Source organism: Eulemur rufifrons, chromosome 9, assembly GCF_041146395.1.
Source record: "Eulemur rufifrons isolate Redbay chromosome 9, OSU_ERuf_1, whole genome shotgun sequence".
Taxonomy (NCBI): Eukaryota; Metazoa; Chordata; class Mammalia; order Primates; family Lemuridae; genus Eulemur; species Eulemur rufifrons.
Window position 1 is genome coordinate 678632 of NC_090991.1, and position 141754 is coordinate 820385.

Here is a 141754-nt window from a genome sequence, read left to right on the forward strand (position 1 = left end):
CCGCACCAGAAACGGCTCTTTGTTTTTGCCAAGCAGGGCATGGACCTGACCCAATCCAGCTCGGTTCCGACATTTCTGGAGGGCCCTGTCTGTGCCAGGCACCGGGAGAGCCCAAGCTAGGCTGACCCTACCGCACTCTAGCCCAGGCAACAGAGTGAGACTCTGTCTCAAAAAAAAAAAAAAAAAAACCCTGCTGTTTGCTTTTTTGAGTCTTGATAAAATAATGGTATCTAGCATTTCTGAGAATCGATGCAAATGGAAGGAACAGCTACATGCGCAACGTAGGAAATCTGTGTGTCTGAGTCACACATGCAAATTGCGATAATGAAAATGAGGGCTTTCGCTGCATGTCTAAGAAATGTCCTCTTTTGGCTACTCTTGCTTTTGTGTCACCTCCAGAACCGTCTCAGAGAAGGTTCACTAGTGTGCCCTCAAACAGGACGGGGGGCAGGTGCGGACACCGGGGAGCCCGAAGGGACTGAAACAGCCAGAGTGGGAGCGGGTCCTTAGGGTCCAAGTACCACAGGCGCACTCGGGCTCGTGCAGAGTGGGACGATCTCCCTGGGAAATACTGACCAATGCGATAATGTCCCCTTTGAGCAAACAAGGCCTCTTAAGGAACTCACCCCTCCAGCGAGACATGAGGAAGGTAAAATACGGATTGAGTAAACGGTACAGTGTTCAGAACAGAGCCCAGACACAGTAAGCGCTACAGAAGCTCTCCCTCTTATTATTCCTAATGAACATTTTAATAGCTCATTTAAAAAGAACAGAACTGATTGGCAGGATTTACTAAATGAAACAAATGGCATGCTACACAGTGTGTTCGGTCTGAATAAGCCAGCAGTCGTGTGAAGAAAGGCGTGGGGAGGAAGGGAGGGGTGAGGGGAACGGTGTCACCGGGCGATGGCACATTCGTGGAGCCGCCTGGACGTTGCCAGGAGGCCGTGTGACCAAGAGCTGCTGCCTTCGAGGAGGGAGGCGGTGGCTGCAGGTGTGCCTAGACGGGAGGGAAGTTGACTTTTCACTGTCTTCCCTTTTACACTGTTTGAATTTTTTCTTTACCGTGTGTGCATTTTAACCTTTAATATAGTTATATTGAAGAGTTAAAATGTATAATTAAAGAGTTAAAATGCACACATGGTAAAGAAAAACAAACCAGCTCCAAAGTGTTGAGGTATACAAGGTATCTTTACGCTGGGTTCCAAAGCTCTTCTGTCACTTTACCCCGGGGGAACTTAAAATTAGAATCCTGCACCCCCCTGGGAGACAGCTCAGAAACAGCTGGTCTCAGAATGAGGTTCAGAAGGTTCAGAATGAGGTTCAGAAACCTCTAGCACCTGTTCTGTGGCAGCCCATTGTGGAGGGAAATCTATTTTCACGGGTCATGAAATGATTCCATTTCTATGTTTCCATTTGTACAAAGTTCAGGAACAGGCAAAACATATCTGTAGTGGCAGTCAAAACGGTGGCTCTTTCTGGGCTGAGGCTGCGTGTACCGCCTGGGAGGGGGAGTGAGGGGCTGCAAATGTCCTAAGTCTTGATCTGGATTCTGGTTGCTTGGGTATACACATATATAAACATTTACTGAACATCCCATTTAAAATGCATGCATTTCACTGCATGTAAACCACACCTCTAATTAAAAAAAATAGAAAGCAAATAATATCTGCATTTGAGAAAAAGCATTAACAAGCTGAGATCGGCAATGAGACCAGCTTAGGGAACCCTACCATTCAATTCCCAGCCACCCTAGAAATCTGGTGGGCGTTGTGGCTCACGCCTGTAATCCCAGCACTCTGGGAGGCCGAGGTGGGTGGATCATTTGAGCTCAGGAGTTCGAGACCAGCCTGAGCAAGAGCGAGACCCCATCTCTACTAAAAATAGAAAGAAATTATATGGACAACTAAAAATATATACAGAAAAAATTAGACGGGCATGGTGGCGCATGCCTGTAGTCCCAGCTACTCGGGAGGCTGAGGCAGGAGGATCGCCCGAGCCCAGGAGTTTGGGGTTGCTGTGAGGTGGGCTGATGCCACGGCACTCTAGCACGGGCAACAGAGTGAGACTCTGCCTCAGAAAAATAAATAAATAAATAAATAAATAAAACTGCATAGCACTACACGTTGACCAAGACGATATATCTGGCTTCAGAGAGCAGCTGGGCCCAGTGGGTCCATTTCTGGAAGGCACGGTCTGTTGGACAGACCTGCGCTCTCTGACTGGCAGAGCTAAGCTTTGTGAGGTGGTGAGAGCTCCGGCCCTGGAAGTGTGCGATCAGAAGGTGGAGGGGACACAGTGAGGGGATCCCGCATGACTTTGGGTTTGCCTGTTTCAATAGACAGAAAGTTCCTGGCAATGGGATCTACTTGTCACCTCTCCCTTAGAAATCTACCCTGCCAGAGCCCAGCTGTAGTTTTGTTCCTTTTCATTGACACAAGTAATGAAAATCTCCAAGTAAAAATGAAAACATTACAAATAGAGCTAAAATCCCCTTTGACTGTCACCTCCAGTCCTGATCCCCTTTTGCCACCGGGAGGTAGCCAGTGCCATGCACATGGATCGGTTCAGACTTCTCATGCGTGGCATCCATGTATGCATGATGATGGACAGCGCAGAGCAGGTGTCTCTGTGTGTGAGAGTCGTTGGTTGTGTTTCACTGAAAGGCACGATGCCGTAAGTATCATGTTATAAACTGCTTTTCTTCACCCGACCATCTGTCGTGACAAGTTTCCAGATCTTATTCTAACTGTGGCATAGCTTCCTGGCTACGGCCTATCAGACGTCCTCTGTTGGCTGGACGTTTACACTGTTTAAAGCTTGTTATCAACCTGATAGATGAAAATTAGCTTTTCACTGTTACGCTGTATTTTTCTGATAACTGATGAGATTGAGCATTTTCTGCTTGCCGACCGTGGACCATGGGCTTTTCCTCTCCTGTCCTGCGCACCACCTGTTCTGACTGCTTCCGGAACGCCTCCCCGCTCTCTGCTCCACCTGCCGGATCCCTCTCATCTTTCAAAGGTTTCTTCCTAAACACCCACGGGATTTCTTTGGCCTTTAAATTTCTCTCACTCCAGCTTTGGCTGTTGCTGGACCTTCCTATGCCTCAGGGGGTTTCAGCGGAGTTGGGAAGACAGAGAAATAAAGTTGCAGTCCAGTGTAATAAGGCCCGTAGCGTTAATCCTTGACATCGTTTATTGAGAATTTGCTATGTGCCAAGAACTCGCTCTAAGCATAATTGTGTTAACTCATTTCATTCTCATAAAACCTGTGAGATGGGCAATGTTGTTATACCCATCTTTCAGAAGAGAAAACGGAGGCACAGAGAAGTTAGCTAAATTGCCACCAAGGCCTCCCTCTGGTATATGGCAGAGTCCAGATTCAAAGCCGGGCTGCCCAGCTCTGGGTTCAGCCTCTCCAGTGCTTTGAGAGCTGCAAGACAAGGCTGAGCAAGAACAGAGAACGAGCACCTGATTTGGGGTGGGGCAGTCAGGGACGGCTTCCTGGAGGAGGTGACACGTCAGCTGCGCCTTGAGGAAGGACCAGGAGGCGCTGACCATGCAATGAAACAGGGCAAGGGCGTCCAGGAAGGGGGAAGGGCCTGGGTGAGGCTGGGAGGCCGCAGAGCCAGCTCGAAGCGGCCGGGCCGGGGGCGGGGTGCGGGGGCAGAGAGCAGGCCCAAGGGGTGGGCCAGGGCCAGACCCAGAAGGGCCTGGGCCCCGCGGCGGAGCCCTGGTGCCGAGGCGGGCTGGGCGGCCCGCTCTGCGCGCACGTGGGCCGGCCCCGGCGAGGGCGCAGGGCGCAGGGCGCAGGCGCGGCTCGAGGGGAAAACCCAGGAAGTGCAGCCGGGCGCGGTCGGTCGCGGCTGATAGTAAACGTCCTGCGTGACGACGGCGCACACGCGGCCGGAGCCGGAGCCGGAGCCGGCGGGCCGGGAGGAGCCGCGTGAGTAGCGGGCGCGGGCGGGCGCGGGGGGCCCCAGGCCGGGGTCACCACGCGGGCGGGGCCGACCTATGACCTCGCCACCCTGTCCCACTCGCCCCCAGGCCGGGGTCGCCATGGGCAGGGGCCGACCTATGACCTCGCCACCCTGTCCCCACTCGCCCCCAGGCCGGGGTCACCACCCGGGCCGGACCGACCTATGACCTCGCCACCCTGCCCCACTCGCCCCAGGCCGGGGTTGCCACGCAGGCCGGGGTCGCCATGCGGGCCGGGACCGACCTATGACCTCGCCACCCTGTCCCCACTCGCCCCTGCCACCCGCGTCGCATCCTGTGAAAGCTGATCCCAAGCAGTCGGTGGTTCGATCCGTAGATACCTGGGGAGCCAGCTCTGAAAACCAACCCAGAAAACTAACCGCCCTGCCGTCACCGCTCCCGGGAACAGTCATTCCCGACGTCGTCAAGTCGCCGGCGCCGGGGCCTCCCCGACTCTCCCGCTCGGTCCGGCCCGTTCGCGTCGGTCCGTTCGCGTCGGTCCGTTCGCGTCGGTCCGTTCGCGTCGGTCCGTTCGCGTCGGTCCGTTCGTGTTGGTCCGGTCCGTTCGCGTCGGTCCGGTCCGTTCGCGTCGGTCCGGCCCGTTGGCGTCGGTCCGGCCCGTTGGCGTCGGTCCGGTCCGTTCGCGTCGGTCCGGCCGGGCCGCGCGAGGCGTGGTTTTGCGGTCTGGCCCGGAGCGGCCCCCGCCGGCCCGTTTCCCTGCTGCGTGTTCGTGGGGACAGATCCGTGGGATTTCATCGCGGCAGGTTTCGGGGCTCCACGAAAGGGTTCCGGGTCCCGCGGGGGGACCGGCCGGGCCTGCCGCCCTGCCCCCCGCACCGGCCGGGCACGCCTCCTCTCTGGCCGCCTTTGCCCGCAGCCACCGTGTCCCCAGACTCGTGCCCGGGCGAGGGCTCCGGTGCGCACAGTTTGAGGGAGTCGGACCAGGCGGTGACCAGAGGCCACCCTGACACGGGACGGAACCGCCCGGCGCCCTGGGCCCGTGAGGCGGGAACCAGCCGGGACTGCGAGCTGCTGCTGCAGAGCCAGCCCTGGCCGGCAAGGCGGCAGTTGCAGCCCCCGCTGGTCGCAGACTCGCTCTGTGACTGTGCACAAGCCCCTTCCCCTCAGCTGCAAAATGAGGAAGACCATCTGGCCCAGCAAATGTCCCTCAAAAGTGCTTTCAACCTGTCAGACCCCACCTTAAAGAGCCCCAAACAAAGGCTCTGTGAAGGCCTGCAATCAAAGAAAAACACTTTGCCTTTTTTTAACCCAGCATTTTTCAAACCAAGTTGACCACAGAGGCCTGTCTTGGTGCAGCACCTGTTAGCCAGCCAAGCGTGCGAGGAAGCGCAAGCTCTAAGAACCGTCCCCCTCTGCTGCTCTCTGCTCTCAGGCCTGCCATCCTGCATCCGAGCCCTGCAGCAGCTGCGGGTGTGAGCCCAGCCTGCAGACCCAGTGTGTGAGAGGAGCTCTTCCTTGCTTCCCTGTCCACCCGGGGAGCTGCTTTCTCAAGCTTCTATTCTGCTGGCCTGGTGTCAATCTGGGGGTCTTCCTGTCTCTCTTTAGGGTTGGATGGTGGTTCTGGGATGTATGGGGGCCCAGATGGTGAGAGAGGAGAGGGAGCAGAGGCTGTGCCCTCTGGTCCGTTAGGTGTCTGCCGTCTGGTCAGCTGGGTACCATCTCCCAGCAGGTCCGGTGGCTTTGGCGGCTTCCAGGTGATGAATGGGGTCTTAGAACCTCTCCAAGCCTGCCCTTGTCCCATAGAACAAGGGACACCCAGTGCAGTGGGGTGGGCAGTGACTGCCTCCCTCTCCTGTCCCCCACCCAAAGGAGGGGAGAACCGGGGGTCTCTTTTTAATTTTGTTTGAGCCTTTGTTTTTAAATTTACTTTTGAAGAGACAGTATAACCGCATGGTTTGAAACCCAGGAAGTATAGGAAGATGTATGATAGAGAACCTTCCTTCCCTCCCGTGTGCCTGTGCCCAGAGCCTGCCTCCCCGAGGGCACGTGGCTTGATCATGGTATAATTTACGTGCCATAAATTCACCCATTTAAAGTGTACAATGCAGTGTTTTTAGTATAGTTACAGCATTGTGCAACCTTGGCACATAATCTAATTTGAGGACATTTTGATCATCCCAGAAAGAAACCTTGTCAGCCTTCACTCCTCCCCAGCCCTGGGCTACCACTGACCTACCTCTGTCTCTGTGGATTTGCGTATTTGGGACATTTTGCATACGTGGAATCCTACCATATAGACCAGCTTCTTCCACTCAGCATAATGTTTTCAAGGGTCATCCATGCTATAGCATGTGCGTGTACTTCATTTTTATAGCCAAACGATATTCCATTTTTATGGATATATCACATTTGGTTTATCTGTTCATCAACTGGTAGACACTTAGGTTGCTTCTACCTTTTGGCGATTATTAGTAAGGCTTCTTTTGTGTACATGTTTTGGGTGGACATGTTTTCTTTTCCCTTGGGTAAATAGATACCTAGGAATAGAATTGCTGGGTCATATGGTAATTCCATCTTTAATACTTTAAGGAACTGGCCAGGCGCGGTGGCTCACGCCTGTAATCCTAGCACTCTGGGAGGCCGAGGCGGGAGGATCGTTTGAGTTCGGGAGTTCGAGACCAGCCTGAGCAAGAGCGAGACCCCGTCTCTACTAAAAAAAATAGAAAGAAATTAACTGGACAACTAAAAATATATAGAAAAATTAGCCAGGCATGGTGGCTAATGCCTGTAGTCCCAGGTACTCGGGAGGCTGAGGCAGTAGGATTGCTTGAGCCCAGGAGTTTGAGGTTGCTGTGAGCTAGGCTGACGCCACGGCACTCACTCTAGCCTGGGCAACAGAGCAACACTCTGTTTCAAGAAAAAAGAAAGAAACTGCCAAACTGTTTTCCAAAGTGGCGGCACCATTCCATAACCTCGTTTAATGCATGCGGGTTCCAGTTTTCCACATGCTCTCCAACACTTGCCGTTGTCCGTCTTTCTCGTGATAGCTATCCTAGTGGGTGTGCAGTGGTATCTCAGTGGGGTTTAGGTTTGCATTTCCCTCATGACAAATGATTTTGAACATCTTTTCATGTGTCATTCATCTATCTTTTTGACATTTAGGTCTGTGATCCATTTTGAGTTAATTTTTTGTGTATGGTGTGAGATAGGGATCCAGATTCATTCTTTTGTATGTGGATGTCCAGTTGACCCAGCACCATTTGTTGTAAAGACTACTCTTTCTCCCCTTGAATTGTCTTGGTACTCTTGTTGAAAATCAGTTGATCATAAATGGTAGGCTTTATTTTTGGACTCTGAATTCTATTCTTTGATCTATGTCTGTCTTTAGGCCAGTACCACACTGTTGTGATTACTGTTGCTTTCTAGTAAGTTTTGGAGTTGGGAAGTACGAGTTCTCCAACTATGTTTTTCTTTTTCAAGATTATTTTGGCTTTTCTGGGTTTCTTGCATTTCCATATGAATTTTAGGATCAGCTTGGGAAATTCTGCAGGAAGGCCAGCTGGGAGTTTGATTGGGATTGCACTGAATCTGTGGAACAATTTAGGGAGTATTGCCATCTCAACAATATTAAGCCTTTTAACCCATGAATATGGGATGTCTTTCTATTTATTTAAATCTTCAGCCGGGCGCGGTGGCTCACGCCTGTAATCCTAGCACTCTGGGAGGCCGAGGTGGGCGGATCGTTTGAGCTCAGGAGTTCGAGACCAGCCTGAGCAAGAGCGAGACCCCATCTCTACTAAAAAAAAATAGAAAGAAATTATATGGACAGCTAAAAATATATATAGAAAAAATAAGCCGGGCATGGTGGCACATGCCTGTAGTCCCAGCTACTCGGGAGGCTGAGACAGGAGGATCGCTTGAGCTCAGGAGTTTGAGGTTGCTGTGAGCTAGGCTAACGCCACGGCACTCACTCTAGCCTGGGCAACAGAGTGAGACTTTGTCTCAAAAAAAAAAAAATAAATCTTCTTTAATTTGTTTCAGCAATGTTTTGTAGTTTTTAATGTATAAGTCTTGCATTTCTTTCCTTAAATTTCTTCCTGAATATTTTATTGAAAACATTTTTAATTTTTTACAGAATTTCTTTATGCATATACCAACACTTGCAAATGTGGATTAGAACTTTTCCCCTTTTGTGGGTGGGGAAGAACCAAGAGCCATAATGTTATGTATCTTGTTTTGTTTTATTTTTGTTTTTTCATTTACTATATCTTGGAATTCTTTCCATAGCAATAGCAATATATAAAGAGCTTTCTCATTTTTTTTTTTTTTTATAGCTGCATAACGGTCTAGTGTATAAGCGTATTGTAATTTACCCAGTCAGTTCCCTACTGATGGACATTTGGGGGACTTTCCTTCTTCTGCTGTTGCGGACATTGTTGCAATTAATTTATCATTTCACACTGCATGATAAATCGTGGAGTTTCATCTCTGGGTCAATGGGTAAATACACCAGTAGTTTTGACAAATGTTGCCAAATTGCCTTCCATGAGGTCATCCCTGTTTTCTCTCCTTCCATAATGAACAAGAATGCCACTTTCCTCATGACTTTGCCGATACAAGGGATTGTTAAACTTTTGGATTTTTAACAGTCTGTGAGGAGGAAGAGTGTTTCAGGGAGTTTGAATCTGCCTGTCTCTGTGAACGAGACCAGCAGCTTTATGTCATGTCTCCCTGTCTGTGAACCGTCTGTTCTTGACATCTGGTGATTTTTCTGTTGCGTAGCTGGTCTTTGTTTACCTTTTAGGTATGAGCTACACATATTCTGTTCTCATTTTTCATATGTCTTTGGACTTTCCTTAAGGTGTTTATTGCCGTGAAGATTTTTTGTTTGCTTGTCGGTTTGTTTTGTGCATTCTATGTCATCATGATGTCTTTTATGGATTTTAGATTTGGGGTCATAGTTAGAAAGGCCTTTCAGACTCCAGGGTTGTAAAGCAGTTATCAGATGGTTTCTTCTCTATAAGTTTTTATATTTTTATTATTTTCACATTTAAATCTTAGGGGTTTTTTTGATCTGCGGGAAATTATTTTCCGTGCTTGTTTCTGGCCCAGTCACTCTGTGCCAAGCATCCTTTCTCCCAAGTTTTGAAAGCAGACGCCGGGACGTGGGCTTGCCCTGCTCCCACGGGACGTGGCCGGTCCTCCTTGGAGGAAGTGCCGGCAGGGCCCAGGGGCTGCCAATAAAACTCAGATATTACCCCCCCCCCAGCTGTCTGTTACACGCATGGGAACACAGCTTACTTTTCATCCCACAAGTCTCTACTGAGGACAACTGTATGTCAGGAATCCAGTCGTTTATGAGCACTTTTGGAGCCCCTGCTGTGTGTCTGGTATCATCAAAGGCGCTGGATGCAGAGACGAAGGGGACAGTAGGGGCAGAGTGGCTGCGCCCCACAGTGTCAAGTGACCAACAGGAAAGAGTACCTGGTGGTGGGTGCCACAAATTCAGGTCTGGGAGGGCAGTTCCCAGGCCTGGAGCACTCCCTTGATGCTACTGGCATTATTAATAATTGTCATTGATACTATGATTGTTTTACGTTATTATGAAATGATCATTAACCCATTATATTTCATACCATTTATATCAGAATAATAATGGCCAACAGCAACAGCTGTGTCTCGGGCCAGTTGCGTCTCGTCACATACACGCCCGTAGGAAGCTCTGCAGGAGGAAGCCCAGAACCCCACTTTACAGCTGGGGACAGCCGAGGCTTAGCACCGCCCGGGCCTTCCCCGGGTGAGTCAGCCGTGCTTTCCCCACCGCAGCGCTTCGCTCCCACGCACGCTCTGTCGCCGAACTGTGACAAACCAGTTTTCAAACTGAGCTGACAGGCGGCAAAAACTACGCTGGCCGCCCCCATTTCACACAGAGAAAACTGAGAAAGCCCCTGGACTCACTCTCTCTGATGAAGTTCTTCTGACTTTGGATCCGGCATGGGGACGGAGCCCTCAGCCCCGAGCATCCCCAGGCTTGGTTCTGGGTGGCGTGGAGCTGGCAGGGGTGGGGCTTAGCGCTGTTCCAGTAGTTCAGGTAGCCCGGTGAGCAATCATGCACAGCTAACAGAAATGACAACTCTCCTCCGCCCTGCTCGTTGCGATTAACAAAAGCGAGCTTGTGGGGTGAGCATCTGCTCTCCTGCCTGTCACCCGGGTCTCCACGCACCCCCTTTCTTCCCGCTAGGACCCTCTCCTGCCCACCCCCGCCCCGTGACGGCCCAGCTCGCAGCTCCGGCCAAGTTCGTAATCAGTGTTTGCTTGAAATGTGGGATGAGAAATTCATGCTGCACGTGGTCGCAGTCAGGGGGACGATGCTGGCACATAGAAGTGGCCGCGGCGCCTCTGCTGCTTGTCTCGCGCTGGTTGCCTCGTAGGAGTGGAATCGCAGTATTTGTTCCTACGTGATTAGCTTATTTCACTCAGCATAATGTCTTCAAAGTTCATCCATGTTGTAGCATCTATCAGTTCTTTGTTCATTTTAAGAACTGAATTATATTCCATTGTGTACATATGATACATTTTGTTTATCCATTCGTGCATTGATGAACCACTGGGCTGTTTCCCTGTTTGCCCGTTGTGAGCAATGCTGCTGTGAATGTTGGCGCACAGCTGTCTGTTTGAGTGCCTGCTCCCAGCTCTTTCGGACGCATACCTAGGAGTGGAATTACTGGGTTATATAGTCATTTTATATTCAAGGAACCGCCAAACTCCTCCACAGTGACTACATTGTTGTACATTCCCATGAGTTATATATGAGAGTTCCAATTTCCCCACATCACTAATGCTTGTTATTCTCTAAATTTTTAATTAAAGCCATCCTCATGGGTATGAATGGGTATCTTTTTTTTTTTTTTTTAGACAGAGTCTCACTCTGTTGCCCGGGCTAGAGTGCCATGGTGTCAGCCTAGCTCACAGCAACCTCAAACTCCTGGGCTCAAGCGATCCTCCTGCCTCAGCCTCCCAAGTAGCTGGGACTACGGGCATGCGCCACCATGCCCGGCCAATTTTTTTCTATATATATTTTTAGCTGTCCAGATCATTTCTTTCTATTTTTAGTAGAGATGAGGTCTTGCTCTTGCTCAGCCTGGTCTTGAACTCCTGACCTCGAGCGATCCTCCCGCCTCGGCCTCCCAGAGTGCTAGGATTACAGGCCTGACCCACCGCGCCCGGCCTTGAATGGATATCTTATTGTGGTTTAAATTTTCATTTCCCTAATGACTGATGAGGTTGAGCATCTTTTCACATGCTTATGGACTATTTGTGTATCTTATTTGGAGAAATGTTGATTCAAGTCTTTTGCCCAGTTTTGACTTGAGTTGATTTTTATTGTTGAGTTTTAGGCACTCTTTGTATATTCTGGATATCAATCCCTTGTTAGATATATGATTTGGAAATATTTGCTCCCATTCTGTGGGTTGTCTTTTTACTCTCTCTGTAGTATCCTTTGATGCACAAAAATTTTTAATTTTGCTGAAATCCAGATTATCTAATTTTTTCTTTTGTTGCCTGTGCCTTTGGTGCTATAGCCAAAGTGTCATTGCCAAATTCAGTGCATGAAGATTTTCTGCTATGTTTTTTTCTAAAAGTTTTATAGTTTTAGCCCTTACTTTGGGCTAAAATCCATTTTGGGTTAATTTTTATATATGGCGTTAGGTAAGAGTTCACCTTCATTCTTCATATGTGGATATCCAATTTTCCCAGCATTGTTTGTTTAAAAGACTGTCCTTTCCCAATCAAATGGAATTTTTAGGGTTTTCTACATATAAGATTGTGTTTTCTGTGAGTAGATAATCGTATGTCCTCTTTTCCAATTTGGATACCCTTATTTCTTTTTCTTTTTCTTGCCTAAGCTCTGGCTAGCACTTCCAGTGCTGGGTTGAATAGAAGCACGGAGAGTGTGCATCCTCGTCTTGTTCCTGTTCTTAGGGGAAAGCTTTCAGTCTTCTACCATTGAGTATGCTGTTAGCTATGGGATTTTTAAATATGGCCTTTATCATGTTGAGGAAATTACTTTCTTTTCCTAGTTTATTGAGTATTTTTATCATGAAAAACTGTTGGATTGTGTCAAATGCTTTTTCTGCATCAATTGAGATGAGCATGTACTTTTTTCCTTCATTCTCCTTTTTTTTTTTTTTTTTTGAGATAGGGTCTCACTATGTTGTCCAGGCTGGTCTCAAATTCCTGGGCTCAAGCAATTCTCCCACCTCAGCCTCCCAAGTAGCTGAGACAACAGGCGTGTACCACCATTATTTATTCCTTTAATAAGGTGCATTATATTGCTTGACTTTCGTATATTGAACCATCATTGCACTGTAGGAATAAATCCCACTTGGTTATAGTAAATAATCCTTTTAATATGATATTGGATTCAATTTGCTAATATTTTGTTGAGGATTTTTGCATCTATATTCATCAGGTATATTGGTCTGTAATTTTCTTTTCTTGTGATGTCTTTATTGGGCTCTGATATCAGTGTAATGCTGACATCAAATACTGAGTTAGGAAGTGTTCCCTACTTTTTGGTTTTTTGCAAAAGTTTTGAGAAGGATTAGTGTTAATTCTCTTGTAAATGTTTTGGTAGAACTCACCAGTGAAGCCATGTGGTTCTAGGCTTTTTGTTGGGAGGTTGCTGATTACTTATTCAATCATCTTACTAGTTATAGGTCTGTTCAAATTTTCTATTTCTGCTTGTGTCAATTTTGGTACAGTATGTGTTTCTAGGAATATGTCCATTTTATCTAAGTTATCCAGTTTGTTGATGTATAATTGTTCACAGCATTCTCTTAGAATCCTTTTTATTTCTGAAAATAAGTAGTAATGCCTTCAGTTTCATTTCTGATGTTAATAATTTGAGTCCTCTCTTTTTTCCTTAGTCAATCAAGATAAACCTTTGTCAATTTTGTTGATCTTTTCAAAGGACCAACTTTTGGTTTTGTTTATTTTCTCTATGATTTTTCTCTTCCCTATTTTACTTATCTCTGCTCTGATCTTTATTATTTCTCTCCTTCTGCTAGTTTTGGGTTTAATTTGCTTTTATTTTTCTATGTCCTCAAAGTGGGTAATTAGGTTATGATTCAAGAATTCCTTCTTTTTCAGCATATGCATTTACGTAAATTTCCCCCTTAGAATTGCTTTTGTTGTATCCCATAACTTTTGACATGTTGTATTTTCATTTTCATTTGTCTCGAGACATTTTCTAATTTCCCTTATCATTTCTTCTTCTTCTTCTTTTTTTTTTTTTTTTTTTTTTTTGAGACAGAGTCCCACTCTGTTGCCCAGGCTAGAGTGCCGTGGCGTCAGCCTAGCTCACAGCAACCTCCAACTCCTGGGCTCAAGCATCCTCCTGCCTCAGCCTGCCGAGTAGCTGGGACTACAGGCATGCGCCACCGTGCCCGGCTAATTTTTTCTATATATTTTTAGTTGTCCGGTTAATTTCTTTCTATTTTTTAGTAGAGATGGGGTGCTCGCTTTGGCAGCACATATACTAAAATTGGAACGATACAGAGAAGATTAGCATGGCCCCTGTGCAAGGATGACACGCAAATTCGTGAAGCGTTCCATAAAAAAAAAAAAAGAGACGGGGTCTCGCTCTTGCTCAGGCTGGTCTCGAGCCCCTGACCTTGAGTGATCCTCCCGCCTCGGCCTCCCAGAGTGCTGGGATTACAGGCGTGAGCCACCGCGCCCGGCCCATTTCTTCTCTGATTGGTTGTTAAAGAGTGTGTTGTTTAATTTCCACACACTTGTGAAATTTCCAGTTTTCCTTCTGTTATTGATTTCTAGTTTTGTACCATTGTGATCAGAAAAGATGCTTTGAATGATTTTACCCTTTTTATTTATTAAGGCTCGTTTCATGGCCTAATAGCTGGTCTATCCTGGAGAATGTTGACGTGCTCTTCAGAAGAATGTACTCTGCTGTTGCTGGGTGGGGTGTTCTATTATGTCTGTAGGTCTGATTGGTTTGTAGTTCAAATCTTGTATTTTCTTATTGATCTTTCTGGTTGTTCTTTTATTGAAGTGGGGTATTGAAGTATCCCAATATTAGTGTAGAACAATCTATTTCTCCCTTCAATTCTGTAAGTTTTTGTTTCATATATTTTGGGACTCTGTCGTTAGGTGTGTATATGTTTCTAATCATTCTGTCTTCTGGCTGTTTCCTCTTTATCGTTCTATAGTGACCTCCTTTGTCTCTTTAACCTTTTTTGATTTAGTCTATTTTGTCTGATAATATTATAGCTGTCCTAGCTCTTTTTTGTTTACTGTTTGCATGAAATATCTTTTTTCCATCCTTTTACTTTTAGCCTTTGTGTCCTTTGATCTAAAGTAAGCCTCTTGGTCAGGCGCGGTGGCTCACACCTGTAATCCTAGCACTCTGGGAGGCCGAGGCGGGAGGATTGCTCGAGGTCAGGAGTTTGAGACCAGCCTGAGCAAGAGTGAGACCCCGTCTCTATTAAAAATAGCAAAATTAGCTGGGCATGGTGGCACGCCCTTGTAGTCCCAGCTACTCGGGAGTCTGTGGCAAAAGGATCCCTTGAGCCCAGGAGTTTGAGGCTGCAGGGAGCTGTGATCACACCACTGCACTCTAGCCCAGGCAACAGAGCGAGACCCTGTCTCAAAAAAGAAAATAAAAGAAAAAAAGAATAAAGCAAGTGTCTTATAGATAGCATATAGATAATCCCATGGGTTTTTTTGTTTATCCAATCTGCCAGTTTCTGCTTTTTAATAGCAGAATTTAGTTCATTTACATTTAATATTATTACCAATAAAGATTTACTTCTGCTATTTATTTATTTGTTTTGTGTATGTCTTATATGTTTTTGGTTCTTCAATTCCTCCATTTTTGCATTTAGTTGACTTTTTGGGTAGTATATCATTTTGAGTCCCGTTTTCTTTTCTTTTCTGTATATTTTTTAGTTATTTTCTTATTGGTTATCTTGGAGATTACAATTGACAACCTAAATTTACAACACCCGGTTTGAATAATACCAACTTAGTTTCAATAGGATACAAAAACTCTGCTCCTATACATCTGTATCCCTTCCCCTTTATATTGTTACTGTTGCATATTACATCTTCCTGCATTGTAAGACCATTAACGTAGGTTTGTAATCATTGTTTTATGGATTGCCTATTAAATCACATAGGAAAAAGTAGGAGTTACAAACCGTACCAAAAATACGACAATTCTGGCTTTTATATTTTCTTAAGTAGTTACCTTTACCAATGTTTTAAATTATTTCTGATGGCTTTAAGGTACTGTCCAGTACACTTTCATTTCAGTCTGAAAGATCCCGGTGTAAGCATTTCTCGTGGGGCGGATCTACCGCTCACGCACTCCTCAGAGTTTATCTGGAAATGCCTTACTTTGTCCTTCGTTATTGAAAGGTAGTTTTGCAGCGTGTACAATTCCTGTTTGATTGTTTGTTTTCTATCAGGACTTTAAGTGTATCATCCTGCTCCATTTGGGCCCCTGTGGTCTCTGAGGCGAAATCAGCCATGAGTGTCACCGAGGGTCCCTCGGGCCTGACAAGTTGCTACTCTCTCTCTCTCGCTGCTTTCGCAGTTCTCTCTTTGTTCGTGGGTTTCCATGGTTTTACTGTAATGTGTCTTGGTGCAGATTTCTTTGAGCTTTTCCTGCTTGGAGTTTGTCAAGCTTTTTGAATGTGTATATTGGCATGTTTCCCTTAGATCTGGGAAATTTTGGAAATTATTTCTTCAAACGTTTTTTTCTGTCCTTTTCGTCCTTCTCCTTCTGGAACTCCTCTAAGTGCGTATTGGTGCATTCCGTGGGGTCCCGCAGGTCCCTCGGCTCTGCTCAGTTTCCCTGAGTCTTCTTAAATTTTTGCCCCACAGTTATTTTAATTGTCTTTTTAAGTTCACTGATCCTTTATTTTGCTTACTTAAATTTGCTGACAGATTCCTTCAGTGAGTTTTCATTTCAGTTATTGGAAATTTCAGTTCCAGAATGAGTTTGGTTCCTTTAAGAAAAAATAGGCTATTTTTAGAGCAATTTTAGGGTCACAGAAAAATTGAGCAAAAGCACAGAGTTCCCAGATGGCCCTGCCCTCCCACTGTCAAGGTCCCCGCCAGAGGGAATAGCTGTTACAGTCAATGAACCTGCACCGACACGGCATTGTCACCCGAAGTGCATCGATGACGCTGGAGCTCACGCTTGGTGCTGTTCATGCTATGGGTTTGGACCCATGTATGTTGAAACGTGTCCACGAATGCATCATACAGAGCGGTTTCCCTGCCATAAAAATCCTCTGTGCTCTGCCTGTTCATCCCTCCCTTCCCGTGACCTCTGGTCACCACGGATCTTTTTAGTATTTCCCTAGTTGTGACTTTTCCAGAATGTCAGAGTTGGAATCATACAGCAGACTTGAGCTTTGTTTCTCTCAGTAATACGCATTTCACGTCACTCCATGTCTCCTCATGGCTTGAGAGCTCATTATTTTTAACATCGAATAATATTATTTTGTTTGTATGTACCACAATTTATTTATACACTCACCTACTGAAGGATACTTTTGGGTTTTTTAAATTCTTTTTAATTTTTTAATTTTTTAAATTTATTTTTATTTTTGTAAACTTTTTTTGTTGTTGTTTCCTGAGACAGTGTCTCACTCTGTCACCCAGGCTGGAGTGCAGTGGCATCATCACAGCTCACTGCATCCTTAAACTCCTGGGCTCAACTGAGACCTGCCTCAGCCTCCTGAGTGGCTGGGACTACAGGTGACCATTGCCACGCCCACTAATTTTTTCTGTTCGTTTGTTTGTAGAGATGGGGTCTTGCTACGTTGCTCAGGCTGGTCTCAAGCGATCCTCCTGCCTTGGCCTCCGCAAGTGCAGGGATTACAGTCATGCGCCATTGTGCCCGGCCTGAAGGACATTTTTGTTGCTTCCAAGTTTTGGTTCCTTTTTTATAACTTCCATCTCTTTATTCATATTCTCATTTTGTTCATACACTATTTTCCTGATTTCCTTTCGTTCTTTGTCTATGGTTTCCTTTAGTTCACTGAACATATTTAAGACAAATCTTTTCTTTTTTTTTCTTTTTTTTTTCCGACAAATCTTGATTTAACATCTTTGACTAATAATTCCAATGTGTAGGCTTAGAAATGGTTTCTGTCACGTCCTTTATTTCCCATGAATGTGCCACAGTTGCTGCTGCTTTGCATATTCTGTAATTTTTTTTGAGTCCGGGCCCTGTTGAGTGCTGTGTCGGGGTGACTCCGGAGGTCGAATTCTACTGCCCTCCGGGGATCGCTGCATCTTGCTGGCCAAGGCCTGGAGCATCTCTTTATGACCTTTCCAAATTTTATTTTTAAACTTCAATTTTTTCCAAATTTTATTCTTATTTTTGCACAGTATATATTTCTTGTTGTGTGTGGTCACTAAAGTTTCTGTTCTTTTGTCTCTGCCGTCAGCCAGTGAGCTGGCACAGATTGCCACTGCCTCTTGAAAGCCCCTAAAAGCCACTCCAGCCGTTTCGGGTGGGAACAATGGCTGTTGTCTTCCACGCCGGCTCCTCAGTGACCAACAGCCACAGTCAGCAGACAGAACCACGGCCCCCACATTTGGAGGACAAAGTCCTTCCTGGCCACCCTGGCTCCAGAAGCTGCACCAGGAACTCGGGCAGCTGTCCCCACTGCAGCCTGCCTGGGGCTCAGGACCTGGGAATGGTAGCCAATGTCACGCAAAAGGCTGAAATTTGCCGTGAGGCTCTGCCCTGGACAACTCCAGAGTTCCAGAATAGTCGCTTCACATGAGTGCTGCTGGAGCTTCCTCGTCCCCGTCTTCCCTGCTGTCGCCGTCCTCACATCCCAGTGCGGCGTTGGGAGACCCCGGCTCCCTACCTGGCACCTTTTATGGGGGACCTGCTTGTTCTGAAGGAGGGTCGAGAATGTCTCCGGTGCCCCCTGGCGCACCTCAGTCTCTGATGCTCCCGAGTGTCACGATGACGCACCCTGTTTGTGGGAATTTACGGCACTGGACACGAGGTCGGCCCTTTGCGTGTGGAACCTCATGTCCTTCGAATCATTGTTCATCCTTTGAACCTCCTGAACGGATTCCCAAATTTCATATCGTTTGTCTCCTGTTTTCTGGGAAATTTCTTCAATTACATCTTCCAGCCCTTCTATCAATGTTTTTACTCTGGCTGTTATATTTTTAAGATCTAATAATTTTAATTTGTTCTATGAATAGTCTTTACAAATGGCCCACTGTTATGTTTCATGAATGCAAAATCCTCTCTCATGTTTCTGGAGATACCGGCTGTTGCTGCCGTGTGGTGTGAGTTCTCTTTCCTGCTGGGGCTGCGCCTCAAAGCCGGTGGCCCTCGACTGTGGGTTCACAACTGGGACGGCGGCTGGCAGCTGACTGTGCGTTCTGGGTGGTTGATGTGGACACTTTGTAGGGACTGTGTGATCAGGGACTTGGCCATTTTCTGGAGAGAATCTCCCGCTTGGCCAGTGCCTCCAGGTCTTTTCCTTTGGATCCATTTCCCCAGAGCAGAGTCTTCTGACTTCCTGCCAGTTGTAGGGTGGAGAGGGAGGCGTTTCTAGAAACCCTAGCTGCGGCACTTCTTAGGCCGAGGCAGGGGTGAGTAGGGAGAGGGAGACTGACTTCGGGAGGAAGATTCTCACCCAGTCACCCGATTGCCAGGAAGGACCTCGCTGCTGCCCTCGGCTCTGCCTGGGGAGACCCCAGTCTTATGCTGGGTGAGCAAGGGGCTGCGCCTGCCTGGGAATGGGACCTGCTGGGGTCAGGCCCTTGTTATTTATGTGAGTTTCCACAGCGTCACGCCCCCTGCCAGGCCCTCCTGTCAGAGACACCTGGTGCGTCAGTTTTGGACCCTTGCTGGAGTTCTGTGGCCCAAAACGGCTTCCGTGCTCCGTGGGCACGAAAGTGGAGAGAGCTGGACCTGCATCCGGGCATTTCAGTCCTGCCATCTTCCAGAGTGCTCTGACACCTGGTCCTTGCTGTAGAAACTCCTGCCATTCGCTGTATCTTTGAGGACAAATGTGCTACCGTCGGGGGGAGGGAAGACGAGCCCACGCGTTTGAGCTGCCGTGTTAAGCAGGAGGCCACTGGGCTCTTCTCAGTCTGCTCTCATTAACGAATAAAGAAATGCCTTGCAAAATGCGTAAACGGAGAACTTGCTGGGGGAAGCGTATGTCACGACATCAGACCACATTGTAGCGGAGGTGATGCTTCACTCCGCGGAGACTCGCAGTTCGAAAACGATTGCGCAGACCGCGTGGGCGCGGGCAGTCTCAGCCCAGACGCAGAAGGCCCAGACAGGCGGTGTTAGCCGGTAGCAACGAGTCCCGACAGCAGCTAGCTCTGACAGTGCTACCGGACGGCAGGGGCCCCGGGGAGTGCAGGAAATGTTCTAGATCTCCGCGCGGGCTGTAAAGACACAGGTGTGTACACGTGTAAAATTTCACCAGGCTGCATCCTTAGGATCTGTGCGCTTTACACTCATCATTGTGCATGTTTCATAGCTCAGTAAAAAAGGAAAAGGGAAGGAAATTGACATTTATTGAGTCCTTGCTGTGTGAGCTCACTGACTAGGTCTGCTTTTTAAAAATTCATCCATTTAATGAGCTCCTACCCTGGCCTAAGCACTGGCAGGTTCTGAGGACCTGGCAGTGAACACAGCTAGGCAGAGTTCCTGCCCTGTGATGCACACAGTGAGTTCAGGGGACACCAAACAGCCACACATGTAGAAGGAAGGTGACCACAGTGGCAAGTAAAAGGTGTTGTGAGTGTATAGGACAAGGGCCGGGCCCTGGTCTGGGGGGAGGGTCAGAAAGGTTTCCTTGAGGAACTAAAGTTTAAACACGATCTCCAGGATGAGGAGGAAATAACCAGCAGGGGGTGAGGAGTGGGGCAGAAGAGCATTTTCTGCGAAGGGAAAGCACGTGAGAAGGTCCTGTGGTAGGAGGGCATAGAGCAGGCCTGAGCTTGGCACTGCTGATTGGGGGAAGCAGCCCTCAGAACCACCACTTCACAGATGGGGAAACTGAGGCTCAGAGAGGAGGCTGCCCCAGATTGCCCAGTGAGCACAACTGGGGTTGGAAGCCAGCTTTGTCTGGCTCCCCTCTGCCTGCTGAGACAAGGATGTCTGTGGGGTGTGAGCAGGAGAGATTGCTGGGTTCCAGTCAAGAACAGGAGGCCAGGCGGTGGCTCCTGCCCACGGCCCTCACGCTGCTGGTCTCTTAGCTTCACAGGGCCTGCGGACGGGGGTGGCTATGGGACACTGCCCCGAAGAGCAGTACTGGGACCCCCTGCTGCGCGGCTGCATCTCCTGCAAATCTACCTGCAACCATCGGAACCAGCGCACCTGCGCAGCCTTCTGCAGTGAGTTCTGGGGCCTGAGCCCAGGGGACGGCTGGTAACCCTCCCCCGGAACCCCGTCTGGCCCCCTGCAGTCAGGTAGCTGAGGAGGGGGTGGTGCAAGGTGTACAATGTGGCCTCTTCACTCCTCCATCCTTCTGCTCTGGCCACACTGCCTCCTTTCAGTTTCTTGAACATGCTGCGTCCTTTCCTGCCTCCGGCCCTTTGCACATGCTGCTCCCTCTGCCTGGAATGCATTTCCCCAGCTCCCTCCTCCCCAGTCTGCAGGTCTCAGCCCAGTGTCGGAGGTCGTCTCTGACTACCCGGTAGAAATTGGGCCCTCCTTTGCCACGGTTGTTGCTTTCTTTTGAAACTTTTTATTATAGAAATTATCAAACATATACATAGAGAGGGTAGCACAGTAAACCCCATGTACATCAGCTTCAAAAATCATAATAATTGGCTGGGCATGGTGGCTCATGCCTGTAATCCCAGCACTCTGGGAGGCTGAAGCGGGCGGATCATTTGAGCTCAGGAGTTCGAGACCAGCCTGAGCAGGAGCGAGACCCTATCTCTACTTAAAAAAAAATAATAATAGATGGACAACTAAAAATATATAGAAAAAATTAGCCGGGCATGGTGGCACATGCCTGTAGTCCCACCTACTCGGGAGGCTGAGGCAGTAGGATCACTTGAGCCCATGAGTTTGAGGTTGCTGTGAATTAGGCTGACGCCACGGCACTCTAGCCCGGGTGACAGAGTGAGATTCTGTCTCAAAAAAAAAATAAAAAGAAATGCACTTTTGTAGAATCTATAGGTCAAAGAAGAAATAATGAAAAATAAAAACATTTTGAAGTAAATATAGGAAAAATACTACATATCAAACTGTGTGTAATGCAGCTGAAACAGTACTTAGAGGACAATGCATAGCCTTCAATTTGTACCTTGTGAGAGGTCTTAGCTTGCTCTGGGATTGCTTTTTGGGAATCGGACTATGATTTTTTTTTTTTTTTTTTTTTACTTTGATGTCCTTTGAGACCAGACCCAGAGTTCCTGCAGATCTCTGTCATCCAATAGCACCACTTGTTTCTGTCTCAGAGTCACTCAGCTGCCGCAAGGAGCAGGGCAAGTACTATGACCATCTCCTGAGGGACTGCATCAGCTGCATCTCCACCTGTGGACAGCACCCCAAGCAGTGTGCGTACTTCTGTGAGAGCAAGCTCAGGAGCAGAGTGAACCTCCCACCAGAGCTCAGGAGACAGCAGAGTGAGGAGGCTGAAACCAGGTCAGACAACTCGGGAAGGTACCGGGCATCAGAGCACAGAGGCTTGGAGGCAGGTCCAGGTAAGCCATCTGAGGTTGGCCTGTGTGGTGTCACACGGGGTCAGAGTGGGTAGGAGGCCAGGCACAGGCCTGCGTAAGATCCTGCAATATAGGAAGTGCAGGGTCCAGGCAAACAGCCAGAAGCCAGGGGTGTTGAGCTGGGCGTCTGCTAAGTGCCAGGTGTTAGAAAACTCATTAAACCTCCCAGCAAACACCTTCTGGCTCACCTGCTCTGTGGCACCAGAAAGGATGGGAGGGGGTGCCGTGTGGATCCTTAAACACTTGAGATGACGTTTGCGCTGCTCTTGGCCTGTCCCTGGCTGTGGTTCTCAGGGGGCTGGCTGGTTGGTTTCTATTGCCTGCTGTGACTTTCCTCGTGATAATGTCACTTCCATGAGGCCAGGCCTCAGTTCCACTGCACCAAGGGGCGGGGCTTGTGCTCCTGGTGACGGAGGTTCTGCTGGGTCAGCCTGTCCTCTCTTACTCCTATTTGCTCTCCTGCCAGTTAGCTGTTGCTGCATAACAGACTGTCCTCGAACTCGGTGGCTTATGCTTGCTCAGGAGTCAGTTGGGCTGGGGTCAGCTCTGCTTGGCTGGCTTGCCGGCGGCTGTGCTCCTTGGGTGCCCTCCTCCTCCTGGGACCGGCGTGCTGGCCACGTCTGTCCTCCTGACGACGGCAGGAGTGGAAGAGGCAGGAACACACAAGGCCTCTTGCCCCCTAGGCTGGGACCCACATCACCAGGCTGCATGCTGTTGCTCAAACAAGCCACAAAGCCACCAGATTCCCGGGAGGGACACGGAAGGCGCGTTTTGGGAGGGGAGCGGCAGACAGCCGGCAGCCATGGTGAGCCTGTGGCCGGGTTTAGTCTGGCGCAGCCTCTCTCGCGGGAGGAGCTGCCGGTGCAGCTGCGTGCGAGCGGTGGCCAGCGCAGCCCCCGTCCGGGACCTGCATGCCTCCCCTGCATTCCGAGATGCATCTGATTTTCCCACCAACCCTGCAGCCTGTCCCACCTCCCACGCAACAGATTTCCCTTCAGGTCAGACCTGCCACTTCACAGCTTAGGAAACTGAGTCTCAAAATTCGGGGTAACTTGCTGAGAGCCATGTCACAAGTGCCCGGCTGGGCTGGGATTCGAGCAGGCGGGCAAGGAAGCGCCCGGGCACAGCCCCGCAGGCCCACGACTGACACCTGTGTCGGGGGAGGGGAATAGCCCTAGAAGTGAAACTGACACGTCAGCAGGAATCAGGAAGGTATGTGTTAAATGGTGGTAGATGGTTCCAAATGGCCCCACCAACAATGTGTGAGGTGCCTGTTTTCCTACTCCCTGTGTGACAGGTAGAAAGTGATATTTTTGGTAGTTATAATTTGCATTTCTCTTCTTAAGCCAGGAGCTTCGACAGGCATGTCTGAGGGACAGGCCTTCAGGCAGGAACCCTTTTTGCATTTCCCGCAGGACGCCTCAGATCGCTGGGCAGAGGGGGATGAGAAGCTGGGACAGGTTCTTAACGCCACCCACCCAAAACTTGGTGCCCTAAAAATAACCACGTCATTCTCTCTCGCGGTCCTGTGGGGGCTGAGCTCAGCAGCGTGGGTCTTCTGCCGGTCCCCCTCGGGCTCTCGAGTGCGGTCACGGGCAGATGGTGCCGGGATGGAGCCGCTGCACACTCGACCGCCATGCGGGGCGGCCTCGCTCCTCCCTGTCTGGTCTCGGGGCCTGTCCCTCTCCACCGGCCTCTCCAGCCAGACTTCGCACCTGGTGGCTCAGGGCTCCAAGGGAGCACATGCCGAGCCGCCGGGCCTTCCGAAGGCCTAGCAGGACCAGGACTGGTGCAGCTGCACCTCCACAGCCTTAACTGCATAAAACGAGTCCCCGCCCAGCCCAGATTTGAACAGAGGGGGGTCCACAGGGCGTGATGTCAGGTGGCCGTGCTCTGGGAGCCATCCCCACCCCCACAAGCTCAGAGTGTGGTCTGGGTGTTGAAAACCTTTGAAATACTCCTAGAATCAACGCGGCAATTCATTTTCTCTCAGTAAAAGGCTCATAGCCGGGCATTCTGTGCTGGGCCAGCGTCTGCCCTGCTGATCCAGCCAGTACGATGTTTTCTTTTGATTCCAGAGGTGAGTGGGAGCAGGTGGGCCTCTGTATCACCAGGTTTACAGGTCCTGAGACCCACAGGGCCAGCGTGCGGTGCCTGCATGATGGGGGGTCTTTGTGTCCCTCCTCCATGGCCCCTCTGAGCTGCAAGTGTGGCACCACCAGCTTGGAGTGTGGCCCAAGCTCACCCGGGCTCCCGTCTCCCTTCTGTAGACATCAGGGTGACACCAATGACCCTTAAGAAGAGTCCTGCCAGCCCCGTCACTTTGTAAAACTCCCAAATCCAGGAGCATGTGAGGAGGCGGGGCAGTACCTGCCTGTGCCCTCTGTGTGGCCTGCTGGCCTAGAGCACTGCCCTGGGAACCGGCTAGACCTGCTTCCCGGGTGCAGGTCTGAGGCTGGGAGCAATGTGACTTAGGGACTCAGTTTTCCTATCTGCAAAATGGAGCGAGAAATGGTAGGGGTGCTGTGGAAAACAGTCTAGCAGTTCCTCAAATAGTGAAACAGACACGTATCCTAGGACCCAGCCGTCCGACTCCTGGGTGTGCACGCCAGTGTCACTCACAGTAGCCAGGAAGTGGAACCGCGCAAGTGCCCATCAGCTTGAACAGGACGTGTCTGTCCACACAAGGGACTACTGTTTGACCATAAAAAGGAACAAAGTTCTGACACAAGGTACTACAGGGGCGAACCTTGAAAACATCACTCTGAAGGAAAGAAGCCAGATACAGCAGAAGGCCACGTGCTTTATGATTCCATTGGCAGGAGATGTCCAGAACAGGCACATCCAGAGTCAGAGTGCAGAGGAGTGGCCGCCCGGGGCTGCAGCTGCTGAGGGGACAGGGTTTCTGTTTACAGGATAGCAACGGGCTTAAAGTATGTAGTGGTGATGGTTTCACAACCTTGTGAATATGCTAAAAACTGCGAATTGTACACCTTATAATGGTGAATTTGATGGTACAGGGATTGTATCTCAATTTTTTTTTTTTTTTTTTGAGATAGAGTCTCGCTCTGTTGCCTGGGTTAGAGTGAGTGCCATGGCGTCAGCCTAGCTCACAGCAACCTCAAATTCCTGGGTTCAAGGAATCCTCCTGCCTCAGCCTCCCAAGTAGCTGGGACTACAGGCATGTGCCACCATGCCTGGCTAATTTTTTCTATATATTTTTTTAGTTGTCCAGCTAATTTGTATTTTTTTTGGTAGAGACGGGGTCTCGCTCTTGCTCAGGCTGGTCTTGAACTCCTGACCTCAAGCAATCCTCCCGTCTCGGCCTCCCAGAGTGCTAGGATTACAGGCGTGAGCCACCACACCCAGCCTCAATTTTTTTTAATGGAGGTAATCAGTCTTCCCTCAGGCCAGGAGGATCAAGGAAGATCCTGTATGGGAAGTGCCTGGCACACAGCCAGGGCTCGCTAAGTGCCCACGTCATGAGTACATTTTCTTAAATCTGGCTTATCTGTCCTTCCACCCCAGGGCCTAGGGGATGCCCAATTCCAGGGACCAAGAAGAGCCTGGGATAAGGGGAAATTTCAAGGGAGGGTTTTGAGTCTTCCTCTGGCATCTCAACCTGGAGGCTCAAGTCCTGAGACATGGAGTGGCCAGATGCCCATGTCCTCAGGGCCCTCCTGGTTGACACTTGCTGACATTAGGAATTTCACCCATCCTAGTCTCAAAGTCCAGTCAGCCCTCTGTATCCATGAGTTCTGCCTTGTGGATTCAACCAACAGCAGATCAAAAATATTTAGGGAAAACAGTGGATGGTTGCATCTGCACTACATGTACACTTTTTTCCTTGTCATTCCCTAAAAAACACAGAACAACCATTCATACAGCACTTGCGTTGTATTAGGTATCATAAATAATCTAGAGGTGATTTAATGTATATGGGAGGATTTCATGGGTTATATGCAAATATTAGGCCATTTGAGCATCTGTGGATTTTGCTATCCGAAGGAAGTCCTGGAACCAATTCCCCATGGAGTCAGTCAGAGGGACGGTGGTTTACGCTCACCCAGGATGGCGTCTCCTTGGAGGAAGGGCCCAGTTCAAGACAGACAGGGACATCCTTCCTGGACTACTGTCCCTTCCTTGGTCCATTCGCTCATCGGTCCACTTCTGGCACTGTCCCAATCTGCATCCCCAGCAAGTGGGGACAACAAAAAGGACCAGCTTGAGCTGTCCAGCTTGGAGGTCTTGGAAGAAGTTGCCGCCAGTATGGAGTAGAGGGGGTCGGTTTCCCTAGGAGCCAGAGAGCTCTGTCAGGAAGAGGTCCCCACCTAGCCATGACCCCCAGCAGGGGCTGGCCACGTGGCTGGCTTGGGTCATGAAAAGGGAGCCCGTGGGGTGGCGGAGGGAGCGCAGCCCCCCACTCAGGGTCTCCCCGCTGTGTTGCAGCTGCCCCGGGGCCCAAGCTGAGTGCAGACCAGCTGGCGCTGGTGTACAGCACGCTGGGGCTCTGCCTGTGCGCCATCCTCTGCTGCTTCCTCCTGGCCATGGCCTGCTTCCTCAAGAGGAGGGACCAGTGCTCCTGCCAGCCCCCCGCAGGGCCCTGTGGGTCCCCGGCCAAGTCTTCGCAGGGTGAGTGCACGAAAGTGGGGTCCTCGCCCTTCTCACTGCGTGGGTGACAAGGCCGAGCCATTCTGCGGTCCTGTCACTGGCCCTGCTTCTAAATGCAGCGAATCTCGGGAGAGGTCTGGGGCGCCTGCCTGCAGCAGTGGTTCTGTCTTAGTGAGAAAAGGAAAAAGTGAAGCCACCTGGGCAAGAAGGGACCGGGCTGGCAGGGCCTGGGGGTTCCCAGGACGCAGGGCTCCCAAGACTGAGACCAGGAGCGCGGCAGGAGGTCCCGCTGGGGGTCGTGGCTGGTTGCGGGCGCGGGCGGAGGTGACAGCCACGGTTCGCCAGCCTGCCCCGCACAGGCTCCCGCCGGCCCCGAACCCGGAGGCCGCCCCAGCTCCCGGCCGGCGGGACTTCCGGAGCCGGGGCGGGGCCCTTCTGGGCCGGGGCGGGACTTCCGGGGGCGGGGCCGGGCCGACGCTTTCCTCTCTCGCCTGCGCAGATCACGCGACGGAGGCCGGCAGCTCCTTGGACGCGCCGCCGGAGCCGGTGGAGACGTGCAGCTTCTGCTTCCCCGAGCGCAGGGCGCCCACCCAGGAGAGCGCGGGCGCGCCCGGGACCGCCGTCCTCGCCGGGACTGCGGCCCTGCAGCCCTGCGCGCGCGCCTCCGACGGCTGCCTCGGCGTCGTGCGCGCGCCCGCCCAGGAGGGGGGCCCGGGCGCGTGATGGGGAGATGAGCGGGGAGAGAGGCCGGGAGAGCGACATCGGGGGTGGAGACGGACGGAGGGAGACGGTGGACGGGCGGGGAGACACGGGCAGCGGACGGAGGGGAGAGGTGCCGGAGGAGGCCGGGTCTCTGCATCCCAGTTCGCAGTGCAAACTGTAGGTCGCCATCACCCAACTACACATGCAATACATGCAATAAAGTAGCCCCCAAGAACCCCTTTTTTTGTAAAATAAAACCTTTGAGGTTGCCCTTCTTCATTGCACTTTGGCTGTGTCTGCGGACGAACCGAGACGGCCCTCCTGTCACCCCCCTGGGCTCAAGGCTCCGACACATGCTGCTACCTCGCTCCGCTCAGGACCCACCATGCCGACCACCTCTCCCGGCTCCGGGGGAAGTTCGCGAGCTTGGGTTGGGCAGCAAGTGCAGCTTGGCCTTTCCGTCCCCCTTCACGTAAGGGGGGGAGCAGAGCGCAGAACGGTGGGCAGGAAGGCCCCTGTGCGAACACCAGGAGGATGAGGTGCTCGACTCGTCTTCGTTTGTCTCACGCAGATGCCCTTCCCTGCCTCTTCCTGGCACGAAGCACACGGTGTGGGTGTCTGTGTCTGTGTCTGTGTGTGTCTCGCGGACGTGGAGTAGACGGGAAGGGAGTTCACCCTGCATCCCCCCCCCAGATTATCTTGCACACCTGCACACACCGAAGGGCCACGTAGCAACTTTCAGGGGTGCAGACTCCTGGGGCGCCATCCACGGACCAACAGGCTGCATTAGTTTGCTAGGGCCGCCTTCGAGGAGTGTCACAGACTGGCTTCAGCAACAGCAAGTCATTGTCTCAGTCTGGAGGCCAGAAGTCCAAGATCAGGGTGTCAGCAGGGTGAGTTCTGAGGGCCGTGTGGGAAGGTCTGTTCGAGGCCTCCCCTTGGCGTGTCGTGTCGGTGGCTGTCTTCTCCCTGCATCTCTTCACCTCCCCTTCGCTCTCCGTGTGTCTGTCACAGTTTCTCGTTTTTATAAGGACACGAGTCACACCGGAGAAGGGCCCACCCTACTGACGGCATTTTCACTTACCTCTGTAAAGACCTTATCTTCACATAAGGCTGCATTCTGAAGTGCTAGGGCTCAGGGCTTCAACACACGTCAGGGGGACAAATTCAACCCGTAACACAGGCCCTCCGGAGGCCACCTCTGCTTCGTCTTTGTCTGCAGGTGAGTTGGCATCTAACATGTGTCTGCCCAAGACGTGTGTCTCTCCCAGGGGACAGCCAGCCCACACAGCCAACACAACCTCTTGGTGGCATTGCTCCTCTGCAGCATGCCTGACGTAAGCAGCCTCCTTCCTCATGACAGGGAGGACACCAGCCCTGCACTGGTGCGGACACTTGCTGGGTGTTGCAGTAACACGCGTTAGTGAGCTGCAGAGGTGCAGCTTAGAATGCTAAGGCTTGTCTGAAAGATGCACAGATTTCTGTTCCTTCAGATCTGTGGTTTTCTAGTTCTGCTCGTCTGAACCCGAGGAGGCCTCTGGAATTTCGGGGGACATTGGGGTGCTGAGAACACAGGGCGCTGAATGCCCAACCCCAGCTTCAATTAGATACAAATAATCCCGTAGGTTTTTTTGGTCAGTTTTTCAATTGCTTGAGTGGTTTTTTTGGGGGGGGGGGAATCTTTTACTAGAAAGAACATCTGAAACTGTCAATTTTATCTATGTTCTGTTCGTCCCACCTCCAAAATATATCCTGATTCCACCCACTTGTCATGACCTTTTTTTTTTTTTTTTTAAGAGATGGGGTCTTGCTATTTTGCTCAGTCTGGCCTCAAACTCCTGGGCTCAAGTGATCCTCCTGCCTCAGCCTACTGCATAGCTGGCTGTACAGGTGCATGCATCACCATTCCTGGCTAATTAAAACACAGTTTTTTTAAAGATGGAGTCTTGCTGTGTTGCCCACGTTGGTCATGTGTCCTGACCCCTTTGAGTTCCCACCATTTCCCAGCCTCCCCACTGGCCTCCCTGCTGCCACCTTTTCTCCCTACCCCAAGGCTCAGCACGAGTTTTTTACAAAAGACCAGACAGTATCTCAGGCTTGCGGACCCTACAGCCTCTGTTGCAACTCCTCGACAATTCCTCACCTCTGCCACTGGGCACAGGAGCAGCCATGGACAAGGCGCAAGCACGTGGGAGTGGCCGTGCTCCAGCGAACCTTCATTTACCAGAACAGGTGTGGGCTGGATTTGAACCGTGGGCCAGTTTGCCAACTGCTGCCTGACCTTACGGCAGAATTGATGTTTGTATTTATGCCCCTTGAGAAAATGTGTAGTTTATTTATAAGATAGATATTTAATTAATTACAGTCAACCGTCAAATATTATCACTGCGCATTACAGTGTAGGAACGTTACAAGGGTACACGCCCAGCTCCTCCCCCACCTGTGCTGCGGTCGTGCATTTACCTGTTTTACACAATACGTCACCACAGTTCTTGGTCTAGAACATCAATATCTCCGAGTGATTAAAAATAAAAACATGTCTTTCATATTTACCTTTATTTCTGGAGATCTTCATTTTTTAGTGTACATCCAAGTCTCTGTCTGGAATCACGTTTTCCACTTGCAAAACTTACTTTTAACATTTCTTATTGTGCAGGTCTGCTGGTAATGAATTCTGTTTTTGTTTGTTTGAAAAGTCTGTATTTCACTTTCATTTTTGAAAGATAATTCTTCTAGGTATAAATTTCCTTTCAGTACTTTAAAGCTATCTATTATCTTCTTTTTTGACATCTACATTTTTATTAATGTGAGTTTTTAAAAACAAGCATCCACACCAGTATGGAGAGGGACAAGGGGAGGAGGGTGGGACGGGAAGGGACTCTACACCATCAATACTAAAGCTCCAGGTTCATCCCATCATGATTTTATAGTACCAGAGATTTTATAGTACCAGGTCCTTAAAAATCATGTACCACTTCCTCAGGACAATCTGTTCCAACGGGTGACAGTTTGGGCTGCAGTCAGCTTCTTAAAGGTCCCCAGTGGTGTCATCAGTGTTGCATTTAACACAGCCCGTCCTCCCCAGACAGTTGTTGCAAACAGCCTGGGTCATCCTGGCTGGAGTCCCCACCAGCCCTGGACCCTTGGCATCTGGGTCCCACCAGCTTGCCCTGATTCCAGGCCTCTCTGCCTGACCCCCAACCTCAACAGACAAGGCACACATGTAATTCCTATCTGTGTTCCTCTGTGATTTGTGCCTGTGCATTTTTCTGTTTATCTTACTTTTTTAGTAGTTTAAATATGATGAATCTAGCAGCTTTTTGTTTGGGTTAAATTTGTTTTGTTATTTCTCCTGCTTGGAGTTCACTGGGATTTTTGTAGCTTGATGTTATTTTACAATATATATTATAGACTATTATCTCCTCAAACTGTTTAATATTGCCCCACACCTCTGGTGCCCTATTCTTTCGTTTTGACTCTTTTTTCTCTTTGTGTTTCAGTTTGGCTAATTTCCATTAACCTTCAAGTTCGCTGTTTCCTTCTCCAGCTGTGTTGAGTCTATAGGCCTGTCAAAGGCATTCTTCATCTGTTACCATGTTTTTGTTTTCTTCTAGCATTTCCATCTGACTCCTCACAGCTTCCCTCTCTCTGCTGACATTCCCCTGTGTTCGTGAGTGTGGTGTTCCGTCAGAGTCTGATGATGTTGATTAATACATCTCTTGACTGTGGGTTGTTTTTACTTGCTCTCTTGTGTGTCTAATAATTTTTGACTGAATACCAGACATGTGCGGGACAGTGGGGACTGAAGCAAGCAGTATTTGTATCTGGAAGTGGGCACACCTTTCCTTTTGCGGGGCCACTGGTGTGAGAGGTTGAGTCAATCTGGTTACGAGTTGAACTGGGTCCGAGTTTTGTTGTTGCTGGTTCCCTTCCGTGCACCACGGGCTGCAGATTCCCCTAGTGGCTACTGTGTTCTTGGGCGGGGCTGGGCTCGCCCTCAGCTTCACACCTTCCCCACGCGCCTTCCACCACGTTCTCGGCCCGCCCTCCGTGGTAGGCTGCTGCTGGTCCCTTACCTGGTTTGTGCTAACTTGGTATGGCGCAGGGGGTGTCTGTTGTCCTGATCCAGGCTCAGTCTGAGGCAGGCCCTGTGCTCCTGGACCTGGAGAATGAGGCTTTTTCATTGAACCTTCCCTGCCCCAGAAGGAGTCCCGCGATCCTCAGCCCAAATGTCATCTTCTCCGAGAGCCCTTCTCTCTACCTGAAGTTCCCCCTCTCCCCGATTTCTTAACATTTCAAAAATCTTGCTGCATTACCTATGGTTTTGGAAGCTTCTCAAAATTTATCTTGTAATAAAGGAGGTAGACAAGGATGAGATTTCCTCCAGCCATGCTTGTTTGGCCCTTGGTATTTTGCTCACACCATCCAGGCCAGGGGTTCTCAACCTTGGGCCACAGCTCAGACCTAGTGCATGGGGATCTCCAGGGCTGGGGCCGGGCATCGGGACGTTTCTAAACCTCCCAGATGATTCCAGGGCACAGCCAGGCTTCAGAAGCAATTGGTCCAGGCAGACATTAGGTCCCTGCTTCCAAAAGAACGGGGAAACGTCCCGGATCTACTTAGCAAAATCTTGTCTTTCCTTCCTTCCTGTTTTCAACACTTTCTCATTTATAGACTGATCAAAAGAAAAACCAAATGTATCTTAGGAAACTGATGGGCTTCTTACTACATTTCCCCTCCCTACTCAAGACAGACAAAAGATCCCCAAAGCCCTGGGCTTTGATGTATCTCAGGTTTGGGTTTTTAAAAAACATTTATATAATTCTTACCACATGCCAAGCATTGTTCTAAGCACTCTATGCATATTAACTCAATTTTTCCTTATAAGCATCTGAGGAAGGAGTGCTTCATTGCACTCATTTTATAGATGAAGAAACGGAGGCTAGGAGGGTTTAAGGAGCTTGCCAGAGGTACCGGGGGCCAGGACTGGAGCCCGGGCAGTCTGGCGCCATATGCTGAACTCTTAACCACTGGATACACTGCAGAGAGAGTTAAAATTAAAATTCAAGACAGTAGAGAGGCTGGAAACTTCCAACTTATCACGCCATGACGAGCCTCTGACTGGGAAAAGCAAGCACATGAACGCACTGGCACGGGAAGCCCGCCAAACTCTGGCCGGAGACCGGGAGGAAGCTTCTGCCTGGTTCACCGGGAGCACCAGGCTGTGACACGGTCAGAGGTGTGGCGGACACTCAGGCTGCCCCTCCCTGCAAGCCTGAAGGACTCTGCTCTTAGCATCAGTGGGAGACCGCCAAGTGTGCGGAGGACGTGACAGGCCGCGTGGCCTCGCCAGGCTGCCCCTCAGCCTGGATCCCCGTCTTTGAGGCACCATGTGTCTTTCTCCCGGAACGTTCTACCCGGACAGCCCAGCGATCACTCTCGATGGCAGGCCTCTGCTCCAGTCCAGGTTGCCGAGGGGCAGCACCTTCTCGACCTCCCGGCCTGCAGGCAGCCTGTTGTCCTGCCCACCCCCCACCCTGTCTCATTTTCCTGCAGCACTTAACACATCTGACACCTGTGTGCCCCCCGCCACACTGTCCCCTCCGTGAGGACCGGACTCTGGCCCTCTCACCCAGTGTCGAAAACAGTGCCTGCCATCAAAGTTACTGGATGAATGAATTCAGGAGCCAATTGGGTCAATTGTAAAGTCTTTTCTAAAACATTCTACAAAACTACAACTTACTGACATTCTCTCTTCCTCCCCCAGTGTCTGGCACTTTAATGCACTCACGGTACACTGGTACCACCACCAGGAGAAGCAGGCAGACGTCTAATCGTCCAATGTCAGATTGGGGAGGGACCCTCCAGGCTCTGCCTTAGACGGACTCACTAGTCCAGGACGTACCACTGGTGAGCGCCAGGTCCAGCGGGAACTCGGTGCTTTTCCCACAACAGCGGCCTTCTGTCGGGGACAAAACCGGGGAGGGGCACGTGGAGCGTCAATCAGTCTGCATTAGCCAGCACAGTTCTCCGCCTGTATTGCAAGCAGAGTACTGTCTCCATCAGACGAGCTCTCAGGCTCTGGGTAAGCTCGCAGGACAAAGCCCTTCCCGGGCAGGTGCGCGGTGCCGCCTTCACCAGCAGGCAGGCAGTGCGAGCAGGGCGCGGGGGACGCAGAGGTAACCAGGGAGACGTGCCCCACCCGTGCGCTGGGTCCTGGTTGGTGCTCACATTTGCTCTGGATTAAATCAGACCCCAGCATCTGCCTGTTGCAGGGTGGGACTTTTGCCAGCACTAATGCAAGAATCTGAAACTTCCAGGCGGCAGAGAAGGCACTTAGTGCAGTGGACACCGTGGGCACCACCTGCCCCTCCAGGATGGAGACCCTTGATCCCCGCACTGGAGGGGTTGCTTGATGGCGGGTCACAACCAAGTGCTTCTCCAGAAACTGCCCTTTAATGAGCAAAGCCACCTCACCCAAGGTGATGTCCCCTTGTGGGGGACAAGCTGCATCTGTGTCTGAGCTGTGCCAGGGTCCCCTGCGGCCTCTGTTCTGACTGTACGACACCCCAACTTCTCCTGCTGCCCAATCTCCATCCGACCCCCACTGGCAGTGTGGATCCTGAGAGCAGGTCCCAGAAAACGCCCCGCCTGCTCCAAGAAGACAGCGCCAAGTCTTCTCGGGGAGACCAGCCTGTCCCATCGGTCTCCGCACCAGAGGCTTGGAGCCGGATCGTCAGTCCTCTCCGCTCCCAGGCGGCTCCTCCTGGGCGAACGCTCTTTCTCAGGCGAGACTCTGCTTCCTTGTAACCTCTTCCCACCGGCTCTACTTCTCCGTGGTGCCCAGAACCGAGTTCTGCTCCCCCCCAGGCCGGTCCCCCGAGGGCAGTGCGGCTCCTCATCGCTGCTGAGACGTGGCCAGCTCTGGGGTCTGCTTGGCATCGGGCCCTGCTGTCCCTGCCGTCTCCAGCGCAGTCTCCCCTCCTCTCACGTGCCCATCACGCGGGCTCCGTGTTCACCGGGCCCCGCTGCCTCGGGGCCTTTGCCTATGCCCTGGCAGCACGTGCACATCTGCTGACCTGGCTGATGCCTTCTTCTCCACCCGAGTGTCAGGATCACCAAAGCCGTCCACTTCCACCCGCAGAGCCGAGACCTTCAGGGTACAGCCTCGGGGCCACGGTAATTCTGCCTCTGCTGTAACGGAGTCCGCAGACGTAGCAACTTAGTATCCCATAAAACAGCACTCTGGTCCAGCCCCTACTGTGCACGGGGTTCGCCTGCCCGGCCCATCAGACCGCCCTGCACCCTCGGGCAGTCCACACGGCGCTGCTGCGCGGCAGGGCACAGGACATGCGTGGTGGCCCACGTCCTCGGATCCAAGTGGGCTTACGGGAGACCCAGTTATCACCGGTGAAGCCATGAGGCTGTCTTACAAGATGAATTTTACGCTTTTAACTAGAAGCTACCGTATGGTGCTGACTCCCCCATAGCCAGGAATTTTCTTATTCCTGTCCTGGAAAGTTTGAGCTTTGCTGGCTTGAAGGTGTTTGGCCCCGGGGGCCGGGCGGGAATCTTCTCCCAGGGACACACCACAGCAGAACCGCAAGGGTTCTATGTAATTTGAAGAGCCTGCCACACAATGGCGGCAAGGACTAGGTCTGGACCCCAGCTTGTCTCTGGTTCCTCCTTGTGTTTCCAGGTGACGGAAAAACACTTGCCATGAACATTTCCATCAAAGGCATCCAAAAAAGGAGAGGCCACTGGGTGAGGTGGCTCACACCTGTAATCCCAGCACTTTGGGAGGCCGAGGAGTGCTTGGGGTCAGGAGTTCAAGACCAGCTTGGGCAACATAGTGCCCTATTAAAAAAACAGAAAAATTAGCCAGGTGTGATGGTGCTCACTTGTAGTCTCAACTACTCAGGAGGCTGAGGCAGGACGATCACGTGAGGCCACGAGTTCAAGGTTGCGGTGAGCCATGATGATGCCACAGCCCACTAAGTCTGGGCAATAGAGCGAGATCCATCCCTTTAAAAAAAAAAAAAAAAAAAAAGACGAAGAAGGAAAAACTATACAGAACTCCAAAACTCCAATGCTTCAGAAATGAAGGTCTAGGCCAACGAGTCAAGGAATCCCGATGAGCCGAGGGCAGGGAAGCGTGCGGGCGCAGGGTGGGGCGGACAGGCGTGCTGGCGGTCAGCCGCAGCCTCGTGACCAGTCACAGAACCGTGCACTCCAGCAGCTGTGTGTTCTCTCCGCTTATCGTATTTCTGTACAGTTACTGGTTTCCCATCACACAGGAGCTTGCTACAAATGCACACACCTATGTCATGGCCCAGGCCTTATAATCTAAGTGGATTTAAAGGCCCTGAGGAGACTTCTGTCCTGAATCCTGGATGTCACCTTCCCCCCCACAAGAGGAGGAAGGAGGGTCCACCACCACCAATTACAGAAGAGGAGGATGCGAGAGTCCACAGACTTCCCAGGACCCAAAGAACTCTCTGGGCCCTGGCTTGGTGAGGCCAGGCCCCATCAAGCCAAGCTCTGCCCGGGCTGCTGGTCCCTGCAACCACCGCCTCTCTGGCTGCTTGTGTTGGTAAGGGGAGAGCCGACCAGTTTTCCGAATAAAATGTACCTTTATTGTGACATAGGAAAGACTACAAGCCATTAGGGGGAAGAGGAAAGAGTCAAACAGCTCCCAGAACAAGGGGCAGAAGGTGTAAACATCTTGGTAATAAAATCTCCAACCACAGCACAATCATTAGAATTTTCTTCTTACAATTTTTGTTTTCAAAGTCATAGTAAACGAAAACAGTCACTTGAATTGTCAAAAGAATAGCATTTTACACAACGAAAAGCAAACACACCAAGCTGAGCCACAACAGCACTCTGGTACAGCGCTGCAGGGTGCTGCCGCAAGAGGGGAGGTGCAGGGCCTGCTCCAGCGCCGCGGAGGAGCCCAGGCCGCGGAGGGCGGGGGCTGAGGGAGGCCGCCCGGCTCCCAGCACGTCGCAGGGCTCAAAACTCTCGCCTCGGGAGTGTCTGCAGAGGGGACGTCCGTCTGCCTTACTCAGAAGCACTGAGACGACGGCGGCATCTCCAAAGCACCACTTGTTTCCAACACACCTACCCGGTGAGTCCTCAGTGGTCAGATGCACTTTCTGACAATCAACACCTACACGGCGTGGTCAAACGAACAGAAAACCGTTTTCCTGAATTTTACAGCTGGGTTGCGAGCTAACAGAAGATTCCGGAACCCATCAAGCATCTTGTTCCTAACAAAGCAGATTCACATGAGCATATCGAACAGAGGACCTAATGCGCAGGGCCAGGCAGCGGGCAGTGCGGGAGGCCACTGCCAGCGCGGCGTGGGCTCTTCAGCAGCAGATGCGAAGGGCGTGCTCAACACCAGTGCCACCGTGCACACGGGCAGTTTGGATACGAAGTTTGAAATAATGCCTTTTAAACAACAAAGGGGCTCCAGCGCCCTTCCCAGTGCTAACATTCTCGGAGCAGTTGGCGCCCCTGAGCACAGCCAGAGGAAGGGGGCAAGAAGGGATGTGCGGAAGCAGCCGGGGGGAACCACAGGCCACCTGCCAGGAAGGCCTGAGGCCGACGCGCCAGCACAGCAGCGGGCGCTCGGGGGGCTGCAGGACGGGCAGCGTCCTGTGACCGCCTCAGTCAACTCTCCTTCCCACGACATTCGTTCCTGATGGAAACACACCCCTCTCCCCAGAGGAGACCTGCACGGCAGTCACACAGCACGGTCATGTAGGGCCAACTCCGAAACTCTGGGCCCACCCACATTTCTTTAATAATGCTTATTTTAAAACATGCTTCAATTTGTAGTCTCTAAGTGCAGAAATACAACAGAGAATGAATCGGGGCTGGGCGCAGTGGCTCACACCTCTAATCTCAGCACTCTGGGAGGCCGAGGCGGGAGGATCGCTCGAGGTCAGGAGTTCGAGACCAGCCTGAGCAAGAGCGAGACCCCGTCTCTACCAAAAAAAATAGAAAGAAATTAGCTGGACAACTAAAAATATATATAGAAAAAATTAGCCGGGCATGGTGGCACATGCCTGTGGTCCCCGCTACTTGGGAGGCTGAGGCAGGAGGATCGCTCAAGCCCAGGAGCTTGAGATTGCTGTGAGCTAGGCTGACTCCACAGCACTCTAGCCCGGGCAACAGAGTGGGACTGTGTCTCAAAAAAAAAAAAAAGAAAAAGAAAAGGAAAAAAGAATCAGGCAAGTGCTTAAACACCGTATCCCGGAAGCTTTTGCCACACCACGGTTCCGCAGTGTGTGGCGGCTGTTTCCTGTGCTCTCCTGTCTTCCAGCTGAGCAGTGAGGACCACTCAGCTCCCACTGTCTCCACCCCTCCCAGCACCACTAGCTAATGAGCTAGAGCTGATCCCCACCTGCTTTTGTGTGGGGCCTATGAACTAAGATTAATTTTCATTTTAAATAGTTTAAAAAAATCAGTTTCTTGACACATGAAAATTGTATGTAACTCAGATTTCCATGTCCATACAAAAGCTTTACCAGAACATGCCAGACTCACTTGTTTAGGTGCTATCTACGGCAGACACCAAACAGCCCCCGAGCCTATGGCGCTCACCACCTGGCTCTTTACGAAAAGGACCTGCCAACCCCGCAACAGACGACTCCACTCTCTCCCGGACTGAAGATCCCACAGTGCAGATGCAGACAGCGCGCCCAGGACAAGCACAGCTTGAGAGACGGCTTCTTCACAAACTGTACTAAAAAAAATTTCCTCCCCCACGTTCCTAGGTTGTAATTGCTCAGAAATCGACAATCTAAATTTGCGTTTGGATAGATACATGCAAAATATCTTACACGGAACAATGCATACTGTTCTGCTTCCTCGGCTCCACCGAAAAGCTCAATCACGAAGTCCTCTTGTTCGTGCCACACCTGACGCCACACCACACGCAAAGCGAGGCTCCGCAGCAACACGGCGAGTCCCCACTGCAGCCTCTGCAGCTCTGCGTCCACGTACGCGCCGCCAAGCAGCGCATGGTCGATGGGACGGACGACCAAGGAGGAAAAGACCAGGGCTGAAACCAGTAAAGCCACTGGGAGATGCTGCGTTTACTCCGCAGACTACGATGACAGAGACAGTTGCTAGCTACGGCCTGAGTCTCCCGCTGCGACTGGTGCTGACCAAACACACAGATGCCGGGGGGTGGGGTGGGGGCAACAAACAGTTAAAAGCAAGAGCCACTCTTGAGAACAAAGGGGGAACTATCTAAACTTCAGTATAAACTCAATAATTCATTCAGTTTACTATTATTACATTTATGAAATTCACCATTGTGGAAAAAGAGAAAAAAGGGGTGGGGGATAAGAAAATGCCTATGTCTAAAAAACTGAGAGATGCTTCCACATGCAGTTTGACGCTAAGTTACCTGCACAACAGATGCGCTTGGAAACCCAACGTAGGGTCTTCCACAAGCGCCGGGGGCTGCTTCACAGCTGCTGAAAAAACAGAGGCTAAGAGTACCATACTCAACATCCTTAATGCTAAACTCACGGAGAGAAAGGTGTCCGCAAAGCTTTGCCTGCACACTGGCCTAGTCTCTTCGACGTGCTGCTTTAACGGACCCATGATTTTAAGACAAGCAGACACCTTTCCAAACTGCAAGCTGGGGAACAACTGGAGGTATCAGGAAGCGCCAGGCAGGGGCTGCTCAGCGCCAAGGCTCCCGGCCCCCCAGACATCCTGAGGAGCACGGGAGACTCCTGCTGACAGGGCTGCTCTGCTGCTTCCTGTCCAGAGCAACCCGTATGTGGTCTCCGTGCAGCTCCTGGAGCCCCCCCACCGCCTGTGCTTGTCGGTCCCGACCCTGAGGGTCCCAGGACAAAAGGGACCCTCAGGGCACGCCTGTGTGGGAGCTGTATCTCGATGTTGGGGAGGCTGGGGTCAGGTCACTAGGCTTGCCAACTCGTCACCTTCATTTTTTCCAACCAGCTGCGGATAAGGCTACTCGTATTCCAGGAACTGCTTGTGATAGAACAGCAAGTACCTGCAGAGGCAGAGAGAGGAAGATGCTCACACTCTGATTCATGAGATGTCAGGACCGAAGCCACTGCCCCAAACGAGGCTGCAGCTCAGCGCCCTCTGCACATGTGCCAGAGCCAGATTCTTGGCTGACGGTTTTGGTTTTTCAATCCCCAACAGGGAAAGAGCACTTCCCTAACTGGTGGCACTGCCCCCGCCAGGAAGCCGCCAGGAAGCCGCCCGACCTCCCATAGCCCTCTCCCCCCGCTGTGACTGCCCCACCCTGCGTGGGGCCCAGCGTCTGCCGGGACCACGGCAACAGGGCCCAGCCCAAATCCACCTGCTGCCCTTTAACACACACATTCTTCTATGTAAAACCTCTCAAGGGGGCTCTCCTGCTGCTCAGAATATAAAGTTCAAACCCCTCAAAGAGTCCATGGCAGCAAGGTCCCCTTTGTTCCTGGAGGGCACATTCTCTCCCTTCTGACGACCCACTGAGGCCGGCATTCTACCTGGAACAAGCCCTTGTTACTTGGGCAACGCAAGGTGAACACCCCTGAGTGGCGCCAGGTGCGGACGCAGCTTTGGGCTCAGATGTACAGATGGGAGCAGAGCTGCCCACGCAGGGCTCTCCTCCCGCCCCCAGGACGCACCCTTCGCTGTCCAGCACGTCCTTAATGCTGGCCTTGGTGATAATGGCATCATCACACTTGAACCACTGGTCTTTGTGCTGCCGGATGAAGCTGGTGTAATGGCCACTCTCCAGGGTCCCCTGATGGTTAACGACGGCAAACAAGGAGTATCTAGCATGGGGGGAAGGAGTGGGAGGGAGAGCAGCTGACCGTCAGAAACCAGGTAGCCCCGGCGGGACGGGGGCCCCGGGCCTGAGCACCACAGCCCGGCAGCAATGGCTGATGCGCAGAAGGCTGCAGAGGGGAGCCTGGCCGCCCCTGCTCGCTCCCGCCCACTCCAGCGGCCACCTGAGACTACATCTCGTGGCAGCAGGCAGCAGTGGCCACACCGGGCGCAGCCGCCTTCGCCCTTCCCGTAACACCAGCAGGAGAAAGAACAGTGAAAGGAAAAGAGGTCCCACCGTGTGCAGTGAGGGCAGACATCGAGCTTCCCAAATGGAACCTCCCGGGCCAGAGACCAGGGCAGGGATGGGGCTCCTCCAACAGTGGGGAACGTCTGTGACAATGGGGGGTACAAAGTCCCTCCCCAACAGAGGGCAGAGGGCCAGACGCTAAGCAGGTCAGCGGCCCCAGGAGCAAGAGCCCTGCCAGTACCGCTCCTAAGCGTGAGGTTCCCGGGCGCCACCGGTGCCCTGAGAGGCAGAAGGGATGCCGCTCACCAGGCACATGACCAGAGGTGCCAGGACACACGCTACCGGGCAGCACTTACTTGTTGTCGTTGCTGAGACTGTCCGTGGGCTGCTGGTACTGTCCGTTCATCCTGCTCTCTTTGCTGTAACAAACAAGGGCGGATGCAGCATCACTGATCAAACAGCGGCGTCGGGCAGACACAGGGCTCCAGCGCTACCAACCGTGGCCTTCTTCTTCCAACAACTCCATTTTGGGCAGAGGTGACCCCCTGTTACCTGAGGACACTGGGGCTGGTCTGTGAGGTGAACTGCCTAAGGCACCCCTGGGCCCCAGGGCCACCTGGCCTGGCCTCCTGACACTACCATGTCCCCACTGAGGGTGGGTGGGGAATGGACCCCCAGGCCGTTCACCGCCTGAGAACTTGTGAACGGGCTTTGTGACGGAGCCAGATCTGGGGATCTGGGACGAAGACGAGTTCAGTCTGCAACACACCAGATGGGAAGGTGCTCAAGTTAACCCACTCAGCAGCCTAGACAGCTGCTTCCTCAGAGGACAAAGACTGCTGCTTGTCACTTCACAACCCAACCGCCCGTCTCCTGGTGAGATGGGGGAGGGTCAGCACTGGGAACAGGAAAATCCACACTTTAATTATCTCATTTATGTAAGGGGGCCATGGCTACCAATAGCAGAAAACACCCAGATCTCCTGAGACCCCGACACCAGCAACTGTACCACCCCCTTCATGGAGACGTGAAATCATGATCGGGCCGCGCTCTTCCCTGGGCACAGGGTTACAGGCTGACAGCACAGAGCTCTAACCCTGGTGGTCTTGTTTTATCTGAGATGGTCACTTGTGTGCCCCGGGGGCAGGACCACAAGGAATGACACCAGGAAGATGCCAATAACAAGGGCAATTTGCTTTAGATGGTGCTGTGGGTTGAACCGTGTCCCCTGAAAAGTAACACCCATGTCTCAACTCTTGGAACCCGAGATGGGACCTGCCTTGTAGAAAGGTCTTTGCAGACGTGGGAAGCCGAGGGTGGCTGAGAGAGGTCATCCTGATGACCCGAGTGGGCCAACAGTCCAGCAACCAGGGTTTCCAGGAGGGAGCAGCAGCGGGAGACGGGACACAGACCAGCGGGAGGAGCCCAGGAGCCCGGAGGCGGCGGGAACCGAACCTTGCCCAGACCCTTCACAGGAAGCAGACCCCTGCCTGCACCCTGGTTTCAGATTTCTGGCCTCTAACACAGGGAGAAAATCCGCTTCTGTCGTTTCAGGCCACCGACTTCGTGGCTACTTGTTACAGCAGCCAAAGGACGCTAATGTGTTTTGTGCATCAGTAAGCGTCATGGTTTTTTGGAGGATTACATTTTAAGTGGTCTATGATATAAACATTTGAAACCAAGGACAATGAAATCTACAACTGCAAAATGAGTATCTATTTGTATTTCAAAATCTGGTCCATCAAATAAAGCGCTGCCTTCTCACTGGGATCCCACCTTGATGAATTCCCAAGTTTGAAAGTGGATAGAGAATTATTAGAGAAATATTCAAAGCAAAAACTGTATCGGAGGAAAGGCAATTCATTAAAATATGTCTTGGTTAGGATCAGGACAAATAATTAAGCCTGTGGTAGGTAAGGTTTGTATCAACGTCAGCCATCGCCTCGTCACAGCCCCAACAGGACCACGGCGCCCCCTGCCCAGATGCAGCTGGACAAACCCTCTCCTACCTGGAGGCCATGAAGGGGGTCATGTCCAGCTCCAGGGGAAAGGACACGTACGTGGTGATCTTCCGCCTCAGCTTTGCTGAGTGTTCAAATCGCTACAGAGACAGGAGTTGGGGCAAGAGGAGGAAAGGAGACAAGCGTCAGTCAGCCCCCAGGCTTTCGTGGCTTCCTCCGATGACACGTCTCTGTGCCTTGCACTGGATGTTTTTTCATGTCTTTTGGCTGCGTGCAGAGCTCATGGATTCAATAACACAATGTTGGTCCAAACGAACCCCCACGTACGGGGTTCAGGTCAAGCTCTGAAATGACGAGATCATTCAGGGGTGACGCCAGGGGTGCTACAAAGCCATCTCTCAGCAAATACAGTGAAGTGCAGAAAGCAAACGTCCATAACTAGTGGCAGCAAAAATGAACATGTCCTTCCTTTCACCAGACAAAGGACACTCCTTTGACTAAATCAGGGGCACCGAATCCAGCCAGTGAGCTTGGAATCGTTGTTTTACAGTTTTAAAGGATTGTGAAATAAAACAAAGCAGCACATGTGGCCCAGGAAGCCTAAATATTTACTACTATCTGGTCCTTTACGGAGGAAGCACACTGACTCCTTAACTAGATCAGAATGCTAGTGTCTCAGTAAGAAAAAAACAGAGAACGTGGGCCAGGCGGAGATAGAAAATCCGGGTAGAAGTAATAACGTCTTAACTACGTACGCGCCCCCCACAGAGTAACTCACACCCTACGTTTTCACCGCAGCCCAGGCAGGAAAGTCACGCCCCTCACAGCCCCCGTTTCCTGAGCGTTCCCTGCTGACTTGCTGCAACTGCAAAACGTGTTCCGTCCACCAGACCCACAGGCTGCGCGTCGACTGCGGACTGAACCCAGGCTGCCACCAGAGCTGTCTGCTGGAAAACTTACTTTGAGATGGAAACACGCCACGATGGGCAGTTTCTTCATGGTGAGCTGTTTGGTGGACTCCTGGTAGCTGTGGCAGCCGCTGCACTTGATCTTGGCGCTGCTTCCCAAGTGCTCTGGTCTGGTGAATCTATGAGGCATTTAAGAAAGATGGGAGAGGTGAGAGACAGGAATGAGGGAAGAGAGGTATTTTATCACTTTCAATGGGTCGATTTCTCTACTACAGACATATGCATACAGTTAAGGATGTTTGTAATTTCACAATGCAAAAAAGAAATTATTTTTTCCTCCACCTTCTCTGCTCATTTTTTAAAAAACATTTATCTTAAATATTTTGTTTAAATCAAAGGCCTCAAGAAATGGTAATAACTTTCTAACTATCATACCACACAGCAGTTAAATTTGACCCAGAAGAATGAAAATTTATATTCACACAAAAACTATACACAAATGTTTACAGAGGCTTTACTGATAACAGCCAAAGACCTGGAAACGCCCCAGATGTCCTCCAGCGGTGAAGGGTTGGACTGCGGTGCAGCCACGCTGGTCAGCAGCCACAAGGCACAGACCAGCGACCCCCACACCAGCCGGGGTGGGTCTGCAGAGACGACCGTGCGTGAAGAAAGCTGACCCCACAAGGCCATGCGGCGCACGCTGCCAAGTGCACAACCTGGCAGGCCCATCTGGAGAAGTGGTGCGGGAGGGGGTGGCGGGAGGGCAGGAGGCGCCGCCGTGCGGGTCGCTGTGGCGACGGAGAGGCTGGGCACCTCCTGCAGGGGCGGCAGCGTCCGGGCTGTGGAGCCACCACAGTGCTGCAGGGCTGCCATCGGGGACGCTGGGCAAAGGGTGCCCGGGACCTACACTGCAGGGACTGCCACTGTCCCAACATAAAAAGCTTCACTTGATTTCATTCTTCTGGTGACCTGGAGCCAGACACGCAGACACACCTTGTAAGTCCTGGGAGCCATGCCCCTGCCCCCAGGAGCATGGGCCAAGGCCCTGGCTACGCTGGCCCCAGCCCAGGGAGTTCAAGTTCCTGGCTGCCCCCTTACTATCCAAAGCCGGGCCCTGCTCCTGGGGCCACAATGATGTTGACTGGGAACTACCTTCCAGTCCCTTCAGGCCATGGAACTGGGGCAGCCTGGGCCCCCTAACACCATCAGCATATCTCCTTGGCCCGGGCGCAGAGCCTCTGGACCCTGACCCGACCCGACCCAACCCCCCTAGGAGATTCAGGGTCAACACCGCCTTGATGAGCCCCACCTGCACCCGCCCCACAGCCTCCCCTGCTGCCGGCGTCCCCCGCCACAAGTCTGACGGAGGAGACCTGGAGGAGGGAGTCCCAACTACTGCACTGGCCATTCCCTGCCCAAGGTCCCAAGTCATCCTGGCTGCGGACGTGAGGCTTTATGCTCACGAACGCCATGACTTATGTGCCAACCACCCTCAGTGCCCAGAAGGCACGAGCTTTGCACCCCTTCTCCCCACGACACTGTTCTCCCAAGACTGCCTTTATTCGGCCGTGACCTGAGCGGCTCTGGCCAAGGCGGCATTTTCCTCCTTTGTCCGCCCTCCCAGTAAAATGGCGCACAAAGGTGGGAGGGGGAAAGCCTTCCTTAAGGAACGGAGATGTCCGGGGAAACTAATTTTCTAACGGTGGGGAGAGATTATGTGACACAAGGGCTGTGTTAAAAGCACTTCTGGCAATAACAGGTAGCTACTAACAATAAGAACTCATAAAACAGACATTTCAACGTACTGTACAGCAGATTTTAAAGCTGAAAAACAAAAACCCCAATCTTTCCACAACCAAGTACGGAAAGCCATTGTTTATGCTTTAGAAATTCCGTCATCTCACCCAGGGCATGACAGGAGCCCTCTGGCCAAAGCTGAGCCTGTTTCAACGCAGCTTCGGGATCTAGTCTCAGGAGAACTCGGAAAAGGGAGCCCCTGCTTTCAACACAAGGCAGCAATGGGTGCACCCCCCCTCCCCTGGCGCGGTGCCATGGCCAGCCGTGCCAGGCCTCTCCTGACCACACACGTCTCCTATACATTTCGGTTTGCAGTTCTGCTGCTTTCTCCCCATTGCCTGCTTTGTGGACAAAGTTTCAGTTTTACTGAAATTTATGACTAAATTTTAATTTAGTGGTAAAGACTCTCTTGAAAAATGGTTTTGGTTTTCGTTATTTGCTTGTTTTCCAAATTAAAAATGTAGTACTCCATTATACACCTGGACCTATCAAGTGTAACAACATTAACACATTTTAAAATTCTAAACATGTGACTTTGGTCCTGCGGACCGTGTAGCAAAACAAAAACCAAAAAGCTTGCACCCTTTCTAAAGAAGACTTTCACTCAATAGGGATTCTCCTGCAGTAACCTTTAGTTAATCCAAGTAAAAGAAAATAAAGGCTATAGAACACCAGACTCAATTAAAATAAGAGGTTAGGAAGTTTTTCTGATCTCTCCACAATTATATGCTAGAGCTACTTGAATATATTTTACAGCAAACACTCCCTACATCTGATCACTTATCTGAACGAATGAAGCAGTAAATGGACAAATTCAAAAATGACTGCAAGTACAGAAGACCACACGTATGTTCTTGTCACTGGCAGAAAGGCCATGTACCGTGGGGTGGGCAGCTTTTCTTACTTCACACTCTGGTGTGGGTTATTAGCCACAAAAGGTGCGGGAGCTCCAAGGCTTGCTCTTTGGCTCTCAGTTATGTACACCGGGGTGTCGAACAGTAGCTGGTGACACAGATACCCTACACTATGCAAAGCTGGTGGACAGAAATATCTACTCGACTTGGGGAGGGGGAAAAAAAAAAAGGAAAACTAGCATGAGCAGCCACAGGCCAATGTCCTGTCTGTTCTCAAGGCTCTGTCCTGGGCATGTGAAAGAAAAAGCCCCGTTTGGTCCGGATCAACCCCTGCTTCCGAACAGCCCTCCCGTGAGGAAGACTCGGGCGGGCTTCTCACCTTCGCAGGCAGTCCGTGAGCGTGGTGGTTCCCGACACGTGGCTCTCTCCATTCACCACGCTGCCCTCACTCCCTGGGCTCAGGGGCCAGAATGGGGTGGAAGAGCCAGGCAGATCTAAACTGATGTCCCAGAAGGGGTCTATCGTGGTCGAGACTCCACTAGAAGCACAGGGAGACAGACGCACGTGAGGACTGCTGTCCACTGGGCTCCACCCCCTTCCCCACTTGACCCTTTTGCACGAGCCTCATCTCAGGTCGGACAGAGTAGAGTGCTCACACCCAGCATGTCCTGGGCTCCCAAGGTGGCCCCAGGAAGCGACGTGTGAACCCCTAAGGCCAGGGCTGATCCTAAAGCAATGATTTCCAAACCCAGAAGACCATTACAATCATTTAGGGATTTTCTCAAGATTAAAAATTCCCAGTCCCAGAGGCTCTGAATCCATGGATCTCTCTCAGCTGCACCTGGGAACTGGAACCTCCTAGCCTGGAGGGTAAGGGAGACCTCCAAGCACACTTCCCGGAGAGTGTGCACTAGCCAGGCCCGGCAGCCCCAGCTGGGCACTTTTGATGCTGCATTTAACAAGACCAATTCCTTCCTAGGGAATTACTTCATAACATAAAAAAAGAAAACTCAGATTAGGAATGTAGTATAGATATTTAAACAGGATTTAAAGCTGAGACAATCTCCTGCTAAGGGAACTCAGCAGTTAAGGGCCTGTGAGGAGGTTGGAACTGCTCAGAGCACACTCTGAGCCCAAGCTGATTAGAACCAAGGCGCCGCGCAATCTCCGATCCTTACAGAAAGCTGCACCTTGACACAGGCAGCTCTGCCCTTCCCAATACCCAACTGGCCCTACGCAGACTGCAAATGGCAATCCATCACGGGTTCTCAAGTAATGTTAGTGGATTGTGACCACATTTTAAAAGAATTGATCTGCAATAAAAAACAGAGCCAGGTGCAACTGCCTGTGGTCCCAGCTACTCGGGAGGCTGAGGCAGGAGTTCAAGGTTACAGTGAGCTATGACGACGCCACTGCACTCCAGCCTGGGTGACATAGTAAGACCCCATTTCTAAAAATAACTAGCAGCGTGCACTGAGTTTGAGTAAGACGGTTCCTCTAACCCAGCAAGGGATTCTCTTTCTGACTCTAGAAGCTTGGAGCACCTAAGCAGAGGCCACACCTGGAAAGAATTAGGGCCACTGCATTAGAGAAAATGGAAAAGGAAACCATAAATTAATAAAAACTAGTATACTTTGGGACACATGTCAAAAATCTGCCATTTGTGATCTAGTCCTTCATGAAATGGGCCTATTGTATTTGGTTCCTGGTGTCAAGGACTGTGAGGGAAGCAGAGAAATGGGGGTGAGGGAGAAGCTCCCAAGAACGCATTGCGTGGCGTGGACAACAGCAAGGACCTCAACACTGAGGGTGCACATCAGAAACGACCCGCACTTGAGGGTGCCCATGGTGGCACCAGCCTCTCCAACAGGACGAGGCCACCCGCCAAGACCTTCACACTCAAGGCATCTGTTCATCATTTCTCTAATATCTTTTCACTTAGAGCTATTCTGTCTCAACAAATGACAACGGTGTGGCTGTCTAACAAAACCACTTCTGCTTCTCGGCTGGTTGCTGCTGCAGACAGGCCACTGTCAGGGCCAAACAGCCCAGTGACCTATCGTCAAGACGGCCTCCTGGGGGTGGCGTCCACCACGCTCTGGGCCCAAGAATCGACTTTAACGCCCGTTCAGAGCACATGGCTGTGCTGACGGCAAAGTGCTGTGGTGCTGGCCCAACTGGGCCGGCGCTGATGCTGCAGAGCACTTACTGGCAGACTTGGCAGGTGACGTCCGACTGCAGCCCCCCCGTGAAGATCTGGTCAATGATGCAGTTGCAGTGGTTGGGGTTGTTCGCCTTCTTCCCATTATCATCACCTGGGGACAGACCACGCTCCGTGATTAGCATCTGTACACCATAAAGATGGCAAGGCCCCAAGAGAAGGACACAGCTGCCCAGCAGGGCCCAAGGGGCATTCTGGTAGTGATCATTTGAGTGTTTTGACAGCAGAAAGTTTAAGATTGGGGGAAAATGCTGCCCAGAAGGATCTCAAATTCACGGGACAGAATGTTAGGGCACAAGAAAACATAACACACACAAGAAAGATACAAACACACAGAAAACAGTGGTGGCGGCCCCCATGCTTTAAACAACTGCGCCTCCCCCAGTGCCCCGCGGCCGGGCAACCTCGCTACAGGGTTCTGATCACCACGTTTCTAAGAACCTTACATTTCTTTTCAGACATTTCAATGGGAATTATGTCAGAAGCAGATCACAACAGTTTCATCATTTTTTGCTTATATAAACATTTTAACAGCAATTCATTTTCAAACAACTGATTTTTACATCAGATTTCTGCTGGTTGCAGAAGGCTCTTAATTATTCTCACTAGGTGCTTGGAATAGTAATTTAATAATCTTCCACAGTGGCTCCTTTCTGTTGTATGTTATAAATCATATTAGGAAACCAAATTTTACCTAAGCTATTGAGAAACTTTTATTTGATTCCTAGGACAAGCATTATTAAAAGGACCACACATACGTTTTCAGCAGAAAAAATTTAAGTACCAAAAACCAGAACCCAAGTCCATGACAGTGCACTAAAGCCAGACATCGTACCTCAAGTGTGGGTCATTTCTGCGCTGGACCCCAGAGCCCACAGGGCGACTGTGGGTGCCACTCAGCAGCTCAGCCGAGAGACTGAAGGCACGGGGAAGACCAGCTCACCAGGCCCTTCAACAGAGTGACCCGGGAAAGGGGACTTTGTTTTTCAAAAGACACCAATTAAGGAGACAGTTAGCTGGTAGGATACTGCCTACAACTAGCTGTGCCAGCCCAGAGGCCACAGGTAACCCACGGGCAGCCAGGTCCCTAGTCACCTGAGCACAGTCGTCCTCAGTGCGGCACCTGAACCACCAGCATCAGCATCACCACTGGGCCCATGTGATCAGGAAAACCCAGCAGCATGTTTCGAGGAGCCTCCAGGTGACCAGGCCACACTGAAGTGTGAGAATCAACCCCGGCTGGTACCTGTGCTGGCGGAGTCTAAGCCATCCACCCTCCACGCTGGGACCCCAGAGGGAGGAGGGCAGAGAGGGGTCAAGCTCGGCTCAAGTGGTTCAGTCCTCATCTCCCGCCCCCGGCCCCCAAACCATCAAAACTCACACGTATCTGAGCACCCTCTGGGGCCGGGCTATGAGATATGCTATTGGAGAAGCCAAGCTCCAAGAAGATCCCAAGACAGACTTTAAAACAAAAGGCTCTTGATTAGAGTCAGAAAAGGATGTGAGCCCGGGTCGGGGAGTGCTGGCAGGCACAAGGGCAGTGCCGTCGCCAGTGCTCTCTGGCCACTGCACAGCAACAATCAGTCCTTCTGGAGACCCTGCAAGCGGAGGGAGACGGTTTTGCCAGCTAAGCTGTGTTTTGGGGATTCCTCAGAGGCCTCAGGCCTGATAACCCAGAGGAACCCCAAAACCACCCCAAGCAGGCAGAGACCCCAAACCACGCTGGGCATTCTGAGACTTCACTGTTCACCACGATGGGTCAGGGAGGACAGACTGCCGGGCTGCTGAAGCTATTTCCTCTTCTCTTAAACTATGAAGAACCTCTTTGAGGTAATTAGGGTGTCTTCTTATTGGGGAAAAAAAGGATTATGAAGTCTGTAACAATCAAACATCAGCCACGCTGCTTTGCACAAGTGCGCACTCGATTTGCTCCCCTCACCAAGGAACGCCCTGTCCTGGCCTGGGAGAGGCACAGGAGGTGCCAACCTTTGCAGTGCCGGTGCAGGACGTCCAGGGCTGCGATGAGGAACTCGTGGGCGTCCTGCTGCTCGTAGCCCGCCAGGTGCCGCGCGTGGGTCCAAACCAGGTGCAGCAACTTGTACGGGATGTGAGGGGACCGGTGCCCCGAGTAGAACTGCTCCGACAAGGAAGAGGGATAAACTGGTCAGGAGTAAACACGGGCTCTGAACACAGCACACACAACAACAAACATTTGACGACTGCCTACAACTGGTAAGGCCAGTTTGACAAAAATGGCTCAATTTGACTTTTTTTTAAAAGAACTATTTTTTTTTTTATTTCATCTTATTGTTATGGGGGATACAGAATTGCAGGTTATATACCTTGCCCATGTACCACCTTTCCCCCAAGAACTATATTTTTATTTGGACTCCCCGGACCCTTTGAGTCTGCATGAGTTTCTCTCTTTGCACCATCTAGTTTTCTACAGATAAGCCGAAATGTTGAATTATGACTTGCAATGTGAGATCAAATGCACATACAAATGGTTCATTTTGCCCAGTACTAGTTTACTCAAAGCACCAAACCACGGCAGGCCCACGCCCGCCAGTGCTTCCACAGGGAGTCACACATTACTGCGATCACAGGAAATTCAAGGGCATCAGCCACAGACTCTCCGGCCCCTCCAGCTCTGAGGCCAACTGCCCAGGGCCTGCCGGCCAGTCCTCCCCACTGACTCCGCTCGGGACACTAGGCCCAGCGTCGTACGCTCTGTGGCTTCCTAACGAGGTCAACTCCACAGGGGGCTCCTGCCTGCTCAGATACAGACACATGAACACATTTCAGATCTCACCTTCTGAGCTAACACTAATTTTGCTTAGAACAGAAGCAGAGTGTACCTTTCTTATGAACAGATCCCTAATTTTAAATTACAAATTCTGAAAGTGTTCATGGAAACAAAATGACATGGTAACACATTATTAATAGGTAATAATGAAATTAATTTTCTTCTTTCAAGTTCCAAAAGGGGTTACACTCTCAAGACACTCATCTACTTGATACTAACTGCCAGTTGTTTACAAAGAAGCGCCATGATGTGGACAAGGAAGAACATATCAAATTCCTCATGAGGCTTAGGGTTTACACTTGTACAATGACAACAGGTGAGAGCAGAGAATAGCTGTGAGGAAGAGAGATGCCAACAAGCTATCTGGTAAAGAAAAGAATTAGAGCCACTGTCCACAGGTAACAGAAGATGGAACTGCTCATCCTAACAGGGAGGGAAGGAATGAGAAGAGGCTTAGCATCCCCCCAACGCTGTGACTCAGGAGCCGAGGCCCAGCCACAGCGGAACTGCTCTGTGAAAATGTTTTCTTAGACTGATACAGAATCTCTGTAAGCTGCAAAAATGCAAAGGTCTTCATTGCATTAACTATAAAACAAATACCTAGCAATAGGTTACGTGGTAGAAATCTAACAAAAAGGCCAAATCTCTAAACAAACAGCACAACCCACCTCTCCACCTGTGCACCGAGAGCCCTCCAAGGACCCACGCTACAGAGCCACGGTCCTCACAGAACAGTCCCTGGACCAGCTGCAGACACTACCCCAAACCTGCACGTAACTAAGACAACAGATTTCAAACACACGATGCAAGAACTACTAGAACGGAATGGAGTAACAGGCAAATCCAGTTTCAGCTGGCAATTTCAAAACTCTTCCTTCAGCAGCACAAGTACACAGAAAGGATCTATGCGCAGGGATACTGAAGACCCTTTATCATTATGTAATGTTCCTCCTTATCCCTGGTGACATGCTTTGTCTAAATGGGAATGTAGCACGGTTCACCATTTGAAAAAAGTCAATGAATTTTACATTAACAAAATAAAAGGTCACATGACCATCTCAATAGCTGTAAAAAAAACATTTGGAAAAAGGCAACAGATCCAATCATGATACTCTCGGCAAACACAGATCAGAAGCAAATTTCTCAGCCCACTAAAGCGTGTCTGAGAAAGATGCACAGCGAAATCGTGCTTGATCGAGAACAAAGCATAGTAAGGCAAGGGAAAGAAATAAAAGGCATACAGATTGCAAAGAAAGGAGCAAAGCCATCTTTAGTCAAATTTATGACGTGATCACCTACCCTAAAGAATCTGGGAGAGTTACTGGAGCTAAAAAGTGAGTTAGGGAGGCCACAGAACAAAAGGTCAATATACAAAAATTAACTCTATTTCTAGGTACTGGCAATGAAAAATTCAAAACTGAACCTAAAAACAGTACCATTTCAGTAGCACCAAAACCATGAAATACTTGCATGAAACATATGCAAGATTTAGATACTGAAAATCACAAAACACTGGTAAGAGAAATTAAAGACCTAAATAAATGAATGAAGAAAGATACTAGAGACAAATGCTAATTTCCACACAAAAACCTGTATAGGTATATAAGTATTTGTGGTAGTTTTATGCATCAAAACCACCCCATAAAGAACCCAAATACCTCTGAACCGGGAAATGACAACTAAACACAGTCCACCCACACAATGGGACTGCCCATCAGTGAAAAGCACACACTGCTGACACGCGTGAGGGGGGTGACTCTCCAGGGCAAATTCTGCCGTGGTAATTTGGCTTTGCAGGGCAGATGGTCTCCGCCCAGCTGCTCGACTCTGCATCTGAGGCTCCACAGCTGCCACTGACCGTGGGGGAGTGCACGGGCCTGGCTGCACTCCAGGCAAAAGCTACTGAGACAGACAGAAGCAGGGGTTTGCGGGCTCCTGTGCAAGGCACCTGAAGAGCATCCGGGTCCTCTCAGGAACCTGTAGGGCAGGTACCAGCCCCACCTTTTAGTTGGGGTGACTGAGTGGCTTTGGGTCTGAGAACTTCATCTGAGGTCGCCAAGCAGTGGGTGCTGAGGCGACCCAGGTGTGCCTTGACCGCAAGCTCCGCCGTGTCCTGCCCACAGGCAGGGGGCATGCCCTGAGTGCACACGACGACCAGATCAAGGGAACAGAGCGAGTGCAGGGCAGAGCGCAGAGGCTCAGATGAAGCACACAGAGAAAGCGCTGGCAGCAGAGGGGACCCACTTTCCTTGAGAATGACGCAGGGAAGTGGCACGTGCACCTCCACACGCCCTCCCAAACCAGGACGGCACACAGTGGCAAGGGAGATAGCCACGGTCTTCACAGAGACAGACATCAGCTGCCACTGGACTCGCCACCGTGCTCTTCAGGGGCTCCTGCTCACCGAGGCAGTGGCGCGCCTCTGTGAATTGCACCAACAGTCTCTCATCTAACAAGCCCTTTCGGGAAACTGTGTCCTTTTCTGTAATAAATGCATTTACCAAATATTCACTCATGCCATAAAGTTCTAAATTTGCCTTCCTGTATTACTGTCAACCTTATTTTACTTTTTCTAAAAGGGCAAAACGAAGCAGTTACGGAAACGTTCTGCTGCAGAGCACAGCGCGCACCTCCTGGAAGAGGGAGGACATCTCGCAGACCAGACAGGAGCTGGGGCTCTGCATCTCACAGCGGTGCCGGTCCGACAGGAAGAAGTCGCGGAGCAGCGGCGTGTGGGTCAGAGCCTGCACGATGCAGTTCATGAAGCACGTGTTCCCCAGGTTGATCAGCCCTCGCAGGCCTGCACAGAGGCCACGGGAGAGCACGAGTCAGCACACCTGCGCATCAACCTGCACGTACTGCTGAACCCCAGGGGCTTCCCTTACATCTCCAAGTGCAGTCACTTTCTCTTACTCATTCATTCAAGAAGAAAAGAACACGAAGGAAGGTAGTATTTTTCTAATTTTTATGCCACTTTTAAATGAACTGTAAGAGGAATGCTCACCACCACCCCCCCACCTACTTTTGCCATTGTATGTTTTGACAGAATTACCCGAATGTATTTTCTAAGAGAGGAGGCCAGATTAGAATGGAGCTTCTCTAACAAACAGAAAAATGTTCTAAAAGGCATTTCCTCAATTCTCTGAAAAGTCAGCACTCACACGTAACTTCTCTCCCTCAAGATGACTGTGCCGAGATGAAACGTAAATAGACACACTCAGACTCTGAAGCCACGGGGCAGGGGCCATTCCCGCTGGCCGCTGCTCCCCAAGCCTCCCACAGGGCCCTACAGAGAACGGCTGTCATGACCTGGCTGTGGAGCAAACGATGAGTGACAGTCACGCACCGTGGAGTTATGAAACCCACAACCTTACACTCACTCACAAACCCCACAGAGCAGGCCCTGCGCATGGCCCCGACCCACCTATGGTGCAGTTAGAGGTGATCTTCCTCCTCTTCGGGTTGTGCTTCAGCAGTTCAAGCTCCCGTTTGGTTGGTTCCCAAGTTGAGAACTTCTCTCCGACACCTAAGCAGATAAAGGACAGTGCCAGGTGCTGTTAGCTAAACTGTCACCAAATGTATTTATAAGTAAACGTGGTCATGTCCCATCTATCAGGCGGTATTCCAGAGAGAGCTATCCGTAACATTTGGGCTTTCTATAACCCTACTGTGCCGAGATGGGCTAACCAGAACACTTGACGGGGGTTTTCTTGGAGAGTGTGCTGAGAAACACCTCCCGTCGGAGCTGCCCCAACAACGAAGCCAAGATGGTTGCTGTTCAGATTCCCTCAATCCCAGAGGACGGAGACGACAGCACCAGCAAGAACTACTCGGCAACTGAGAATGAGTCAAACTGACAGAGAGAAAATGTACTTCTGAGCAAACGAAAATGGATCTAACCGCTGAACAATCGTATGCCGTATTCACAGCGAGGACGGTATAAAGGCTAATGAGCATCACATATCCGAACACATACCCTGTTAACTCACAAGTACTTGTTCCATGTTACCTAAAATTTCTGAATAATTCAATAGACTTTAAAAGACAGAGCATCTTGGATAGATGACATTACAGAATGTTTCAGAAGAATTCTATTTTAATCTGAGAGATGCATGTCTAAGCCCTGTGGTTTAAGTGTCCTGCACAATGAAATGACATACCCACACTTAGCTGCAATGTTATTAAAATTTGAGGGGGGAAAATAAGAAATACAAATCAAAAAGATTGCTCTCCACAAAAGATTTGTTAAAACCAAATAATGGGCCGGGCGCGGTGGCTCACGCCTGTAATCCTAGCACTCTGGGAGGCCGAGGTGGGCGGATCGTTTGAGCTCAGGAGTTCGAGACCAGCCTGAGCAAGAGCGAGACCCCGTCTCTACTAAAAATAGAAAGAAATTATATGGACAGCTAAAAATATATATAGAAAAAAAACTAGCTGGGCATGGTGGTGCATGCCTGTAATCCCAGCTACTCGGGAAGCTGAGACAGGAGGATCGCTTGAGCCCAGGAGTTTGAGGTTGCTGTGAGCTAGGCTGACGCCACGGCACTCACTCTAGCCTGGGCAACAGAGTGAGACTCTGTCTCAAAAAAAAAAAAAAAAAAAAAAAAAAAAAAAAACCAAATAATGCTTATCACTGAGTTCACCTGTTTCTATTCTTCCATTCTCAAAAAATGGGAATGTTTTGATTTTTTTATTTTTTTGAGACAGAGTCTCACTCTGTTGCCCAGGCTAGAGTGAGTGCCGTGGCGTCAGCCTAGCTCACACCAACCTCAAACTCTTGGGCTCAAGCGATCCTCCTGCCTCAGCCTCCCAGGTAGCTGGGACTACAGGCATGTGCCACCATGCCCGGCTAATTTCTTCTATATATATATTTTTAGCTGTCCATATAATTTCTTTCTATTTTTAGTAGAGACAGGGTCTCACTCTTGCTCAGGCTGGTCTCGAACTCCTGAGCTCAAACAATCCACCCGTCTTGGCCTCCCAGAGCGCTAGGATTACAGGCGTGAGCCACCGCGCCCGGCCATGGGAATGTTTTTAATGCAGACCAATCAAGGCAAGAATGTAGAACACATGCCAGGTGTCATGCAAAACATGTTCCCTTCGCAAACAGTAATTGTTCTGCTACTTGAGAGACAAGATGCTCACCCATCAACTGGGACAGACGATACCCATCACTGTCACTATGAACCACGATGAGCATTTGGTGGAACTAAAAACTAAAAGAAGAAAAAAATCAGGGAAACCAAGAGGAAAGAAATGATAAAGAACAAGGCCATATAATGTTTGCATATCTCTGACTCTATGTAGACAATAAAGACTGAATGTGGGCCGGGCGCGGTGGCTCACGCCTGTAATCCTAGCACTCTGGGAGGCCGAGGTGGGCGGATCGTTTGAGCTCAGGAGTTCGAGACCAGCCTGAGCAAGAGCGAGACCCTGTCTCTACTAAAAATAGAAAGAAATTATATGGACAGCTAAAAATATATATATATAGAGAGAAAATTAGCCAGGCATGGAGGCACATGCCTGTAGTCCCAGCTACTCGGGAAGCTGAGGCAGGAGGATCCCTTGAGCCCAGGAGTCTGAGGTTGCTGTGAGCTAGGCTGACGCCACGGCACCCTAGCCCTGGCAACAGAGTGAGACTCTGTCTCAAAAAAAAAAAAAAAAAAAAAAAAAAGACTGAATGTGGGTGTCCGTCCTGCCACCTGCCCATTGTTGCCACTGCCCAAGGGAGCCTACGGGGTGCTGGGGCCAGTCACCACCGCAGTTGCCCAGATGCTGCGGGTATACATCAGCCCCCTGAGCCACCAGGCCCGGGAGTGCGATATGGAGTGCTTCTTTAAGGGCTACGGGAAGATCCTCAAAGTGGATCAGAAGAATGGACATGGCTTTGTGGAGTCTGATGATCTGTGTGATGCAGACGCTGTTTGTGAACTGAATGCCAGAGACCTCTGTGGTGAGCGAGTCATTGTTGAGCACGCCTGCGGCCCACGCTGAGAGGGCAGTGACAGATCTGGACACAGTGGATACGGTCACAGAGTGACCGAGATGAATATGGCCCTCCCGCCTGCAGAGTACGGACTTATTGTGCAGAGTCTGTCAAGTCAGCGCAGCTGGCAAGACCTAACGGATTATACGCATCAGGCAGGAGAAGTAACTTATGCAGATCCTCACAAGGGATGAAAAAATGAAGGGGTGACTGAATTTGTATCTTATTCTGATATGAAAGAGCTTTGGAAAAGTTAGGTGGAACTGAAGTCAACGGCAGAAAAATCAGATTAGCTGAAGACAAGCCAGGTGCCAGACGACGCCAATCCTACTCCAGGAGCCAGAGCCATTCAAGGTCTCGCTCTCGAAGCAGACACTCCTGTAAGAGCAGAGGCTGAAGTGGCAGCAGCAAAAGCCGTTATTCTAACAGTAGATCCCTGTTCAGGTCGGGCTCCCACTCCCGGAGGAAGAGCCGCAGCCGCAGCCAGAGCTGGAGTCAAAGCAAGAAAGAGAAAAGCAGGGCCCAGCACGGACAAGAGCCACAGCTGCAGTGCAGGCAAGAGCTGCAGCAAGAGCCAAGCCCAAGCTGAAGAGAAGATCCAGAGCAATGACAGTGCTGGAAGTCCAAGAGCTGGAGTCCCAGCAGGCATAAAGGTAAAAGCACGAGTCACAGCAGGAGTCAGGAGAGGACAGCAGAGGAAAAGCGAGGGAGTGTGAGCGGGAGCCGGGGCCAGAAGGCCTCCCTCAAGAGTCGCAGCCACAGCTGCAGCAGAGCGGGCAGCAAGGGCCACAGCAAGAGCAAGGACAAGAGCAAGGGCAGGAAGAGAAGCAGGGAGAGAGCCGGAGCAAGAGCGAGAGGAGCAGGTGAGGCAGCGATTAAGACAGCAAGGCAGGCAGCAGCGAGCAAAAGGAAGACACTGACCACTCCCAGTCCCAGTCACAGTCCCACTCAGTGTCAAAGGAGCGGGAACTCGCCAAGTCCTAGTCTGGCCGGAGGGAAGGCTGGAGGAGAGTGAGGATGCTGGTATAATCAGGAGTCCCGGAGTCCGGGTCTAGGTCAAGACCGAATTCCAACTCGAAACCAAACCCTCTGTCAGAATCATGCTCCAGATCAAAGTCAGCCTCAAAAACCCCATCTCGGTCCAAGTCTCGATCCAGGTCTGCTTTCAGATCGTCTTCCTGGTCTAGAACTAGGTCTCACTCAAGGTCCTAACAGGCTATGACCACAGCTGGAACTACCCAAGAATCTTTTTTGTACACGTTTGGTAGCTGCAGCACAAGGGACTGAAGTAGAACATGTCACTGCCATACATTTTTAACTCTCCTAATGGTGTGTCTATAATTGTTAAATCTAAGCGTTTCCTCTCAGTAAAGCCTCCTGGCACGAGGCCTTCCTGCTTGACTGAAAAGAATTTTCTCTTTGAAAACCCCCTTTATGTGAGTAGAATACCCAAAATGCCTTGGCTTTCAGGCCTGGCCTTTCCTATAGGAGCTCAGTGCCTGGATGGTGCCAAGGCTAGAAGGATGACACAGGCAGGTGTGGTCAAGCTCAACCAGTTCTGCTCTTGAATCAGTGATGCCCTTTGACGTACGCCATTTAGTGAAAGTGCTAAGTGTTAGGGTTCCTACCACTCTGGTTTCTTATTTTTAGACTTAACAAAGTTGTGAATAGCACAGTTGAGGAAAATTGATACCTGCAGTAACCCATAGGAAATGAATTGTAGAGTTTCATATTCTGGTATTGTCATTATATTGTTTTACATTTAAAAAGAAAAGAATCTTTTAAATTATATTTTTCCCCATCTTGCAAAGTATAGTGACCCCTGTTTTCCATTAAATATGAATAAAGACTGTTTTTGCTTAGGGAAAAAAAAAAGTGAACCTGGGGTGCGGAACTGACAGCAAGTGAGAAACCCATAAGGGTACCACGGCAGCAGGGGCACCCCAACAGAACAAGAGTCCAAACCGTCCCCGATGGTTAAGTGACACGCTATTCTATTTTCTACTTGGCAATTTCTATCTGTTGACACAGATTTAACATCACCCAAACATTTCGGAGTTTCAAAAGAGATTCTCTGACAATTTAATCAGAAAAATGGTCTACCCTCCTGTAAGGAAGCAGGTGTGTTTATGTATTTATAGTTATTATTAATACTACTGCGGAGAAAGCGTGTTCTAGAATACTACAGAGCTGAGGGCAAACTGCTCTTTGGGGATTTCTGGACACTGAACGGCCTGACCACCAGATGAGACACGACCCAACCTTGCTGGTGCGCATTTGCTTCAGCTCCACATCTGCAAATATGCCCTGGAAGAGCCACGTGCTGCTGTATGTTCTTCCTTCCCACCCTACGGGGGACATGTCCCAGGGCACAGCCAGCCCCTCCCCCGCCACGCCCATTACTTCAGCTGACTCGCCGTGGGCCTGGGGGAAGGAGCGAGCGGGTGAGGGTCTCTTCCCACCAAATCACCACCTCCCACTCCCACACTCCCTAGGTGCTTCTCTTTCTCTCACTGAGTCCTGCCCTTAGCAGACATGAGGGAACTGCAGGCTGAGAGATCAGTAGGTGAACTTGGGCAGAATCACACCTTGCAGTTTCCAAGCTTTCCGCTGCTCCTCTTTGGCGATTATTTCCATGTCTTTGTCATAGATGTAGTCCTGACACAAAAAGCAGTATATGCCTCCATACATCAGATCAATGGCTGAAAAGAGAAAGGAAAAAATACAAAGCTTAATTAGAAACCGCAAGAGAACGCTTTAAGGCAGAGTTAAACACCTAAGTGAGGGTTTTTAGACATCAACTGTTGGCAGCATCTCCCCACTCTGAAGTCACAGAGCCCCAGTCCAGAGGGATTTCCCCCACTGAGACAGCTGAGGCTGAGCAGGTGAGGGGTGTGTACTGTGTCTGGAAGCTCCTGCCAAGGGCTGAGGAATCTGAGACAGGGAGAGAGAGGCGGCACACATGCCAAAGCAGCTAATACTTGAGTACTAGGACCTCTGCTTTCTTCTCTGAATGTGTAATATTTAAAACAGTGGTAAAATTTCATAGACTATTTTAAATCCATAAAGATTTCTGGCTGACTGGCATAGAGTAACCACTAAGCTTCACTACATCTAGAATTCCTGATACTATTATAAAAAGGAACAGCAGCTCTTTGCTGTTACTTTTGTTGTTGGTAGCACTTGCTATTCTTAAGGACACAGGTAAACAGTTTCTAACTGGATGACCCTGACACTTTAATTTTTTTAAATTTCAGCATATTACGGGGGTACAAATGTTTAGGTTACGTATATTGCCCTTGCCCCACCGAAGTCAGAGCTTCAAGCATGTCCATCCCTCAGTGAGCACTGCACCCATTACGTGTGTATGTACCCATCCCCTCCTCCCCCCATCTGCCCAACACCCGATGAATGTCATCACTATATGTGCACTTGTGTTGATCAGTTAAAACCAATTTGATGGTTGAGTACACGTGGTGCTTGTTTTTCCATTCTTGTGATACTTCACTTAGAATGACCTTGATCTCGTGACCCAGAGCTGCCTGCTGCCCACCTCTGGGTGGGTCTTGTGTACTTTTTCAGCTGCATCATCTATAAAAGAAAAAACAGGACTAATACCAGGGCTCTTAATTATTTTATTATAAAAATAAATAAGATAGGCCAGGCGCGGTGGCTCACGCCTGTAATCCTAGCACTCTGGGAGGCCGAGGTGGGCGGATTGTTTGAGCTCAGGAGTTCGAGACCAGCCTGAGCAAGAGCAAGACCCCGTCTCTACTAAAAATAGAAAGAAATTATATGGACAGCTAAAAATATATGTGGAAAAAATTAGCCGGGCATGGTGGCGTGTGCCTGTAGTCCCAGCTACTCGGGAGGCTGAGGCAGAAGGATTGTTTGAGCCCAGGAGTTTGAGGTTGCTGTGAGCTAGGCTGATGCCACGGCACTCACTCTAGCCTGGGCAACAGAGTGAGACTCTGTCTCAGAAAAATAAATAAATAAGATAAGATAAGTTCTTTGAATGCCTGGAAGAAAGGTCCTCTCTCAACTCAACAATTAAAACAAAGCTGGGGTGTGCAGGAGGCGGCTGCAACGCACCAGGCGCTGGCGGATGTCTGGGAGGCAAGGCGGGCAGCAGCGCAGAGCAGACCTGGAACGACTGGCGTGAATCCCGGCACCGCCACGCAGCAGTGACGCACCGTGACCAGTGGCTCCACCTCTCCAGCCTCGGTCCGGTAAAGCGAACAGTAACAGCACCAACACCTCACAGGGCTGTGTGATGACTGAATTAGCACCTAAGTCAAGTGCGTCTCCTGATAAGCAACAATGTCTTTTAAAAAATCATGGTTTTACTATATTTTGTGTCTTAGGTCACTATGACTTAGTGAATATTGTGGTAGATCTTTAAAGTTCTCTAAAGCAGATCTACTAAAACTCATTTTGTAAATGCACTGAATGCCACTGTAATGCATACTTTAAAATGGTTAATTGTAATATGAATTTTACCTCAATATAAAATTTTAAAGCCGAAATCAACATCTACAATCAAGACAGTTCCCTTGGAAAATTACCTCATGGTCAAAAATACCTGTTCTAAGGACAAAGCCCTGACTGTGCCAAGAAAAATGGCTGAAGCACAGGAATCTAACTACCTAAAATGAGAGCAAAACATGATCCAGTGGATGCGGGGACGGCCCCTGTGTGGCAGGGGCTCTCCTGGTGGAGGGAGGGTGTCTGCTTCTGATTTACATGGTAGCTGACATGGGACTCCCCAAGCCACCAAGTGACACAGGCACCGTGTAGCCCACCCGAGGATGGGGGCAGACACAGCCCTCAACTCAGCTGCCACCCCACCCCGTGCTCACACTCCTCTCCTGGGTAACTGAAATAACCTTTCGAAGATGACAAAGATAAAGGCATCATTTTTAGTCCTTTTGGGGCCCATACAGGCAAAATCCCAGTACCCTGGTGACTCAACGTAAGACAAAAACCTGCATGAAACTAAAAAGTCTGAAATCAAACAGCTCCAGGACTCCCCTCTACGCTGCACAGGCCTCAGTTACTATCTGGAACTCTAGTATTCAGTGCAGCATGCCTCCCACCACAGATGCGGTGCACCAGCAAACCCGACTGACTACGCCAAGTAAGAATGAGGGCTTTTTTTTTTTTTTGAGACAGAGTCTCACTTGGTCACCCTAGGTGCAGTGGTGTCATCATAACTCACTGAGAACTGAAATTTCTGGGCTCAAGCGATTCTCCTGCCTCAGCCTCCTGAGTAGCTGGGACTACAGGCACACACCACCACTGTGCCCAGCTAATTTTTCTATTTTTAGTAGAGATGGGGTCTCGCTCTTGCTCGGGCTGGTCCTGAACTCCTGAGCTCAAGCAGTCCTCCTGCCTCGGCCTCCCAGAGTGCTAGGATGACAGGTGTGAGCCTCGGCGCCTGGCCAAGTTTTTTTTCCTGAAGCATGACTTTTACCACATTCCATTATGGCAATTTTTTTTAGAGGGCAGGTTGGAACCGAGGAAGTGAAGCCTTTAGTCAGCCCCTTCTCATCCCATGCCATCCCCTTCTAACCTTCCACAAGGCCTTAACATGGACCCTGCTGCTACCTACGTTGTTTCTAAGAGCATCACCCGCAATATTCAGGCAAGGCCTGCCGTAGCCTCTCATGCTGCTCCAGCTAAAAACCTGATGCCCAGTGGAGTAAACTTCCTAACAGTCCCAATACAACATCAGGATGCTCAACTGAACATTCTGCCCCTGAACATTCTGCAAACCCCCCCACAGGAAGACAGCCAATTATTCAGTCTGTGAAGTTGCTCCGGGATGATCGCGGGAGCAGAGAGAAATCTGCTCAGCACATCCGGAAGGCCCAGACAAACCTGTGAGGTAAGAGAACTGCGGGTTCCCATTCTTATTTTTCGCACATATTAGTTTTACTTTTTTCTTTTTTGAGACACGGTCTCACTCTATTACCTGGGCTAGAGTGCAGTGGTGTCATCATAGCTCACTGCAGCCTCAAACTCCTGGGCTCAAGCGATCCTCCTGCCTCCGCCTCCCCGACAGCTGGAACTAAAGGCGAACACCAACACACCCAGCTAATTTTTCTATTTTTTGTAGAAACAGGGCCTTGCTCTTGCTCAGACTGATCTCAAACTCCTGGGCTCAAGTAATCCTCCCACCTCAGCCTCCCAAAGTGCGTGAGCCACCACACCGGGCCAGTTTCACTCATTTAAGCTTTCCTTCCCTGCCCCCTTCCCCTCACTGCACCTGACACCAGTGCTTTCCCACGGCCCCATGCCTTTCTCCCCAGGAGCAGCATCCAAGCCCATTAATTCACTCAGGCAGGACTCAGTGACCTGCTCTAGAGGGGCGGTCATTTACATACCAAAGTAAACCAAATGGCCTCCCCATTAATGTGGGTGAGGGGGCAGGGGAGGGAATAGGGGAATATGGAAACTGAGATCACATACTGCTCAAGAAAGAGTACAGGCTCCGTGGTCTAACAAGCCTGGACCCAAACCCTGGCTCTGCCATCGCTTGGCTACATGGTCTGGACAAGATACCTGACCCTTTCACACCTGTCAATAGCTGCTGCACAGAGTATCTGTTCACACACTCCAGCACCAAGCATGGCAGCCCACCTCAGCCTCCGTGGCCCACCTGTACACAGGTGCGACACTGCCAAGCCTGCAACAATGCTGTTCATGAGGCAGTTGCAGCACCCTCTCAAGCCCCGCAGGCGTGGCTCACGGGACAGTCTGAACTCACTGAGACCTAAGAGAACAAGCATGTTTACCCAACCGTCTTTTAACATCTCCATATATTTTTTATCCTATTAAACTATAAGAATGATCTTCTTTGGGCAATTAACACTCACTTTCAGCTTATTAAAAAATTCTGTTGAGGCTGGGTGCGGTGGCTCACGCCTGTAATCCTAGCACTCTGGGAGGCCGAGGCGGGTGGATCGCTCGAGGTCAGGAGTTCGAGACCAGCCTGAGCAAGAGTGAGACCCCGTCTCTACTAAAAATAGAAAGAAATTATATGGACAACTAAAATATATATATACAAAAAATTAGCCGGGCATGGTGGCGCATGCCTGTAGTCCCAGCTACTCGGGAGGCTGAGGCAGGAGGATCGCTTAAGCCCAGGAGTTTGAGGTTGCTGTGAGCTAGGCTGACGCCACGGCACTCACTCTAGCCCGGGCAACAGAGTGAGACTCTGTCTCAAAAAAAAAAAAAAGTTCTGTTGAGTTAAAAACCTCAATCTCAAATCTCTTTCACAACTTTCATACCCTCGGGCCTGCAGGACCCACAGTCACATGACCTGTAACTTTTTAAAAAACCATTTTATTGAGTCATTCCACACAATTCACCCATTTAAACAATTCAATGACTTTTGGGTGTGCTGTTTTTAAATTGTGGTAAAATATACACAGCACAGAATGTGCCATTTTAACCCTTTTTAAGTATGCAATTCAGTGGCATTAATTATATTCACAATGTCATGCAATCATTACTATTATCTATTTTTTAAACTTGTTCATTACTGCAAACAAAAACTCTGTAACTATTAAGCATTAACTCTCCATGTCCAACCCCAGCCCCTGGTAATTTCTAACCTACTTTCTATGAATTAGCCCATTCTCACATAAGTAGAACCACACAGTACTAGTCATTTTACATCTGGCTTATTTCACTTAATGTAATGACTTCAAGGTTCATCTGTGTTGTAGCATGGGTCACAACGTCATTTCTCTTTATGGCCAAATAACACGCCATGGTACATATATATCACATTTTGTCTGTCTATTCATCTACCGACGTTCACTTGGGTTATTTCCACCTTTTGGCTATTGTGAATAATGCTCAATGACCACTGGTGTACAGATACCCGTTTGAATTGTTGCTTTCAATATGTTTGGGTATACTACTAGAAATGGAATTGCTGGATCATATGGTAAATTTTATGTTTACCTTTTTTGTTCTAAGAGACAGGATCTTGCTATATTGCCCAGGCTGGTCTCGAATTCCTGGGCTCAAGTGATCCTCACACCTCAGCCTCCCAAATAGCTAGGACTACAGGCACGTGCCACCAATGTTTTACTTTTTGATAAACTGTCAAACTGTTTTCCACAGTGGCTACACTATTGAAGTCATAAAAGAATCTTTTCTGAAAACAATGGAATGAAACTAGAAATCAGTAATGGAAGAAAAATAGAAAATTCACAAATATGTGGAATTGAACAAAAACACTAAAGAGTCAAAGAAGACACCACAGGGAAATCAGAAAATGTCTTGAGACAAATGAAAACACATTACACCAAAACTTATGGGATACAGTGAAAGCAGTGCTAAAAGGGAAATTTACAGCCGAAATGCCTACGTTATAAAGAACACAAATCAAAAACCTAACATACACCTCAAGGAACTGTGGGCGAAAAAGAGCAAATTAAACCAAGTTTGCAGAAGGAATGAAATAATAAAGATTGTGAGAGTGGAGATAAATGAAAGAGAGAACAGAAAAGTAACAATAAAAATCAATGAAACCAAAAGTTTCTTCTTGGAAAAGATCGATAAAATTGACAAACCTTTAGCTAGACTGACAAAGAACAAAAGGGAAGATGCAAATGACTAAAATTAGAAATGAAAAGTGAGAACATTACTACCGACCTTACCAAAATAAAAAGGATTTTGGGAGAACACTGTGAACAACTATATGTTAATAAATTAGATGAAATGGATAAATTCCTGAAAACACACAATCTATGAAAACTGACTCATTAAGAAATAGAAAATCTGAATAGACGTATAACTAGCAAGGAGACTGAATCAGTAATCAAAAACCTCCCAACAAATAAAAGCCCAGGATCAGATAGCTTCACTGGTGAATTCTACCAAACATTTAAAGAACTAACACCAATCCTTCTCAAACTCTTCCAAAAAATGGAAGAGCAGGGAACACTTCCTAACTTACGGGACCAGCATTCTCCTGCTACCAAAGCCAGACAAGAAAAGTACACGCTAACACCCCTTATGAACACTGACGCAAAAGTCCTCAACAAAATACTAGCGAACTCTTGCTCGCTCTCTCTTGCGCCCTTTGCCTTGCATGGAATTATGCAGCAAGGCCCTCATCAGATGACACTACTCGATCCTGAACTTCCCAGCCTCTAGAACCATGAGTCAAGGAAATTTCTTATCTTTATAAATTAAAAAAATATATATATTAGCAAAGTGAATTCAGCAGCTTATTAGAAGGATTACATACCATGGCCAAGTGGTATTTATTCCTGGAATGCAAGGATAGTTGAACATAAAATCAATCGATCATGTAGTACAACACATAAACAGAACAAAGGAAAAAACGCCACATGATCATCACACTTGATGCAGAAAAAGCATCTGACAAAATTCAAACACCTCTTTCATGACAAAAACACTGTGAATAAACTAGGAATAGAGGGGAACTTTCTCAATACGATAAAGGGAGCCTATGAAAAACCTCCAGCTAACATCAAACTAAATAAATGCTGAAAGGCTGGAAGCTTTTCCTCTAAGATCAGGGTTGAGACAAGGACATCCACTTTCACCACTTCTGTTCAACACAGCACTACAATGTCTAGCCAAAGCAATTAGGCAAGAAATGGAAATAAAAGGCAACCACACTAGAAAGGAAGACTATCTTTGTTCCCAGATGACATGATCTTATATTAGCGAGGAGCCCTTATCTGAGATGCTTGGGACCAGAAGTGTTTTGGATTTCAGATTTTAGAATATCTGCATACATACAATGAGATCTTGGAGAGGAAACACAAGCCTAAACATGAAATTCATTTGTTTCATATACGCCTTATACACATAGCAAGAAGGTAATTTTATACAATACTTTAAGTAATTGTGTGAATAAAGTTTGTGTTAAGCACTTATGTGTAGAATTTTCCACTTGCGGTGTCATGTCAGTGCTCAAAAAGTTTTGGATTTTGGAGCATTTTAGATTTTGCATTTTTGGATTAGGGCTGCCTAATCTATTAATACATGTAGAAAACCATAAAGATTCTACTTCCCATCCCCCACCAAAAACCTGTTCAAGCTAATAACAGAACTCAGCTGCAGGATACAAAAACCAACACACTTGATAGATGAATGAGGGAAAACAAAAAACAAACCAAAAAAACCCCAACACACAAAGAGCACCTTTCTATACACTAGCACTAGACAATCTAAAAAAGAAATTCAGAAAACAATTCCATCTATAATAGCACCAAAAAGAATAAAACACTCAGGAATAAATTTAACCAAGGAAGTGAAAGACTTGAACACTAAAAATCACAAATTATTGCTGAAAGAAATTAAATAAGATCTAAATAAATGGAAAGACATCCTGTGCTCATGCCCCGGAAGACTTCATGTTGTTAACTAAGATCACAATAATAACCAAAACGATCTACTGATTTAATGCAATCCCTATCAAAATCTCAGAAACATTTTTTGCAGAAACAGAGAAATCCATCTAAAATCTATAAGGAATCTCAAGGGACCCCACACAGCCAAACAATCTTCAAACAGAACAACAAAGCTGGAGGACACGCACTTCCTGATTGCAAAGGACAGTATAAAACTACAGTAATCAAAGTGGTGTGGTACTGTAATAGCACAGGGACAGATGTATAGACCACCAGAATAGAGACCCCAGAAATAAACTCTCACATACACGGTCAAGTGATTTTTCAACAAGGGTAACAAGACTTTCCTAGAGAAAGAACAATCTTCAACAAACAGTGCTGGAAAAATTGATATCCATATGCAGAAGAATGAAGCTGGATGCCTACCTAACACTGTATACAAATCTTAACTCAAAATGGATCTAAGACCTAAACTTAAAAGCCAAAACTACAAAACACTTAGAAGAAAATTTAGGGGGAAATCTTCATGACATTGGATCTGACAATGGTTTCTTGGCCCTGACACCAAAAGCACAGGAAACAAAACGATAAAGTGTAAGCCCGGTTTTTAAGCTTTATCTTATCGAGTTTCCAATCCAAAGGACTGAGAGCTCTTCTTCCTCACATAAATGTTGACACTGAAAATTTACTGAAAAAACAGGTTTCAGAACCTATATTTATTTTGTTCCACAAAATGGAGACTAAAGTGGTTCTAAAGTCAAAGGGAAACTCATTCCTCAATACAAATACAAGACTGCATGAGAATGGTCCCTAAAAGAGAAAGCACAGAATCAAAGACATGGGTATTGCTGTGTATACTATTTATGTATTATGTCACAAAGGAAACATAAAACTAATTTCTAGCTTAAAAGACAGATCTTTCTCCCATTTCACGGTGTTGTTTCCTAAACCAAACCTTATAAAAACATTCATTCTAACAGGGCAGAGCTTATCTATCAGGTTGCTAAAATGAATTAACACCACAAATTTCTAAAGTGATTTTTATAGATACCGCCGGGTAACAGTAAGATTCTTCAGACAATTTTCGTAAACACAAACATACGTTCAGGCCGGGTGCGGTGGCTCACACCTGTAATCCCAGCTACTTGGGAGGTTGAGGCAGGAGGACAGCTTGAGCCCAGCTCTGAGGCTGCAGCGAGCTACGACTGCACCACTGCATTCTAGCCTGAGCAACAGAGCAAGATCCAACAACAAAAACCACCAAATATATTTTCAATTTTCCATAACCCTTTTAACTACACTGAATCACAGCCCAGGTGCAATAGTAGCCTAAACTGGTCTGAGAATCAGATATGGTAGGAATACTCACTTATGTTACTAAAAGCAAATGTCTACGTTAGTAGATGCCACAGAATTCCACCACATCCACACTGTCCACAGTGTCTTCTCCCCCCAGTTACTCAGCGTAAGAAGTCGTCACTCCCTGCGGCCCCTGTCCCCCACTGGCTTAGGAAGCCTGTGCACCGAAGCCGACGAGAGCCCTGTTTGCCACCAGCCTTCCTTCCAAAAAGGTTGGCGAGCTCACAGTTACAACCTGAAAGCCTCCAGTTCCAAATAGCCTTTCTGCAAACAGTTGCTGTTAGTTACTGGCTGCATACGTGTTATGTCTACTGGTGATGACTCAGTTGCTCTAAAATAAAAACTCACAAAATCTGAGGTAAATTACAAAACAAAGTGAAGAATACATTTTGTTTTATAAATTTTCATGCTTTCTTTAATACGAGCTATCACCATGTCACCTAGAAATTAAAGAAATGTTTCCTTTACAACAACTGTAGCTGTTATGAAACAACATGATGTTGGGGTGACGGCTTCCATGTGTCCATAACAAAACAGCTGGATTATAAACATGTAAGATGGAGATCTACTTTGCCTTAAATTATCTCATTTCTTTAAAAAAATTAAGAAAAGATCAGACACACTGCTCATGTTAGTCTCAATTAGAACTATGGGATTTACCCTTTACTGTGTGTACTGCTCATAGAGAGCTTTAAGGGACACAGAGTACGGTAAGTGACTTTACAAACTTGCATGATACTGTTTTCAATTAGGACTTTTTAGGCTAATGTTTTCCAGACAGCATCAGATTACAGAACTTTAGAGGTAAAAGGCCTAAAAATATCTTTAACTGGAACTGCTAGGCTCACATGAATTACTTCCTAAAAGAAGTCTCTGGTTTGGACCCTTTGAAAGTGATTTTCCGAAGGACATCCTAACAACCTCACAAACATTTAAATGAAAATGCTATTTTGCAGGATGAAAAGAAGATTTAATGACCACAGCCAGGAAATAAAACCAAGAGAAAAACTTAAGTTTTATGAAACTTCCAGAATGTAGGAAGAGTTTGAATTTTTAACTAAATACCATATGAAATGTTAAGCTAGCCTTTACATGAACCTGTATCATTAGAAACAATGAAAACCCATCTCTGAAAGCAACAAAAATCACCTGTGTACACCCAATTCCATGTGGACTTCAATAACCTAATATTGCATTAATATCTTTCTTTGCAAAATTTTGCCTAATCTAATTCCTATGTGTTTCAAAGGGAAAGATGAGGGTCTAATAATTCATTAGCAGAGACAGCACTGAAGGTTTCTTTTCAGCTTTTCAAAGAAAGTTAGCTGGGCATCAACGGTGAGCTGCTGTCATTTGCCATTTAAGGTCACATCAAGTGTTAAGGCAAACCGGGTAAAGGATCCACCTGAGCTCAGTGTCTCTCTTTCACTTCTCCGGTCAAGTTTCACAAGAAGGGCACAAGTTGTTTTGGATAAAAGAAACGTGGACTTTTGGAAAAGAGCAACTGCAAAACAAAATTCAAAGGACAGAAATCTGAGGGCAATGACTATTCCCATCTCACAAGGGTGCCTTACCCAGGTTGTGCCGTTTTGACTTCGCGTGCTCGTGAATATGTTTCTTTGTAAAACAGCCAAAGAAGACACAGTAGAGGCAAGAATGAAGCCTGTTCAGGTGGACGCCGCAGACATGGCAGACGCAGGACTTTGCCTGAAACGCAGAGAAGGGGACAGTAAGCAGTGTGTGGCATGACAGGAGTTCTCAGGCAAAGGGACCCCCAGTCGGTGCGGCACAGCGACAGGAGGAAAGCACAGGGAATGTCACCTCAAAGTCTTACGACTCTGAAAGATCACCTTGTTAGTATTTCCAATTCCCCCAAAAGGGACTTAGTTCATTTAGCTCAAAACTAGCTCCATATGGGAAAACTCGGTCCACAACCTCCACCGCTGAAACCTGGCAAGTACTGGGATGTTTCCCACATTCTCCAGCGGTCCGATCGGGCACTTCCCAAACCCAGTGCCCATCCCCACTGCAGGCTGGCAGCTCACATCCAGTCACCCTTAACCTGGACATCATTTTAGGTTCGATAACTCAGGTTCCAAGACTACAGCAAATTTAGAAGAAAAAAGAAAAAGGGAGAGGGACATGAATCAAAGCAAATATACAGAACAAGAAAAAGGAACTGTTTATTACCAAGAAATAGACCAAGGAAACCTAAAATTTCGATCACAGCAATTCTGAGTGCAGTGCAAGCAATTCTTCCATGCTCAACTCACCCAGAATGCCACTGACTGATAACACTAAGGGGACGTGTGAACAGGGGCGAACCAGCTTCAGGAACCCCCACTGGGCAATCTGGGCACAATTTGAGCATAAAAATGAATAATAACAAGAACGAATAATTTATACTGAATAAAAAGAAAATTCCTAAGTCCATAATAAATTAATACTACACAAACACACACACATCTTAGAAGTCGTCTTCACAGGAGAATTCCACCTCACAAATGTCGTAAGACAAAAATATAAGCTCTTCATTTTATAGTCATCATAGTAACAACTGATTCAGGCAAGAATCATCAGTGGATGCTAAACTCATTGGGTAAAAAAATATTGGGTCATTCACAATAGCCAAAATAGTGCCAACAGCCCAAGTATTCATTAACGGATGAGTGGACAAACTGTGGCATATATACAATGGAATATTATTCAACCATCAAAAACAATGAAATTACTGACACACACTACATCAAAGAACCTTGAAAACTAAGTAAAAGAAGCCAGACACAAAAGATCATATATCCTGTGATTTCATTTATGTGAAATCCTCAGAATAGGTACATCCACGAAGATGGATCTGAGGATGCCAGGGACTGGGAGAGGGGGAACAGGGAGCAGACGAAAATGTTCTGAAACCTGATAGGGGTGTAGCAGTGCCTGCACAGCACTGGGGACATATGACACATTGCAGAACTGTTCACTATAAAATGGCTAGTTTTATGTTATATGAATTTCACCTCAAAAAAAATAAGTCATACATGGGAATTGGTTCCAGGACCCCTGCGGATACCAAAATCCGCAGATGTTCAAGTTCCTGATATAAAATGCTGTAGTACTTGCATATAACCTGTGCATACCCACCCGTATACTTTAAGTCATCTACAGATTACTCACAATACCTAATACAAGGTAAATGCTGTGTAACAGTTGCACTGCTTTGTTGAGGGAATGATGACAGGGAAAGAATCTGTAGCTACTGTCTGTCCACATGCGCCTGGAGTGCAACTATCCTTTTTTATCCCCCCCCCCACCCGAGTATTTTCAATCTGCACTTGGTTGGACCCACAGATGCGGAGACCAACTGCATACACACGTGTGTGTGTGTGTGTGTGTGTGTGTGTGTGCGCGCGCGCGTACTGAGGCACTAGATATTTACAGTTTCAAAGTATCACCCCGAGACTACTTTTGTTAGTTAAAAGGGGAAAGGTTACCTTTACAACAGAGAACTCTGGCTGACTCCACCTTAGCCACACTTATCCCCCAGTGGGATAGGCAAGTACAGAGGACACAGTGGCACCTATGGAGCTGCCACCAACAAGGCTCACCTTGAATCTGCCCACGAGGAACACTAAGGCAAGTCAAAACTGAAGGACTTCTGCAAAGTGACTGACCTGAGCTCTTCAAAAATATCACTGTAATGAAAGACAAAAGCTGACTAGCTGAACAGACTCTCAAAAGACTCATGAAAATAAATGCAATACATGACCCTGGACTGAATCCCATAGGCACATTTTTTAAGCCATAAAGGTCATTATTGAGAAAATTGGGGTATTTAAATATGGACAATATATTACATAATACTAGTGTATCAAAATTAAACCTTTTCTGTTAACTGTATTGTGGTTATGTAGGAGAACGTCCCTGCTCTTAGGGGTAAACCATGTCTACAACCAGTTCTCAGATGATTCCCCCCAAAAAAGTATATAGGGACATAAAACAAATTAGCAAAAATCTAACAACTGATGAATCTAGGTAAATGTTTATTATATTCATTTCGGTATTCTTGCTATTTGTTGTGGGCTTCTTAGTTTCAAAGTAAATTAAGGGAAAACAACTATTAAGCTGAATATATTATCCCATAGCCCAACCATTCTACCCCTAGGTTTATATGCAACAAAAGACACCTAAAAGAACATTTACAGCAATATTGTTTGTAACAGCACAACACTGAAAATAAACAAAAATGTGAGAAGAATAAACCATGGCATAGTTATTCAGCAGTGTGCCACAAGGACAAAGACCCTGGGTATACTCAGCAGTGTGGATGAACCTCACACATCTAATGCCAAGTGAAAGCCAGGCACAAACAAGTACTTACCGTGCACCCGTTCCCATACAGAAAGTACAAGAACAGGCAGAGCTTACTGATGGCCACGCAGGTCTGACCCGCAGAAACCCTCAGGGGCGGAAGGCAGGGACCAGGAAGAGGCACCAGGGGGCTTCGGGAGCGCTAGGTGCCATCCCCTCTGCTCTCTGCAACTTGAGTTACGCTTGCTTTATAAAGAGTCATCAAGCTATATGCTTTAAGAGGAATAAGAACCATTATACAGGCCGGGCGAGGTGGCTCATACCTGTAATCCTAGCACTCTGGGAGGCCGAGGCGGGTGGATCGCTCAAGGTCAGGAGTTCGAGACCAGCCTGAGCAAGAGCGAGACCCCGTCTCTACTAAAAATAGAAAGAAATTATATGGACAACTAAATATATATATATATAGAAAAAAAATTAGCCGGGCATAGTGGCGCATGCCTGTAGTCCCAGCTACTTGGGAGGCTGAGGCAGGAGGATCGCTTGAGCCCAGGAGTTTGAGGTTGCTGTGAGCTAGGCTGACGCCATGGCACTCACTCTAGCCTGGGCAACAGAGTGAGACTCTGTCTCAAAAAAAAAAAAAAAAAAAAAAAAAAAGAACCATTATACAAAATAAACACAGTAATCTGTATGTATATACTAAGATATAAACGAAATGCTATTAAAATTAAATGGAGGCCAGGCGTGGTGGCTCACGCCTGTAATCCTAGCACTCTGGGAGGCCGAGGCAGGGGGATCGCTCGAGGTCAGGAGTTCGAGATCAGCCTGAGCAAGAGTGACACCCCCGTCTCTACTAAAAATAGAAAGAAATTATCTGGACAACTAAAAACATATAGAACAAATTAGCCGGGCATGGTGGTGCATGCCCCTAGTCCCAGCTACTCGGGAGACTGAGGCAGGAGGATTGCTTGAGCCCAGGAGTTTGAGGCTGCTGTGAGCTAGAGTGATGCCACGGCACTCTAGCCCTGGCAACAGAGCGAGACTCTGTCTCAAAAATAAATAAATAAATAAATAAATAAATGGAGAACAACCATATCCAATTAAGGAGAATTGGGGGAAATCAGAAAAGTCTGTATATAAGAGGCAGAATTTGAGCAGAAAGCTCAAATATGGAATTCTACAGAATAAACGTTGGTTTCTTATAAGGCAGGGGTCCCCAACCTATATGGTGAGTTGTATAAAAATTTCATTATATATTACAATGTAATAATAATGGAAATAAAGTGCACAACAAATGTAATGCACTTGAATCATCCCGAAACCATCCTCTCCCCCCACCATTCCATGGAAAAATTGTCTTCCATGAAAACAGTCCCTGGTGCCAAAAGGCTGGAGACCACTGTTATAAGAGGTATAATCTCAATTCATATAGAATAAAAAGAATCCCTAAGAGAAAGAAGGAAGAAAAGTACTCATTAAGGATCCGAGTTACTCCTCTTTGGGTGACTGTCACACTTGCAGATGTGGACAATGAGACACAGGACCGAGGATGCCCAATGCAGGTGGTCTACCACTCACCCGGAAAAGACACATGTCCCTGGGCTGAGGGATCCAACACAGCTAAGAAACAGCTTCTCTTTCTAACATTAATCAAGCAGCCAACCAACAAGGCAAATGGTGCTACATATAGAAAAAAGAAATCTGTCTTTGTTTGGCACATACATAAAATCTTAACTTTATGTCTTTTGTACAGTCATGCACCGCATAACGTCTTGGCCGATGGTGGGCCACACATACATCAGTGGACCCATAAGATTGTAATACCATTACTGGTACATACCTTGTCTCTGTTTAGATATATTCTGATACACAAGTACTTACCACTGGGTTATAATTGCCCACACTGTTCAGTACAGTAACATGCTGTACAGGTTTACAGCCCAGGAGCAATAGGCCGTACCATACAACCTCGGTGTATGGCATAGGCTGTACCACTTAGGTTCATCTCCACTCTATAAGGTTCACACGATAAGAAAATTGCCTAACAATGAATTTCTCAGAGCATATCCTCATCGTTAAGTAACACAAAACTGCATTATTATTCCTCTAATCAGCATGGTCCAACAGAATGTTCTACTGTTGAGCCTAAGAAATAATGATTTATGGAAACACCCCCTATATTTTTAGAGACAGAAATGATTTCAGGAGTTTTGCAAGGCTTTGCCCTGAAGGAATATGTGAACATGTTAGTGCACACATCAAAAGCTGCCTGGCCTCAGGAGGGCATCTCAATGGTCAGCAGCAGCTGCTTTCCAAGGTGACATTGCAGTCTCAGGCCTGTGGTTCCCGCCTGTTTTGAAGGACAAAGCAGGTTTGCATGGAGCCACGGGATGGGAGCTGATCAAAAAAAAAGACATGCCGCCCAAGAGGGACACATGCAGCTAAAGTAATTAGCATAAGGGACAGCTCTTGGTTGACTTCTGAAAAATGTCCTAATACACAATAACCAGAGCCACGATGTCTCTGTTTTTGCTAAAGTGATAGCTTTATCTTAAAACTTAGAAGTTTGTTCTAAAAAGATTGTGTAACCTTTCACTCACATACATAAAGATAATTAAGGGATCTACTGAAGCCTTTTGGTAGACTTTGGACTTAAAACGAACTACCTGTTATTATGTAAATCTGTTACCCCTGGCAACCAATCAATGCACCTATACTATAAATACTTATGTAAAACTTCAGTCACAGTTTGATGATTGACGGGAGGTCATGCAGTCCTCAGAGTACCCTCCTTTACCTATTTTCATAAATCTATTCTTTACCAACTGTATTTTTGCCTCTGTGTATTATTTCTATTTCCCATTTTTTCATCCTTTGCAACGACCCCTGCCTGAGGGACGCGAATTTTTGCTGGGAGAGTAGCTAACTCCCCACATTCTATGATGTTAGAATGTTCTATATCTGCATTGTCCATTATATTAATAGTAGCCACTAGCCACATGTGGCCACCAAGCTCTTGATATGTGGCCAGTGTTACAAAGAAACTGAATTTCCAATTTTATTTCATTTGAATGGATTTAAATAACACATATGGCTAGTATTGTACAGCATGGTTCTAGATCCTAAAATGGGCATTATTAAAGAGTTCTTTGCACAATATGTCTCCTGAGTTCATTTACCACAGAAGCTAAAGCCATCTATGGAAACTGAAGTGGCTCTGACTGACAAATAGACATAAGACACATAACATCATTTGTACATCTGAAACCCAAAGGGCATGACGTTTAAACAAAGGCAAGTGATTAGTTCCCAGAACCTATCAATGTTACCTTACCTTGGAAAAAGCTAAATTTCAGGTCTTGAGAAGATTACACTTGATTCTGTAGACAGGCCCTAAATGCGTCCCAGTGAGAAAGACACAAAGCCACATGAAGACAGAGATGGAGTGATAGGGCTGAGTTTCCCAGCTTTTGGAAAAGGCCAAGAACGGAGTCTCCCCTAGAGCATCTGGAGAGAGTGCCCTGCCAACACCTGATTTTGGACTTCAGGCCTGAGAATTTGAGAGAGTAAGTTTCTGTTGTTCTAAGCCACTCAGTTTGTGGTAATCTGTTACAGCAGCCACAGGACCCTAATATGTTCACTGTTATTCTAACTCCCTTCTACCCACACTGTAAAGTTGGAAGATTAACTCCCTAGACAACCCTGCAGCTTGGGCTCCAACCATGCTTTAGAGCACACTGCAGACCACAGCGTTCATCTGAGTCAGCGAAGGTTGCTGGTGTGGCCCCCACAAAAGCGGCATTGTTTCTGGAGGCCAGGGCCAGGGCTGCTGCTTCCCAGTGTGGTGGCTTCCAGAGGTAGTAAGGCCCCTAGGTGAGCAGTGACGTTAGGTCAGTACTGGTCCTATAACTTCCCGCCAAGGGGGTAGCACAGCAAACTTCCCGGTCTACAGAGGCAGGAAGACTGCGGGCTGGCAGACTTTCCCGGAAACTCAGCCTAGAACCTACTACTCCCATAGTTTTTTTTTTTGTTGTTGCAATAATTTTTGTTATTAAACCCCTTTCTCCTATAAATTAATTTAAGTAGATTCAGTACTCGGCCAATAAGTTCTGAAACACGACAAGGATTTGTGACAAGAACAGAAGAAAGGGATCAGTAATCTAAATAGATGTTAGTTTTGCACAGTGCAAGAAACATACTGAAAGTCCATTAATTCAGTCCTAATTGTTTTTCTGAGGACCATGAACCGAAGCCACGCCCAAGAAGCCTGGAGCAAGTGCACTCCCAGTTCTAATACTAATATTCCTCTCGGTACCTACTTTCTCACACCTCCCTCCTGCCCCAAGAAGGGGGACAGATCATGGAGTCAAACACGCATGGGCTCATACCAGTGGGGTGACTCAAGTGTATAGTCAATTCTGAGTCCAGGTTAAAGAAATGTACCAACATGAAACAGCGCCGTAAGAGCTAACGCACATTTCACACACTACCCACAGCTTCCAACTATCATACTACCCACCACTAAAACCTGGCAACTCTAAGCTAAGTTTAATCTCATGCATTCTCTTCAATGACGTTTTCAAGGTCTCAAAATACTTTTCTACCACAAGTGCCGATGTAAGTGAAGGTTCAGGTATAAATATTCTATTTTCTACATGAAAAAACTGTGCCACTAAAAAGCTAAACACTTGACTGAAATTAGACAACCTTCTCAAATCAATTTCCCAAACTCAGAAGGCTTAGAGCACCAGACGTCAGACCTTTGACTCTCAGGGCTAAAACAGATCTTAAAGACCAGGCAGGTGGTTCACACCTATAATCCCAGCGCACTGGGAGGGTGAGGCAGAGGACAGCTTGAGACCAGGAGTTCAAGACCAGCCTGGGCAACACAGTGAGACCCTCCAGCTGTACAAAAAATAAACAAATCAGCTGGGTATGGTGGCGCATGCCTGTAGTCCCAGCTACTCAGGAGGCTGAGGTGGGAGCATCACCTGAGCCCAGGCATTGGGGGCTGCAGTGAGCTATGATTGTGCCATTGCACTCTGGCCTGGACAACAGAGCAAGACCCCATCTCTTAATTTAAAAAAAAAAGAAGAAGAAGAAAAAAAAGGCCGGGTGTGGTGGCTCACACCTGTAATCCTAGCACTCTGGGAGGCTGAGGCGGGCGGATTGTTTGAGCTCAGGAGTTCGAGACCAGCCTGAGCAAGAGCAAGACCCCGTCTCTACTAAAAATAGAAAGAAATTATCTGGCCAACTAAAATATATATAGAAAAAATTAGCCGAGCATGGTGGCGCATGCCTGTAGTCCCAGCTACTCGGGAGGCTGAGGCAGAAGGATCGCTTGAGCCCAGGAGTTTGAGGTTGCTGTGAGCTAGGCTGACGCCACGGCACTCACTCTAGCCTGGGCAACAAAGCGAGACTCTGTCTAAAAAAAAAAAAAAGAAAAGAAAAAATATCTTAGGCTCTAGTGACACCAGCGCCTTCAATCTACAGAAGAGGCACCTGATTCAGCAGAAGCACGAACTCAGACTGACCTCAGTTCAAGGCCCAGACCCACCATGTATTAGCAGCGTCCCTGAACAGGTTAGGAGCCTTTACCTGCTGCACCATTCTAAAAAGTGTATCATGAGGGCCAAAACCAAAATAAAATAATGTATAAAAAGTACTCTATAAAATGTAAAATGCCAGATAAATGTAAAGTACCACAGTAAGTCTCCCCTTACCTGCCATCAACCACAGTATGAAATCATGAAATGGAAAATGCCAGAAATAATTCACAAATTTTAAATTGCACACCACTCTGAAGAGCACAATAAAAACAAGCACCATCCCACTCTGTCTCATGAATCCTCCCTCTTTCCAGCGTCTCCACGCTGTCTACGCTACCTGCCAGCTAGTCACTTAGTAGCCGCAACTGTGTCGGTATCACAGTGTGTTCAAGTAACTTTTATTTGACTTACTAACGGCCCCAAAGCACAAGAGCAGTGATGCTGACAATGCATATATGCCAAAGAGAAGCCCAAAAGTGCTTCCATTAAGTGAGAAGGTGAAAGTTCTCCACTTAGTTAAAAATAAACAAATAAATAAATAAAATAAAATGCTGAGGTTGCTAACACCTACAGTAAGAACAAATCTTCTCCCCATGAAACTGTGAAGGAAGAAGTTCATGCATAGTATACACATGGGGTTCGGTACTATCTGAGGCTCTCAGGCATCCATGGATGTCTTGGAACGTAGGCCCCAAGGATGGTGGGGTAGGGGGCTATTATATCACCATAAAGGGGAGTCGCACACCTGGGCAGAAGCCAGCTGAGGCAAAATACCTCAGTACTGACCGACTCAGGCTATTCTTCCTTTAAATTTGAGCTCCCAAATGTCGATTACACATGTCCAAGAAGCAACCAGATTATTCGAACCTCATTTTAATCTGTTGTGCCTACTTCATTCCTGGAGTCTTTTACCAAAGCTGCTAACAAGTAATAATAAAACTTACTGATTTTTAGTTCCTGTTCTTCAGCACTCTGCTATAGGTGCTGACCAACATAAAATGAGAGGCAAGAAAAAGACTCAGATATCTGTAAGGCAGGTCATTTTAGTCCCTGAAAACTGAGTTTATTTACTTCCTTACTGCCTGCTTGACAGTGATGTGATCAAATCTGTGTACTAAAGGCAGGGAAGTCTTGAGAGAAGACACAGCACTACTTAAAACCTTGCCAAAGGAATCAAGCTCAAGTGTGATTCCACTATCAATTTGTAGGAAGCACAAAGGACAAACAAATTTTTTGAATTTGCACCATGAGTATGCAATCAGCAAAATTCACACCATGGGAAAAGCAACAAGTCAAAAGGCCCAAGTTCGTCAACAGATAAAGTGAAAGAAAAAAAAAACTCTAAGGATGAAGTGAGAAGCTGCAGATTAAAGAGACTTAAAAGACATATCAGTAGTACAACCACAAGATGGAATACTACTCAATGATAAAAAGGGATGAACTATCAATCCACACAATGCATACTGCTAAATGAAGGAAGCCAGTCTGGAAAGGCTACAGACTATATGAACTCAATTATATGTCATTCTGGAAAAGGAAAAAATCACAGAGATGGAGAATAAGTCAGCAGTTGCTAGACGTTGGGGAGGATTTTTTTTTTTTTTTTTTGAGACAGGGTTTCACTATGTTGCCCAGGCCGTAATCAAACTCCTGGGCTCAAGCGATCCTTCCACCTGAACCTCCCTAAGTAGCTGCAACTACAGGCTATAGGGGACTTTTTATAGGCAGTGAAACTATTCTGTATAGTACCATAGTGGTGGAAGCATCTGTCAAAATCACTGAACTTTACAGCACAAAGATCAAACCTTCATGTATGCAAAATCTTAAATAACTGAAGAGGCTGTCAGAAAAAGCCACAATGGAATGCAAGCTATGGCAGAAGAATCTGATTGTATTATAGATATATGATACAACCCCACTGAAAGGGAGGGAGGGGAGGGAAGGTACCTAAGTAACTTGGAAATGAGAGGAGAGTGTAAGGCTGAAGGCAAAAGGAACCGTACCTAAGCATTGTACTCTAGGAGATCGAGTTGTTTCCCAAAGGGGGGAGGGGGGTGTATAGGCAAACAATTCTGAAACCTCTACACATGTATACCAAAACTGAGCAGATGGGTACATGGAATATGGGCGGTAGGGGCCAAGTTTCTCTCTGCCAGAGAAGTTACAGAGTAGCAGGGGGGAAGGCTAGAATCCATGTAGTAATAGATGAGAATGGGAGACATCATATGAACTCACGTACAGCTTAATATGGATGTAGACGACTCCTGAAATAATTACAGTATGTATATACGTGCATCTGCGTACACATCTACTTCTCAGCTCTGTCCCGAGGGCCAAGAAGACACAATACCCCAGCAGCAAAGAGCACACCAGTGCCCAGATCTTGGTTTCTAATTCCATCTCCACAAAAGGAACCAGAGATCCTGGGAGAAATGGTAGTGTCTGAGGCTGGGGAAGAACACCCACAAGATGAGCCCAGAACATCTCGCAGTTCCAGAGAGTAAGCAAGTGTTCAAAAACAATGTGGATATGTCAAAGGGACACAGGAACCAAGTGAACAACCTCCCAGTAGCTAAAGCTGGAACAATTTGAGCAACAATATAAATAACATAGTACTGGATAATAACTCAAAGTATAAAATATCCACAAGTTCATGCTGATATAAATGATTGAATAAATACATAAATGCGTGAGAATGGGCAAATCTCCCATAAAGAAAAACTCCAAATATTTATGTAGCTACTCTGCCCTCAAGGAGGAGGAACACTGTACCTATGCAGAATGATTTCCTTCTAAAACGGACAGTATGTAAAAAGGGGGAAGGAACTCTATAGTACAGAAACCTGACAAATATGACCACAGCCATGTGGTCGAGCTCCCCAACAGCGCAAGGACAACTTGATGGCTTTACCCTTGATACTATGAGAAAGATACTGTGATGAGGAGAGCACCTTACTTCATGGTCTTCTTCCCCCAAACCCATAACCACAGTTGAACCATGAGAAAAACACCAGACAAACCAAAACTGAGGGACAGTCTACAAAATACCTGACCAGAACTCAAAACTGTCAAGGTCATCAAAAACAGGGGCAGTCTGAGAAACTGTCACCATCTGGAGGAGCCTAACAGGACATGACAATTCAATGTAATGGGGGATCCTGGGACAGAACAGTGGCTCACGCCTGTAATCCTAGTACTCTGGGAGTCTGAGGCACGAGGATCGCTTGAGCCCAGGAGTGTGAGGTTGCTGTGCGTTAGGCTGATACCACGGCACTCTAGCCAGGGCAACAGAGTGAGACTCTGTCTCAAAAACATATAAAAAAGAATTAATGCTTAACATTCCCTACAATCTCAGACGTTAGTTTTCCCACAAAAATGCTCCTCAAGGTGGAAACTGCTAACAACTCCCAATCTCAGACTGTACCTGCAAAAGTAAGTTGTAAAAACAAAAGTTTATTCAGGTAAGAGAAAGTAATGTTATTTTTCTGATTTCCACATCATTTATAAGCCTAACTGCTTGATGAACGTGATTCCTGGTTACAGGCTCTTACTGCAGAAGGAAGAAACCCCACCTTCCCAGCAACCCAACCGCTCTCTGCAAACCCACCCTGCGGACTGCAGCACAAATCCTCAGCAGTCGCGGCCACCCGCCCCCCCCCCCCCCCCCCGGACGCAGCTCTCCGCCGCGGCAGTGCTCGCCACGTCTCCAGCGCCGCCCGCTCCACGTCCGAACGGGTGAGGCGCGCCGCCCTGCCTACAGGGGTCCCTGCACGCCTCCAGCGCCGCGGCAACACCCGGACGCCCCCCAGTCCCAGCGCGTCCGCCCGGGCCGGAAAGGACGGACCCCTCAGGGTCCTGGGCGCCCGGGACGGCGGCGCGGGCTGACCGCTGCAGGCCGCCACCCAGGCCCCGACAGTCGTCCTCCTTTTCCTTATTTTTTTTTCTCGGTGCCCGCATCCCGCCCCAGAACCCTGCGGGCCCTGGAGATTCCTCTCACGGTCCTCGCGCTGGAACGCCAGGGACATCCCTCCGCAGCCCCACGTTCGCCACGCAGCCCTACGGGACGAAACTGCCCCCGCCCACGCAAGCACGCGACACCCCCCCAAACCCCGCCCCTGCCCCGTCCCACCCCCGCACCCCGAGGCGGGGAGGGGAGAGGAGGGGGAGAGAAAGGGAAAAAAGGAGGGAGAAAAGAGGAGACTAAGGGGGAGAAGGGGGAAGGGGAGAGAGGAAGGGGGGAAGGAAGAGGAGGCAGGGGCAGGAGAGTGGCGGAAAGGAAGACAGCAGAGGCGGAAGAGAGAGGACGCGGGCGGTGGGCGGGAGGTGGGGAGAGAAGGGACCTCCCCTCCTTCTGCAGCAGAGCGCAGCCGGGTGGGGGCAGCTGGAGGCGCCCAAGCCCTCCCTTCCCCCACTCCCCCCACTCCCAGCCCCCACGCGGGGCTCAGCCCCGGCCTGCCCGCGAGCCGTGCGACGCCGCGGGGCGGCCCGGCCCGGCCCGGCGGGGTCTCGGGGGGAGCCGCACCTTGCGCTTGCGGGCCTCCGCCGTGCCGCTCCACACGAAGCACTGGTAGATGGCCCGCAGGTTCTGCTTCCAGTTGTCCACCTTGAAGCTGCTCAGGTGCGCGCAGCCCGGCGGCGCCACCGCCAGCTCGGCGTCCATGGCCTCGCCCTCGGGCTCGGACCGCAACACCGTGGGGGGCAGGGCCCGGCCGCGCGCGGGGGGCGGCGGCGACGGGGGCGAGGACGACGCCAGCTCGGCGCGGGGCTGCTGGTCGGCGCGCCCGACCGACCGAGGGACTGGCGCCGGGAACAAAGCGCGACGCCCGGACAAAGACGGGCTGCGCGAACGCCGACGGGAGGCGGCGGCGGACCAGGCACCGCCCCCGCGCTTCGCTCTCGGCTCGCTGGGGGCGGTGGGGGCGGAATTACGTCACCCCGCCGGCCCCTCCCCGCGCAGGCGCCAGCGCGCCAGGCCCCGCCCCCGCGGAGCCCGCGCTCCGGGAGGCCCGCCCTTGCGCTGATGCCATTGGTCGCCCGCCGCCCCTTGGCGCCCCCGGCGTTTTCATAGGCTGACGGTACAGTCCGTCTGGCTCAGAGCCGCCTCCTGGGGTGCCAGCTGCCAGACGTTCTGGCTCTCACACCGGGATCCAGGGGCCGGGGGCGTGCTGCCGATTGGTGACGCGGGTCGTCCGTCAGGGTACCGAACCGGTTTGCACCGGCCTGAGCGCTGCCGCAAAGAGGCGGGGCGACGAGCTGGGGAGGCGCAGGCCCGGCGTCCGGCCCGAGTCTGCGCTTTTGCGGCCTGTGGCGTTGGCCGCGGGAGTGCCCTCGTCTGGGGCTTTCTGGGGGCCCTGCGGTCGTCGTAGCCTCTGTGGGCTCTGCAGTGCCACAGCCGTGGGGTGGCCTGCCGTCTGCCGGCTCGACGCGGGCTGGGGTCCCTCCCAGTGAACCCGCGGCCCAGTGAGGGTCTGGCCCAGCGCCACCCAGCTGAAATAGGACGCGAGCCTCATACCTAACTTTGAATTTCCTGTTAGCTACATGTTTTAAGTGGGAAAGAAACAAGTGAAATTAAATTTAGAAATATATGTTAACCCAACAAAGCCAAAATATTGTGAACTAAAATAAAATTTTAAGGCTCAGCCCCCCCTCCCCCGCCCCCACCGGTTGACTGCATGGACCCTCTCGTGGCCAAAGGAATATCCTAAAACTAAATTGCCTGCCAGGAGAAGGGAGGTCAGACGTGCCTCATCATGCCCCTCTCCCTTCTTGGGGACATCCTTTGTAACCCATTAATGAGCCTAAGGGTATGCAAGACAAACCTACAGGCCCTCAATTTGTTTTTACACAACAAATCTATCTTCGGTGGCTTATCTCTGATAAACAGCAACTATGTCAAAACATTCCAAGCCTTTAGACAAAGCTTCATGTCTTTAACAAATTACAAGCCAAAGAATCTTTAAACCCACCTATAACCTGTATGGCGCCCCCCCCCACCACGACCGCTTGGAGATGTCCCACCTTTTCACGACAAACGATTTCCACGTACTGGTTTATGACTTTCCCTGTCACCCCTGTATCCCTGAAACGTATAAAACCAGACTGTAACCCAGCCACAGGGAGTCCACTTGCTCAAGGCCTCTTGGGCGTGGCTCCGGGTCATGATCCTCAAATTTGGCTCAGAATAAATCTCTTGAAAATTATTTTACAGAGTTTGGTTTCTTTTCCGTTGACAATATTAATATCATTTAAACATGTACGCAATATTGTAAAGTTGTTAGTGAAATGGTTATTACAGTCAAGTCTTCGAAATCTGGAATTTACACTTTAAGCTGTCAACGGAAAAAAAAGTAAGAGCAGCCACAATTTATTGAGTACTAACTTATGTGGCACTTTACAAGTGTTATCATCTTCGGCCCCACAATCACTTCAGTTTCTTCATTTTAAGGGTGAGAGGCTAAGGCTTGGAGGTGTTGAGAAATTCAGCATCTATCCTGTGTGTGTGTTTTAATTTTTTATTCTGCATGAGTTATAGAATTCACAAGAAGTTGCAAAGGTAGTATAGAGCAAAAGTGTACTTTTCACCCACTTTCTCCCATGGTTACATATTACATGATCATAGTACAATATCAAAACTGGGAATTTGACAATGTGTGTGTTGTGTGCACGGTTCCATGTTGTGTGTGTAGATTCGTGCAACCACAAATGCACTCAAGATTCCAAACTATCCTATCAGCACAAAGATCCTCCTCCTGCTACCGCTTCATGATCACACTCACTCCCCTCTGCCCTGTCCCTAACCCCTGGCAGCCACTAACTGTCATTTTAAGAATGTTATGTAAATGGAATCATAAATATGTGACTTTTTTTTTTTAAGGCTAGTTAAGTGAAGAAGTGGGAGTGGAGAAGGAACAAAGGAACCTGTAACTGGTTGTGACCAATTTAGTTGTAAATACCACTGCACTTGGACCAGCTAATATATGACCGTTAGGGTTGGCTTTTTTTTTTTTTTTTTGAAACAGAGTCTTGCTCTGTTGCTCTGGCTAGAATGCAGTGGCATCAACCTAGCTCACAGCAACCTCAAACTACTGGGTTCAAGTGATCCTCCTGCCTCAGCCTCCTGAGTAGCTGGGACTACAGGCATGTGCCACCACTCCTGGCTAATTTTTCTATTTTTAGTAGAGACCAGGTCTCACTCTTCCTCAGGCTGGTCTTGAACTCCTGAGCTCAAGCGATCCTCCCACCTTGGCCTCCCAGAGTGCTAGCATTACAGACTTGAGGCACCGTGCCTGGCCGTGATTGGCTTTCTTCACTCAGCATAAAGCCCTTGAGATCCATCTAAACTCTTTCCTGTACCAATAGTTTTTTCTTTTCTATTGCTGAGTAAGTAGCATTCCATGATATGGATCACCACAATTTGTTTAAACAGGGGGGACATTTGGTTGGTTCCAGTTTTGGTCCACTACAAATAAAGCTTGTAAGAACAACTGTGTACAGGTTTTGGTCTGTTCATACATTTTCATTTCTTTGAGAGAAATGCAATTGCTGGATTGTATTTTTAGTTTTTGTATGTTTTGTTTTTAGAAACTATCAAACTCTTTTCCAATAGCTGTATCATTTTAGTTTTCACTAGCCAAGTATGGGAAATGCACTTTCGCTGCATCCTTTCTGGCATTAGGTGTTGTCATTATTTTTTATTCTAGCTGTTCTAATAGGGGTGTAGTGGTAGTCTTGGTGGTCTTAAGTCACATTTTCCTAATTGCTAGTGATGTTGAACATCTTTCCACGTACTTATTTGCCATCTGTATGTTTTCTCCAATGAAATGTTTCTTCATGTCTTTGCCCGTTTTTAGCTGAGTTGCTTAATTTTTTCCTGTTGAGTTTCGAGAGTTCTTTATATACTCTAGATATGAGTCCCTTTTCATATATATGGATTGCAAATACTTTCTCCCAGTCTGGACTTTGTCTTTTCATCCCATTAACAGGGTCTTTTGCAGATCAAAAAATTTTTGATTTCGATTAAGTCCACTTTACAAGTTTTTTTTTCACTTATTTATTTTTAAATTTGTTGTAGAGATGGGGTCTCACTATGTTGCCCAGGCTGGTCTCAGACTCCTGGCCTCAAGCGATCCTCCCCCACCTTGGCCCTCCCAAAGTCTTAGGATTGCAGGCCTGAGACACCACACCCAAACTTCTGATTCCTCTAATGTCACCAGCAAATTTATCTGATCTCAATTTCACAGAGAAAATAGAAGGCAGCAGAAGAGGATGCCTTCAAATTCTGGCCCACTCCATGCTTAAATTACATTCTGCACTTATTCTATCTTCCTACCCCCAAAAAACAAAGGAAAATGTACCCTTTATTTTATCTAAAATAAGGCCAGGTGTGGTGGCTCAGGCCTGTAATCCTAGCGCTTTGGGAGGCCGAGGTAGGAGGATGGCTGGAGCCTAGGAGCTGGAGAGCAACCTGAGCAAAAGCGAGATCCCGCCTCTACCAAAAATGGGAAAAAATCAGCCAGGTGTGGTGGTGCACACTTGTAGTCCCAGCTACTTGGATGGCTGAGGCAGGAGGATCGCTTGAGCCCAGGAGTTTTAGGTTGCAGTGAGCTGTGATGACACCACTGCACTCCAGCCCAAGAGAGAGAGCAAAAATCCAGTTTTTTCTTTTATGGATGATACTATCAGTGTCATGTTTAAGAACTCATCACCAGCCACAAGTTTCCCCCCATTTTCTCCATTATCGTCTAAAAGTTTTATGCTTCACATTTAAACTGTGATTCATTGTCAGCTAACTTTTGTAAACAGTGTGAGGTTTAGGTCAAGGTTCTTTTTTATTTCTAATTTAAAAAATTTTGTCTATTGATGTCCATTTGCTCCAGCATCATTTGTTGAAAAAGACTATTCTTCCTTCATTGAATTGTTTTTGCATTTGTTTTCTCAAAATCATATGGACATACTTGTATGGGGCTATTGCTGGGTCCTCTATTCTGTCCCATTGACCTGTGTATCTATCCTTTACCAACTCCACAGAATCTTGAGCTGTATAATAAGATTTGAAATCGGGTAGAATGTTTCCTTCCATTTTATTATTCATTTAAAAATTGTTTTAGGCCAGGTGCGGTGGCTCACGCCTGTAATCCTAGCACTCTGGGAGGCCGAGGTGGGCGGATCGTTTGAGCTCAGGAGTTCGAGACCAGCCTGAGCAAGAGCGAGACCCCATCTCTACTAAAAATAGAAAGAAATTATATGGACAGCTAAAAATATATATAGAAAAAATTAGCTGGGCATGGTGGTGCATGCCTGTAGTCCCAGCTACTCGGGAGGCTGAGGCAGGAGGATCCCTTGAGCTCAGGAGTTTGAGGTTGCTGTGAGCTAGGCTGACGCCACGGCACTCACTCTAGCCTGGGCAACAGAGTGAGACTCTGTCTCAAAAAAAAAAAAAAAAAAATATTGTTTTAGCTATTCTAGTTCCTTTTCCTTCCCACAAACATTTAAAAATAATCTTTTCTATATCTACACAAAATTCTTGCTGGCATTTTGATAGGAATATTGTTTATTTTTATTTATTTTTTTTGGAGACAGAGTCTTGCTCTTTTGCCCTGGCTAGAGTGCCATGGCGTCAGCCTAGCTCACAGCAACCTCAAACTCCTGGGCTCAAACAATCCTTCTGCCTCAGCTTCCCAAGTCACTGGGACTACAGGCATGCGCCACCATGCCTGGCTAATTTTTTTCTATATATTTTTAGTTGTCCGGTTAATTTCTTTCCATTTTATAGTAGAGATGGGGTCTCACTCTTGCTCAGGCTGGTCTCGAACTGCTGACCTCGAGCGATCCTCCCGCCTCATCCTCCCAGAGTGCTAGGATTACAGGTATGAGCCACGGCGCCCAGCCAAAAATATTTTTTCTTTATGTCCTTACTCTATAAGCTTTTTTTCTAATATTTTTTTTTACTTTTTAAACTTTTTTTGTTAAAAACTAAGACACAAATACACACATTAGCTTAGGCCTAAACACGGTTAAGATCATCAATATTACTGTCTTCCACCTCCACATCTTGTCCCACTGGAAGGTCTTCAGGGGCAATAACAGACATGGAGCTGTCATCTCCTATGCTAATGCTTCTTCTGGAAGACCTGAAGGATCTGCCTGAGGCTGTACACACGCACACACACACACACACACACGCACACACACTCTAAAGTAATGATAAAAAGTCAGTGTCGTTGGTTTGTTTACACCAGCATCACCAACAACAGGTGAGTAATGCCTTGTGTTAGGATGTTAAGACAAATATGACATCATTAGGCAACAGGAATTTTTCAGCTCCATCATAATCTTATATATAGGACCACTGTTGTATATGTGGTCCATTGTTGACCATATTTGCTGGAAAAACATCAAACTCTGAAAAATAATTTTTTTTTTTTTGAGACAGAGTCTCACTCTGTTGCCCGGGCTAGAGTGAGTGCCGTGGCGTCAGTCTAGCTCACAGCAACCTCAAACTCCTGGGCTTAAGCGATCCTCCTGTCTCAGCCTCCGGAGTAGCTGGGACTACAGGCATGTGCCACCATGCCCGGCTAATTTTTTGTATATATATATTTTAGTTGTCCATATAATTTCTTTCTATTTTTTTTAGTAGAGACGGGGTCTCGCTCTTGCTCAGGCTGGTCTCGAACTCCTGACCTCGAGCGATCCACCCGCCTCGGCCTCCCAGAGTGCTAGGATTACAGGCGTGAGCCACCGCGCCCGGCCTGAAAAATAATTTGAAGAGGTTTATTCTGAGCCAAATATGTGTGACCAATGGCCCGGGGAACACAGTCTCAAGAGGGCCTGAGAAAGTGTGCGGCAATATCACACTGTTCTCAATTACTATGAGTTTACCTTGAGAACCGTATGGTCTCTATGGTAAATCCTCCAACTTTGTTCTTTCCGGAAAGTCCACGGAACCCAAATCACGACCTTCCGAATTTCCCTCCGGAAGATAAAGGGAAGGAACCAAGACTGGAGAACACCAGTCAGACCTCCGAGTACTGCCGGTCCTACTTATACCTGGCGGGGTGAACTCCGACGCGCATGCTCAGCCTAAACGCCGGCATTGGACGGAGCCGCGGTGGGAGCACGTCACTTCCGAGGCGGGAGGATGAAGCTGGTTGACCATGGTGCCTCCGGCAAGCAGGTAGGGGGGAGGCGGCCTCTGAAATGCGGGAAGAGGGTCAGCCTTGAGCTGAAGGGAATTCTGGCCTGGGTGAGAGGCAGCGGTGTGTGGCCGCGCGAAGGCTGCGGGCCCCGAGGGAGCGCGCCAGGTCCCGGGCGGCTTCTGGATCCCGGCGCAGGCAGACTCGGCTCCGGCGCTGCGGCCAGGAGCATCCTGCTCCGGCGCGTTCTCTGTGCGGAGCCGGCGCCCGTCGCTGAGGTCTCGGCGTCTCGGTTTCCGCGGCCGGAAACGCGTGCAGTGATACGCGGAGCCCGCCACCCCTGGGCGGGGGCGGCGTGTGTGACAGGCCACCGCGCCCCAAGTGCTCTTGGCTCGCGCCCGTGTCTCGGTCTCTGCGTGGACGCATGGGGAGGCCCGGCAGCGCGGGTAAGCGGGCCGGAGCACACGCCGGAGCACCGGAGGCCGTGGCACCCCGGCCTGGTGAGGGACAGTTAGGGTTAGCAAAGGAGATCCAGTTTTTCAGAGGGCAGGGGAGGGTCCTGATTCTTGAGCGTCCACGAATGGCTGTTTGAGATGTCTTGCTGCTCCAGTCCTTGCTCTGCCGCTTCCTGATTGTGAGACTTTGGGCAAATGTCTTCAACTCTTAGCGTCTGTTTCTTCAACTGTAACTTTGGGGACAGTAACTCCTACTCATAAGGTGGTCGTGAAGCGTAAGTGAGATTGCACCTGCAAGGTACTCAGGTCTGGCACAGAGTAGGCATTCAACAAATGGCACCCGTACACTTCTCGTTTCAGTTCCCGAACCTTTGGTACAGTGATTTGAGTGTTGAGAAGTTGCTTTTGAAGTAACCTTGGGCTTCATATACACATATTTGTAGTGAGTAGAATGCTTCTCTTTGGAATTGCCAGAAAGTGCTTTTCTCCCCCAGCCTGTGTGGGGGAGAAAAAAGAGTAAGTCGGTTTCTAGAGAAGTGGCTGATGGGAAAAAAGGATCTAATCCTTAGCTCGGTGTTATAGAGTTAGGATTAGCAAAAAAAGACATAATTTTTCAGAAGGGCAGGAGGGGAACTATTTTGGTATCTGCCAGAATGGCTGTTTTAAAAATCTTTCTTCCTCCTCACCACAACAGAATAAAGTGAGATATCACCATGTGTTTTTAGAAGAATTATGGAGGCTAAGATTACCTACAGCAAGTAAGTGGGGGAGGCATGCATTTAGACCCAGGCCTCTCTGCAAAGCCTATGCTCATTCAAGTACAAAATTGCCTTTCACGGGAGGATTGCTAGATCCCAGGCATTTGAGGTTGCTGTGAGCTAGGCTGACACCACAGCACTCGCCTGTGTAAGAAAGTGAGACTATCTCAAAAAAAAAAAAAAAATTGCCTTTCAATGGGTCTTCATTAAATAAATTATATTTAAAAGACAATCTGGGCCGGGCGCGGTGGCTCACGCCTGTAATCCTAGCACTCTGGGAGGCCGAGGTGGGCGGATCGTTTGAGCTCAGGAGTTCGAGACCAGCCTGAGCAAGAGCGAGACCCCATCTCTACTAAAAATAGAAAGAAATTATATGGACAGCTAAAAATATATATATAGAAAAAATTAGCCGGGCATGGTGGTGCATGCCTGTAGTCCCAGCTACTCGGGAGGCTGAGACAGGAGGATCCCTTGAGCCCAGGAGTTTGAGGTTGCTGTGAGCTAAGCAGACGCCACCACGGCACTCACTCTAGCCTGGGCAACAAAGTGAGACTCTGTCTCAAAAAAAAAAAAAAAAAAGACAATCTGGAGCCTTGCCATAAAATGATCAACATTTTAAGGCCCCTGTCCCCAAATTTTTCCTAAGATAATGATGCTTTTTATTCTCCTGAGGACTATGATGGGAGCAAGTGGAGACGGAAGGAATAATCATAACGGGGCCTTGGTCAGAGGTGCCCAGTAAGACTGACAGCTCTCCTTTCTGCCGGGATTCCTCAGGATGGCATTTTGCTAACCCTCAAAGCAATGTGGTGAGGCTTCCAGATTGACAGTTGATTGAAGGTTATGTAGTGCTTAAAGGAAGGCCTTATAAAAATGGTTTTACATAAATTATGTTTTGCTGAATTAATCTTTTTTGGGAAAGAGAGGCCTTCGTAATTTGTTAATTATTTTTTGTGTTGCAACATTTGGAGCTTTTTTGGATCATACATTTTATTCTAGTACGTTGGCTAATGGGGTAGGTTAGGGTTTCTTTTATTGTAAAACACGCAGACTCTGAAAAAAATCATTTATAACATTGGAAAGCATCTTTGTTCTAATTTTTTTCTGGATTGTAGATTGATTAGGGATCTGGTAGAAATACAAACAATAGTTGCCATTTGCTAATTTATGGCACAGTTGTGTCATTTATCCAACAGGAAAGTACTGCTTTAGTTCCATTTTTATAGATGAAGAAATTGAGACTCAGAAAGGTTAAATGATGTGTCCAAAGTGGGACAATCTAAGAGAAGACCAAAGCAAATTTAAAAGGGATCTGTTGGGGAACGGAGAAGGCACCAGGAAGCAGGGTGGGTGGGTGGAGGTGGTGACACTGGGTTACTGAAGAACACCAAAGTGAAGGGACATTTTCTCACTGAGGCATGGAGTTTTCTACAGGAGGGGAAGGGCAGTTGTCCTGAAAGCTAAAGGATGTTGCCCTATTTGAATGTCCTGGGACAAAGGCAACGTAGATGGACTGAGGTCCTGTGCGTTTTGAAGCTAAGGTTTGGAACCCTGCTGCCTAAAGCAATGGATTCCTAGTGCACTTTGCTTTGGAAAAACTGGACCCTGTACACAAAAGTGTGCAAGCCAGATAAGTGGGTGCATGATCACTTTATATTGAGAAAGACTCTTGGCTTTATAAACAGATCCCTGTTTCAGGGTTCTTTTAGATAATATGTTCCTATAGTATACTTAAAATATTGGTTTTATTCAGATTTGCAACACTGTGTTGGCATAAAGCGGGCTCTGTCCCCTAGTTAAGGTCCTGTGATGTGCCTTCTCTATCATAGACATGCCCCCTTTTCTTCTTCAATGATTGTAGTAGTTAATATTTATTGGGTGTTTGCTATATTCCAGGCACTGTGCTAAGCACTTTACTGGATTATTCAATCATATAATAACCCTTAAAATAGGAATTATTATCTTCATTTATAATGAGAGAAATGTGCTCAGAAATGGTAAGAAATTTATCCAAAAGGCACAGAGTTAGTAAAGGCAGAGCCAGCACCATGTCACTTCAAAACCTAGTGCTTACCTATGTATTTTATACTTTCCTTCATTTAACAGACATTTATTGAACACCTGTGTACCAGCAATGTGCTAGGTGTTGGGGATACAATGATGGCCGAAACAGATCTAGCACCCGTCCTCAAGTTGCTTATAAATCTAGCAAGAGAGATAGACAGTAAATAGATAATTAAAGCTAAATATTAATTATGGTTATGAAACATGCTATAGAGGACAGTAGAGGGTGCTATGAGAACATATAATGGGGTCGCTGGCAGGGACAGGGAGTGGGGAGAGACAGGAAGGCTTCCCTGAGAAAACACTATTTAGCTGAGACCTCGAGGACTGAATTGGAGTTAAATTGAGCAAGGAGCTACCAGGGTAAGGAAAGGGCATGTGTGAAGCCTTGAGACTAGGAGGAGCTTCTATCTTAAAAGCCTGTCTGGCCCAAAGGTGGAGAATGTTGTAAGGTCAGATGCCAAATGTAGATAGGGATCTTATCCTTAGAGCAATACTGCTTGCTCCCCACTCTTGGTTTATTTGTTTCTCAGAATGTACAATCAATTCCACAGACCACGTCTATTTTTCCAGCTCTGCCTTGGAGCCTAGTCTCCTATCGTCAAACATGTGGTTAGACCTCTGGTTGCCCACAGGAGGGGTTGGGGATGAGAAGAGGGATAAATACCTAAATGTGAGACTTAATCAGCAAACATTTTTTAGCCTCGCTATGGTCCAAGCCCTATGTTAGCCACCTAGGATACTAGGATACAAACATGAATAAGATACACTCTCCCTCCACGATGCATAATTTAATTAATGTTTTATTTGCCTTCCACTTAAGATACTACATTTGTTTTAGCAACATTTGTTTTTGTTTTTGTTTTTGTTTTCTTGAGACAAAATCTTACTCTGTCACCCAGGCTAGAATGCAGTGGCGTCATGATAGCTCACTACAACCTCAAACTCCAGGGCTCAAACAATCCTCCTGCCTCAGCCTTCCAAGTACCTGGGACTACAAGCATCTGCTACCATGCCCAGCTAATTTTTCTATTTTTAGTAGAGATGGGGTCTCGCTCTCGTTCAGGCTGATCTTGAACTCCTGAGCTCAACTGATCCTCCCGCTCGTTCTCCCAGAGTGCTAGGATTACAGGTGTTCCACCGCTCACAGTGGTGAGCTAACAGGCATGGTCTCCGTCTTCACGGAGCTTAAGCGCCCAATTGGGGCTGGAAGACAGAGAGGAAGGAGAGAGTCGGGGAGGTGAAGTTGAAGCGGTAGGCAGGGGTTAGATCCTGCAAGCTGCATAGGCCATGCCAAGGATTAGAGGCTTACTCTACGAATGGTGGGAAGCCACTGAAGAATTTCAGTCAGGGGACTAGCACCATCAGGTGTGTGTTTATGAAAAGGTCACTCTGGCTCTTCAGTGGAAGCAGAAGTTAATGGCTTTAAAAGCTGTTTAAGAGCTAGGATCCATAGCGCTTGGCGATAGGTTGGCTGAGGGGTGAGAAGGGAAAGAGGTGTCTGGGCTAATTCTTTTCTGGCTTGTGCATCTGAGGTAGGAAACCCTAGAGGAAGACCAGTTCAGTTTTGATGATGTCTTTGAAAGGATCCACACAGAGGTTTCTCAAAGGCAATAATATTAGAGGATTTGGCACTCAGACGAGAGCAATGGGCTGTTAAGCTTCTAAAAGTTCTTGTTAGGGAGGAGTATTTTTCCTGTGTTGAGGGAAGCATCAAGGTGCGGAAAGCAGCTGTGAGGTGGCCCAGGACAGGGTGTAGAATGTTCTCTATATTTATGTTGGGGAAAGTTAAAAATAAAATTTTCTGCCAATCTAGAAAATGGAAAAGAAGGAAAACAATCCTGTTATTGAATAAGCATTAAACCAGACTAGTATGCATTACAGGTAATCTGCTAACATAATTTCTTTCAGAAAAGAAATCCCACCATTTGTATGTAGCCGAGCAGATACAATCCATTATATACATAGTCTCAAGATTAATGGAAATTTGTCCATTTGTAGGAAGAACTGACAGCACCATTTGCTATACATGCTTTCACAGTTCATCCTAAATTCACATGATAATTGGGGTGCTATTTGTGCTACTTAATTGCCTTTTTCTGAAGGAAAAATAAAACCTCTCCAATCTCTATGGTAAACAGGTAGTCAAGGCCCCTAGACTAAATTTCCATTGTGATGAGGAGATGCAAGTGGGGTGCTGTCTTCCTTGGTATTTCCATTTAAAAGAGGGGGCTCCAGGCCCTTCAGATAAACAGTCCTGGCTTTTACTGCTGGCTAGAGCTAGCCTTTAAAAAGATTTACATATGTGCCAGATGTGGTGACTCACACCTGTAAACTTAGCACTTTGGGAGGCTGAGATTACTTGAGGCCAGGAGTTTGAGCCCAGCCTGGGTAACTTAGCCAGACCCTCGTCTCTACAAGAAAATTAAAGAATCGGCCAGGAGTGGTGGAGTGCACCTGTAGTCCAAGGTAATGGGGAGGCTGAGGCGGGAGGATCGCATGAGCATAGGAGTTGGAGGCTGCAGTGAGCTGTGATCGTGCCACTGCACTCCAGCCTGGGCAACAGAACAAGACTTTGTCTCTGGCTGGGCGCGGTGGCTCACGCCTGTAATCCTAGCACTCTGGGAGGCCGAGGTGGGTGGATCGTTTGAGCTCAGGAGTTCGAGACCAGCCTGAGCAAGAACGAGACCCCATCTCTACTAAAAATAGAAAGAAATTATATGGACAGCTAAAAATATATATAGAAAAAATTAGCCGGGCATGGTGGCGCATGCCTGTAGTCCCAGCTACTCGGGAGGCTGAGACAGGAGGATCGCTTGAGCTCAGGAGTTTGAGGTTGCTGTGAGCTAGGCTGACGCCACGGCACTCTAGTCCGGGCAACAGAGTGAGACTCTGTCTCAAAAAAAAAAAAAAAAAAAAAAAAAAAAAGACTTTGTCTCTTTTTTTTTTTTTTTTTGAGACAGAGTCTCACTCTGTTGCCCAGGCTAGAGTGAGTGCCGTGGCGTCAGCCTAGCTCACAGCAACCTCAAACTCCTGGGCTCAAGCGATCCTCCTGCCTCAGCCTCCCGAGTAGCTGGGACTACAGGCATGCACCACCATGCCCGGCTAATTTTTTCTATATATATTTTTAGCTGTCCATATAATTTCTTTCTATTTTTAGTAGAGACGGGGTCTCGCTCTTGCTCAGGCTGGTCTCGAACTCCTGACCTTGAGCGATCCACCCGCCTCGGCCTCCCAGAGTGCTAGGATTACAGGCGTGAGCCACCGCGCCCGGCCAAGACTTTGTCTCTTAAAAAAATAAAAAAAAAAAAAGATTTACATACATATCAAACAGATAGAGGAAGGATTTATAAATACTAGGTTTTTCAAAGAAATGCTATAAGAAAAGGGAAGGAGAGAAAAGATCTCTTTCCCTTTTGGCAACAGGGAAAATCCAGTTTTAAAAAGTTGCTTACGCTTACAGTGCAGTAAAATGTTGGACTGGAGCAGCGTCCACGATGCTGGACAGTATGGGGATCATTGCAGAGAAAGTTTTTAAGTAAGTTCCATGCAGTTGTTTGTGGTTAGGATGCCCTCAAGTGGTCAAATCTAGCCCATAATTTCTTTTACGTTAGTTTTTCTTAAAAAAGAGAAACGTTAAGGATACTTTTACTTAAGATCCTGCTGGTTTCCAACCAAAATTCTAGTTCCTGGTAGTTAACCCTTTCAGGGCTTGTCTTGTTAATAAGGGCATTAATGTTATAAATAGACAGTAATGTCATTTGTCCCTATCCTGTTTTACACATATGAGACTTTTTTTGGTAGTTAATATTTTAATGCAGAAATAAACTCTCAATCCATTTTAGAGGGCCATAAGGATGAGGATGAAAATTAAAATTGACTTTAGGAGGCTGAGGCAGGAGGATCGCTTGAGGTCAGGAGTTCCAGACCAGCCTGAGCAAGAGCGAGACCTTGTTTCTACAAAAAATAGAAAAATTAGCTGGGTGTGGTGATGTAGGCCTGTAGTCCCAGCTACTTAGGAGGCTGAGGCAGGAGGATGGCTTGAGCCCAGGAGTTTGAGGTTGCAGTGAACTGTGATGACGCCACTGCACTCTAACTGGGGTGACAGAGTGAGACCCTGTCGCAAAAAAAAAAAAAATTGAGATTGGGAGGTAAATTCAGCTTGGAAGGTTCTTGCCACCCACCAAGCTAGGACATATAAATTGCTTTGGATTGTACCTGAGCTTTCCCTCCCATCTTCTAAAGGTCACAGTAACCTGAGACTTGGCCACTAAACTGCTTAGTGGAGGGAGAGGTCTGCTGATGGCAGCTGAATTGATTTAACATTGCTTACTAGTAGTTTGTGCTTGCTTGCTGTACTTAGCTCATGTTTTATTAAGTAAGGTCACGTGTGTACTGGGAACACTAAATTTTGAAGGGGGACATAAATCTTTCCAGGTTTATGTGAGCAGTACTATATTAGTAAACTGCTGTTGCGTCTAAATTCCCTGAGTATGGCATTATAATCCAGATTGGCTTAAACTGTTTGCTAAACTGAATTAAGGAAATTATACTGAGTTCCTGTTAAGCAGCTAGCTTGTTTATGTGCAGTTATTGCATGGAAGCCTTTGTATTCTTTTTCTTTTTGGGTTGTTAAAAGAAAAATCTTAGACAAATTAAATTCAACAGAATTTAACTGAACAAAGAACCATTTGTGAATTGGGCAGCCCCTTGAACCAGAGTAGCTTCAGAGCAACTCCAGTACTGCCACATGGTCAGGTCATAGTTATGGACAGAAAGGGAAAGTGACATACAGAAAATGGAAATGAGGTGCAGAAACAGCGGGATCGGCTACAGCTCAGCTTTGCCTTATTTGAACAGGATTTGAACAGTTGGTCGCCTGTGATTGGCCAAAACTGGGCTGCAGCGATTGGCTGAGACTGGACTATTTGTTACAAGGGTAGGTTACAGTCTATTTACACATCCAGTTAGGTTACAGTTCACTATGTATGGAGAAACCTTTAGGGTGAACTTAAAATATGTAAGGAGACAGCTTTAGGCTAAATTTATTTTAACAAGGTGATTGGAACTGCATTTAGGAACCTTCTCATCTCTTGGATAGTACTTAGACTCCTTCCTGTTTAAGGCTCCAGCTAAAGGATTGTTGTTTTTTTTTTTTACATGACCCCCTATTTGATGCACTTAAGAGTTAAGAATGTGGGCTTCAGAGCCTGAATACATAGGTTTGAATCTCTGTTCCACCATTTGCTAGCTACGTGACTTCAGGCACTTACTTAGCAAATTAGAATAACTACCATACTTCTCTCACAGGATTACTATGAGGATGAAAGGAGATCATGGCTGTGGAATATGTGTAGCCCAATGTCTGGCATATTGCAAATACTAAAAAAAGTTAGTATCTGTTATTAATATTTTTCTTTTCCAATAGCTATATATGGTAACAGGCTAAAAATTACTTTTTTTTAGTGTGATTTGGACATCTGTGTAATATTGTTTGACTAAAGTTGTCATGGATATTAGAAACAGCCATAGAACAGGCAAAAGATTATATTAGAAATAAAAATATACTTCTGGTTTGAGGATTTGGCATATATAGTACTTTCTACTACATTTTCACAAATGTGAAGGATTGTGACTTTAGACCTTATAGCATTTTGTAATACATAAAAAACATCCGAAAGGAGACAGTCCCTCTTTGCTATCAATTGCCAGGTCATTACTGAGGGTGAGCTTTTTTTCCTCTCATCTTAACCCAGAGATTTACAAATTATGGCAAATAGCTGTTCTCGTATACCTGTGTGTGCACCTCCGGAAAGCCTAATCCAGCAACTTGCACGAGAGTTCTAATTCTTGCGGGCTGCTGACTCTGGGATAGCAACTGAGGTCCTGAAATCCCAGTTTTCTGGAAACTGAGATAGGAGTACAGTGAGGGAGATTGCATTCATTCTTGGTGGGAATGCAAAATGGTACAGCCACTTTGGAAGACAGTTTGGTGGTTTGTTACCAAACATTTTTTTAAAGAGGGTCTTGCTCTGTCACCCAGGTTGGAGTGCAGTGGTACGATCATAGCTCACTGTAACCTTGAACGCCTGGGCTCAAGCGATCTTTTGCCTCAGCCTCCTGAATAGCTAGGACTATAGGTGTGACCCTCTGTGTCTGGCTGATTTTACCAAACTAAATATACTCTTACCATACAGTCCAGGAATTGTACTTTTTTATATTTATCCTGATAAATTGAAAACTTGTATTCATACAAAAACCTCCACACAGATGTTTATAGCAGCTTTATTTATAATTGCCAAAATGTGGAAGCCACGAAGATGTCCTTCAGTATGAGATGAATGGATAAACTGTGGTATACCCTGACAATTGAATATTCATTTATTCAGTGGTAAAAAAGAAATTAGCTATCAAGCTATGAAAAAATAGGGAGGAAACTTAAATGCATATTAGTTAGTGAAAGGAGCCAATCTGGAAGGGCTACATACTGTGTGGTTCCAACTATGACATTCTGGAAAAGGTAAAACTTTGGAAATGGTTAAACCTTCAGAAGGGGCCAGGGAGGAGGAAGAGATGAATAGGTGGAGCACAGAGGATTTTTAAGGATTGTTAACAAGAGGACCTCAGGGTTTCAGAATATCGGGAGGGGTGGGAGATGGGGTTGGAAAAGAGAGTGGTTTGGGGTTTGGGAGCCCACGGATGTCTGGGCTATGTGTGGTGACCTATACACAGGGGTAAAGGGCATGATGAGATTGGTCACAGGGGTTTCCAGGCAGATGGGATGGTGAGGGTGAGCATCGGGGTAGGGATGTGGGTGGAGGGCCTTGGTGGGAGCTTCCACTGGACTCCTGCTGAACGGCTCGAGAAGAGGTGGTGTCAGCCCTGACCCTGTGAGTGGAGGTCAGCAGATCACCCTGGGCCCAGGGTGGCACATCCCCTTGGTAAATAACTGCAGAGATCTTCAGAGGCTTCAGAGTTTAGTACCCATCGATATCTTCAGAGGAGGATATTAAGAGTCCAGATTCCAGCCGGGCGCGGTGGCTCACGCCTGTAATCCTAGCACTCTGGGAGGCCGAGGTGGGCGGATCGTTTGAGCTCAGGAGTTCGAGACCAGCCTGAGCAAGAGCGAGACCCCATCTCTACTAAAAATAGAAAGAAATTATATGGACAGCTAAAAATATATATAGAAAAAATTAGCCGGGCATGGTGGTGCATGTCTGTAGTCCCAGCTACTCGGGAGGCTGAGGCAGGAGGATCCCTTGAGCTCAGGAGTTTGAGGTTGCTGTGAGCTAGGCTAACGCCACGGCACTCACTCTAGCCTGGGCAACAGAGTGAGACTCTGTCTCAAAAAAAAAAAAAAAAAAAAAAAAAAAGAGTCCAGATTCCCAGGTCTCACCGCTTCTGGTGTTAGTGATTTCAAAGGTCTGGGCTGGATGGGGCCCTCGATCTGCATTTTCATGGGTGCTTCTGGTAGTATTTATTAGCTAATTTTATTATACAGGGTGATACCTCTAGTAGAGCTGACTGTATTCACTTTTGCAAACTCATTTGAGCAAAGTTGAACATGAAAGAGAAATTATGGGCCGGGCGTGGTGGCTCACGCCTGTAATCCCAGCACTCTGGGAGGCCGAGGCAGGAGGATCGCTCGAGGTCAGGAGTTCAAGACCAGCCTGAGCAAGAGCGAGACCCCATCTCTACTAAAAATAGAAAGAAATTATATGGACAGCTAAAAATATATATAGAAAAAATTAGCCGGGCATGGTGGTGCATGCCTGTAGTCCCAGCTACTCGGGAGGCTGAGGCAGGAGGATCGTTTGAGCTCAGGAGTTTGAGGTTGCTGTGAGCTAGGCTGACGCCACGGCACTCACTCTAGCCCAGGCAACAGAGTGAGACTCTGTCTCAAAGAAAAAAAAAAAAGGAAAGAAATTATGGAAGTCCTCAAAGATACACAGAGTAGAATATACTCATCACCCAGCTTCAACAACCATCAACATTTTGTCTTACTGGAAGAGAAGAAACTTAACATCTTCCATTTCCTGACTCAAATATTTGATTCTAAAATGTGTTTGCTTTTACTTCATTCTGTGGCTAATTCTATTAATGCTTATATGATGAAAAAAATAAACTTTGGTATGTAACAGTATGTATTGACTTTCTAGTTTAAATGCGGTTTAAAAAGATAGCCCTTAATGCCATTACACATTCTGACAAAAACTATGGTGAATGTATTGAAGCCTTTTTCAACTGAAGGCATTTTTTCTTTTAATATATACTCTGGAATTTGCCAAATCTATCTGTGTATGTGTGTGTGTGTGTGCGTGTGTGTGTGTGTGTGTGTGTGTGTATATATATATATATATATATATATATATATCTTTTTTTTTTTTTTCCAGTCTGAGAAGGCCCTGGATGAGAAATCTGCTGCCAGTGGTAGAACTTGCCATGGGCCTGTCCCGAGGAGACACAGCTGTGTCCTCAGGGAAATATTTGCTAGGATGCCTGGTAAAAGAAAGTGATAGGGCATCTCCGAGGCTATTTTTAAATGAAAGGGTAGAAGCTGGTGGTGGCAGAGCCCTCTCAGGCCGTTATGTTTTGTTTTCCTTCCGTTATGTTTTGTTTTCCTCCCCTATCAGCCCTTCGAGCTTGTGCCCTTCCTTCCGTTTTCTGGCGTTGAAGTCAGTGTACTGTAAGTTTTAAGTGGAATCATTATAAACACTGTCGTTCAAAAGCTGCTTCAGAGCAAAGGGCATTTCCTAGTTAAAATTCACAGTAATGTTTTCCAGTTCTAAAAATAACCTGGAATTCAGGGTGAGCCATCATCCTAGATAAATTACAGTAAGGCAGGTTGTCTGAGAGTAAGACAGATGATTTATCTGAATCCATGAGGAAACTAAGACAGTAATTCGTTAGAATTCAAAATAATCTGATTTCAACCATAAGACTACTTGAAGTTAAACAACATTTGGTGTTTAATCCCTTGTGAATGACATGCTTTTGTTCTGGGACGTGACTTGCTTGCTTTAATCTGTCTTAGTGAGCTCTCACTGAAATGAACGGTTTTCTCATGGCAGCTGGCAAGTAGGTAAAATGAATTGCGAGTACTTCGTTCCTTAGGCTTTGGCTTTGGGCTTCTGCTCCTCACTCACTGAGTGCAGGCAAATAAAACAACAAATCTGGGCCCCAGTTTTCTCTGTAATCCGAGGAGATTGGATTAGATTATCCCCTTGATTCAATCTCATTCAACAAACATTCATGGAATTCTCTCGGCACAGAAGGTGTGGGAGGCAGAGAAGGAAAGGCTAGACCCTCTCCTGAGGGAATTGCCACCTAGGGAGGGAGGTGGCTGTGTAGGGCAACTATCTTGGTGCCTTGTGACAAGCCGCTGCACTGACAGGGAAGTGACTGACCCTGTCCAGGCATGGAGGGCGGTGTTGCTGGCTAGCTTGAAAGGCTTCAAGGAGGAGGTGATGCCAAGTGGGACTTGAAGGTGGGATGGGAGTTACCAAGGCGAGAGCAAAACCCCCGAGACCCGGATTTTCTTCTGCCTCCCATTTACCAAATGGTAATCATCAAGACTGTTTTCTATAATGAAGGCTCTTAAAATTATTATTTCATATTTCTTGAGCTTCCTTGGTACCATTTAAAATGCAGTTTTAATCTAAATATTAAGTTAAATGTGAAAGATGGCTTTGGTGCATTGTCCAGGACACTGGGGACACATTTACCCTCGAGTAAAACTCAGCTGTGTATTTGACTTCTTGAGGCTTTGTGCTGACTGTCATATTTCAACTTGATTCAGTGAATCAAGTTCACTTTAAACAGCATAGCAGAAACTAAAATTGGTTTTTGTTGTGCTGCTTTTCCTGCTGCAAATCTCCCGGAGTCTGCTTCCTGTGAAGTATTAGTAATGAGGTGCCTTCCTTCTCCCACTGTGAATGCCCTCATGAGGAAAATCTCATCCAAACAGCACTGGGCATTTAGTGGAGGGAAAAGCAGTACAAATGAGCAGATTAGCTGTCTGCTTAAGATAGCATTGGTTGGGGCGGGTCTCACCAGCTCGGGCTGCGGGAGTCTGCGGGAGTAATGGCAATGGCCAGGCAGCCCAGCTTCTCGAAGGCTCTCAGCAGGCGGCCCGCCAAGATGCCCAAGAGGAAGGTGCAGTCAAGGAAGAGCCCAAGAGGAGATATGCGCGGTTGTCAGCTACACCTGCTCCTGTGAAAGTGGAAACGAAGCCCGAAAGGCAGCAGCAAGGGATAAATCTTCAGACAGAAAAGTGCAACCAAAAGGGAAAAGGGGAGCAAAGGGAAAACAGGCCGAAGTGGCTAACCAAGAAACTAAAGATTGACCTGCAGAAAGTGGAGAAACTAAAACTGAGGAGAGTCCAGCCTCTGATGAAGCAGGAGAGAAAGAAGCCAAGTCTGATTAATATCATACACCAGGTCTTATCAGTGGTCCCTGTCTCCCTTCTTGTGCAATCCAGAGGAATATTTTTATCAACTGTTTTGTAAATGCAAGTTTTTTAGTAGCTCTGGAAGCATTTTCAAGAAGGAGGGAATCCCACCTCATCTCATTTTTTAAGTGTAAATGCTTTCTTTTAAGAGGTGAAATCATTTGCTGGTTTATTTTTTGGTACAACCAGAAAATAATGTGGGATATTGAATTATGGGAAGCTTTGACTGTCTTGGGTGTCAGCTTAACATTCCATAGATGGGAGTTAGTTTTATATCCTATTATACAAAGCATACTAGATTTCAGTGTGGAGTCCCAGGCCTGCATTTAATGTCTTGAACATTTTAAATTACTTCTATTCCCATGTTGTTTCTTAGTAGACTTGTTTCCTAAAGGAAACCACTCCTTGATCATGGCTTTCTCTGTCAGAATTGTGTATACTCTGTAACATCTTTGATCCTAGTTGTCCTGTTTTCCCAATAACTTTGTTAATGTGCTGTGAAAGATTGAAAATTTGAGTATGTAGTATACATGATAATAAATTGTGAATCGGTGGGACTTATGTAATAGCTTTTCAACATTTGAGGATACTGGTACTTGATATCCTCTTAAGGAAAATGTGCCTCCAAATTTTAAGTTGGAAAGTCACTGGCATAACTGTTTTAAAAAGAATTAAAATAAGTGGCTTTTTAGATTTTCCGTACGTATTTTAAGAATTGTGTGGAAATTGAAATGTCTATGTTGATCCTCAGCACAACCAATAAATTCCAAATTACAAAACAAAAAAAAAAGATAGCATTGGTTGGAGCCCTTGCCACGTGGTAATTTGTTTACAGATAGATCTCTTTACCGCCATGTTCCATAAACACCGTGACTTCAGGGTCCGGGTCTTGCTTATGCACTGATACGGCCCTAGCCTCACATCCTTACTGGTTACTCAGTAAATATTTGTTAGCTAACTGAAAGAAGGAATGAAACATAAAGGGGCTAATGTTTCAAATGAATGGAACATAATTGAAAAAGTGCTGAATTCAAATCATATCCGTCAGCTGTAGACGTTTCCCTGAGGTGTTTAGGCAAACTGACTCTCTTCCCCACCTGCTTTTATTTCCTCTGAGCAGCTGTCAGCATGTGTTATATACACTAATGGACATTTTATTAGCTTGTTTATTGTTTGTCTCTCCCATTACTGGTCATCTCCATGAGGACAGTAATTCTCTATTTTGGTCACTGCACCCCAGAGCCTGGAACAGGTAGCACACAGTAGGTGTTCAGTAAACATTTGTTGAATGAATCTAGATTTCAGCGGGGACAGTAGGTAATTGTGCTCAATGTTGAATGCACACATTGTGAATTGGTGTACTTTATTCTTAAGTCTCTGAACCTGAGGCCTGTGTATATAGTTCCTATTAGATACTCAGAGTTAGGTTCCAGCTGCCCCCTTTATACAGGCTGGATTCCTGACCTCGTGTTTACATTGGCGTTTTGTGTATCTTGTTGCTGTTGTTATATGTAATATTTTAAGGTAATAACCTAAGATTTGGGAGTCACAATCCAGCCATGGGCCAGGTGCATGTGTGGCCAGCACAGTAGTTTGAATTGTTTTGACTCTGAATGAAATCTTCAGGCAAGGCTTGCGCTTTGGACAGCCCGACACTCTCCGATGTTTTACACTGATTGTTCTTCCATTATCTCAATTAGAATCATTTAATTTTTGTATTTCTTTGTTTATTGTCAGTCTCCTGTCGAGGCTGACTACATGAGATCATCAGACAGCACATCTCTGTCGTTCATTGCCTGCCCGGGTCCTATCCCGGGGCCTGGTACAGAGGGCACTTGAGAATATAGCAGTTGAGACGCGAGGAGATATCCACAGGCGTGGGTGCAACGTAACAAGGCTGGCCTTTTTACCAAACATACGTAACCATGACAAACACTTATCTGCTATTGCTCAGAGCGTTTCTGAAATCCCCTCTGGGAATTGCCTTTTTTCAGGCAGTTTGTGATTCAGCAGCACGTCGGTTCAGGATATACGTTTACAAAGTGCTTTCCCACACGTTTTCTCATGGGACTGATCATCCCCATTCTGACATGAGGACACTGAGTCACGGCTAGAGCGTAAATTTGCCTGTGTCACCCAGCAAGTACACGCAGGGTGGCATTGCACCCAGCTCCTGGGGCCGCCGTGGTGCTCTCCTGCTTCACCACTCCAGTGAGTCCAGTTTTGGGTGGGGGTGGGGGCTGTGGGCCTCTTGTGTATTTTCTAGGACAGAGGGTGAGATCATTCCAGCATCTTCCAGGAACACTAAATTTACTTGAAAAAGCATATTAGAAACCAAAATTATTTTTTTCTGTCAAAGTGTCTAGGTAGCTACAGTAAATGCCATGTTTTCAAACTGATAACAAAGACGTTGGACCGTAATGAAGGGTCGGCCTCCCACGTGGGTTCTGCCTCCCATACTCCGCCCAGCCGCGCGCTCTCGAGCAGCCACACTGCAGGGGCTGGGCTGGGCTGGGCTTTGGCGCCTCTCCTCCCGCCCTCCCTGGCTGGGGTTGCCGGAAAGCGTGTGCTCGGCATCTTACTGAAGATGAAGAGTACGGCTCACTTCAACGTGGTTGCTCTTCCCAGTGTTGAACGCTTAGGAGCCTGGTCTGAGAGATTCTCCAGCCTTCCTTTGCATTTTGTTGGTACTAACTAGTGACAGCCTGTACTCTTTGAAACCGAGGGCCCTAAGGCTGGCATCCCAAAATATACTCCACAAGCCACTCGTCCGTGGCTTGTTCCGGCATTCCAGGGAGGGCCTGCTGACCCGAAGGTGTCCTCTGCCTCTAGTCTAAGTCATGCTGCCCCAGGTCCAAAGACCAGAGAAGACACTGGTGCCAGGACCTGCCACTGGCAAAGTAGCTGCCATCTGAGGTAGGATATTGTTCTTTCTTTCTAGTTAAATACGGCCTTAGCTGTGGCTTCTCGGACGCTTGAGACTAAAAAAAGAGCAGCTGTACTCTGCTTTGACTTTCTGAAAATAGGTATAAATTTTCAGATATATTTTTAGGTATGGGTCATAGCATGCCCCATAGCTTATGTCACCTTAAACAGAGCAGCTGAATAGAACTGGCTGTCAGTTATGGAATAAAAGAGTAGGTGTGGGTTTGTGGGCATGGAATCCTAACTGCTTTGGTGATACTGAACCACTGTTTGCTGCATGATTTCAGCGTTCTGCCTTCCAGCTGGAACCCCTCTCTGACCTTTAGCTTGAGTTTGTGTGTAACGTGGCAGATAATTTCATGACTAATCCTTCTTGAGACTTGAAATCATTCTTTTTTTAAAACTTTGGAAGGTTTTGAGATCCCTCTGATTCTCAGATGTGGTTATTGATAGTTCAATTTCTATATGTGGTTTCTGAGTAGATTCCAACCACCTGCTTTTATTGATGATTCTGGTTTTTTGTTTTTAATTGCTTGAGAGAAGAAAGGAATCTTAGGAACAGATTCCATCTGTGAAATGCAATGGAGAATTTTGGCCAAAGTACAAGGAATGGCAGGGATGGTATAAAGGGTGACATTTCTGCTCAGAGCTGATTTCTTGGTCTCATTTCTAATTTGAGGTTCCAAAGGCCCTTAAAAAGGCCTGAGCCACATAATCTGGTGTGAAGAAGTTAGAGAGCGCAGGGGTTCTGTGGAAACCAGAGGAGCAGCAGAGTTCCAGAGTCGCAGTGAGAAGCCCTGCGCTCTCTGGCTGCCTGGGTCCGAGAAACACTCACCCAGGAGGGGCCTTTCCTACCTTTGCACTCCTTTAACTTAGGTCTAGAGCTTATTACTCTTGTGATGTATGAAAATATAAGCAGACAGCTTTAGTATGTGATCCTGGAGCTCTCTAACTTCCTCACACCAGGTTATGTTGCTCATTGGTGCAAGATCCCACTTCAGGGCTCTTCCTTGTCAGCTAGGGGAGTGGGCGTGACGGTGCGTGCACACGTGTCCGGCCTGTGCTTCCAGATCACGGGTGCTCCATGGTTGCTGTTTGAGGGCTATCACCTTTTTCCGTTTCCAGCCTCACTCTCTCTCCGTGTGTCTGTCCTGCTTTCTGCTGTGACTCACAGTGGTGCTGAACAGATCTCTCTTCAAGTTGATCTCTAAATGCTGGGAATTGTGAGCAGGATTTTTTTCCCGTTACCTTTTTATAACATAAGTCTTGCCTTCTCAGTACTTGATGTGGCCATATGTATCTGAAACAGCAGTTAATAAGCATTTTCATATAAAATGCCTAAATTATAAACATACTAAAGTCTTTATAGACCATTTGTAGCCCTCCCTTTGTCTTTGCTGTATGTAGATTTATTTCCTAATCTGAAGTGTGGCCGGCTAGGACGCAATTCCTTTCCTCCACTTTGGAGCTATCCCTCCTACGGAGAGAAGTCCCACAGACACCACAGCAAGGAAGTCAGCCGGTTATATGTGGCCACCTCTTGTGGCCATCCTGACTGCCGAGGGTGAGCCCGGAAAGAGTTTGCACAGCTGTCTCTGAGAACCTGAGGAGGCCCAGGGCCCAGGGCCCATTGGTATGGCCACGTGCACTGCAGAGCAGAAGGAAATTTAGGTCTTTAAGAATTTGAAAACATCCTGCAAAGAGTCAGCTTCATCTGGTGAGGAAAGTTATGATGAAATTGAACCTGATTCTCAAATAAATGGCTTGCTCTAGGGTGTCTTTCCCCACCATCACTATCCTGCGTTAGCTGGGGAGAGTCAGCGCTAATTTTCAATTAACTTTGCATTCTGATGCTGTAACAACTTGCCAGACTGAATGCACATGTGCGCTCTCCCCACAGAAAGCGGCAGGGGCCAAGGATGGATCCCATTAACCCGGCGCCATGTTTGCCTCAGGCAAAGTGGTCCCCGGGGCCAAGAGACCAAGGCTGGCCTGTGATGTTGTGTCAGGTGCTCAAGGAATCCCAGAAGTGTACAAGACGGTGTGTAGCTTTCTCTCTTTTCTTCATGTCATAGATTGCTGGCTTGAGTTTTAATTAGGTTGCATGAAAATGCAATTTGTTGGGCGCTTTAATCGTCTTCCATTGGGGAGCCTTGCTGGGCTGGTTTATTTTCATCCTGCTCCTCCCTGGGTGTGAAAAAGGGGCCGAGGGACGTTTTGGTACCTGTCTCTGCTCTCCTTGCTTCACTGGCCTTGATGCCCACATTGTCTGACATAAGACTTGGGATGTGGGATCCTGACTTCTTCTGACAGGTTTTTTCCCCCCCTATTTGTTAATTTAATTAAACTAATGAGTTTATGAAAGTATAAAAATTAAACCACATTGAACTCTATGTTTAATGAGTTTCCTTTCTCTGGAAAGTACCAGTATTCATAAACCCAGGGCTCTTTCAGACCTTGGAAGTCTGATCTCTGTGAAGTGAATTCCTAGGCCAGGAGCTTTGCGTTTTTTATGGGTCATGGTGATGCTGATGGCAGCTGTGTTCCCTGAGTGCTCACGCAGAGGCAGGGGCTGTCACACAGAGGAATTCACCCGACGCTGTGACACAGCGGGAGGCAGGCCCCCTAAGACTCTCATCTTGCAGATGAGGACACTGAGGCCCATGGCGGTAGGTCCCTTCTTTGTCGGGCTGGCAAGTGGCTGACCAAGGTGGGACCCCAGCCAGGCTGACTCTAGGATTTATCCTCAGGACCCCTGCACAGCCATTGTCCTGTTGCAGTTGGTGGTTTCTCAGGAGGTCCATTTTGGGAGGCGACAGGCTGCCTCCGTGCTGCTTGACCCCTGTGGCCTTCCATGGAGTTCTGGCTCAGCCCCACGTTGCAGGTTTGAAATGGGTCAGACGACACAGGCTCTGGTCTCCAGGGGCCCGTGGGAGGACCGTGCAGAGTGGTTTCCACCCCGTCTGCACACCTGGCGGAGCGCTGGGTCCCGGCCCAGAGGCTGAGTCCTGCCGCCCCCCCCCCCCCCCAGCAGCACCCCCACCCTCCCACCTCATAGCTCATGCGGGGGAGGGGCTGGGCCCCAGGCTATTCTGCAGGAGGCAGGGTGTCCCACCCTGATGCCTGCCTGGTATGAGGACCTGGGATTGCAGTGAGAAAAACGCTTTTCCCAAACAGCCATCCAGCTAGGTTGAAATCTATCTACCCCACCCTCAGTTTATTATTAATGCACGAACATTCCAAACTATACTTACTCAGGGCCTACTCACGCCTTCTGTCAATGGCTGTAATTTTCTGACAAAGCTATTCCAACAGACTGACCACCATTCCTGCCCTTGGGAAACCCTCCCTCATCTCCGATTTCAGGGCCTGGGCCCTGAGGACTCTAGGCAGCACCTGAAGAACCTGGAACGGCATAGGCGTTGGTGCCTGCTCCAAACCTTTACTGAGCTCTTCCCAGGTGCCAAAGGATCCCTGGGTCCCAGCATCTCCTTAGGACTCGGCCTGGCCTGTAGGCTAGAATACCTGCCCTGAGCTTCCTGTTGGGGCAGGGGATGGTGCCGGCAGCGTCCTGGTAAAGAGTTTGGCACTTTAGATGCCACTTTACCCCCAGTTTATCCAGCATAGACTTGGCACAGTGCAGGGTGAGAAGGAGCTGTATCCACTCAGCAGATAGTTGCTGAGAATTTTTCAGAAGTGGATTAAGTAGTGGTTGAGGAGAAACAGTCATTTTTACAGTCCAAGAATGTTATTTGTTATGGTGATCAAGAATTTAGATGTATTTGGAAAGGCAAGTCAAAACTTAAATTCTAAGCTAGTTGACAGTTCAAGTTGAGCAGTATTTTGCAGTGGGGCAGTTTAGCTTAGATCAGGACAGCCACTGTAAACATGAACTTCATGATCGGAGAGACTTAGTGTGTGGGTGGATGTGCACGGGGAGTCTACAGGGTTCCTGGCTTCACCCTGGCATCCACAGGGTTGATATTGTCTTGGGAAAGAAAGCAGAAATATTTTTTTTAAATATGTGGGACTGGGCCGGGCGCGGTGGCTCACACCTGTAATCCTAGCACTCTGGGAGGCCGAGGTGGGCGGATCATTTGAGCTCAGGAGTTCGAGACCAGCCTGAGCAAGAGTGAGACCCCATCTCTACTAAAAGTAGAAAGAAATTATATGGACAGCTAAAAATATATATAGAAAAAATTAGCCGGGCATGGTGGTGCATGCCTGTAGTCCCAGCTACTCGGGAGGCTGAGACAGGAGGATCCCTTGAGCTCAGGAGTTTGAGGTTGCTGTGAGCTAGGCTGACGCCACAGCACTCACTCTAGCCTGGGCAACAGAGTGAGACTCTGTCTCAAAAAAAAAAAAATAAAATAAAAAATGAAATAAAATAAATATGTGGGACTGGCTGGGTGTGGTGGCTCATGCCTGTAATCCTAGCACACTCTGGAATGCCAAGGTGGGAGGATCACTTCGGGTCAGGAGTTTAAGACCAGCCTGAGCAAGAGCGAGAGCCTGTCTCTACTAAAAATAGAAAAAATTGGCCGGGTGTGGTAGCACACAACTGTAGTCCCAGCTACTCGGGAGGCTGAGGCAGGAGGATCGCTTGAGCCCAGGAGTTTGGGGTTACTGTGAGCTAGGCTGACTCCATGGCACCCTAGCCCGGGCGACAGAGCAAGACTCTGTCTCAAAAATAAAATAAATATGTGGGGTTGAGGAGATGGAACATTTAGAGGTAGATGAGGGTTTTACATGGTTACTCCCAAGCTGACAAATAATTTAAAGCTTCAGGCTGGTTTGCTAGGACGCTGTTCTTGGTTTCCAGCCTCTTCCTTCATGGAAACGGTTACTATACTTATGAAACCACAGTCCTGAAGGTAGACTGGGGGGGACCTTTTGTCCAATAGACTCTGGCCCGCTCATCAAGTGGCCTTATGATAGGGGCATTTCTTTCAAAGTGACAGCACGTGGTGTTGCTCCTCTCCAGCTCATCCCTGACCTTCCTTTAACTCTGAGTCTCCCCTCTTAGCTCTTGCTTTGGGCACAGGGACATGAGTGAGTACTGAGGAACAGGGGAGGCTCAGGGGAAATAAGGGCAGTTATGGAAAAAACGGATATGTTTCCTAACAACTGACTGCATGCTGTTGCACAAACACTCATGTGGCCTCCCAGTTTCACCTGGCCGACTGGCCCACTGGAGAACGCTGAGCGAGAACATGCCACGTGCATGGCGGGGCACCAAGCTTACCAGCCGGAGTCTGTGCTGACACTTGGCACAGGGCAGCTCTGCCCCACACGGAATTCCCTTTGGGTGTCTGTGCGGCCTGTGGTCAGAAGTCCATCTGTGGCCACCATGGATACCATCTCGGGGCTGCCCCACCCAGAAACATCCATCCCCCAAGTGTCTGCTCTGAAGAGTACAAGGATTGGCATGATTTCCTTTTTCCTTTTCTTTTAAAAAAAGACTTTCCAGTTTCACAAATATTCAGGGATTGAAAATAATGATGGGCATTACTAGAGGTAATGGCCACAACAGGTTTCCGAAGTGGAACCAGGTGAGTACTAATATGCCGCCTCTTCCAGTAACACTCACGGGGTAACCAAGTCTAAGCTGAATGACAGTCTCACCTTGTTCTCTGTGGTGCATCGTGAGGCCTATGGCTCTGCTGTCTGCCCACGTCAGTAGAGAGAGAGAGAGAGAAGAAAACAAGTTCCACGGTGCTGGACAGTCAGCATAGAGTGCAGGGCCTGGGGAGATACTTGCTGAGGTTCAGAGCGGAAGTCTGCAGAAGAGAGCTGTGAGATTTTTATCAGACTAGGGGAAGAGCCTTGGCAAGTCCCCGGAGTTCTACTTTGTCACTAGTGTAATTGATTTTGGTTCTTCCAGGAAGAGTCTGCTGAAGGTCAGGGTCATGGACTTCATCACCTCCACGGCCATCCTGCCCCTGCTGTTTGGATGCCTGGGCGTCTTCGGCCTGTTCCGGCTGCTGCAGTGGATACGCATGAAGGCCTACCTGCGGAAGGCCGTGGTGGTGATTACAGGTGCCACCTCAGGGCTGGGAAAAGGTGAGTCCTGGGGGCAGTGCTGTCGGGCTGGGGGTCGGCCAGGGAGGAGGTGTGCTTCAGCTGCGCAGGGACCACCAGCACAAGTGCCCAGAGTGAAAGCAGGAAATGCAAAAAGAGCAGTGGGCTGGATGTCACTGTCCTTGGTCCAAGAGGAAAAAGCGGGAGCTGAAGCACAATGAGAAGTGGCCCTGACCGTCAGGGTCAGGTCGGGGGGCAGAAAGTGGGCGGAGAAGGCTGGCCAGTGGGAGGGCGCATGCCCCGCCAAAGGGCAGCCTCACTCAGCTCCAGCTGCTTGTGGAAGTAGGAATTTTTTTGTGAAATCTCTCAATTTTCAAATGGGGACAACTAATTAGAACAGTGTTCTCACCTCTGTGAGGGCCAAACGAAACACGCGCTTTCCTGGATTCGGCCAGCACCCCCAGCTCATGGCCTCGGTGCCTGCTCCGTGCCCGCCTGTCCTTGGCAGGGTCACGCACAGGAAAAGTGATGCCGCAGCTGTCCCTGAACCAGGTCCTCCAGTCTAGGTCCTTTCCAATTCACCGAACACCTTGAGCTTCTGAGTCTCAGGGATTGTGTGCTGGGCCTGGAGGAGGCCACAACCCAGCCCCCCTGTTCTACTCCTGCAAGCCCACACAGACAGTTGCGGGCTCCGTTGTTTTCCCTCCACACACACACACTGACTCTGGCAGCCCAGATGAAGGATAAATGCAGTCACGTTGCGTGAGCCTCCTGCCCTCCTGCCTCAGCGTCTGCACACACGCCCGCTCCCTATGCCGTCCGCGTTCCAGCTCAAGTCCATGGAAGAAAGCTGAGGAGCTCCCTGGACTGTGGTGAGCCCACCCACTGCTGCGTCTCTTGGTTCGTGATAACATAGTCAGAGCTGACAACATCTGCTAAGTGCGAGGCTCTGGGCCAGGTGCCAAGACAGACAGATGAAAGAGGGAGTCCCTTCCCTCAAGGAGTTCCTAGTCCACGTTCCAAGAAAAAAGGCAAGGACTTAGCACATTGCCATTTCAGTAATGGGTGTTCCCAACCAGGCCTGGTGGGGGGAAGGCACATTTACAAGTGCTGGCTTGTGCTAAGCATTTTTACATGCATTATCTCTCTGAATTCCTACAGTTAAGATTCAGAGAAAGTATGACTTGCCCTAGGACTTTCAGCCAGAAAGTACAAAGCCGAGATCCAAACCCAAGCCTCTTTGACTCCAGAACTCACTGTCATAAAGCCTCACCTTGGGGGGAGATGGCCAGGTAAAAGGAAGGATGGGCATTGAGGAAAGCATTGCAGGTAGGTCCCAGGGCTGGGAGCAGCATGGCTGTCCAAGGAGTTACGAGTGGTTGGGTGTTGCATGAATCCAGTGAGCAGATGGGGCCTTGTCTGTGGAGTATCTGGTTTGCAGTTGGCCGGGGGGAGCCTGAAAGGCTTTGAGGAGTGTGGATTCATTCCCATGCCACTGTGGGTGTGAGCTGAGGTCTCCAGAGTGAGCTGTCACTGGATATTCAGACCTTTGAAAGGACAGCTGCCTGCAGGCCCTTTGCCATCGGTCAGTGCCCTGACCTTACTCAGCTACTATATATAGGGTAGTCAGCAGCCGTTTCTCTTGATCTCAGGGAGAAGCATTTTTTAGAAAGTCCTTGAAGAGTATTTGAGAGGTAGAACCATGAGTTGCAGGTGCCCCAGTACGTGGGTGTTTGAGAAGGACACTGTCCTCCTCATCATTCCGTAGCTCCTCTCCCAGTACCCAACTGTGAAGGGAACAGAAAGTGGCACCGAGATAACCGAACTGTAGAACTAATACGCGATGTCAGGCCTCCCCTGCATTTCAGTCGCTCTGCTTACACTTTGCCCCCTTTAACATCTTAGGGACAAAGGAGGAACAGGTCCTTAACTGGCCATCTCAAGGACAAACACCCACTGCTGCTCCTCCCTGGGAGCAGGAAGAGCCCCGTGTCCCCAGTGGCTCTGCCTGTTGTGCCAGCCACCCTTGAAGGTTTGGGGTTATGTGAGGAGTCTGTATTTCTCCTGTCTTGTCTCCTAAGCTACATGAGCCTGTCCTTTGTAGAACAGTAGGACCACTGACTAAAGGAACAGAATGTTCTGGATGCCTACTTTAGCCAGCCTGAGCCACGTGGTCGTGTAGCCACCTTGACTTGCAGCCCCAGCATGCCTGCAACACTGGAGAATCGTCTGTAGCCCCAGAGAAATGGCACCTTGGAACTGCTTTCCTTTTTCCCTTGAGCCTCCTGCCTCCCTTTGTCAGCTTTTTCAAGAAATGAAAATGAAATCCTTCCAATCTATTGTTTTCATTTCTGTCACTCCCTACACAAGCTTTAATTTCCTCCCTTTTTAGCTTTGCTTCCTAGCAGAATGTAGGCAATCATTTTCCAGAAGCCATTTATATACCAGCATGACTCCCACCTTTGGGTCTGTGTCCACACACTCTGGTGGCACCTCACAAAATGTCCTATGTGACGGTCAGGACAGGACAAAATGGGGTACGGAAGCCAACAGGGCCCAAGGCTCCCAATCAGTGGGAATGGTTTTAGTAAACTGGGCGAGCGGTTCTAGCCTCAGAAATGCTGGCGTCGGGCTTGGAGTGCACCCCCATTTCTGAGAGTCCTTTGCTGTGGCGCTCAGGAGGCCCACTAGGCGGGGGGCAGGCTCTGGGGCCAGCCCACGCCACCCAGGACGGGCAGAAACAGAGGCCACAGCTCTCTGTGGGTTTTTGCCCTTTGTCAGGTAAACCAGTGAACAAACCAACCAAATCTCCTTCAGAGAAGATGGTGCACATCTGAAAAATGTATTGATTTAGTTTACTGAGCACTTCCTTCCAGAAAACTCTGTGGGAAGATGTGCAGAGAGGTGCCTGGGGCGGCAAGTAAAAGCTGTACGAGGAGCTAAATGAGGAGCCATAGAGTGTAAAGAGGGCTTTGCGCCCCGAGACAGCCAGACGTGAAAGAACCGTCTCTCTTTGGCGCCTCGGAACCCAGTGTGCTGAAGCATGCTGGAATTGCTTTTTCTTTTTCCCTTTTTTTCCCCCCAGCCAATCATGTAGGAGGGTTTTTCAGAGGTGAAAACAATTTTGTCTTCCCAAAAGACAAACCCTCCACTTTGCTTTATGAGGCAGATAGCAAGATGCTGGCATTTCTTCCCCTCTCCTGTTTCAAACCATTCTAGCTTTAAGGAAGTTGGATACCTCTCTGAGGGAGGGGCTGTTCATACCCAGATACAGTGCCTGAGCTCTCTGACCTTCTTCCCTCCCAGCCGAGGAGGTGACAGCCGTGGTCCTTTGATGCATCGCTGCGCTGTTTTTATCTGCAGCACTCTCCGAGTGTCTCCCAGGGGTGGAACTGCCCTGCAAGGGCAGGCCTGTCCTTTCTGTGGACCAGGGGACTAGGATGCTGCTCGACCAACCTAGGCCTCTGAGATTTGGTCTGGGACCACGTGGGTGGCTCACTGGTTGTGTCGTGGCCAGCCAAGGGCCGAGGTGTCCTGTGCAGATCAGCTCATGGGCATTTGAGGGAGACTAGATCTCACCTGAGGACAGGCAGTGTCTCTTCAAACCCACAAATTTCAGTTCTCAGCATGAGTCAGTTTTTAGAACAAGGCAGCTCAGAAATACAAAAACAGTGAACACTTCTGTAGTGCTTTTAATCTGCCAAGCACTATAGTAAGTGATTGCCTGCTGTAACTCATTCAAACCCCACAGTCTCCCCTGAATTGGGCACTATCTGTGTCTTAAAGAGGAAAGAGAAACAAAGAGGTTCTCACTTACCAGAAATCACAGAGCCAGTAAGTGTTGGAAGTCGGAGTTGAACACAGAAGTCTAGGTCCAGTCCATTCTCTTGACCCCTGGGTTGTGCTGCTTGTCATCAGCTGTACATTTTTAGGGCACTGGACATTTAGGGAGGGCGTGTGAGGGGGAGGGTAAGCAAGAAGTAAGAGATGTCACCTCCTGCCCCCTCTCCCCGAATAGGTTATCCCCCTCTTGCTGCAGGTAGTATTTTCTCTGCCCCACCCCCTTCGCCACAGGGGATTTACATGTGACTCTTGTGGGCACTAGTCCTAAGGATGCTGCCTCAACCAAGGCTGATCACGCCTTCCCTGGCCTTGTGACACCAGAAGAGGAGGGGACAAGACAAAGACTCCTCTCCTGTGCGGCAGGGGGGCTGCGTGGATGTGAGCCCAGAGCTGCCTACAGTTCCCATCTCAGGGAGAAGCCGGGCCAGGGCGAGGACACAGAGCGCCCCGGGCAGTCAGCACTGCAGTCCCTCCCAAGTCTTGGCCATTCGTCTCCTGCTCCTCATTCTTGAGCTTCCCCGGAATCCCTCTAATAAATTCTCTTTTTGCTTTGCCCCAGTGTGAGTTGAGTTTCTGTTTCTTGCCACTAAAAGAATAGAGGAATAGCAGTACTCAACTCACTCTGGACTCTCTCCCTGCTGTGGTCGCAGTTGAAGTCCTCAGTTGTCACCTGGAATACTGGAGCGGGGTCAGTGGAGCCTGGGCTCCTCCAGTCCCTCTCCCTGCCGCCCAGCAGGAGTGCGCTATGATCCTGTGCTGCCGTAGGCGCGTACAGGGCGCGCCTGCGCTCAGTAAATCCAGTGTGTCCCCTGCTGCCTGAAGCCCTCCCCAGGCCCAGTGAGGCTACTCGGCCCTTTACTTGCTGCCCCAGCTTCATCTGTCCGGGGTCGTCAGGCTTTTAGCTCCCTCTGCTCCCTCTGCCTCGAGCACTCTGGGAAACAGCTTGTCAGACTTCAGGATTCCTGGGGAGGGCCACCCCACCCTATGCCCTCTGTTTTTCTACAGACCCATGTAACTACTCCCAGTAGACCTGTGTTGCTTGCCTTTGAATGACTTGGGAAACAGCCTGGGTAGTGCTAGAACACAGCATTGGTAGACCACAGTATCATAATAGCTGGCCCTGCCTGTCCTAGCCAATTAGGTTAGATTTCCTGCCTGATGGACTTTGCTGAGCTTCCTCAGCTGTAAAAATGGGGCCGGTGCTCCCAGGGTGGCTATCGGAGCATTATGGAAAGTTCGAGCATAGTACTTAATAAATCTGTCCACTCTCCCTGGCTCTTTGTCCCATGGATGTCTGTAGCACCACTGAACATGAGCTCTACGTTGGGCCCCACCTCCTAGCTCTATGCTGGTCTGTAGCAGGGGCAACACATTTATGTCAAGCCTATGAAGAAGCAAACAGGCAACACTGGGTGAATCTGAACAGAACTGCATTGAGGAAGAATGGCGTCGGATCTCCTCCGCTCTCAAGGTTCTTTTCTCTTCCCCTAGAATGCGCAAAAGTCTTCTATGCCGCGGGTGCTAAGCTGGTGCTCTGTGGCCGGAATGGGGAGGCCCTAGAAGAGCTTACCAGAGAACTCACCACTTCTGCCACCAAGGTAAGCCCAGGGGCATGTTTTCCGTGGGAAAGGGGTGCAGTCTATCTTTCCAGGTAGGCACCTGGGGAGATAGTGGCCTACTCCTGGCCTCCTGGGTTGCAGGACGGCCATGTGGCACGCTGTCCATGGGAAGGCAGCAGGTCTCCACAGCAAACTGGGCCCCTGCCTGAGGACGGAGAACTGTCCTGTGGTTTACGTCCTGACACCACCACTTCCTGGCGCTGTGAGTTTAGGAAGTTCCCTCTGTGGAGATTGCGCTCCCTCTTCCTCTTCCCTGGCTAAGCTCTGCTCATTGGGTGGGAGTGGGGTTTGGCGATGTCTTTTAAATGTTTAAGTGTCATAAAAGATACATAATATTTACCATTTTAACCATTTGTAAGTGTACAATTTAGTGGTGTCAAATGCATCAACAATGTGTGCAACTATTACCACTATACCCAAACTTCTCTACCCAAAACTTTTTCAACATCCCCAACAAAAATTCTGTACTCATTAAACAATAACTTCCTTTCCCCCTTCTTCTCAGTCCCTGGAAACCTCTCTTCCACTTTCTGTCCTTATGAATTTGCCTACTCTGGGTGCCTCATGCAAGGGGCATCATACAATACTTGCCCTTCTGTGTCTGGCTCATTTCATTTAGCTTAACGTCTTCAAGACTCAAGCATGAATCAGAATTTCCTTCCTTTTTAAGGCTGAATAATATTTCATTGTATGTATATACTACGTTTTATTTATTCATTCCTCAGTCAGTGGACAACTTGGGTTGTTTCCACCTTTTGGCTGCTGGGAACACTGACGCACAAGCATGCGTTTGCATCCCTGCCTCAGTGCTTTCGGATGTACGCCTAGGAGTGGAATTGCTAGGTGACTGCTAGTTCCGTGTTTAACCTTTTCAGGAATTGCCAAAGTGTTTCCCACAGCAGCTGTACCATTTTACATTCCCACCAGCAGTGGAGTGTTCCGGTTTCTCCACATCATCCCCAACACTTGCTAATTTTTGAGTTTGGTTTTTTCAAATTATACCCATCTTAGGAGGTGTGAAGTGATATTTCATTGTGGTTTTGATTTGCATCTGTTTACAAATAATGTTGAACATCTTTTCATGTGCTTCTTGGCCATTTATAGATCTTTGGAGAAATGTCTATTCAAGTCCTTTGCCCATTTTCTAATCAGGTTGTTTTTTGTTGTTGAGTTTAGGAGTTCTTTATGTATTCTGGATATTAATCCCTTATCAGATATATGATTTGCAAATATTTTCTCCCATTCAGTAGATCGTCTTTTCATTTTCTTGATAGTACCCTTTGACACACTTAAAAGTCTTAAATTTATCTGTTTTTTCTTTTGTTCGCCAGTGCTTTTGGTGTCATATCCATGAGGTTCTTGCCAAATTCAGTGTCATGAAGATTTTTCTCCAGTGTTTTCTTCTATGAGTTTTATACTTTCAACCCTTACATTTAGATCATTAATCTATTTAATACAATTTTTATATGTGGTATTAGATAAGATCTCAACTTCAGTTATCTAGTTTTCCCAGCACCATTTGTTGAAGACTGTCCTTTCCTCATTGAATGAGCACAAATCCATTGGTTGTATATTTGAAGGGTTTATTTCTGGGCTCTTTATTCAGTTGGTCTCTAAGTCTGTCTTATATCAATACCAACTATATACTGTTTTAATTACTTGGGGTTTGTAGTAAGTTTCAAAGTCAGGAAGTATGAGTCCTCGATGTTCTTTTTCAGGATTGTTTTGGCTATTCAGGGCCCAATGCAATGCCATATGAATTTTAAGATTTTTTTTTTTCTATTTTTGCAAAAAATACCATTGGGATTTTGCTATGGGAATAGCATTGAACCTATAGATTGCTTTGGGTAGTACTATCAACTGACAATATGATCTTCCAATCCATGAACATGGGATTTCCATGTATTTGTATCTTTAGTTTCTCTCTCTCTCTCTCTTTTTTTTTTTTTTTTTTTTTTACCTCCCTGCCTCCCTTCTTTAATTTCTATCAGCAACATTCTGTAGTCTTCAATGTACAAATCTTTCATCTCCTTGGTTAGATTTATTCCTAAGTCTATTTGTCTTGGTCTGTTTTGTGCTGTTATAACAGAATACCACAGGGGTAATTTTTAAAGAAATCTATTTCTCACAGTCTGGAGGCTGGGAAGTCCAAGATCCAGGTGCCTATAACTGGTGAAGGCCTTCTTGCTGTGTCATAGCATGACAGAAGTCATCACACAGGCCAGCAAGAGAGAGGGAAGGGGCTGAACTCATCGTTTTATAAGGAAGCCCCTCCCACAGTAATGGCATTAATCCAACCATGAAGTTCCCATTTCTCAACTCTGTTGCATTGGGGATTAAGTTTCCAGCACACGAGTTTTGGGGGATACATTCAAACCGTAGCAGTATTTAATTCTTTTAACTGCTTTTGTAAATAGAATTGCTTTCCTAATTTCCTTTTCAGATTAGATTATTCATTGCTCGTGTATAGAAACACAGCTGATTTTTGTGTGTTGATCTAATACCCTGCATCTTTACTCAGTTAATTAACTCTTAATAGCTTTCTGTGGATTCAGCAGGATTTTCTATATATAGAATTATGTCATCTGCAAACAGTTTTACTTTTTCCTTTCCAATTTGGGTGACTTTTATTTCTTTTTCTTGTCTAATTGTTCTGGTTAGAACTTCTAGTGCAAAGTTGAGTAGTTGTGGTGAGAGGAGGCACCCTTGTCCTGTTCCTGATCTTAGAGGGAAAGCTTTCAGTCTCTCACCGTTTTATGTGGGTTTTTCATAAACAACCTTTGCCATGTTGAAGAATTTCCTATTCCTAGTTTATTGAGTGTTTTTTTAATCATGAAAAGGGTGTTGGATTTTGTCAAATCTCTACTGTGTCAACTGAGACTATCATGTGGTTTTTTCCCTTCTATTAATGTGATGTATTATAATGATTGATTTTCTTATGTTGAACTGTCCTTGCATTCCTGGGATAAATCTCACTTGTTCATGGTGAATAATCCTTTTACTATGTGCTGAATCCAATTTGCTGGTATTTTGTTGAATATTTTTATATCTATGTTCATAAGGGATATTGGTCTATAATTTTCTTGTGATATCTTTATCTGGCTTTGGTATCAAAGTAATGTTGGCTTCATAGAATGAATAAGGAAATGTTTTCTCTCTTCAATTTTTTATAAAAGCACGAGAAGGATTGGTGTTAATTCTTCTTTGTTTTGTAGAATTCAACAGGAAACCATGTAGTCTAGGACTTTTCTTTTTTTTTTTTTTTTTTTTTTTTTTTTTGAGACAGAGTCTCACTCTGTTGCCCAGGCTAGAGTGAGTGCCGTGGCGTCAGCCTAGCTCACAGCAACCTCAAACTCCTGAGCTCAAGCGATCCTCCTGTCTCAGCCTCCCGAGTAGCTGGGACTACAGGCATGTGCCACCATGCCCGGCTAATTTTTTCTATATATATTTTTAGCTGTCCATATAATTTCTTTCTATTTTTTTTTAGTAGAGATGGGGTCTCGCTCTTGCTCAGGCTGGTCTCGAACTCCTGAGCTCAAACGATCCGCCCACCTCGGCCTCCCAGAGTGCTAGGATTACAGGCGTGAGCCACCGCGCCCGGCCCCTAGGACTTTTCTTTATTGGGAGGTTTTTGATTACTGATTCAATCTCTTTACCTGTTCTAGGTCTCCTGAGATTTCCTATTTCTTGAGTCAGTTTAGGTAATTTGTGTGTTTCAAGGGATTTGTCCATTTCTTCTTGATTATCGAACATGTTGGCATATAATTATTCATAGTATTCTCTCTTTTTTTTTTTTTTTTTTTTTTTTTGAGACAGAGTCTCACTCTGTTGCCCAGGCTAGAGTGAGTGCCGTGGCGTCAGCCTAGCTCATAGCAACCTCAAACTCCTGAGCTCAAGCGATCCTCCTGTCTCAGCCTCCCGAGTAGCTGGGACTACAGGCATGCGCCACCATGCCCGGCTAATTTTTTCTATATATATTTTTAGCTGTCCATATAATTTCTTTCTATTTTTTTTTTAGTAGAGGTGGGGTCTCGCTCTTGCTCAGGCTGGTCTCGAACTCCTGAGCTCAAACGATCTGCCCACCTCGGCCTCCCAGAGTGCTAGGATTACAGGCGTGAGCCACCGCGCCCGGCCCATAGTATTCTTTTTTTTTTTTTTTTTTTTTTTTTTTTGAGACAGAGTCTCGCTCTGTTGCCCGGGCTAGAGTGAGTGCCGTGGCGTCAGCTTAGCTCACAGCAACCTCAAACTCCTGGGCTTAAGCGATCCTCCTGCCTCAGCCTCCCGAGTAGCTGGGACTACAGGCATGCGCCACCATGCCCGGCTAATTTTTTGTATATATATATTTTAGTTGTCCATATAATTTCTTTCTATTTTTGGTAGAGACGGGGTCTCGCTCTTGCTCAGGCTGGTCTCGAACTCCTGACCTCGAGCGATCCTCCCGCCTCGGCCTCCCAGAGTGCTAGGATTACAGGCGTGAGCCACCGCGCCCGGCCAGTATTCTCTTATAATCATTTATATCTCTGTAAGTTTGGTATTAATGTCCCCACTTTCATTTCTAATTTTAGTTATTTGTCTTCTCTTTTTTCCTTGTTAGTCTAGCTGATGGTTTCTCAATTTTGTTGATCTTTTCAAAGAACCAACTTTTGGCTTCATTGCTTTTCTCTATTGTTTTCCTATTGTCTGCTTTGTTTATCTCTGGTCTAACTTTATTATTTCCTGCCTCTGTTGGCTTTGGGTTCAGTTTGCTATTCTTTTTGTAGTTCCTTAAAGTGTAAAGGTACATTATTGATTTTAGCCTAAGGGATCTGTGGGACACAGAGCTCACATGGCCTGTCACTCAGGTGTGTTTGGCGGCCATTGTATTTGACCAGGTGCAGACACACAAGCCTTACACAGTGACCTTCGACCTCGCAGACCCTGGGGCCATAGTTGCAGCAGCAGCTGAGATCTTGCAGTGCTTTGGCCACGTGGACATACTTGTCAACAATGCTGGGATCAGCTACCGTGGTGCCATCATGGACACCACACTGGATGTGGACAAGAGGGTCATGGAGACAAACTACTTCGGCCCAGTTGCTCTAACGAAAGGTAACAGTATTGGATTCAAAGAAGAAAGAGCACTCAGCATTGCTTTTGCTTCCCTCAGTTCCTCTTCAGCTAAGTGTTCTGTTTCCATCCTCTGTTTTACTTTGGAGTAGGTGTTGTTACAGTTTGGGTGCTTTTTTATCTGCTTTATAGCTTCAAATCAAGATGTTCTTTCTCAGTGACAGCCTCAATGGATGGCACTGCCTGCATTTCCTTTTCCTGGTGTCTGTAAGCCCTACATAGTGGGGGTAGTTTTATGCATAACCCTGGATGTCACTCCAGGGGAGAGGCTCCCGTAGGGAGAGGGCACGGAGCCGACCGCAGTGACGGGGCTGTGGCCTCCCTCCCAGTTCCCTTCCCCTCCTCTCGTCTGCTGGCCTGTGGGCCCAGGAGGCCGAGAGCGCCAACTCGGCTGCTCCCCGGGGGGGTTTCACGTTTCTCCTTCACTCGGCCTAAATACTGTAAGCGAGGTCATCTGCTGTCTGTGTCTCTGCCTCCACAGCGCTCCTGCCCTCCATGATCGGGAGGCGGCAAGGCCACGTGGTCGCCATCAGCAGCGTCCAGGGCAAAATCAGCGTTCCTTTCCGGTCTGCCTGTGAGTGCTTCCTTCTCCCTTCCCCGGAGTGTTTTCTTTATTGTTTTTTCCTGATTATAAAAATAACACATTGAAGCCCCGCACGCATGGGGCTCACACCTGTAATCTCAGTGCTTTGGGAGGCTGAGTGGGGATGATCACTTGAGCCCAGGAGTTTGAAGTTGCATTGAGCTGTGATGATGCCACTGCACTCTAGCCCGGGCAACAGAGTGAGACCGTGTCTTTTAAATTTAAAAAAAAAAAAAAAAAAAAAGCTGTGCGAGGTAGTGCATGCCTGTAGTCCCACCTCCTTGGGAGGCTGAGGCAGGAGGATCACTTAAGCCTGGGAGTTTGAGATTGCTGTGAGCTATGATCAGGCCATTGTACTCCAGCCTGGGCAATAGAGCAAGACCTTGTCAGCCAATCAATCAATCGATCAATCAAAAATAACACGTTTACTATCCAGAATTCAGACATTGTACAAATACACTATGGAGACTGTGAAGAAACTTCAGACTGTGTTCTCCAGAGCCAATGCCTGGGTTCAAATCCCAGCTCCACTCCTTACCCGCTGTGTGACCTTGGGCAAGTGTCCCCACCTCTCTGTGTCCCACCCTTGTGAGCAAATGGACAGTCCCAGTCTTGGCCCAAGGAGCTGCTGTGAGTGTGGTGCTTGGAGCTGCCCCGGCCACGAAGCACTGCGCACGTGCCAGCCACTCTTACTGTCATCCATTATTAGCATCATCCCACAGATAAAACCATTCCTTTACTTAGGGGCATATGCCTCCAATTTTTTCCTAAATATAATCAAACATATACAAAAGTAAGATCACATTATGCATGCTGCTTTGTGGCTTGCTTATTCCATCTGAAAATAGATCTTTCTGCATCAGCATATATGGATTTCCCTCAGCCTTTTTAGTGGATATATAGTAAGCCGTTCAATAAATGTGGTATAAACTGCTAAATTCAATTCACACGCTCACCTCCATATATGAGAAAGGATATGCCACAATTTAAGATTACATTCATCTGTCTGCCGTCATGTTATACCAACAAGCACACAGAATCTAGGTGATGGTTTGTTCTATTTTAAAAAGTTTTAAGGCCAGGTGTGGTCGCTCACACCTGCAATCCCAGCACTTTGGGAAGCGAAGGTAGGAGGATCCCTTGAGCTCAGGAGTTCAAGACCAGCATAGGTAACATAGGGAGACCACATCTCTACCAAAAAAAAAAAATTTAGCCAGGCATGGTGCGGTACACCTGTAGTCCCAGCTACTTGGGAGCCTGAGGTGGGAGGATCCCTTGAGCCCAGGAGTTTGAGGCTGCACTGAATTATGATGACACCATTGAACTCTAGCCTGGATAACAGAATGAGATCCCCATCTCAAAAAAAAAAAAAAAAAAAAAAGGTTTCAAAGGTAATTTCATAAACTGTTCTAGTAACTCCTTTCTTTGCTTCACCCCCTAAAAGGAAATACTGAGTGTAGCAGCTTCATCTATTGCCACCCTCCTCCAAAGGCCAGACCCAGTCACGCCCAGCCACAGCCTTGTCAGTGCGAGGCAAAAGCTAAGCTGTTTCAGCAAACGTCCGGTTTGATGATACAGTGTAGCCAACGACCTCAACTGAAAGTTTGACAGAAACTTGCTCTTTCTCCCAAGATCTGAATCCCAGCCCTGCCCATTGGTTCTAGTTGTGTGTTCTTGGACGTGCTACTTAACGTTTCTCATACTGTTTCCTTACTAATGAAGCTTGAAAGCATTACACCAGCTTCCGAGGGCTGGTTTAACGATGAAATGAGACAACTAGGATGTCCTTTGTAAGTTGTAAAGTGCTGTATCCATATTTGTTTCTATGGTTGCTTTTTTCTGTTTGGTAACATTTTATGTCACCTCTTGATAGGACAGACATCTAAGGCTGCTCAAATAATCTTGGGAAGAATATTATATATAGAATCACAAATAATAAAGCAAATGAGTTAAAATGTTAATAATAGGTAAATCAGGGTAAAGGATACACAGAGTTCTTTGCACTAAATTATTTCCAAATTTTACTCTGATTTAATCCCACTGATTTTTGTTCTCTGATTGGCCTGCTGACGTAAGGAAGGTGTACGTGCTTGGCCTGGGTCAGCTTTATAATGACCAGACTAAATGCGGCCGTGCCCTGTGGGCAAGGTGGTTAGCGCAGATGAATAGGTCTTCTCATCTAGCAGATGAGGGGGGCAGTGTGTTTATTAGCACTGTGCCTTGCGTAAGTGGGGCCAACCGATACGACAGCAGCAATGAGTTAGGTCAGCACATCCCGGCTGAGAGCCCACGGCCTGGGAGCTCTGGGGAGACTCAGCTGTCAGGGTATGGCTTTCTATTCTGGGGACCCCCAGGATGACCCACTCTTCCCACTCCTTAGGCCTGGGCTGTACCCCTGGAATCACGGCTGACGGAAGCAGTTCTGTGCACTCACCACGGCCCACGCATCCAGACCCCAGCAACTCTGCCCCAACCAAAGGAGCAGGCCCAGCAAGGCACTGCAGCAAGCTCAGACGCTGAGACTTGCTTGCAACATTTCCTTGCCTTTTTTCCTGGGTGACAGATGTCCCTTGTTTCCTAAAGCTAAAATATTTGGGACTCTGAATTGGAGGAAACTGATTTTCTGTGGAGATGCTGATGTGTTTCCTAAGAACGACACTGTAGGGTCCCCGTGTTCCCCTTCAGAGCACCTTTCACTGGGTTGTGCTGCCCTTGCTGAGGAGCAGACATGGTTCCGTTTCTCAGAGGTGGACCAAGCTCTATAGCTCTTCTAGATGAAAGGCTGCCACCTGGAAGTTGGTCCAATGAAATGCTAAAGAAGCCAGGCATGGGTTTCATTCACTCACTCTCAGGCAAGGGTGCTGGCTGGTGGCGTGCTTTGCAGGGGCCAAACCGAAAACAACCCACCAAGATCCACTGGTAGGGCCAGTTCTGCCACCTGGCGACCCCGGGGAGGACCGGGCAGCCAGAGCCACCTGGCAGGTCTGCAGGGCCAGCATGGTGGTGTCCCCTCTGCTGCCAGGTGGAGAAAGCTACTCGCAGGAATGACAGGAACAGTATGAGGTCATTTCTCTAAAAAAAATTTACTTATGTGTAAAATCACCTGTATGTATGTGGGATATATAAAACATAAATCCCAGGGAACTGTTAGCATTGATTACCTCTAGGAATGGAATCGAAGACAGGAGGACTTTCACTTTTTACTTATGTCCTCCTGTACTATTTAAATATTTTATCCAGTAGGCATTAAGCCTTTTTAACTTGGTCTTTTTAACTTTTAACTTGGAATAGTTTCAGACTTAAAGAAAAGTTGCAGGAACAGCACAAACAACTCCCATGTACCCTTCGTGCGGATTCCCCGGCAGTTAACATTTCACCTTATTTGCTTTATCATGTTCTGTGTGTGCGTATTTATGTATATAGTTTATAATTCATTAACATATGTACATGTATATAAACTATATATGTATATCGTTTATAATTTTTTTCCTGAACTATTTGAAAGGAGGCTGGAGACATGATGCTCATTTACTCCCAACTACGTCGGTGTGTTTCCTAAGCACCACGACATAGTGCACGTTTCAAAACCAGGAGGTGAATATTGCTGTAACGCTGTAACCCTAAATTATAAACCAGGTTTTATAAAACCAGCTAGTGGATGGGACTGGATAGGTGGGTGCAGAGCCCACCCCAGGGCGCTCACTCGCCCGCCTCTCCTCCACGTGTGCAGATGCTGCCTCCAAGCACGCAACCCAGGCATTCTTTGACTGTTTGCGCGCAGAGATGGAGCAGTATGAAATCGAGGTGACTGTCATCAGCCCTGGCTACATCCACACCAACCTCTCTCTGAATGCCGTCACTGCTGATGGGTCCAGATATGGAGGTGAGGCCCAGTTTCTCTTTTCTCCTGTGAAAATCTGCTGGTCGGCCACAGTGAGACATACTGCTCTAACCTCAATGATTCTTTGGTCATTTTAATTTGGATATAATTTGTAAAATAAAAAACCTTGACATGGCTGTTAGTTATAGATATGGACTATTGAATAATCTTCATTTACCCCACCATAAACCACTCTTAGCCTGAAAGTCACAGCATTCAGAACAGGACGCCTGTGGGCGGGACCCTGAGGGGCAGAAAGGAAGTCCCCAAGCTGAAATGCCACCAGACTTCCAGGTAAGCCACTCCCAGACCCCAAGGCCCAAGGAGTATTATCGGGATCAGGGTTAAGTGAATTAATCTCGTGGCAGGTATAGGGGCTTGACCTTAAGGGTCTCCACACAGTGGGCTGGAGAAATGACTGACGTCTCGGTTTTTAGATGGGGCCAGGTGTGGCAGGCTCGAAACCTCCAGCGTGCGTCAGGCAGAGCGGGCAGGGAGCTAGCCTGCAGTCAGCGCTCGGCTGAGCGGCTGGCCCAGCATGCAGGCCCCGGCCAGGCAGAGACCAGCTGACCCGGGAGTGCTGGGGCCCCGGGAGCTGGCTCTGTTTTCCCATACTGGGAACGGGGCCTGCCCAGCCCTCAGGTACCATCCTGTTGTGTCCTGTCCCCCTGAATGTGAGCCCTTGGGGTCTGTGCTGCAGCATCTGCCGGGGGCCTCCTGGGCCTGCACCCACACCAGCCAGGCCTAAACCAAGACTGCCCCGCCCGGGTCCCGGTGGCAGCCGCTCTCTCACGCAGCAAGTCTTGTCCTCCCCACAACAGAAACCGGACAGGGGCTTGGGGCCTCCTCCAGCTTCATACCTATTTATACCTATGACATACTGTTTTAAAAATTCTCCCTGCAGCATTTAAAAATAAGTAACAATCAGAAACTTCCTATTCAGTGTTGTGAAAAACACAGAACAGATACTAGCGAGGGAGCTCGGGCAGCCTGGACAACTTAGGACTGGTTTCAAAGGCTCTGAGCCAGTGGCCCCTCTGCTGTGCCTGCCAGCTGGTCCTACTTTGCTGGCAAAATTATCTAGATTACTTGAGAAGGAACTTCGGTTGCTGTTAACCTAACACCTCCTAATCTCTCCCACTGTCCCTTCTAGCACCTAAAACAAACCAAGGATTTCTTCCCGTTCCTCCTCCAGTTCCTACCTGACATTGGGAGCTGGGCCGTCCCTGTCTGCTCCTGCCTCGGTGACCTTGCAGAGCCGTCGCAGGTCATAGTCTTCGCTGCCCCCACCCCCGCCTGGCAGCCCTGGAGCCAAGCTCCCTGAGACAGATTAGACGGCACAGCATCCGTGGTCATTGGCTGATTCCCAAGTCAGGAAGCTCCTCTCCCGCTGCGGTGTGAGTGACTCACTCTTTGAGGAGCCCCCGGCCTCTGCCCTCGTCAGAGACCAGTGGGGAGGATGCTGCTTTGGTTCCACGCGCTGACTGGGGTTCCCAGCCTGCCTGGTGCCCACGTCCCGCCCACATCCCCCTGCCCCCACTGACCACAGCAAGCCGCAGAATGGACCCCCGTTTCCTTGGAGTACAAAACTGTCGGGGATGGTGGCATACAGCTTGCTTTCTGACAGACAGCAGGAGGTGCTTCGAGGTGGGAAGGGCAGCAAGTGACTGATGGCTCACATCAGCTCAGGTCCTCGAGAGAAAGGGACTTCTGCTTCCAAGTTCATGTGTTTCGTTTGCTTGTTTGTTTTAGTTATGGACAAGACCACAGCTCAGGGACGAAGCCCTGTGGAGGTGGCCCGGGATGTTCTTGCTGCCGTGGGGAAGAAGAAGAAGGATGTGATCCTGGCCGACCTGCTGCCTTCCTTGGCCATTTATCTTCGAACTCTGGCTCCTGGGCTCTTCTTCAGCCTTATGGCCTCCAGGGCCAGAAAAGAGCGGAAAGCCAAGAACTCCTAGTGCTACGTCAGAGCCAAAGCTCCGACCAGCCAGCGCCGGGGCAGAGAAGCGACACCTACGGGGCACAACTGCGTTTGTCGAGGTTCGGTGGTTTGTCTCACAAGTGGGAAAGATTCAGGACCGGTCCTTGTGCAGGCCCCTGGCTAGGTCCTTGCTGGCAGAGGGGAGGCAAAAAGCCAACAAGCTGCTTTCCACGGCTGAGGGTAACACTTAAGAAACAAACAGGGAACCTGGGTTTTACCTCCAAAAATATGAAATAAACGGCTTGAACAGTAAGAGTCAGATCCTCAAGGCCTAGAACTACGCATCCTTTGAATTCCAGCCCCACCAACTGCTAGAAATTGTTTCAATCTTGGATCAGAAGACGTGGTATCATCTGGCCCAGCTGTTGTCATATTTGACTTGCAATCCAAGACCACTTACCTAACTCTCTTAGCAGAGAGACCAGCTCCAGAGACTGACTACCTTCTTCAAGGAAAAAGGCTGCAGTTTTAGGAAATCTGTAGTTATATCCATTCCCGGGGTCCTGTGCTATCTTGCTCAACATAAAAAAATGGGCCAGTGGTTGGTCCGAGTGCAGGGGTGTTTACAACTAACTGATCACAACCAGTCACAGATTCCTTTGTTCCTTCTCCACTCCCACTGCTCCACTTGACCAGCCTTTAAAAAAAATTTTTTTAAATAAAAATAAAAAATGGGCCAGTATGTGATGGGTCATTTGGCATGTCCCAAGTGATGCCGGCTTCAGCACCTGATAGGAATTCCCCAGTTTTCCTTGACTCTTGCCACAGCCCTGAAGGATGCCAGGCATGTCTCTCCGCAGAAGAGGAGTTTCCTAAAAAGCAGCCAAAAGGGAGAGGAGACCCTGCGTGGCCCCAGGTTTTCTCTAGAAAATGAACCAGTCGGGAACTGGCCGGGTGGAAGCAGTTCTGCAGCAGCACCGGGGCTCCTGGTGGACGGAAGCCATTTGTTAGCTGTAACCAGCTGGATTGTAGCCAGAGAGAAGGCGGCGTCCACCTTTCTGGTTTATTAAAATACATGATTGAGGCTGAGAGGATCAGCTTCATTTCTAAAGTTTAGGAAGAAAATTTTCCTATTAGTGAAACTAAAAGTTGAAATTGTGGGTCCATTGTAGTCTTCCCCAAGCTGGAATAAAATCTCCTGGCATATCATACTGACATCTTGTACTGTGTCCTCACTCTGGCCCTGTTGGGCTTGTATTTTAAACAACTGCCCCTGACAGATGATGAACTGGTACAGGCAGCCTGTGGTTAGGGTGTCGGAGGCTTGCAAGTTTCCTGGGAGTAGGACAGTGAGCGAGTGATCAGACCTGGTGACCTGCCCCGGCTCGCAGCGCTCACTGGATGTTCCAGAAGCCTTTCGGTGAAATGTGGATACCGACATGGCGGCCGGTTCTTCATTTTCCATGTAAGTCATTTGTCTCCCTCCTGACATGGAAGAGAAGGGTCTTCTTAGTGTTCACGTTAGAGACAGGAGAGGCAGGCAAGAGCTGGGACCAAGACAGCTCAGCCGCAGCTGCTTGCTCAGCCTGAGTCTCAAGTTAAACGAAAATGCCAAGCGCTCAGCTGGTTTTCAGCAATGGCAGCGATAGAGGACGCTCTCCCTCCGCATGGAAACAAGCTCTCTCCTTGGACACTGTTGGCTTTCAGGGTGCCTGTGGCCAGGTGCTGTCCCGTCCTGTCCACTAACTAAAATGGTCAGCACCTGGAGGAGGTTGATGTGAGGACTGCCCTCAGAGGAAGGCAAGTTTAATAGCAGCCTACTCCGCCATCAGGAGACAGGAACACAGATATGTTGTTGAGGGTGTTGGTTTTGGAGTTATTATGACCAGGGAGTAGGAGCCACCAAGACCTGACTCACAGCTGTGGCGTGGGGCATAAAGCATGGAGGGCACTAAAGGCTTACTTAACCTGCATACCCGTTAGCTGCTGTAACCAGTTGGGTTGTAGCCAGAAAGAACACCTGCTTCCACCTTTCTGATTTATTAGAAACACATGGTTGAGGCTTATTGAGCAGGTCAACTTCATTTCTAAAGTTTGTTTCCTCTCCGTTAAATGGTTAACAGCTGGAGATTGATGTGATAAACTAGCCATATCTCAATATCATTGGGTGTTTATTTATCTAATATTTTAAAAAAAACTCACTTTCTAAAACTTCAGAGGCTTTATATTCCACCATATAAATAGATAAAAATATAATGCAAACTGAACAATCATTAAAATCTAGCTAGCTAAAGCTGTTTGCCAAAGGCAGAGTTCTTGAGGAGGTTGGCAAATCCTAGAGAGGTGTTCACGACACACTAACCCAGACACTGCACCTGGCCTCAGAGCTGGGAACTGAAAGGGCCTGCAGCTGGTGTCCTGAAATCATCTTGGATATCCCAGGAGTCGTCCCTTCCTGGAGAGAGCACTGGTTTGGAAAGCACTGGCTTATTGAGCCTTTAGAGTTGTCATAACTCGAGCAACAGATGAAGCACCTTCCGGTGGGCGAGACCCACCCACACTGGCCGCCCAAAGAGCCTCCATCCCAAAGAGCTCAAGCCTTAAGCAACCTTTCACTTTGCTCTTCGATTTTTCAAACCAGTGTTTGAATATGAAAAATTTGCTAATGATGTTGCTACTGTTCCAGTTTCACTTTTCTGTCCTCAGAGGTGGTGTTTTGTTTTTTCTGTTGTTGACTTGACTCCTCTTTCATCCTTGAATTCTGGTAGGGAGGCCTGAAAAGCACCATCTTTAATTGGTTCTGCCTTCAGATGTGTAATAAAGTTCAAAGACACTTTTTTTTTTTTGGAGAGTCTTGCTCTGTCAACCCTGAGTAGAGTGCAGTGGCATCATCATAACTCACAGCAACCTCAAACTGCCGGGCTCAAGCGATCCTCCTGCCTCAGCCTCCAGAATGGCTGGGACTACAGGGGCATGGCACCATCCCTGGCTACTTTTTCTATTGCTCAGGCTGGTCTCGAACTCCTGGCCTTAAGTGAGAGCCTCCTGCCTCAGCCTTCCAGACTGTTAGGATTATAGGCGTGAGCCACTGCACCCGGCCTAAGGACACTTTCCATTTTGCTCTTCAGGCCTCTTGGCGTTTCACTGGTCACAGGGCAGAAACAGGCTAGCCTGTGCTTCGTGCCAGAACCAGAGACTAGAAAGTTAAACAGTAAGCTGTTCCAGATAGCAGCACCTCCACGCGGTGCTCAGGTGCTGTAGCTCATCAGTGAGTCAAGGAAGCGGTGAAGGCACAGCCCCCTTGGGCACCTGCCCAGCGCACAGCAAACCTCCCTCCCCTCCGCCTGCAGGGACTGACAGCTGCTGAACCAGATGTGAAAACTCTGGACGGAGCAAGAGACTAACGAGGAGATGCAGTGGGAAGAGGCTTGGGGCTCTGCTGCTCAGTCAGCTGTCCTACATAACAGCTCTTCATTCTTCTCTGAAGTTGGAGCGGGGGGGTGGGTGGTTAACACTAGGTGAATTCACTAGATTAATTACATGATCTGTTCCCTGAAATGGTCCACACAGGACTTATCTATGTGGATTTAGCACCGGAGGGCCAAGGCAACTTGGCCTTTGCTTTCTCTCAATTGGCAGGTATTGAAAGCTGTTTCTTCAAAAGCACTGTGGCAGGTCACAGAGGAGTGAAGCCACTTGTCAGCAACTCTGCCATGACTGCTCATCTAAGCGGGAGGGTGGCAGAACAGAGAGGCCAGTGTGGACAGCAGAGACAGGTGCCCTCCTCCCTGCCACCTCACCTCAAGCAACCAAACCTTTGCCCTGTTGTCCACAAAGGTGCCTCATCCCCGTCTCCCTGGCCAGGGGCCATGTAACTAAGGTGGCATTTCAGAATCTGGGTTAGTCCCAACAGGAATCACTTTGTTCCGTGTAACCTGGGGAATGGTGGGAGAGCCACCTGTTTGCACCTGATTTCTATTTCAGGTGAGGGCTTCTGCTCAGCTGACTTGAGGTCGCTACATCTTGTCTGGCTTGTCCCTTTCAGCCACCGTCCCATGAAATCTGATCTGCAGGCAGGGCACGTCCAGGCCAGGCGTGGGGCCCCCTTTCCATAGCTGGGCCTGTCGGTTACAAACACCCACCATCCGTGCCCAGCAGCTGGGAAGCCAGCACTCGGACACCCGGGGGTCATGGGCACCTGCATTTCAATTCATGCTGCACAGTGGAGATGAAGTATCTCTGTCTGGGCTCACTTTCGTGTGGCCAGTGCAGTTCGCTCTACCATTTTCAGGTGGCCGAAGATTGCCATGCCAACAACCGTGTGCACCTGACACCACTTTGCCACCAACATTCAACTGAGTGATGAGTATTTATGGGGCCCTCGGAATTAAATCAAAGTCTCTTAAACTTTTTGTGAGCTGTGGGTCCCTTTTTAAATCTAGTAAAAGCTCTGGATCTCCCCTACAAAAATGGCCCGACCAGCCCCCCTCGAAGCCTCCCACACAGCCCAGGTGAAGACAGCTTTGGTGCCTTAAAGAAAATGCAGATGTTAGTTTCTGTGTCTCCCTAAATCAGAATCTCTGGAGGAAGGGTCCTGGGCTCCAGAACTCCCAAGTGGCCCCAAATGGTGACTCGGTGACTGCTAGACCTCGCCGCCTCATCCTCCCGTCCCTGAACAGTGCGTTAGCAGTGCTGGCCTTGGGAGCGGCAAGGCCAGGGAGAGCCAGGAGGCTGCCTCTGGGCAGAGTCTGGCCCAGGAACCACCCTGGACCCAGGCCGGTCCTCCCAGCAAGTGGCAGCCCCCCTGCAGTGAGGACCAGGGCAGCGTCCACGGAACCTGCTCACTCCACACGCAGCAGCAGCTGCAGCAGAGGCATGGAAAGAGAACGGTGGGAGCTGAAATTCTCATAATTTTAATGGTCAACAGCTTCCGGCTGGCTCTGAAAGGTACAGTCAGACAATATTCCGAAGCCCCCCCAAGCGCATTCACACCCCTCAGTAGCCTTTGCTGCCGTCAACCTTCCCCTGCCCAGCCAGACCTCCGCGGCCCCAGAGCCCCCTCTTGGGTTATGGAAATCCATGTCTTAGTGTAATGAGTTGAAAAAACCCTTGGTACACCCGTGATCTGTGTTATTTTTTAAAAAATAACAAATATAAACCAAACACCTTCCCAGGCTCCTCTGCCTCGCAGAGCGCAAAATGTTACTGTGGCGATCTGAATACTCTGTTGTCTCTTGTCACCGGATGGTTCTGCTTCTCTCCCTGCCCTGCTGCAATCATACGGCGTAGAGTTCGTAAACCTTCTTTACACAGTACACCAGGGCGGCCAGTGCTATCGTGTTGTGCAGTCTCTTTCTGTGCAGGTCGTCCTTCCGGACCAGCACCACTGGGGTGGAGGAGGTGAGCGTGTGCAGGGGCAGGCGGGACAGTTTATAGGCATCGTACTCCACCTGGTACTTGCAGCAAGGGTCAAACTGCCAGGAGATGCCGTAGAGGGTGCAGCAGGCCAGGCTCAGCACGCCAGCGGGCAGGGAGATGTAGTGGGAGTAATCGAGGGGCAGCGCCAGCGGGGTGAAGAGGCAGGCGGTGCCCGCCAGCACAGCCGTCTTGTGCAGGCAGTTGCCCACGGTGATCCAGCGCGCCGTCTCGTCGCCGATGCGCGTGGGCTCGATCACAATGTACTTGTACTGGGCTTCCAAAGCCTGCTCCAGCTCGTACTCAAACTGGTCTTGTGCGTTCTCCCCATTGTAGATCTCGTGCACGATGTAGCAGTCTGTGGCCGACAAACTCACCCTTTTGATCAGGGGGCGGGGAGAGAGACAAGAAAGACAGTTAGGCTGAGAACACTTAACTGTGTTTCTTTAAGCTGCTGGGGCGAGTCTGAGGCTCAGACTCCACAGAAAGCCTGCGTTCTGGAGGGCTTGTCTCACCTACGTTTTTATCTCCTTTAAACCCAACACACAAGATAATCAGCAAAGATTTTTCTTCTGAAAGAATAAAATAGTAAAATATAAAAACACACAGAAAAAGGAGTGCCTCTTGTCTAAGAAGATGAGAAATTACAATCTGCACCCCGCCTGGTGCTTGGCCTAATGCAATGGACCAAGAGATCTGTGGGTCAGCAAAGGAGCCCGCAGGGGAACAAACGATTTCAGCACAGAACCACACGAACAGGCACTCAGCGGCAGCGCAAGGTGACAGGCTGGGGGCTGCTCTTGGCTAACAGGGCAAGTACAGGAGGAGGATTCTTCGGTGAAAACCGACAGAGCCCTGGGACAGGTAATGCCAAACAGCCCGGCCTTTGCACACTTCACAGACATCCTGAGCCTGCAGAATAAAAGGCAGAAAAGGACGCTTCGTCCCACAGAAACCCACACTGCTCTGGCCGTGAGTGCTCTCGCCAGCTCCTCCCCGCGTGGAGCCCCAGGACGCCAGCCCACTGCATAGCAAAAGCAGCCCTTCACTGAACAGAGACTCTCAGGAACAGCAGTGGCTCTCAAAGTCAGCAGGCAGGACGGTCACCCGAGGGGCTTCTTGAACATCCAGCCCAGACAGGGCCACCATTCTGGCCCTGTAGGCCCAGGACTCTGATAACTAATAAATGCTGCTTCTCACTCGTGTAAAAAACACTGTCCACAGAGACCCACACAAGGGGCTGATCTAGTCCCCAGCCTTCGCCCTGGGGCCGGAGATGGATGACCTGACCTCAACCAGCAAAAGAGGAATCCAGAACCCTCCGGAAGGCTCAGCTCTGCTGTAAGGCCAGACAGCAGCCTGGCCCCAGCTCTGGCAGTGACCATGGGCTGAAGTGGTGTGAATCTTCCCACACCTGTGTCGGGCAGACCTAAACACACGGTTGTACATCCCTCATCATATTTCCTGTGGCTCGTTTCAACCCATCCGGGTCTTTCTGAATCTTCACACTGTCATGCAGCATGTACTGTTTCCCCTGCTCACCTGCTGAGATGCCTCCTTTACCCAAACCTCTGGAGAGACCCGCTAGACAGAGCTCCGCAGGACGGGCCGCTTGCTGACCCACGCTGCTGCTGGCAGGCTGTGCGAGCCACCTTCTGTCATGTGCCTCAGTGAAAGGCAGCCCCTCCCCTCAGCAACCCCCAGAGCCCAGGTTGGTCAGACCCCACCACAAAGGAGACGAGGCCCCAGGGACCTGGCGGTCACCGCAGGCTTTGGGACGGTGTACCAGGCCACACAAGGGTCAACATGGCCCGTCCACCTGCAGCTCCCACTGTCCTTGACCGGAGCTGGGCTCCTTCAGTGGCCAACGAGCAGCACGGCCCTGAGCGTGCACAGACAGGAAGGCCCAGCCCGCCCTGGGCACGCACACTCCAAGTGGCCGCGTGGAGGAACACAGGGAGCTGGGCCCAGAGCTACCTGGCCAGTGAGCACAGCACGGTGCGGACTAGTGAAGACGCTGAAAACAAGGTCACCCCCAGAACCTCAGTTTGGCATCAGGGAACGCGGCCCCCTTCACAGGTGGAAGCAATTCCACACGAAGGGCGTGGAAATCTGACTGTCAGGGGCAAACTTAAAGGACAAGGGACGACTGTAGAGTCCGACACCACAGGGACCCCTTCCCACTGCGGCTTCCGGGCAGGTCTGCCACCCTCCAAGCTGACTTTCAGCAAACAAATACGCAAACCTAAGGGGCAGGTTTCACTCTGGTTGGAGAAGCGGCTGGACTGCTCCCCTGCGGCCAACCTGTGCCCACCAGTGCAGACGGAGGGGCTCCGCTCCCCGGTGGGAGCCGCTTTCATAAGGGGCACCGGCTTGGACGCGGGCAAGGCGCTCTTTATCGTGGGAGAGTCACTGTAATCAGGCTGGGCTAAGGCAAAGCCTCCTAATTAAATCCCAGGCCCTAATTAAACTGTGTGCGCTGGGGAGAAATCACTTCCCTGGGGGCCAGACAAGCCTCCCAAACAGGGGACGTTGCCAAAAGCAGCTTCTGCTGCCGCGCCAGCCGCCAGGGGCCGCCGTCCCAGCAGGGCCGCCCAGCGTCTCTGCAAGACCGCGCGGAGACTGCACCGCGAGTTTAGGATTAGGAACGGGAGGAGGAGGGTCCTCCCCTTACAGTCCTTGTGGCCTTTCCCCATCTGGACTTAACGCAGGGAGAGGTGGGAGGGAGGCCACTTCAGGGGGTGCTCCCAGCTCCCCAAATTTAGTGTTTTAAAAGCCACCTCCAGCAAACAAGCAAACCTGAGGCAGGGGATGAAGGGCTGAGGGCTGAGTGACACACGGCACCCTGGGAACGGAGTCAGTGGGGACAGGCTGGCCGGGACCCCACGTGTGCGGCGAGGGCAGGCGGGAGATGCCGTCGTGGGCAAGTCGTCAGCCAAGACAGGCAGAGAGGCCAGACGAGGACGGGGGCCGCAGGGGCCACGTCACGGGCCGATCTGTGCAAGTGAAAAGGAGTCACCGCGCCCGTGTGGACCCCCACGCGAGGTCGGGGATGCCTCGCTGTCGCGCCGAGGAAGCGCTTTCGTCCCTCTGGACACTCAGGAAAACAAGGGTGTCGAGTTGGGGTCACAGAACGTTCCTGCCGAGCCCGAATCCACCCTAGCGTCGTGCCCTTCTCCGCGCAGGCCCGTAGCCGTTCTGCACGTGGTGGGAACAGTTTGCCCGCTCAGGAAACCCCAGCTGAAACCCCGGAACAGACGGCTCCATCCTGGAAAGACATCGTGGGCAGACGCCCACCCCCAGCCCCAGCTGCCTCACCCTCTGTGCGCCCGGCTGGCACCCACGTCCACTCGGGCCACCTTCCCTGGCCTCTGCGGGCGGGGCTCTCTCCGGTCATTTAAGACAGATTAGTGGGTATGTCCCAACTCGCCTGGGAGAGGCCGCTGCCCTCCAGGCTCCCACCGCACCACTGTCGGCAGGTGTGCCTGGCGCCAGCCCCCACAGCACAGGAAGTGGCAGTGCGTAGACACGTGGTATTCAATCCTCACTGGCCTGCGCGGCCTCTGCCCTCAGCTGCAGGCGCTCTGCGTGAGTGAGCACGCGGAGACACACGTGTGCTCCCAGCGCACCCCTCCCAGGAGCCGCCTCGGACCCGCTTCCTCTTCCTGCCACAGCCTTGCCTCGGCTTCCTGGAGCCCACGTGTCTACGTGGACGGGCCACTCCACTGTCTACCATAGGAGCCACCTACACCCAGCTGAAAACAAAGAGCACAGCCACACTGAAGGAACCTTCCAGCCACCTTCAAACAAAGGCAGTCTCTGAAGTCAGCCCAGCAGGCAATGCCCGGCACAACTGCCCTGAGACCAGACACTCACCAACTCTGCTTTTAAAGCCAATTAAGGAAAAGGATTTTCAGTTTCCATTGGGAAAGGATAAAATCTGAAGTCTAGAGAAGTGCATTTCCAGGACCTCATAATAATGAACAAGGAAGGAGAGGCCAAGGTTCAAGCCGAAACACAGGCGCACACAAAGCCAGAGGATCCCTTGTCAGAGTCCGCCCCGACCACAGACCAGCCTAGAACCCGGGCTACCTGAACCCTGGTACACGGAAGCAGATTTTTTAAAAAGTAAAATGTGGCTCAGGCTGGTAGCCCCAACTGCTTGGGAGGCTCACGCTGGAGGGCGGCTCGAGCCCAGGAGTTTCAGGTTCCAGTGAGCTGTGGTCCCACCACTGCACTCCAGGCTGGGTGACAGAGCAAGACCCTGACTCTTAACAAAACAAAACAAACAAACAAAAGAAACGTAAAAAGTAAGAACTAGTTAGAATCTTTCAAGCTCTGTGCTTCCTGAGGGACTGTATTTTTGCTTTTCATTGCAGGCGTGAAATGACCAGTAAGAGAACATAGTGAAAAGTCTATGTTAAAAAGAAGGAGAGCACCGACACAGGAGGAAAGCCTGCAAGAAACGTAGTCAAGGGGAAAGGCAAGGTACGGAACGACGTTGCAGTATGCCATCGGTAGTATATTTTTAAAAAAGCATCTACTGCTTTTGTGTGCACAGAGCATTTCTGAAAGGACACACGAAGTCCTGAGATGTATGGCTGTCACTAGAGAGAGACCTGAGTGGCTCAGGAAAGAAAAGGGAGGGAGGAAGCCGCTTTTTACTAATGACTTTTGATCCCTCTGAATTCGGCACGATCTCTGGCATGTGCTCTTGCAGTGCTGAGGTGGCTTTGCACTCTGAGCCGATAGCGCTGGGGAGCTGGGTGTCAACCTGTTCACCTACCTCAGAGGGGGCCGCTGCAGACCCTGCCCTGGGAGACCCCAGTGTCCCACCTCAGGGTCACAGCACTTGCGACTGGCATCGTGAGCCTGTCTCCCGTGTCCTGCGGGCCCTCATCTCTCCACCTTGGAGCAGCACCCAGTCAGCTCTGGGGGCAGTCGGCAAAGGTCTCCCCTGGGATGCCAGCATTCCGGTAAAAGGGGGCATGATGAAAGCTCGGCAGGACAGCCCTGTCTGCCCCCTGGGATCTAGGCACCCTGTCCCAAACCCAGCCATGTGGTCCACCCCGTACCACTGCAAGGCTGGTCTTGAAGGGATCTCAAATGCGGGGCCCCCCAAAGTCTGGAGGCACCCCCCAAAGTGAAGAGCTGCACAAGAAGGTTCAGAGCAGCACTGCTGGGGGAGAGCGACAGAGCTGACTCGTGCCTCGGCGAGAGGCAGAACCACGAGTTCCGGCAGCCCATGGGAGGGGGCGCTGCAATCGGCCTCCTCTCAGAGCTAGAGGACGTGCTGCTGAGCAATGTCAAGTGCAGGCAACCACGAAGGTGGGCGGGGTGTGGAGACAGCTCAGGAGCAAGGGGCCTCTGCTGAAGGGGCACCTGGACCAAGGTGAAGGCATTCTCTACTTCTTAGGCTGGGCAGGGAGCACACACGTCTAGCACTTCATTTAACTGTGGTAAAAATACACATAAAATTCACCATCTTAACCACGCCTCAGTGTACACTTCTGTTCACCAGGTATGCTCACACGGCCACGCACCCATCACCACGCTCCGCCTCTAGGACTCATCTGCTCAAACCGAAACTCGGTCCCACTAAGCGCTACCTCCTCCTCCCACCAGCCCCAGCAACCTCCACGCTGCTTCCTGCCTCCAGGGACCCGACTCCTGTGGGGCCCGACACGGTGGGATCATGTATGATGTTCTCCCTTCTGCGTCCGGCTCGTTTCACTTAGTACAAAGTCTTCCAGGTTCATCCACATTGTACCACGTGTCAGCATTTTCTTCCTTTTAAGGTTGGCTAGTATTCCGCTGTACGGGAAAGCACGTTTTGTCTATCCATTCGCCCACACTAATGCTGCCAGGAGCATGGGTGTACAGGTATCTGTTTGCATCCCTGCTTTCAGTTCTTCTGGGGATAGACTCAGAAGTGGAATTGCTGGATCGTATGGTAATTCTATTTTTAATCTTTTTGAGGCGTCTCCAAACTGTTTTCCACAGCAGCTGCACCATTTTACATTTCCACCAACAGTGCACAAGGGTTCCAATTTCTCTCTATATCCTCATAAACACTTGTTATTTTCTGCTTTATGTTTTGTGTTTTTTTAATAGTAGCCATCCTACAAGTTTTGATTTGTAATTTTTTTTTTCTGGGAGACAGAGTCTTGCTGTGTGCCCCTGGCTAGAGTGCAGTGGCACCATCGTAGCTCATGCGACCTCAAACTCCTGGGCTCAAGTGATCCTCCTGCCTCAGCCTCCCAAGGAGTGTGGAACTACAGGTGCATGCTACCACGCCCGGCTAATTTTTCTATTTTTTGTAGAGACAGGGACTTGCTATGTTGCTCAGGCTGGTCTCAAACTACTGACCTCAAGTGATCCTCCTGCCTCGGTTTCCCAAAGTGCTAGGATTACAAGCGTGAGCCATGCCCGGCCTGATTTTTTTTTTTCTTAATAACAGCTTTGAGACAGAATTCACAGTCCATATAATTCACCCATTTACAGTGGACAATTCAGTGGCTCAGCACTTCCACAGTTATGCAAACACCACAACTGCTTTTAGAGCATTTTCACTATCTCAAAAAGAAACCCTGTGCCCATTAGCGCTCATATTTTCTCCAACCTTTCCCAGTCCTTGGCAACCATCGATCTGCTTCCTGACTCTATAGATCTGCCAATTCTGGGCATTCATATAATATGTGGTCTTTGTGACTGGGTTCTTTCATTTAGCATTCTGTTTTTAAAGGAAATCACACTGTAGCATGTTTATTTATTTAGAAGCAGGGTCTCACTATGTTGCCCAGGCTGGAGTGCAGTGGCACAATCATAGCTCACTGTAGCCTCGAACTCCTGGGCTCAAGCGATCCTCCTGTCTCCAGGCCGAGCAGCTGGGACTGCAGGCGCATGGCACCACTCTGCCGGGCACATTGTAGCAAGTTTAGTACCTTGCACATGTTGTAACTTTTGATGTGTTTAACATACAATTTTTAAAAATCTAAGACAATATATATGGGAAGAAAGATCAAAGGTCCTATATGTGAAAAAAGATTAACAGCGGTTTTCTTCAGATGGTGGTCTCACAGGTAACTTTTAAATTTTCTTTTTCTTCAAGCTTTTCTGTATTTTTAAAAAAACCACATAAACACATGTTTCTCATATAATGGGAAAAATAATTATAAACTTTTTCTTGAAAAGAAAAATCCTGGCCGGGCGCAGTGGCTCACGCCTGTAGTCCTAGCACTCTGGGAGGCCAAGGCAGGAGGATCGCTCGAGGTCAGGAGTTCGAGACCAACTCCTGAGCAAGAGTGAGACCCCATCTCTACTAAAAATAGAAAGAAATTATATGGACAGCTAAAA

At 48.5% G+C, this 141754-nt stretch overlaps 4 protein-coding genes, 1 non-coding gene and 2 pseudogenes across 11 annotated transcripts in view; 4 read left to right on the forward strand and 3 right to left on the reverse strand.

Annotated features, from left to right (window-relative positions):
• Positions 1-13458: 13458 nt before the first annotated feature.
• LOC138392692 (U6 spliceosomal RNA) lies at positions 13459-13565 on the forward strand. Its single transcript, XR_011234978.1, has one exon. It is a non-coding gene; the product is annotated as a U6 spliceosomal RNA (small nuclear RNA).
• A 3935-nt stretch (positions 13566-17500) lies between these two features.
• Positions 17501-27035, forward strand: TNFRSF13B (TNF receptor superfamily member 13B). The gene is made up of 5 exons (XM_069482206.1): positions 17501-17714; positions 20226-20363; positions 21438-21683; positions 26151-26333; positions 26812-27035. Exons 1-5 carry the CDS (start codon positions 17501-17503, stop codon positions 27033-27035), a joined length of 1005 nt encoding a protein of 334 aa, XP_069338307.1.
• Positions 27036-29908: 2873 nt separating this feature from the next.
• On the reverse strand, positions 29909-30126 carry LOC138392576 (ubiquitin-like protein 5 pseudogene; annotated as a pseudogene).
• Positions 30127-37239: 7113 nt separating this feature from the next.
• USP22 (ubiquitin specific peptidase 22) lies at positions 37240-83084 on the reverse strand. Its single transcript, XM_069481841.1, has 13 exons — positions 82749-83084; positions 69950-70082; positions 59202-59315; positions 54052-54153; positions 53258-53427; positions 49808-49955; positions 47810-47915; positions 45980-46138; positions 42999-43125; positions 42087-42178; positions 40434-40496; positions 39686-39835; positions 37240-39057 (listed from the first exon to the last, which is right to left on the reverse strand). The coding sequence occupies exons 1-13, from the start codon at positions 82884-82886 to the stop codon at positions 39015-39017; spliced, it is 1545 nt and encodes a 514-aa protein (XP_069337942.1). The 5' UTR covers positions 82887-83084; the 3' UTR covers positions 37240-39014.
• Positions 56400-57896, forward strand: LOC138391835 (serine/arginine-rich splicing factor 4-like; annotated as a pseudogene).
• Positions 83085-89337: 6253 nt separating the features above from the next.
• Positions 89338-129071, forward strand: DHRS7B (dehydrogenase/reductase 7B). 6 transcript variants are annotated; one of them, XM_069483182.1, is made up of 7 exons: positions 89338-89399; positions 111895-112073; positions 117366-117472; positions 122365-122581; positions 123081-123173; positions 126913-127065; positions 128815-129071. In XM_069483182.1, the coding sequence occupies exons 1-7, from the start codon at positions 89380-89382 to the stop codon at positions 129018-129020; spliced, it is 975 nt and encodes a 324-aa protein (XP_069339283.1). In that variant the 5' UTR covers positions 89338-89379; the 3' UTR covers positions 129021-129071. The 6 variants fall into 6 exon arrangements, with proteins under 6 accessions (XP_069339283.1, XP_069339282.1, XP_069339284.1 ...); XM_069483181.1 differs by lacking the exon at positions 89338-89399 and adding an exon at positions 107932-108051; XM_069483183.1 differs by lacking the exon at positions 89338-89399 and having other exon boundaries at positions 111881-112073; positions 122371-122581.
• Positions 129072-133880: 4809 nt separating this feature from the next.
• Positions 133881-141754, reverse strand: part of TMEM11 (transmembrane protein 11) — a 12649-nt gene continuing 4775 nt past the window's right edge. For both annotated transcript variants that reach the window (XM_069483187.1, XM_069483188.1), the window contains one exon: positions 133881-134776. In XM_069483187.1, coding sequence (XP_069339288.1) covers positions 134260-134776 — 517 coding nt within the window. In that variant the 3' untranslated portion in view covers positions 133881-134259. The remainder of the gene's footprint in view (positions 134777-141754) is intronic.

Excerpts from the sequence above, each read along its gene's own strand:
- TNFRSF13B (XM_069482206.1), top strand. The coding sequence starts at position 17,501 with ATGGCTGTTGTCTTCCACGCCGGCTCCTCAGTGACCAACAGCCACAGT. Across the intron at positions 17,715-20,225 it reads GCAAAAGGCTGAAATTTGCC|CTTCACAGGGCCTGCGGACG; the intron begins GTGAGGCTCTGC and ends CTGGTCTCTTAG. Across the intron at positions 26,334-26,811 it reads CCCGGCCAAGTCTTCGCAGG|ATCACGCGACGGAGGCCGGC; the intron begins GTGAGTGCACGA and ends TCGCCTGCGCAG.
- USP22 (XM_069481841.1), bottom strand. The coding sequence starts at position 82,886 with ATGGACGCCGAGCTGGCGGTGGCGCCGCCGGGCTGCGCGCACCTGAGC. Across the intron at positions 59,316-69,949 it reads GTCAAAACGGCACAACCTGG|CCATTGATCTGATGTATGGA; the intron begins GTAAGGCACCCT and ends TTCTCTTTTCAG. Across the intron at positions 49,956-53,257 it reads TGTCCTCCCTCTTCCAGGAG|TTCTACTCGGGGCACCGGTC; the intron begins GTGCGCGCTGTG and ends TTGTCGGAGCAG.
- DHRS7B (XM_069483181.1), top strand. The coding sequence starts at position 108,008 with ATGTTGTGTCAGGTGCTCAAGGAATCCCAGAAGTGTACAAGACG. Across the intron at positions 112,074-117,365 it reads CACCTCAGGGCTGGGAAAAG|AATGCGCAAAAGTCTTCTAT; the intron begins GTGAGTCCTGGG and ends CTCTTCCCCTAG. Across the intron at positions 127,066-128,814 it reads TGATGGGTCCAGATATGGAG|TTATGGACAAGACCACAGCT; the intron begins GTGAGGCCCAGT and ends TGTTTGTTTTAG.